The sequence below is a fragment of the Homarus americanus genome, unplaced genomic scaffold (assembly GCF_018991925.1).
Source record: "Homarus americanus isolate GMGI-L3 unplaced genomic scaffold, GMGI_Hamer_2.0 scaffold31037, whole genome shotgun sequence".
NCBI lineage: Eukaryota > Metazoa > Arthropoda > Malacostraca > Decapoda > Nephropidae > Homarus > Homarus americanus.
Genome location: NW_024722227.1, coordinates 2,527,217 through 2,629,344, shown reverse-complemented (window position 1 = coordinate 2,629,344; position 102,128 = coordinate 2,527,217). Strand labels below are relative to the sequence as shown.

The following is a 102,128-nucleotide window of genomic DNA, read 5'->3' as shown; positions in this document are numbered from 1 at the left end:
GTAAAGTTAAAGTCTGATGCTAGTGGTGAGCCATACTTAGAGGTTGACATTTTATGCAGTATCTATTGTATAAGATGACCCCTAGTTTTGAAGAAAAAAATTGAGCAATATACGGTACAGTACAGTCAGTCCTCGACTTACGACGGGGTTAGAGACCGACGACCAGGTCGTAAGTCGAAAATGCAAATATAATACATAGAAAATCTAAAATGAAACGGTACAGTAAAAGTAATCAATAATGAAAAATTAATAAAGTGTTACTGTGCACTTACCTTTAATGAAGTCAGCTGAATGCACACAGGGCCTCAATAATTTTTTAATTAAACATGGAGACTACATTAATTGGAAGAAGCAGAGGAGGAGACAGGGCTGGGTGGGTCATTAATTTCACTTTCTTCAGACAGGCTAACATACTTGCTTGTTGAGGGTATTGGATCATCTTTGGGGAGTGAAGAGACAGCAGTGGTGGGGCGTGAGGAGACAGCAGTGGGGGACTTCTTAAAAAAAATTTCCAATTTAGACTGCACAGTTTGCCTTTTCTTTTCATTGTAAATCTCCCTGTAGCAAGCAAGTGCATTTTGGATCTGTCTGTCAACTTTTGCAAAAAGCTCAACATTTTGATCCATTTCTTCAAACATTTGCATCTCCTTATTATTACCCTGTAGTAGCAAATGCCTCTGCCATGTCCTTCAAAATTGTTGATATCGTCGTGTGAGAGAAGCCAAGGTCGCGTGAAATGGTTGCTACCGTTTTTCCATTTTCATATTCATTATTATTTTCATTTTCATCTCAAAAGTAATTGACTGTCTCTTTTTCTTCTGGGCACCACCAGAACTCTCACTTTTACGCTTGCCAGTCATTTTAAAGGGAATTAGAAACAAAACTTTTGTCAGTACACAGCACGATCACTAACCCCAACTGAGCGGGCTACGGCGTGGATGCTGTACACCACGAGGCGGCCCAATTACGGTATGTTTTTTTTTTTACTAACCTTGTCTGTTTACATATGCCTAAGTTAGTGTGTTTGAGGTTCACTATCAAAATGTTATCTCCACACATTCCCAGTTATGTTTAAAATTACAAAGTAGTTTTCATTCTATTTCTAATCACTGTTTAGAATCATGTTTATTAATTGTAAGTTTTTTTATAATTTTAAGTTTTGTTTGGTTTTCCCAGAAATCTTGTATCAAGGAAGTTCTTGGAGCATACTTTAATTTTTCAAATAGATTTACAAGTTGTTTCAAGACATTTAATCAAGAGAATATCTTTAAAAATATATTTACATAAGATAGGGTAATCCCTCCCATAGACATTATGGTTAAGGTTGCTTTAAGTTAATCTGAAACGAATTCATTTTGAATATCTTAAATAGACTGTGCAATTTTATTTACATTAGTCAATAAGTATCTTATTGGTGTATTATAGGGAATCAAGACAATGAATTGGGGTCATGCATTGCTTTTGCAGCACCAAGATTGGGGTATTCCTGGCAGCATTTGAAGTTGATACAGTGCAGTACACTTATAAAAACTATTTGTCAACCATATCCCTGTCAGAGGATTACAGGTACACCCATTCAGTTGGACACTGCTTACTTGGCAAAAGTTGACTTTGGTTAAAGGTTAAGAAATAACCTACTGTATACATTTTCATGGATTCTTTTGTAAGGACTTGCTAACTTGAAATAGTCAGATTATATATATATATATATATATATATATATAGATAGATAGATAGATAGATAGATAGATAGATAGATAGATAGATAGATAGATAGATAGATAGATAGATAGATAGATAGAAAGAAATATATAGATAGAAATATATATAGATAGAAATATATATAGATAGATATATATATATAGATAGATAGATATATATATATATATATAGAGATATATATATATATATATATATATATATATATATATATATATATATATATATATATATATATATATATATAGATATATATAGATATATATATATATATATATATATATAGATATATATATATATATATATAGATATATATATATATATATAGATATAGATATATATATAGATATATATATATATATATATATATATATATATATATATATATATATATATAGATATAGATATATAGTATATATATATATATATATATATATATATATATATATATAGATATATATATATATACTGTTCAATTAAAAAATATGTATAGTACTGCAGTTGTTATTCCCAAGTTAGGCTTTTTCCATGCAGGGAGAGTATTGCCTTTAATGAACATAATGTAAGTTTAAGTATTTCTCAGTCGTGGTTGCAGGTTAAGGATACTTGGGCATAGTTTAGTTTAGTTTATTGTTATCAACTGAATTTTTTTAATGTTCATGCAGCTAATGAAATATATTTTAGAAATGCAATTGTTTTTCTCATCCTTTATACTGTAGATATTTCTTGAACTGCGAATGGATGGTAGTGAAAAGAAGGGTGCATGGTAGTAGGGAAAAGGAGGCGTTAGTAAAAGTAGACAGAAGTGTGGGGTAGTACTAATGAGATGAGGTGTGTAAAACAGCAGAAAGAGGGAGCAGCAGCAAATGTAAGGTAGCATAGAGAAATGGGTTTGTATGACCAATGGAGGGAGAGAAGGGGATGTGTATGGTGGTAAAGAGCATAAATGGCTGCTTTACCTGTGTAATATTTATTTCTATTACACGATATGCTTTTGGCTCAGACATAACACTGATGAGGAAAGAGAAAGTGCAAGTTAAATTTGATCCTCAAATTATGACATCCTTTAAATGAGGTAATTCGGACAACCGAGACAAGCTTTATATGAGGAGCCATTTTTTTAAATTGTGCCATTTAACCCTGTCACATACCCCAGTAGACCTCAAAAGGGGTCTGTTGTCTTTGTAATCATGGAAGATGCATAATTGTGCTACCCAGAAGTGAGGCTGTAAGAGACCGTGCAGCATAGAAAGCTACCATTAGGTAATTGTGGCTAATCTACTCAAAGGTGAAAAATGATCAGAATTCAATTCTTCTATATGCACATCTTTCGTTGAACAGAGTAACACGTTTACGAATATTTTCATGTTCACTGTACAATCAACAAATTTTTCTGTACCTTTATGGTGTTATACAATATGACAAGACCAAGAATTCTGAACACTCATTTATGCTGACAATTCCTGTTAATTTCTCTGTATTAACTACATATATGCTATTTAAAAAATACATCATACTGGTTATACAATGCATCACACAACCAGAAATACCAACCTTACCCAATTAACATGGCCTGTCAGTGATATTTGCAGATGACATCAGACCAAGGGGTGGAGAAAATTTTTTTGCTGACTGTACATACAGTGCTAAGCTGGCTTTCAAATAATCACAATCAAGGCTTAATAACATTGATTTGAAATCTAATCAGGATTAAACCTCAAACATCCTCTCCTATATTACAAATGTTGAATAGGACACACTGTACTTGGGTTTCCCTTCAGGGAATCTTTAATGGTTCCATTTCGGATGTAGGCTACAAAATTGGTGCGACATGATTGAATGGCCACATGTTGTTTAGAAGCTATTCTTACTGCAACCCTCTTAAGTCTGCTCAAACAAACCATTATCTATAATTAAATTTCACAATCCAGTTTCCCAGTTAATGCATGCTAAACAGTAACTGCTCAAGTTCCAGCTGCCCAGTTATCAGGACTACTCTTCCAGGGCTAGCACATTCATCACAGCAGGATATAAAATTTGCAAACTTTTTTGTTAAGTATTCCACAATTAACTGCCCAAATTAGGCAATTTTATCCTGTTGGTGCAGTATTTTCAGCTTTCACAATCATGATACTTTAGTGGAACCAATAAACTCATGCTATATCTTTTTAATCACAGGCATATTAAACAACCAAATATTTCATATAGATTTATTATAGAAAACATTTTCCACTAACCCTTAATTAACAAACTTCCATCACTTGCACCACGTCTTTGGAATGATCAACATATGATTACCTTGATGTGGAATACTGTATATCCAAGTCTGCAAAGTAGGTGGTTCTTCAGTTATATAACCAGAAGATCTAGTAACCATTCCTTTCAAATACAAACCCAAGAAGTCAAAAGCCTTCAAAATCTGGATAACCACAATGAACTAATGAAGACCATTTCTGGGAGGCAATGGGTGCTTCAAGATGCTGTGCCACTGCCTATTGGTTAAGCTCTGGTGTACTTGCCCCAGATGTGAAGCATGAAGACTGTGGCTATGAACACTAGGGATCCGACCAGCACTGGCAGAGGGCCACTGTACAAAAGAAAAAACATATTTAGAAGGATCATGTTACATATAAATCTTTTTTTTACTAATACAGTGTAGCCAATATCCCCGAGAAATGCAATCTCTTATGATAATCAAATGGAGATACTTGTAAATTTCCGTTTTCCCTACTGTATACCAAAACCTAAATTTTCTGTATAAAAAGGTCTAACTGCCTAAAAATATTCTTTAAAGTGTTTTTTGAAAGATGCTATAAACCCTGTATGCACTTCTATGAGTCCACCACCTGGAGAATTTGAGCAATAGGATATGAAATTTTGGTGTGCATCATTATCCAGAGTACAGGTACTGGTCTCACTTTCTCCATTCAAATCACTGGCACTGCTTTCCTTGTACACAATCACTGCTTTGTCAGGCAAAAGGGTGCAACACCAGTCTTACCAACTGCCATGCTTGTTCGATAATGTGATGGTATCCAACAGTAATTAAATAATTACTACTGTACAGTACACAAAACAAAGTGATTAAAGTAAACTTAAGTTCAGTGTAATACAGTACAGCATGCCCTTCAAATTCGCCGGGGTTAGGTTCTCAAAAGGTCCTTGAATAACATTTGCTGACCTGGGGGGGGGTGAAGATTTTTTTTTTTAATAAAATTGTCACAAATCAGACAAACTTATTAAAATGCGAGTCTACCCTCAAGTCTACTCCAAGGTTACGTACATTTTGTTGGTTCATGTGTATTGCCCAACTAAAATTGTAGTACAATATGTAATTTTAGGAAAAAAGATTATCCTATACAGTATACTATTGTATACAGTAATTAATAAATATCATTTTTGGGGGATGTTATTAAAGAATTCATCAACTACAGAAATAATTTTTTAAACTGGCTGTTTCTTATAACCGAGCACTAAATGTAATGGCAAAAGTACTATACCTCCACCTGACTTGAGGTACATTTTTTTTTTTTTCAAGAAACTTCTTGCTAGATGCCTGGTTAACCCAAGCCTCATCCCCCTAGGGTTAACCTTTGCATGGCAAGTTTGAAGACATTTCTGAAATAAGTGCACCTTCATGTATGAAGCAGAAATTTTTTTACGGTGTGTAAATGAGCTCACGATCAGGTCCTTACCAATGATGGAATACCCCTTTGGATTTGCATCCTGTGTAAGCAATGGGTTAACCAATTAGCTGCTAAATGCCGAGAATCATGAAAACGGTAACTTTCCAGCCATCGTACCCTGCTTCATTACAGGAAAAAATCTAAAGTACACCCACCTCTCGTTTTACGCGGGGGTTGCGTTCTGGAAAACCATCGCTCAATTCAAAAACGCGCAAATTTTCCCACAAGAATACATGTAAATGGTACAAGTTAGAAGGAACCATTATATACCGTATAGGGTACGAACAGTGCTCTCACTTAAACCAAGCACGTGGCCAAACTCCGACACACACTCTCCTCTCTGAAGGCAGGTGATCACATTTAATTTCACGTCTATTGCGATTGTTTTTCAAGCCTTATTAGCTTTAGGCGCCCCAGAGGAAGCAGATGGACGTTTTCCAGACATGCTCAATGGGGAAAACAGCGTTTAACACTAAAAAGGTACATGATAAACACTCGAAGCAATTGAGAGCAGCGAGAAAAAGTAGTGCTGGTGTGAACTGAGAAAGTGATACACAGGAAGCTTGCGGGACTTCATCACAGTTGTTGTACAGAATACTTCAGCATCATCACTATCTTCATCATTAGTAGTAATAATCTTTATTATTACATTATTATTATCAATAATATTAAAATCATTGATGTTGATATGACTTGACTTTATAGTAATAACTTACAAGCACCTCACAAGGCATCAAACACGACTCCACTGTCAGGTGAATACAAGCGGCAAATTTAAATGGTCTTGAGCACATTATTTAAAAAACAGGTGCACGTGAATTAGCTTTTGGTATAAACTAAACCATCGCGTTATTCCAAAAACGCTTAAACCAAACACGAGTTACCTGTATACAGCAAATACTTAACATCCATAACCCTTAGGATTAAGCATACCCGGTACTTGTGGATTTATTCTTTTTTATAAAACTGAAGGATAGCCAACACCAGGTGTTCAATTTTTTTTCATTTCTTCCACATATTATGGTATAGTAAATCACCTATAGTAGGCAGGGGCTGCAGGAAATTGCAGGGTAAAACACTGAAAGACTGATAAGACACAAATGAGGTCTCAACACCGTTTGTATATGAAAATAAGTATTTACCATAAAACTCCTCCGAAAAATCTGCCAAGTCACTGTGTTTTCGTCTGTTCAGTTTGCTTACAACCAACCCCCTCGGTCTGAGCGTATTCTCACGTCCACAAAATACTGTACATCAAAATTATACCATGACGCTTCAACAAAGTTGCTTTCAGTGGTATCATATCAAAATAAATACAGTACTTTGTTTAATATGGCAGGGAGGCCAGGTTAGGAAGTTAAGATAAGAACATCCATGGAAAAAATTAACAAAATTTAACAATGCCTTCTGGTGTTGCCATTTTCTATAGGATTACTGAATTTTTTGTGGATTTTAGTAATATGGGTCAAAGACTGCAATCTGAATTATATAACCTTTACAGTTTCTCAGTACCTATTTTGATGTAGCAAATGCCATGATACAGATTCAATTAATGTAACCACCCAGCTATAGAATCACAAGACATCTTTAATTTGGGACTAAACTGGCTTCACACAAAAGCCAGATGTATGATCAACTTCACTGCCACAGCTTAAATTACATACACATAAGCCAATCAAGGTCAGCCAATAATGGTAGGCCTTAACATTATAGTATCACTTGGGATGCTTTATGGGTCATTATAAAGGTAATATTTATGAAAAATAGCTATAACAAACACCCAGAACAACCATACAACTTCACTACCATGCATTCAGACAGCAAATATGACCAAGTGGTGTGGTCAACACACAAACTTACACTTTGATGCCAGGAGAATCATCTGTGTAGAACCGCCACATGCCCCCAGTGGATGCTGTACTCCGACCAGAGGTAGTGGTTGTAGCCTTACGTTGTCTTACTGTAGAGCCCCCTGCAGATCCACCTCCACTGCGGGGAGACACTGTTCGTGATGGGGACCGTGCAACTGCCCCTACATTAGTTGAGCTTGGTGAAGCCGGCTGAAAAATGAGGGTATGTTACTCATAAGAGCAATGTTAAAACTTGAAGAGTGTAATGCCTTAGCCAGGTATATGCCATACAGCTCCTCCCCGACTTACGACCACCCGCATTACAACCTGCTCGGTCCGTAACGACCACCCGCACATACAACAGCCGCAGTTGGTACCAAATTTTTTTTTCAAATGACACGCGCATTTTCTATACCAAAACGTTTCCGTCCCATGCAAGAGCGTCGCGTGGCTTGGGTTGCAGCATGGCTACAGCACCCACGCCGTAGAGCACTTAGTTGGTGTTTGGCTGTTGTTGTATCCGCAACTGATCGCCCTGTGTACTGACATTATTTTTGTATTTAATTGACTTTAGAATGACTGGAAAGCATACAAGTGAGAGTGCTGGTAGGGCTCAGAAGAAAAGGGGACAGTCAATTACTTATGAGACAAATGATAATAATGCAATATGAGAATAGAAAAACTAGCAACAATTTTACGCGACCTAGGCTTCTCGCACTCGACCATATCTACTATTTTGAAGGACAAGGAACGTATTCGTGAGGTAGTGAAAGGATCAGCACCTATAAAGGGAACTGTAACAACGAAGAAAAGACAAGATCCCATTCACGAGATGAAAAAATTGTGATATGGATGGAAGACCAGATACAAAAGCCTGTACCCTTAAGCCTTCTAACCCTACAGGCTAAGGCAAGAAGCCTGAAGGAGCAGGCAGGAGATGAGTGCGAGCAAAACTTTACAGCAAGTCATGGGTGGTTTAACAGACTTCAGAACCGCTACAGTTTACATAATGATAAGGTGAGTGGAGAGGCAGCTAGTGCTGATGGTGCTGCCGAAGCTTTTAAAGATGAGCTAGATCGTGTCATCGTGGAAGGAAATTATTTGCCTGAGCAAATATTCAAAGTGGAGGAAACTGGATTATTAAGGAAGCGCATGCCTGAACAGACACACATCCACAGAGGCAAAAACAATGCCAGGATTTAAGGCATTCAAGAACCGAATTACACTTCTGTTGGGGGGAATGTAGCTGGTTTCAAGATAAAGCCCTTCATGATCTATCATTCAGAGAACCCCAGGGCTTTAAACATGTCAGCAAGCACACACTGCCAATGTTTTATCGAAATAACAAGAAAGCCTGGATGTCCCTAGTACTGTTTGAGGATTGGTTCATGACTTGTTTCATTCCTCGAGCCAAGGAGTATTGTCTGCAACAAGGGATTGCATTCAAGATTTTGTTAATTTTGGATAATGCTCCGGGACACCGACCACACCTGGACGACATGCATCCTGATGTTAAGGTACAGCGAGTTCTGCTATAACGCATGTTTTGACAACGCGAATTGGCTCTAACGCGATTTATGAATAGAGGAACAATATTTGTATAACGCAAACGCTTGTTTGCTGTAACGCGATTTTTGCTTACTATTTCTCCAATTTTGTGGTATTAACTGTGAATACGGTAAAGAAGAATATCTCCAAGAAGCGTTCTGGTGATCGCATTCCCAGTGATGATCGTAAAAGAAAGGCTATAACCCTTGAAGAGAAGCTCGATGTTATCTACCTCAAAATCACCCTTCTCCCCCATCAAGTTATATTCATATTTTTTCAAGGTAAAGTGTTACATTTACTGTATGATTTCACTATTAGATATGAATGTAGCATTTATTTAGACTGTGCTATCCTTTGTGTTAGGCTAACTACTAAATTTTTTTCGATTTCGAGTAGTAATCTGCACCTAACCCTATTTTCTCCATAAGCCGTTATTTCTATTACGCGAATTTCTATAACACGATGTTTTACAAGAACACAACTATCGCATTATAGCAGAACTGACTGTAGTCTACATTCCACCTAACACTACCTCTGTCATCCAACCCGTGGATCAAGGCACTATTGCAGCTTTTAAAGCTAATTATTTACATACGACCTTCGCTCAGGCTGTTGCTGCTACTGAAGGTGAGAAAATGCTCAGTTTTGGAAGGACTACAACATTTTGACATGTATAAAGAACATTATTGCAGCATGGGATGAGGTTACAAAACAGTGCATGAATGGAATATGGAAGAAAGTCCTGAAAAGATATGTGAACAGTTTCAGAGGATTTAATGAAGATGAAGTAATTTCTGAGATTAGTAACAAGATAGTGCAGATGGGTCAACAGCTTGAGTTAAAAATTGATAATGAAGATGTTGAACAGTTGGTTGAAAGTGTAGCAGAAGAACTAAGTAATGAGGATCTTATCGAACTGGAAGCACAGAAAAATGCAGAGGAAGAAGAGTCCAAATGTAGAAGAACCTGCACCCCCCCCCCCACATTTTTCAGTGAAGCAAATGGCAGAGGCATTTGCTACAATTAATAAGGGGATGCAAATGTTTGACGGAATGGATCAAAATGTTGAGCGTTTTGCCAAAGTTGACAGAATGGTCCAAGAAGCACTTGCTTGCTACAGGGAGATTTATAACGAAAAGAAAAAGCAAACTGTGCAGTCTAAATTGGACATCTATTTTAAGAAGTCCCCCATTGCTGTCTCCCCACACCCCACCAGTGCTGCCTCTTCACTCCCTAAAGATGATCCAATACCTTCAAACCAGCAAGTTTCCCCTGTACATAAACCTGTCGGAAGATAGTGACATTGATGACCCACCCAGCCCTGTCTCCTCCTCTGCTTCATCCAATGCATATAGTCTCCATGTATACCTGTAAATAGAAAATTATGGGGGCCCCGTGTGCATTCAGCTGACTACAATAAAGGTAAATGCACAGTCACACTATATCCATTCTTCATTATTATTACTTTTACTGTACTGTATTTCATTTTAGATTTTATATATTATTTTTTGCATTTCCAACTTACGACCATTCCGACTTGCGACCTGGATTTAGGTCCCTAACCCCGTCGTAAGACGGGGAGGAGCTGTATATTATAAGTAATGGCAAAATATACACAAGTGGATAAAAAATTTATATTTGGTAAGTTTTTACAAGTGGACAACCATGGATTTTTGTTGAGCAATGTGTTTTTCCGTCGGTTTAGACATTGTTAAGACACTTTTCTTCTGACATTTCACTCGCAAATGACTTAAAATTCCCTAACCTAGCTTACTAATGGGGGGGGGGGGCCTCCACCCCTGGATCCCCTGGTATATTTAAGTCATTTGCGAGGGAAATGTCAGAAGAAACGTGTCTTAACATTGTCTAAACCAACGGAAAAACACATTGCTCAACAAAAAAATCCATGGTTGTCCACTTGTAAAAACTTACCCTATATTTTATGCATCCGTTGAAATTTTTTTGAAGAAAAGGAAAATGTGACAATACTGTACAGTACAGTAGTGTGATGGGATACACCCCATTTTGTCATCAACCCTATTTGTCACCAAAAAACCCATTTCGTCACCAATATCAAACCCATTTCGTCCCACTAACAGACCGTTAGTCACTGGTAATTAGAGTCACAAATTGTAAGTCATTATTTTACACCAATAGAAATTACACATGTATACAGACGACTCGAGAATTATTGTTAATATTGTACATGAATATTAATTATCTAATAAAGAAAATGATTAAAACATTGGTAACTAAACAAAATACATTACAAATGAAGGTGATTTGGCACCAGTGCATAAACCACCGAGCAGCAAAGAACAAACTTGCTCTATCTCCTTGTCCCTCTTCCTCAGAGACCTCAATGGTTGATTTGCAATTACAACTAGTTGCTGAGCACAAGCTAAAATCATGCAAAAGAAAAGGAAATCATGACAAACAAGTCCATCTTTGGAAGCTGTGGGATGAATATGAAGAAAAAAATATCACCACTTCTAATTTCCCCCAAAAAATTGTCAGTCTTCTTCCAAGCTTGCACGAGTATTAAAAAAATTTTATTTTATTATTTTAGTCTTTCACATAATTATTGTTTAAGTGAGGCGATTGTAGGCGTATTAACAATTTTTTTTTTTTTCGTTTTAGTCTTTAATAAGTTGTCAGTGTCTTCTTCCAAGCTTGCACAAGTGTTTTTATTTAATTTTTTTTAGTTTAGTCTTTCACATATTGTTCAAAGGCGTTTATTGGAAGGCATTTTCTATGCACATATTTGCTAACACGTTAGTTATTCTGTATGAGCAGACACTGCTTTTGACTTGTGCGCAGGGAACATTCAGAGAAAAGTTAACACCTAGATCAGGCTTTAGCCTTAAGCAGCCCAAATGGCAAACGAACAATCAGCGATTTCTCCCACTGTAAATACACCGATTGCGGCTGCTTATGGAGTATATTTTGATTAATATAGAAGTGTTGGGCATGTAAGGCAATTAAAAAAAATTATATAAAAATAATTCTATATAAGGTAGTATATTAGATAGGACATAAAACAAAGCGTAAGGCACGAAAGAATTGAAAAGTATCGAGCCGAGTTGAAACCTGTTTTGGCTCCACCCTTTTTACGTGGGCGCTGTGCAATCAGCGAGTTTCTCCCACTGAAAATAAACGGATCGTGGACGGTTATGGAGAATATTTTGATTAATATTGAAGAGTCGGGGGCTTGCAAGACCATAAAAAATAATCAAAATAATTCTATATACAGTAGTATATTGGATAGGACCTAAAGCAAAGTGTATGGCATGAAAGAATTGAAAAGGATTACACCCAGTTGATACCAGTTTTGGCTCCGCCCATTTTTAAGCGAGTGCTGTCCGATTTCATTAGCCGTTAGTGACTTTGGTGTAACAATATTGATAATTACTCAAATATGATTAACACTTTAATATCATTACAGTACTTATAAGATACCTGTACTTTAAAAAAGGGTGAAATGTTTATTACAGTTCTGCAAGTGCAAAAATAAAGACAACGAACCTGAATTTCGTCGTATTGCTTGTATATTTTATGCGAACACTTGTAAACAACACTGTGTAGCCGCGAGATGAGAGAACATACAGTACATAGTGGAGCAACTTTCCTGTATAAAAAATTGATCAAGCCATGGTTATTGTTGAATGACTTTTTTTCTCCTTTTGTCTTTCTTTCCATATTTTCCTATATATTTTCTTTACCATTTCCTTCTGTATTGTGTCCATTTTTTAACAGTTCTAATTTTATTGTTTTCTGAAGACTGTTCAACAGTTATTTCCAAGAAGCGGTACAAATGTCGTATTTTTTTAATGACAGTCCGGGAAAGCTAAGGCGTTAGCTATTCAGTGCATCTTAAAACGCCTTACAAAACACGCATTAAGCAAGACAATTGTAGGTGTATTAACAATATTTTTGTTTCGTTTTAGTCTAATAAATTGGGAGATGCTTGCCTGAGTAATAACATTTTTATTTCTTATTTTTGTCTTTATACCGAGGCATAATTTTGTAATACAATTTTGTAAACTAGGTGTTTTGATTATTTTCTATCCCAAGTAACCGTTATTTCGACAAATTTAGATAAATTTTTGTGTATATATTGATGTATTAATTACGTCAGAATTTTCTGGAATGTATGCCCTTGAAATGGCGATGGGAACTATCGAGGTGACGAAATGGGTAAAAACAGTGGTGACAAAATGGGGACACCCCATGTGATGCTCTTCAGTGTTAATTCACTCAAGTAAATGGCCGCGTGTAAGAGCACATTACTATATGTTATTTAAACCACAGGAACACGTATCTAATTTCACTATTTTACTTTTGGATATAGTGCCCCCAAAAATTATAAACTACTAAAACATTTATATTTCCCTATTCTGAGCATTTTGAATCCCATATATACATGATGGAAATGGATAATAGCGACAATTTAATTTAATTGATTTTAAGTAGTTTTCAGTCTTCGCCTGTGAGATGTTATCGGCACATCACGCATGTGCAATGTTGACTGACGTCATCCGGTTGTGACCAATGAGATATGGATATCTTCCACGCAAATTTTTTTTTTACCAATCACATTTGATTTTTTCATAGGAAGCAGCCTGGGTAACTTCACTGACCAATTTTGCAATGGCCGTGGTGGAGGTTGGTTGTCATTTGTGCTTCTACGATTATTTTAAGTTTATTGCCAAGTTTTACAAGAAAGACTATCATTCTATCCAATTCTTACATATCCCTGATCCTTCCACTTCTAAGGTATTGTACTTTCGGACATGGCGCCCCCGCCCCACAGTTTTTTAACTACCGAAACATTTATGTTAGTTTAAGCTAGGCCTACCGCCCCCGGCTACGAGTTAGGTTAGGTTTTGTTAGGTCAGATGGCTCGTTTTCGTTTTCTCCCCAACCAAAAACACCAATTTCCCAGGTTCTCCCCCATTATTGATGCGGGAGGGGACAAAAACGAGCAATTTCCGCCAAAAATGAAAGTCAGATTCGTTTAAAATACGCTGGAAAAACATATTGGTCAACCCCTAGGGACTCGTGTCCTATAAGTAAAAATTTACCCTAATTTCACATCATTGTTACCACATGCTAATAATGAGACTATCTTGAATCATGTGTTTAAAGGTCCTGTAGTTTCAGGAATCACGAGACTAAATGAATTACCACTGCTATCGCTGCCCTCGCTCAGTGTTATTGCAATTATGGGAGGGTGATAAAAGTAATATGAAAGTGTTGTTGTTTACTAAGTGAGGATATGATGGCGCCATCATCTCGGCCCTAGAAGATAAAACATACGGCAGGTCCCAACCTGTAACCTCGCCCGATGTGTGGGAGGTGTTGGTCGCTCGAGCTGACCTTTAGAGTGAACGCACACTAGCCACCACACGAATTACTTGGAACGATACTAGGAGTTGAGTGAAGCGATAAGCCCGCACTCGTAAGTGAAAAAACAGTGATTGTTTGTGTTGTGGCGAAATGTTTGGAACCAAGGTATAGTATACAGAATAATGTATCTTAACCGGCGTATAATGGAATGTAATCAGTAGTTACCGAGGGTCTCGTTCTTTACATGTTTTGATCATATCAACCAATAAAGATCGAGTTCGTTAACATTGTGGGTTTCTCTCGCCCTTAAAATGTGACATTAAATTGTCGAATCATTCAGCAGTTAAAAGCACTTTGTGTAATATAGCATTCGCCGAGTGTTTGTGTTTAAAACAGTCCAGGAGCCACGAATTACCCAAAAGTACCCAAAAGTATAGCAAAAAAGGGTAAAATCTTAACAAAAATCTGTTATACATACACAAAACATGTTTAATAATATTTTAAGTGTAATTTTGTAAAAATAATTTGTAAGATGAAATAATAAACATCGAAAAACTTTCAATATTGGTGAACGCTAAATTCCAAAGAGTTTGTGAACAAGGGAGATAACTCAGATCCATCGTGATACACTTCGCTAACCTAACCTAACGAAAAGTAAATCCTACGGCTATGTTAAATACCCCAAAGTAACAGAAACATCGGTAATTATATCTCCATTTTGGATAGGTGACATCGGAATTTAGCGTTTTTCGCTGTTTATTATTTCATTGTTTTGACTTCATTTCAATGAAAACATTATTAATTAGGTTTTATTGATGTAAAACATATTCGTTAAGATTTTACCCTGATTTAATATACATTTGGGTACATTTGGGTACTTTTGGGTAATTCGTTGGACCGAAACAGTCCTGTTAAATATTTACTGTAATTAGACCATGTTTAGAATTCATGCTTCATTATATTTTATTATTACATTCTTGTTTCGGCTTTATTCATTTCTTGTCTATCTCAGCAGCTACCTTGGGCTACCAATGGTTAAATCGACATACTGTATACTTGCTAACGGTACTACTATAGCATGCGGTCTACAAGATATTTAGGTTTTTAACTTAGGTTAGGTTAAGTTAGGTTAGGTCAGGTTAGAGTAAACATATATTTGTAGACCGCACGCTTTAGCAGTACCTGCTAAACCATTGTTAATTTTTATATAAATTTTACAATTAAAAATTATTTATCCATTTATAAATAAGTAAGTATTGGATCCTCCTGAAAATAACCAGCTAACAGCTTGGTCAAGTTGCCTTACTGTTTACCTGCACTGTCTCGGCACACAGGAAACTATACCCCTACGGCCTACATGTACCATATACCTACATTATCTATATTCATGTTTAACTGTATAACTGCAGAGTATATAAACATGCTTATCCAATTGTAAACCTGTATGACAACTTTACTGAATAAATATTGTTATGGAATTGAGGCTCCTTCTACTACTGTACACCATACTGTTATTTGACCTGACAGGTGAAGCCATTCATTTGATAAATTATATACATCAAAACAAATAAACACGTTCAAACGAATACAAAAAGTGTACAACTTACCATAGTTGTGAGAGAGTTAACGACCGAGTGTCAGCACAACCTATTACTCCAACGTCCACGACACCTCAGGTGGCAAGTGGCAACTGAGAAGCTCAGGATTTGCCCACTGTGTCATGTGACGTCGGCACCAGTTGGAGAACGGCTGTATGGTTCTTTTTCATTACATCTATGAATCATTATAAAAACTATAATCTAATGAGTTTGACTGTAAATTTTTATTTTATCAATAAAATATGTTTTTCAATAAATAAACTCATTGATTGGCGACGACAAAATTAAAACAAGGGAAGCGAATACTCGGACCTCCATGAGATATCATGGTGTGAACTAGTGAAGGTGTGGAACAACTTACCCCCACCCATCCCAGCAATGACTACGCTCCCTTCCTTTAAATCATCTCTTAAAAAATATCTAATGTTTAAGTTTTAATATTTTTTTTGTAATATCTCTTTTATATTCCTGCTTTTATTGTACCACCAAAACCGTTTTATCAGAAATTATCATTCTGATAGATAGAAATTACCATTGCAATAAATATAATTGCCAACTAGACATAATACTGACAGCTCTGCCCTCTTGTTCCACCTTAATATAACCTGTTGTACTGCTTCCCTCATCATATATATGTTTATCAACTCCATTGTAAATTGTGTATACTGTAGTGGACTCCTCCCCTACAAACACCTTGTCGCTGAGTAGCCGACCCCGCGAATTCCCCAGTGTATGCCTTGTGGTCTAGGTCAACCAGCGCCGCCTTACATGACGGAGGTCAATTATTAAGCCACGCTTACCTCCGCTATATAAGACCTGACCTCGTGGTGGCCTACCTCTCTTTTCTACCTACACCAACCAACACCTCCTCCCCCTGCCTGGCGGTCCTCGCTCCTGCCGGCGAGCATGGCGACCCACAAGCTTGTCCTCTTCTGAGCACCCTCAGCAACCAGCTTTCTCTACATCACGCTTGTAACCACGCTGCCACTTCCCAGCACCAAGCTGCACTGTACATCCAATACAATATGTATACAGAGAAAGTCAGAGAGCACCTTGTGAGTTTCCTTTCTCCACCCCATCCTGAGTGTGAACAAAACAACCCGTACCCCACAATACTGTATACTTATAATATAAATGTAAACAAAAATAAAATAAAATAAATAAATATCGAAGTGATAACATTCTAATATGTTCTTATTACCACCATGCTATGTGTACTATTCCAGATGATAGTAATGTTACATAATATTTCCTTGAGTTAAATGTACAGCATATAATATCAGGTGCCTACAAGAGAGCTCAGCTCTCAACCGGCTCAGCCAAGTTAATATTATGATTTTTAATTGACTCTGTATCTGTGTTCTGGCTAAATAAACTGTTTCAATATTAATAAGAATAATAACAGCTCCAACTGAAGGTATGAACCAAGGAATGATCTTTATACCTTGGTATGGACAAACACCAATCTATTCAGACGGAATAATAGAGAATAAATGATAAACTATATATAACATAAAATCATTTACATCTTTGGTTACAGCTTGGTTACAAGCGTTGAGTAGAGAGAGCTGGTTGGTGAGGGTGCTCAGAGGAGGACCAGCTTGTGGGTCGCCATGGTCGCCGTCGGGAGCGAGGACCGCCAGGCAGGAGTGGAGGAGGAGGTGTTGCTGGCTGGTGGCTGTGGGTAGTAAGAGACAGGTCACCACGAGGTGAGGTCTTATATAGCGGAGGTAGGCGTGGTTTAATAGTTGACCTCCGTGATGTAAGGCGGCGCTGGTTACTGACCTAGACCACGAGGCATACACTGGGGAATTCGCGGGGTCGGCTAGTCAGCGACACGGCGGTTGTAGGGGAGGAATCCACTACAGGCTCACATACTGTACATACGTATATGTTGGACCGTAGTCAGACACGGCCCTTTGCCTGTTGGCGGTCCGTTTGGTGGTTCCGGCTGGAGCTCATTGGAGCAGCCAGACCGGATTTGGGATTGGAGGTTGCCCTACTTGCAGATATGAAAGGATACTGCAAGAGATACGATACGATACGAAGTCTTTAGTTATGAGGTGAAAGAAGATTATTAGGGGTTGAAGGAAAAGTGGTGAAACTGAAATACAGTAGGAGTAGAAAGAATCTGGGCTCAACCAGATCGCTTCATCTTTCTTATTGGTGTTTTGTCTTTGTTCTGCTCCATTGGGTCGTCAGACCTTTGTATTAATATTGGTTTATTTATATAATGCTGCTTATTATTATTATTATTGCTGGAGTTAGTGAGCCCGCCCAGGTCCTTGTGTAACTGGGAGGGTAGTCACATTTTTTTTTTTTTTTTTGAGGAGTTAGTTAAGTGTTAGTTGTGTTAGTCTAAAGGTACACTGTATGGAGAGGCCTGCCAGGTTCTTAGTGGAGCTGATAGGTCACTCTCATCTTTATTCCTCTATTAATGCAAGAGGGGCTGGGCTGGGGGGTATTTATATGATGCTGCCGGATCAGCTAGAGAGGTGTGACGTGAGCGGCCCTGCTGATTGGCTGAGGTGAAGGGGGTAACTGGCCAATCACCGTGCAGTCCGAAATTGAGGCCTATCACATTCGGAACTCGCCGCTGGTTGGCTGGTAAGCGGACGGCAAGTGATCAACCAGCAGTTGTCGGGGAGAGTATCCACTGCAAAGCCATTGAGACGGATAAATAACTTATATATATATATATATATATATATATATATATATATATATTTCTTTAGCCCAATAAAGCACGCGGACTTCTACATACAATCAACACCTCAACCCGCCAGGATTCGAACCCACGGCCCACGAGCCCATGACTGTGACCGGATACTGGTAGTCCCCATTAGAGGTTCACGGCGCCTTAAGCTCGTTGAACAGGCTTTGTGTGAAATATAACAAAGTCTAGGACTGCTTTCAGTATCCTGGTGGTCCAGCGGTTAGCGTTCCCCGGTCACAGTCATGGGCTCGTGGGCCGTGGGTTCGAATCCTAGCGGGTTGAGGTGTTGGTTGTATATATATGTATGGCAACCGTATAGGCAAAGCATACTGTGTATGTAAGGTGACCATGTTAAAAAGAACACGTTATAAGATATAAAAATCGTGAATTTTCTTTTAAAGAGCGAATTAATCTAATATTACTGCATAATATACACTGACTATAAAGTAAATAATGGTCCGGTAGTTTTAGTTAAATGCAGATAGTAATAGCTAGATCGTTTTGCCTGAAGATAAATCGTGTTTCAGTTCGTGTATATGTTTTAACATTAGCCATAGCCAATTACAAGACGGATGGCGGAGGTACCGGAGCACGTTAGAAAGTTTTTATTTCGCTCCTCAGATACCAGAAACTCAGCCACTGTTGAGTGTCTTGAGGTCTTGATTCCGGAGGTGAGAACACTGACTTTGCTGCGGGCAACTTAATTATTTTACATAAGGATTATCATAGTGAAATGACACAACTTCCATAGGCCATGTTATTGTTGTAGGAGTCAGAGTGCTGCTTCTCCACATGTTTACTTTACTAACCAAACCTAGCCAACGTTATCCTCTCAACCCTGGCATCTTTGACCTAAGATGGTATTATTTCACTTGTTGCCACGAAGCGAATCCGTAAATTGCAGATTACAGCAACCAAAGAATCTGATAATAAAGGGTCAATTTATAGTCTTACACCAGTCTTTCTCTCGCTGTTATTATTATGTATTTCGTAATGTTTTGACAATTCTAAGACATTTTTTCTTCTGTGATATTTCCGCTGGGAATTAAGGATTACCGACATATTAATTTTTCAATATTATTAGATTCCCTCAGTTACAAGTGTCGCCATGATCTGTTACATCTGGCACCGGTCTTTCTTTTGGTATTAGGAATATGTTTTTCCTTTGGTATTTGATGAGTTTTGAACGAATTTTATAGTAATTTCGGTAATTATATAGGACTAATCCTCGAGCAAAATTGATTGAAAACAACTATAAAAACTCCGGATTTTCATTGTTATATTATAGTGGACACTTGTAGTTTATGGAAATATTTAAAAAAATTGATATTTTTAAAATAAACTCTACTGAACATTTGTGGCTGTGAATAACAGACCTAACCAACCAAACCAAACAAACCTACCTAACCTTACCTAGCTTCCCCGGTATATCAAACAGAAAGAACTTACTATGATATGGTGAAACTTGAGGCATTTTCTCGACGTGAGATGATACGCTGTACACTATATATAGCCCTGGCAGGTTAGTCCTATATATAGATAGATAGATAGATAGATAACCCCCCAACAATCTTAACGGAAAAATATATTTCTTTTTTAATAAATCGTAAAAACAAAATACCAACTAACCAACAAAACCTAACTTAACCTAGCCTTAACCTAACAAGCCCCTGGACCCCCCTTTGTTCATGCCCCCACATCTTGCCTGTCAAAGCTAAAGGTCCATAAGAGTCCCGGCACTGACATGGTGCATCCTAGAATGCTAAGAGAGTTGTGCAACGAGCTTGCCGAGCCCCTGAAGATCCTGTTTTGTAAATGCCTGGATGAACAAATGGTCCACAGTGATTGGAAAGTGGCTTATGTGAGTCCTATCTTCAAGAAGGGCGATCGTCACTCCACGAACAACTATAGACCGGTGAGACTGACCAGCATAATATGTAAAGTACTTGAGAGTATTATCAGAGATGCCGCAATGGAACATCTACTACGAAACATCCTTGTAAAGGATTGCCAACACGGTTTTATGCCGGGGCGCTCCTGCTTAACACAATTGCTCAAGGTATTGGATATTTGAACCCATATTCTGGAACGGGGTGGTAATATCGACAATATATACCTAGATTTTGCCAAGGCTTTCTACAGTGTACCCCACGAAAGGCTGAAAATCAAACTGGAAGGGTATGGAATTCGGGGAAATGTCCTAGCGTGAATGGAAGACTTTCTACATGACCGCAAGCAGTGTGTGGTGATTAATGGCACTAAAACATCATCTGTACCTGTCACAAGCGGGGTACCACAGGGCAGTGTATTGGGCCATGCAGTAATTGCATGTCAACAGACTTCCTGGTGACACTTTAGCCTCTAATTCCCTACACCCCTTGGCTGTTGCTGTTGGGGAAGTGGGGGAGAGTATGCAGACTGTATGAATCTACTCGGCCTTAAGCCCACCAGTTACAAATGTGATATAATTCTAATCGTGGGCTTAATAATAATATTATTCTTTACTATTACTATGATAATTGCTTCTAATCTGTGTCTTGGTAGCAGGGCCTTAGCATCAAGATCCCTTTAAAAGCCCGCCCCGCTGCCTGCTACCTCGGCCGCTTTGTCTAGTGCCAACCACCAGGCTCTCACACTTAATTTCTTCTGACGAAGAAACCCCCTCAGTGGGATGACTTCATTTATAATTACATCAACTAATTGTAGTCTAAGTGAACTGAGATGTGGGAGTGATCACGCCATTGTAGCAAACTAATGTTATTAAAAAAATAAATAAATAAAAATCACTTGGCTGCCCTCTACTGGAAACCTCCCTTGACACTCTTGTTCATCCAGTGTTGCCGTCCAAGACAGTTGGGCTTGTTTTTGTTTTTTTACTCCTTGACGAGTTGTTGGTATCAATGTACTATCACTGTGTACACTGTATCCTGCTATGAATGGTGGATCATATGCAGATTCACAGTCATTTAAAAAACACAGAAAAAAATTACTTTCTTTGTGGCGGCAATAAATGTCATTCGAGACAGCCTGGCTTTTTTTATTTATTTATTTTTTTATTTATTTTTTTTAAACTAATGATCTCTTCCAGTTCTCATAAACAAATATACAGTAGAACCTCGATAAATCGGACTAATTGGGGCAGACCCCAGTCAAAAAAATGCGAAAGTCCGAAAAAAGCGAATAGTATATAGGGGGGGGGAGGGGTTTGGAGATAACACTGTTTATCTAATTGTATAAAGAAAATCAGTTATTATTATGTTATTACTGCACTTCAACAACCAAGGTCTTTAAGTGAATAACAAGGTTATTAAAAGAATATTACATCAACAATAACCAATTATGAAAAAGAACTCATGGTTGAAAATCAGACACCTAAGTCTGGTTGTCAGCAACTGTTGTCACCAAAGATGATTGTTATTTACTGTAAAGTGTTATATGTAAGTAACCACAGAATTTGTCTTATGAATAAAGAGAAAACTGTATACTGTACAGTACAATAAAGATAAAAACAAGAACAAGTAAGTGTAGGAGTATATTGTATGTGGAAGACGAATGTTTATCTGGGAGCAGAGGGGAAGGGGGGTAGCACAAGTGGGTTGCGAGGTTGATAAAATTGTATCCTAAAAGAATCGGCTTTCCTGAAAAAAGAATCCTCCACTGAACACCAGGAGTCATTTCATACTCATTTGTTTACAAAGGGCAAACAGCTGATTGGCTTACCGCAATGTCTGTCTTCAACACTTAGTACAGTACAGTAGTTATTTATCACCACTAAATAAATACTATTGTAGTGTATTTATCACCACTAAATAAATACTATTGTAGTGTATTTATCATCACTAAGTAAGTAATATTGTAGTGTAAAGTATTAGGTATCTGCATATACCCTGGTTTGTTCATTAATCATTTGTCTAAGTGTACAAGTAGCCAAACTGAGCCATCATATAACACTCAAAGGGAGTAAATAACGTTGTTAGGAAGGTATCTTCATATCAAATACTATACAGTGTGTTATTGTAACCCCTGATGTAAGCTGGTCTGCTGAAAGCTCTCACATGAACACATCTTAAATAAATAACCTTCTGATACAGCTTATCCTTTGATTTTTAAGTCGTATTACAAATTACATACAGTATTGTATTTTTTCTCTATTACTGAAGATGTTATATTAATCATGATGAACCATAACCCATAAGAGGCCAATCATATGATAATATAATACTGAATCAATAAATAAATAAACCTGACAAATGTGGCAACACCTGATCAGCCCCCAGCCTGCTTATAAACTCGGGTGTCTTAGTTCTCAGTAGGCCTATGGCAAATCTGATTAGACCACTGTAAAGTATTCAGTAAGTGTTGTTCATTTCATAAGATTTTTTAAAATTAATCTTCCCCATTTCTTAAAACTTTTTATTTTATTTTATTTTTTTCAGTATTTCTGGTGACCAGAGCATCCCAAAGTCCAAAAAAAGGGAATTCCAATATATTGAAGTCCAATTTATTGGGTTTTACTGTACCTCTATGTGCTATCACTGTATATTGTATCTCCCTATGAATGGTGGATCGTGGGCACAACTTCAGTCCTTGAGAAAGCAAACACACAAAAGAAAAACTTTCTTTGTGGCACCAATAATATAACTTGGTTACTGCCAGCAGTGGTGCCTGATTGCTTGCCCTAATTTGTTTTACACTTTGATTTATTTACAACCTCCTCTGCAATCATTGTTGTCACTGTGGTATATTGAAAGTAAATACAAGATGAGGAGACTGCAAGAAACAGAGGAATTAGGAGAGATGTCTGTATTGAAGCAGGAAAGGAAGAGCGAGTACCCGGTATACTGTATACAGTATAAGAAGAAAATATGGAGAAGTTTCAAATGTGTCATGATAGGTATTTGTAATGGGACCTTGAGGAAGCAGCACCTGGCTTATAGGTATATTAGGTTTAAGAAACTTGTGAAGATATTTAGGGAGGATTGTGACAAATAAGGTTTTTAGTTGGTCTGTTTTCATTTTATAGTTATTTGTAAGAAAAAATATGCTTTATAACTATGATAATGTTCAGTATATCTTGGTTTTCTCTTATTTACTTGAACAATAATGAATTGGCTTATATTGTGTGATGTAGGTGCTTGTCCTATTCCAGGTAGTAAGTCCGAGCTATGGCATGTACACATGGCCTTGTGCCCCAGTGCTGGCACAGTATGTTTGGCATCATCGTCACAGCTTTACCAATTGCACCGTCTTAGAGATTGGTGCAGGAACTGCTCTTCCAGGCATTGTTGCTGCAAAATGTGGTGCCCAAGTGATTCTTTCAGATTCTGGCCAGTTACCCAAGTGTCTTCGCAATTGTCAAATGTCTTGCCAGGCAAATGGTATAGCTGGCTCTGTTGCAGTTATTGGGTTGACCTGGGGACTCTTTACCCCTGAACTATTGCATCTTGGACCAATTGACACCATCCTGGGTTCAGACTGCTTTTATGATCCTGCTGTGTTTGAGGACATCCTTGTGACAGTGTCATACTTACTGGAGCACAACCCCAGGGCCCAGTTTGTTTGTTCATATCAAGAACGGGCATCTGATTGGTCCCTGGAACACCTTCTACACAAGTGGAATTTGTCTTGCACAGAGTTAAAGTTAGCAACTTTTGATGCTGACACAACCAACATAGCAGACTCCAACCTACCTGGTTCTCACACAATTCATGTGTTTCAGATCACCAGAAGCTCCAGCAGTTGAGATATAGCTAACGCAGCGAGGCACCATCTCATCGCCTGTGTTGTGCCCAGACCCACTCTTGGATTATTACCAGAGAAGAAGTGCTTTCAAAACATTCCAGAAGCTCGATGGCATCCCGTAACATTTACCGGATGTTTGTGGGAAACCTGCCCTGGACAGTGGGCCATCGGGAACTACGGCAGCATTTCTCACAGTTTGGTCACGTATTTAATGCAAATGTGGTGTTTGACAAGTCCACGGGAATGAGTCGAGGTTTTGGATTTGTTCAGTTTGGTAATAGTAATAGCTTTGATGCTGCTATCAGTAAGTCTACACATTTTCTTGAAGGACATATTTTGGATGTACAGCCAACAAGCAAATAGCTAATAAGGCTCTTTGTAGATGACAGTGTATCAATATGTAATAGTTGAAACTGTAGTACTTGTTTTTAGATTATTTTAGGAAGATATCAGTGTTATTCATTCTGAGCACTATGGATGATCTAGAAGACTATTCTCCAGGTTTAGGGGAATTGGATGCAATGTTCAATAAAGCTGCAGCTCACCTTCAGTCTCTTGCTGGTACTCTTGCTCAAGATAAGCTTCTCTTCTTTTATGCTCGATATAAGCAGGCAAATGAAGGATCCTGCAATACCCCAAAGCCTGGCTTTTTTGATTTTAAAGGCAAGCAAAAATGGGAGGCATGGAAAAGTCTTGGAGACTTAAGCAAGGAGGAGGCCATGAGGGAGTATATTAATGCCATTATTGATATTGATCCAGACTGGGAACTTAAGGTTGAATGTGAGGGTGGTCCAAGGACTAGCTGGGTGAGAGTTAGCAGCCTCCAGCCACAAAAAGAAGATAATACTAAAGAGGAGGACAAAAACTCCTTTGATTGGGTAAAGGAAAATAATGTTCATAAAATTAAAAGTCTCAATCCTAAAGCCATATCAGAGAAAGATGAGAATGGGATGACACTCCTGCACTGGGCAGCAGACAGAGGACACACACAAATTGTCCATTGTCTTTTAGAAAAAAAGATAAACATTAATACACAGGATGCAGAAGGCCAGACTGCTCTTCACTATGCAGTTTCCTGTGGTCATATAGAGATCATCCAACTTCTCTTGGATCATGGAGCTGATTCCACCATCCAGGACTCTGATGGACTAAAGGCTGAAGAATGTGCTGAAGATGAAACTGTCAAGATTTTGTTTAAATAATTGTAATTACTTGTAATTTAGTTATATAGTATTAAGCAAAATTGACAGTTCAGTGTTGTGTTATATATCAATGCAGTGTATTTTGATTTTAGAATTATGTTCAATATAACTAAAAAGATAATCCAGTAACATTTTAAAATTTATACTTACATCATTACTGTAAATACAAACTTGCATCTTTACAAAATTAAACTTAGTAAAGCTTGATTTTTTTCATCTTCCCCCATCTTTAACATTTAATTTTTATGGCCTTTTTTCATGCTTGCATGTGTTAGCCACAATTACCTGATGACAGCTCTCTGTGCTGTGCAGTTTCTTGCTGCATCTCTTCAGGTTCTTACTCCGATGTCATTTCTTACAACTTCCACCCCATGTCCCCATGTCATTCTTGGCATATCCCTGGCTCTCCTCCTCACTTTAGACTTGTGCACCTTTTAACACATTTAATCTCTCATTCTCTCCACATGCCCAAACCATCTCGGTGTTTCTTTATGCAACACTTTGCCAATACCCGGTACAGTACTATCCCCTGTATACTCAAAATACCCAGCTCCCCTTTCAGTGTCATATTGCACATCCAACCCATCATTTTCATTTCATTTTGCTCAAGCCTGCATATGTCATCCTCTGTAACCCCTAACCCCCTAGGCTTCAGTTAGTCATATGATGAATGTGTACAGGGCTTTGGTTTGCATATGACATTATGAAATTTCACTGTACTGTTTGAATTGCCACGTGGGCTTACCCTGCTTCACACACAGACCACTTCATGCACATTCTGTTTTTATTTGGTGTTTAAATTTTCCCGAATATACCCGCTTGGGTAGCCAACCTCAATTAATGTAGGCTGTTGAGATGGCAGCCAACATCAACTGTTCCTTTTATTCCTGTTTTTGCACATATGGGGGCAGATTAGGGAATCATAACCCAATGTTTTCCTGCTATACAACACTGCAGATTTATCATGCCAGTTGCATACATCTTTCCCTTCATGCAAAGGGAAGGTTCTCTTGACATTAATAAAAGGCAGCAACTCAACTCCCTAAATTTCCCCCAACCACTTCTGACTTGCAACTGAACTAGCTTCAGCACCACCTACAGCACTGGTCATGTCACCCAGGTAACAGAACTAACTCATCAACACAGTCCAGGGATATGTCTCCTCTGTTGGAATTTTTCCAGCTTTGTTAAAACTATGTGATAACTTGTGCATATAAAACATTTAAAGTTGGCAACGTCCTGTAGTCTACCATTTACAGTGTAAATGACAGACTGCAGGATGTTGCCAACTTTAAGTGGTGTAGAGGTTACATTACTGTATCTCTTTGTGTGCTCAAGTTCTACACTTGCCACACATTATTGAGGTTCTGCTAACCCCTTTCTTATAGACAGTACATGGCCATTATCCACTTTCCACCACACGGTCCCTCTTGCATGCCACTAATGATTATTATTTATTTTTCCACATTTGGTCTCAGCCCCCATGACTATTCCATCCTTTTATTTCTTTAACATTTTCACTGCCCCCTCAATACTATCTGCTGTCAGCCCTAACCCATATCAGCATACAACAACTCCCAGGGCAGATAATATTTATAACACCATGATAAACAGAAGGGACTCTAGACATACCCTTGATGAATGCTAATTTTTACATGAAATTCCGTGCTTTCCTCACTATTTACTCTCACTGATTTTTTTTGCCTTCATATAATTCTATGACCACGTGAAAATAGCACTACTTGACCATAAATTTCTCATTGCCCTCTGTACTACATCACATGGCACCCTATCAAATGCCTTCTCCAAGTCTTCAAATAAAAACTACATTAGAACTTTTTATTCATTCTTATACATTTCTCTTGTAGTTGCCTTTATCTGTAAACACTGCCTCTGTAGCAATGGTATGGTGTCAAGCAATTTAAAAGGTAATTACTGGTCAGTTGTCTACCAGAGCTAAAGAATGAATAAACTTAAAGAAATTGACAGAAATATGCAAATAATATGGTCTAAACATAAATACAACAAAGTAATACAGTGTTCTTCCCTACAACATGACAGGCCAGTGTCATATTTATCTGCTACTGCATCATAGATTAGGGTAGAAAAAACGAAGATAAATGTTAATGTCTACTCTCATAGATATAATCGACAACTGAACCCTAAGGTTGGCCTACTCACACTAATCTTAACACAGTTCATGAAATTGTGTACTGGAACAAAATAACTGTATTTATGGTGTGTAAATATCAACAGAGGCAAATTTCAAGCATCTGAATATTCCTTGTAGTACAGTATACAGTAAACCCTTGATAATTCGTCACATGGGCTCTGGCTTGCCAAGTTATCCCGAATTCCGACAATGAGGACCACACCCCACAAAAAAACATTAAAAATATCGACCCATATATGTATATACAGTAGTACAGGTTGACCATCAAAAATCCGGCAATCGATAAACCGGAACCTTCAGTTTTCTGGCATGGATTTCGGAGCGCATTTTCAAATATTTCTTTGTTTATTTAATGAAGATATATGTTTTAGCTCATAAAATTCATACAAATTACCCGGCCAGAATATAATTTACATTGCTGGAATTCTTACAATTTGATGATCATTTTGAATACAAACATCATAGATTTTGCATTAGACATACAAATTTTAGATATAATGTTTACTCTTGAGTAAATATGTTATCTTCTGTGCAAAATATATGACATTTATATTCAAAATATTCCTGGTCTTGCAAAGAATCCAGCAATGTCAATTATATTATCCAAACTTTAGTTTGAGGTATTATTTATTACTAAAAGTTAAAATTAGTTTTTTCACCCAACATTTCTCTGGTAGGGGTGGGGGGGAGGGTTGGGACCGACCGACCATCTAGCGCTGTTGGAAGAGGGGGGAGGCAAGTTGGGGTACTTTGATTGACAGATAGTGTCGTGAAGAATATTTTTTTTTTTTTATAAACTGAAGATATTTGTTTTAGCTCATAAAATTCATACAAATTACCTGGCCAGAATATAATTTACATTGCTGGAATTCTTACAATTTGATGATCATTTTGAATAAAAACATCATAGATTTTGCATTAGACATACAAATTTTAGATATAATGTTTACTGAGTAAATATGTTATCTTTTGTGCAAAATATATGACATTTATATTCAAAATATTCCTGGTCTTACAAGGAATCCAGCAATGTCAATTATATTATCCTAACTTAAGTGTTTAATTTTCTTTGTTTAAAGGACTGTACAGGTAGTCATTTTCTGTTAAACTTATACAGCAAATATAACCATCAGTTTAACGGCATTTTCGAAAATCCGGCACTCCTCAGGTCCCGAGGTTGCCGGATAAATAAAAATATACCTGTATATATATATATATATATAGTAACAATGTCATGAGTTTCCCACCAATTTCAAGCCAATAGTATGAAGGCCTTAGGCCTGTCTTCGACCAATGAGAAGGCCTATGAGGCGTGACGTCGTGAAGGTTGTGGCGTCCTTGTGGGCTGACGCAGTTTGAAAACGGAGTCTCTGTTGGAATTTTGTGTAGGGAGGTGTGGGACTTCTGTGGTGGCGACATGGCAGGTATTTGGGTGTATTCTATTTGGTAAATCCTTAAGTTTCCATTTGTTATGAGATACATGGTCCCCATTTAATTAGCTAGGAACATAGGTTTATTGTTTTGAAGTGTAACTATTAAACCCTAATATAAAGTATTCAATAAATACAGTAACCATTAATAAGAGTCCTAATTCATCCCTCCTTTCTTGAGAAAGAGTGATGTGTTATAAATGTCTTGGTATTATGCAGTAATACGGCGAGTCCTATATACAATAACTATCCTATATTTCCCCTCTGTGGAGTATTGTATCTTAGTTCCCCTAACCAGCTTCCCTGAGTCTCCCCTGGCTGGTGTGTGTGTGGGAAGGCCAACTGTAAGCCTATATCACCAGCCGACTGCAACCATAAAAAATTACCTCCCTCACTCTCGCCACCTCCCACGAGTATAACGAGAAAGAATAGCAGAAATAAGTAAGAGTAAGTGAAAGAAGTAAGAATAAGTAAATAAATATAAAGAATTAAAAGACAGTCGGGAATCGAACCCTGGACCTCTACATGTGAACAGGGATCATTACCACCGCGCCACAAGGACAACAAAAGCAATCCTAGGCTTTGTTATATTCCACACAAAGCCTGTTCATCGTGCTTGTTAAGCGCCATGAACCTTCATTGGGAGTTGCCTGTGCCAACTTTGTGTGGAATTATATATATATCCATGGAGAGACCTAATCAGACAAGAATAAATAGATAGAACAGACAGCCAGGCATGAAAGATGAGGTATTATGGAGAGAGACAGTCTGTCAACAAGGAAGAGATCTTTACCTTTGACCCATGTGACTGCCACTTGGACTTACCCAACCTTAGGTAATTCCCAAGTGATCCATCAAACAGACCACACCAAACTTGGCCCATAAACTCGCACATTGAAATGTTTATATTGTTGACTAGTTATACTTATTTCACTGTTACATTTTCTTAGTTACTTACTCTTAGGTGATGAAAGAATAATGAATTGTGTGAAGCTTATTCTTTTAATACATATTGCTTTACTCACCATAAACTGGCTGCATCTAACTGAACCGCTGGCCACATTAAACAGATTTTCTCAATCACTCTGCGGGCCGCATAAAAACATGGTTCGGGCCGCGTGTTGCCCATGCCTGCCCTACACTATCTACACTACATCATCTACACATCAACCACACTATCATCAGCACTACAATATACACAATCACTTTTAGGGGAGCAGGGCTGACCCCCTCTTCTCACTAATTTAGACATCTTAACAAGGGGGTTCCACCTTTAGGGGTGGTCTGATCACCTTCAGGATACTTCTGGGGTACATGCACATATCCACACCAAACCTCAACTCAATCTTCAAAGCTGTAGCTTGCATAACAGACAAACAAACAGACACTGTGCTTATAAAGGTACTGTATATAAAAGATGATTGAATGTTATGAATCACGTCTAACCCATGCAAAAGTAAACTCTCACCAAAAACTTCTTGAATGCTATAAGGACTATACAATCTGAAAAATGAAAGAAGAATCTGAAACCATTGAGATAACAAGCCCCATTCTGCTCATTATCACATCCATCGTGCCCAAGTGTTTGAAAAGTTTTTGTTGAGTGTACAGTCCTGTACAGTATGTAGCATTCATCTTGGCCCCTAAATATTTTACTGTTCCACCTTTGCTTACAAGACATATGTGTATTCACTTGTGGTAGTGTGTGCATATGTGGATTCACTTGTGGTGGTATGCGATCTTTATATAGGCCTTAATCATGCCTCCAAAGTGTAAAAAGAATCTACAAACTGATTCTGTTAGAGAAAGGAATAAGTGAGAAATTACAATTATTAGGTAGATTAAGCCCACCATCATTATAATATCATAATATGTTCATATCATTTCATTATCATGAACATTTTTTTTTTACATACCTTACACTACAGTATACATTTTTGCTTTGTCTTTTAGCTCTTTTTATTTTAATGTAATACTGTACATCTTTTCCTACTTCACCAATGGTGTGGTCCCTTACCCTTTAAATACTGTACTAATATCTGTAGTGTTGACCTTCTTAGCTGTTTCCAGGAACATAATTCCTGCAAATGTTGAGATCAACCTGTAGTACAGTTCACAGTACAGAACTGTTACAGATTGTACAGTAGGGTCAGGATATATAGCGATTTTTTAATATCGAGACTTCCAAAATTATCGCCATTTTCCAAGTGTATATAGCGATAAATCTATTTATTTCGTTATGGAAATCGGGCAGGAAATATTTCAAATTTACCGCCATGGCAAATAAATGCGTTATTTGCTCAGAGGCGCTGGCTGCTCACATGCATTCACGCTCGCCCATGTTCAGGAATGCAGTTGTTGCGTGACAACGAGGAGGCTGGTTGTGAGTTGAGTGGCGTGAGTGACGACTCTGCTGCAGAGTCCGATTTCTAAGGCGAGTGTAAATAGGTTACTAGTGATGCGTGAAGTGAAGAGAATGGAAACCTTAATGGAATAATTTAATACCGTAACTGATATTTCTGGTTTGTTCTTTTATGTACTGTAGGTGTGGGATTGTCAAGTGAGGGTGGTAGAGTGGTGTCTGCTGCCGAGTCTGGTGTTCCCGAATCTAGTGTTCATTGGTGCTTTAGTTAGTAAGAAAATAAACTCATTACGTCAAGATTAGTCACTTTTATTGGCCTCCAGAACCTAACCCCATTTTCCCAATTGATTACATGTAATTATATATCGCGATTTAGTACAGTAGAACATCGATATAACGCGGGATACGTTCCAAGAGAGGTCGCTTTAAGCCGAATTCGTACTAAATTGAAGTGTTGTTTCAATGGAATAATTTAGTTTGGTACTTGAGAGAAACACAAAATACTAAAAAGACTGAGGGCCTACCCAGATGCACCTCAGCCCATCTCCTAGAATAAACAAAACATTGTTTTTTGTATTATAATGTTAAAATAAACTCTCATAAATCAACACAGCTAAAATTAAGGGATGCGAAATGATCTGTTTACTGGCTGGGAAGATGGAGGGGGAGAGGGAGGTGGGGTGATATGTTTGACAGTTGATGCCAAGGTCTAGTGCTTATTTATTTATCTGTCCTTAAGAGAGACTTAAGTTTTTCTCTTATAAAATGGCACTCAACTGACCTGGGAGAATATAATTAACATTGCTAGAATTCTTATAAGATAGTGATTAGTTTGAATATAAACATGCTATAGTTCACATTAGATATACAAATTTTAGTTCTAACTAATTTTATTAAAGGGCTAAAATTTTTATCTCTTGTGCAAAACATATGACGTTTATATTCAAATTATTCGCCGTCTTGCAAGGATTCTAGCAATGCAAATTATATTCTCCTAACTTTAGTCTGTGATATTATATAAGATGAAAACTCTAAGCCTATAACCACCCAACCCTGGCTGGGTAGGGGGGGGGGGGAACAGTGATATGTTTGACAGTTGGTGCCGAAGGTCTGGTGAAGTATTTATTTATTTGTGTCCTTTAGCTTGAGTTTATGTTTTTTGCTTATAAAATATCACAGAAGTAACCGGGGAGAATATAATTTACATTGCTGGAATTCTTATAAGATAGTGATTAATTTCAATATAAACATACTATAGTTTGCACTGGACAAAATTTTAGTAATCATTTAGTTCATTATTTTGAGTACATGTACGGTACAGCTTTGCCCTTAGGACAGTGTAGCGTGCCCAGAGAAACATTAGGCGCAAAATTTTAAATATGATGTGCCAGATTGACTCGCAAAATAGGAAAGATTCGCTTTAAATTAAAATATTGTCCTTAATTGTGGGTGTCGCTTTAAATCGACGTTCTACTGTATATGGCGAACATCCTTGGATCCTATCTCGCGATATATCCCGACCCTTCTATACTACTGAATAACTCAAACCATGTACAGTCAAAAAAAATTCTGCACCTTTATGGTGTTAAACATTGACACAACGAACCAAGAATTCTAAACAACACTCATTTACAGTACACTGGTGATTCCTGTTAATTTCTCTGTATTAACTAAATGTGATATAAAAAATACAGTGGTCCCTCGGTTAACAAACACAATTCGTTCCAGAGGGTTGTTCGTTAACCGAATCCATTGTTTCAATAGGATATTGGGTAATTGGTTCCAGCTCACCGAAAAGTACATACAAAGTAAAAAAAAAAATGTCGTAAAGTACACTTACTTTGAGGTGTGTATGTAGAAGGTTCCTGGTTGATGATGATGATGGGAATTAGAAGTGGGGGTGGAGGAGAAGGGAGAAGAGAAGGAAGTGGGGATGGAGGAGAAATCACCTTTCAGGGGACCCATGCTTGATGCCGTCATATTACCAATAAAATTTTAAGTTCATTAGGTGTAATTCAAGATTATTTTATTTAAATCAACACTGCACTGTGCTATATATTATCAATATGTTAACTAAAGTTAAGAATGACCAATAATTTCAATGAAAAATGAAAAAAATATTCAAGACACCAACAAAATAGATGCTCACTCCACTGTCAACAAAGCCCAACTGACGCCTTGTGGCTGAGTCAAGCTGCTGATGGGCGCACAAAAGAATAGTTCCCTGTACTGCATATATTATCAATATGTTAACTAAATGTAAAAATGACTAATAATTTTAATATAAAAAATGCAAAAATATTAAAGAGCACAACTTTCTTGATATTTACTCCACTGGAAACGAATGTAAACATAGATCAGATTACTGAATTGGCAGACTAGCCCATCAGCTGATGCTCACAACAAAACGTGATGTTTGTAAGGATTTCGTTAATCAAATTTTTGTTCATTAACTGAATTGAAGATTCTTATGGAAGGTAATTCGTTATCTGAAATTTCGTTAACCGAATCGTTCATTAGCTGAGGGGCCACTGTACATTATACTGGTTATACAATGCATCACACAACCAGAAATACCAACCTTCCCAAATTAACATGGCCTCAGTCCGTGTTTGTTGCAGAGTCCATCAGACCAAGGGGTGCAAAATGTTTTTTTAGCTGACTGTACCTGTACTTAATATTATCAGGATTCAAATTAAACAATTCTTATATGTTAAATTTGTGCATTCTGGTCAATATAACATGTTATTTTTGTGACAAAATATGGCAAGGCACCTATTAACTATAATTCTTTGAAAATAAGGCTCCTACCACTATGAATGAGCTGCCATTTGGAGTTATTATGCTGTCTTTTAATAAATATTTAACACCTGAACCTCTTAAAGCACAAAAACAGTTATCCTCCAGTTCAGGTACCAAACTTTTCATGGGACTGTCGCGAAGTTACAGAAACCTTGTGCATTACAACTGCACATTTAAATTTTATAAAAATGTAAAAAGACATAAATATATACAAGAAATAAATAACTTGGCAAAATATATACAATGATAACATAGAAAGAGATGCAGTCACTTGACTAGGAAGACACTTACTGAGACAACTGCCTCTGACTTATGTTCTTTGTCCAACTTCAGCCAAACACAATAACATTTGTTACCATATTAAACTAAAATAATGAAGTCTGCAGATAACAGCCCAGTGCTCGTGCACGTCAAAACTGATATTGATTTGGCACAAACACTAAAAACTTGTTACAATTTCCCAGCTTTCATGGAACTGCTACATAAATATTTTATGGTGTCAACTGTTGATTTTGGTCAAAGTACCATGTATGTCAGGAGGCAATAGTATAATGTGGGTGTGACCCAGGACATCATCATTCTTGCATTTACATGGTGAAAGATAAGAAAAGAAAGTTATTTTTAGTTACTTAAGAAAAATTATTACATCAACTCACAGTGAGCACATACATTCAAACATATAAAGCCTGACTTTTTAGGCCAAAATTAGTTTAAAGTGGAAAAGATAACTGCATCACACAACACGGTGAGAAGTGTAATTGATGTGCAACTCTTATTTGCGGACCATTAATTATACTATGCTGAGAATTTAATATTCCAACAAGACAAAGGTCATTACATCATTGCACATTCTAAATCCTTTTTGGAATGTGATACCTACCTTGCAGGAAGTTAGAGCAATCATATAATAACTAATGTCTGGCACCATGATACATTTTCCTACCTTCAGGAATTTCGTTGATGTTTAGATAGTGGTGTTCTGTACAGTCGGCAAAAAAGTATCAGGACGTTAAAATTTAAATACGATAAAATATAAAATTTAAATACTATTAAATACAAAATTTAAATACTATAAAATTCTAATACAGTGCTATGATAACTTTTCTAATTTCTGTATTTTTTTTTTATGGTTCCTTTTAGCTCTCCATTGTGCCTCTATTATGGATTGCATATTCAGAATTTTTCTCCTTTGTTCATTTACTATACAGCCAGACCCTGATTTATTAAGGTTTGGAAATGAAGAAATATTTGGAGGTGTGGATATTGCTGGCAATGCATGAGGGAGGGCGAGTGGAACATCAGCTGACTGAGCTGAAATGTTGGCAATTGGCTTTATGCCTGTTTTTCTTTTGACTTTTTTCTGCAATGGCTTTAATTTTCTGCTCTTTAAACATTGGAAGCCAGCCCACGATATCACTGTACTGTGGTCCAGTTTTTACAGAACTCAGTTCTATCACTTTTGTGTTTTTTAGGGCATTGTGAAAGCCAAATATAATTATTAATAGAGTATAGAGCACGCCCAGTCTGAAGCTACGTTTGTGCCATATAAACCGAGCAGCAGGAATTTAGAATAAAGCTATTCCTTTATTCATTGAGAATCAAGCATGAATTTTATTTTGTAATGTATCTCCTATTATATAATGGGAGTCAATGTATTACTATGGCTGGCTTAGCATTTCAAAATGTTATTTTTTTACAATCTCATCCAGTTTTTAAAAAATACAATACAGTATAGTACTGTAGTAATAAAATTATTACTGTACTGAATGTACAGTATTTCGCTTTTCGTGTTTATTATTGGTTTATAATCATTGTGTACATCCAGTATAAAAAATTTGTTTTGTAGCATTTTTGTGGCATTTAAAACTTTTTTTTTTTACTTAAGAACATATCTCACCTTTTATAATGGGAATACTGTATATGGTGAAATATACATTGATTTATGAAGAAAGGTTTCTCAGGAATGTAACCTCATTAATTGGGGTCTACCTGTAAATTGCAAAGCAGAATGTGACATTCTACTTTGCTATATAAAAGTATAAATGATAAAAACTCCTGAATGTGCAAACCAATTCTAACATTAGAGGTCTTATCTGTGACACACAGCATTGGTGACGATACACAATAATGCAGTACTGAGTAATTTTAAGCATTCTAAAGAATATAATATTTAATAGCTACAGAATATGAACTGAAAAATTTTCAGTTTGTTTTTGTTTATATTGTACCAAGGTAATATCTGTTCATACTGATCACTTACAAAGTCCATACATTGTCAGTAACAGTAGCTGAACTGACAGCACTATTTTTTTAAAACTACAGTATCACTTACTACAGGTGGCCTATCAAAAATCCGGCAACCGATAAACTGGAACCTTCAGTTTTCCGGCATGGATTTCGGAGGGCATTTTCAAATATTTCTTTGTTTATTTAATGAAGATATATGTTTTAGCTCATAAAATTCATACAAATTACCCGGCCAGAATATAATTTACATTGCTGGAATTCTTACAATTTGATGATCATTTTGAATATAAACATCATAGATTTTGCATTAGACATACAAATTTTAGATATAATGTTTACTCTGAGTAAATATGTTATCTTTTGTGCAAAACATATGAAATTTATATTCAAAATATTCCTGGTCTTACAAGGAATCCAGCAATGTCAATTATATTATCCTAACTTAAGTGTTTAATTTTCTTTGCTTAAAGGACTGTACAGGTAGTCATTTTCTGTTAAACTTATACAGCAAATATAACCATCAGTTTTCCGGCATTTTCGAAAATCCGGCACTCCTCAGGTCCTGAGGTTGCCGGATTTTTGATAGGCCACCTGTACTAAACAAAAGTCCAGTGGTATCCAAAACCTAACATGTCCAGACTGCTATTATTTAAATTTGTTTATATCTTTCTACGTCTCATTGATGTTTGTATTTTCTTCTTTTTAGCACCAGTAAATTATAAATGAAGTCTGTTATAATTACTTGATTTGTATAACTTTATCATGTTTAGGGTATGTAAACATAACTCAGTCACAAAACATCATTGCTACCAACTGTGGTGTGTTCCACAATGTTAATCAAAATGAGATCTTCATTCCATGGATGTCAAGATACTTTTTTGCAGTCAGTAAGACTAGAATGGCAAGAAGCCTTATAATAAGCACATATAAATGAACTTAAGATCATTAACTCCTGGCAGCATTTTATATTAATCTATGAAACAAAAAATACTGAAATGCATGAAAATGCATTCATATAAAAAAATATAATTATGTAGCACATTATATTAAAGCAATTCAACAACCTTCATATTCTGGAAAAGGTAAAAAGAATGATTGTCAAAGAAGATGGGATTACTGTTCTGCTCTGTAGTATGTAATAGCTATTAAAATTCGGATTATGTATTACAAAAGGTGAATATAAAATATTTGAAATTCTACTTGAGTACATATTGCTAAAGTTTCTTATGTAAATCACATTATGGAATTCCAGATCACTTTTTGGGCTTATCTCTGAATATTAGGGTAATGTACATACGTACTGGTATGTATGTATGTATGTATATATATATATATATATATATATATATATATATATATATATATATATATATATATATATATATATATATATATATATATATATATATATATATATATATATAATTGGATCCACATTTAACTTGAGCAAAGCTGTGCACAAGATTATGTACAGATATGGGGGCAAAATTAACATGCGGCAATACAGCAGACCCTTGCCATTCGTGGGTTTGCGATTCGTGATTTTGACGATTCACAGTAATCAGATGGTGGATAGTTTGCAAGCCTTTTCCAGCAGCACAACGAGTCACCCCACGCGTCATCTCAAGTTGTACTCTCAAAACAATAGTGTTTCTGTGTGAAATAGCCTTTAAAAGACTGCCAAGTGTCAGTGCTAGTGATGCTAGTGGAGTGCAATGTAAAAGGCAGAAGACAGTGATGACACTGACAAAGAAAGTTGAATTACTAGATAAGTTAAAAGAGGGAATAAGTGGTGCCACGGCTGGTCAGTTGTTTGGTATAAGTATACAGTAGTGCACTAAGGTAGTCTAAGGTGCTATTCACGGTTTTGTCTATTTGTGCCATTCCTTAGAACCTAACCCCGTGAATAACAAGGGTTTTCTGTACTGCATAACCACTATGGGCAGTGTTTGGGGTTGGTTAATAATAGCATCCCCTTTTTTCATCACACAACCCCATTTCTATTTCTGATTATACCACACCATACATTTAGATACTAAATATTTTATACTTAGGATTGGACAGTAACAAGGGACTCATTTACAATTCATAATTTATCACAATGTTCAATTGATCTATTTGTGTTTTGTTATTTCACATTCTACAACATTATAATTGGTAACTGGGATGCATTTTAATCCAAGTAAAAAAAAATAATAAAAAAATTACAGAAGGAGCAGCATTGTCCAGCTTAAAACTTGATAAAAACGATTATGTATTTCACATATACTTTGACAATTATTCCCTGTATAAACAAAGTCATCTTTGAGATGAATAAGACAAGGAAATTATTTCACACCTTATCCATTTTATATTTAGTCTACTTATCACGAATGCCATTTCCTGTATCGAAAGCAGGGTGGCAAATCAAAAATATATATCCCCAAACACTACATATGCTGTCCTCTCCACCATCATGTGGTGAAGATTTAATGCAATCTTTGAAGCAATGGATAAAAAAAATTGGTTGCTTTAGATAATCTGACCAAGGAATAAAGTGCCACTTGTTTGTACAGCACTAAGAACAAAAACAGCATGAGGAAAGTTTGGGGGTTACTCTATAGATATATCTTGCTCTTCACTTACTGTACATGTTAACTACTGTATTTAATTTTGTTGTTTGGGGATGAATATCTTGATAATTACAAAAAAATAAGTGACATGACCTAAGAGATCACTGTGGTTGAGGAACATTGGTAGGCACGTCTCCATCAGTAGAGATGTGGAGGGGATCGACAGACTGGTCTGGCATTGTGATAAGCATTTTCTCTCCTGCATCTGAGGAGTTGCTACTCTCTGAAGATTGTGTGGGATTCGAAATATTCTGAAAATGATTGATGAATTGTTAGAAAACCAAGGTTAAAGGAAGTTTTAGGAGACATATGCAATTTTTTTTAAACAACATAAAGAATGTTCTTTACTTTAAGGAATTTATTTTACCAAGCATCACAAAGATTAAACTTTTATATCTCATCAGTTGGTGAAGAATGCACATATAGGATTTAGTCAAGAAAATTTTTCAAATGGGAAATATCAGAGGACAGGACATTAATTTCATCATCTTATTAAGGATCCTTAACAGATAGAAATCTCATGTCGGTGCACTTCAATGTTTTTCTGATTATTCATTTACCTAAATACAGTAATGTAACTAGGTACTTGTAATCAATACATTTAAAGCAAGGTTGCTCATTCAAAGCCTTCACTGAACACTCAGCTATTGCACAGTTCCACAGTGTTGCAGATTCTACAGTAACACAACAATGAACAAAGAATTGTTTTGTTAGCTTAGCTGTAACATAAATGAAGTACAGTACTGTACAGTAAGTCCCCATTATATCAAACTTAAACTCTGGAAAAAACAGGGCTGCTGTCCAGGTCCCCAAAATACATAACACTGGTGACAGTTTAAACTTAAAGAGAGATTTTAGTCAAGTCTGTAGCTATGGTTACAGTCGCTCATTAAATACTGTACTGCATGTGCACATATAGCATCAGAACTGTGAATGATACTGTTTATGTTCAACAGTTCATGTTTGCTTAGTGATGCACATAGCTTGTTGGCCCAAGGTTAAGCTTCTTAAAGGATCATAATTATGATATACATTCCTTATACCTAAAGGTGTTAGACTGTAATAGGTTGACTATAGCTAAATTACCTCTAACATTAAAAATTACATTGAGATTTTGACTTAATCAGACATGATCACTTAGTTCTAGTTAAGGGATATAACTGACAACCAAATTTTTTGAAAGATTCTGTACATTACTTGTCTTATGTCCCTCTTATGGCTGGGACACATGGCTTATTGTTACTTCACCCTCATCAGTAAACATTTCAGCCCTTTACACATTTGATTGTTTACTTCTTTTCATTTTCAAATATTAAAAAATGAGACAAGATCTGTTGTTGAGAACAGAACAGCACTGTAAATGTGTAATTAGTGTTCATCAGAATTATGCTAAAGATTGTCATAGTTACCCCTTGACACAGTTGTATTCCCCCACATAAAATAAATTTTCTACTATAAATAAATAAATGAGTAATTGTTGAAAGATCTACCTCAATAAGATAATCGATTATACATAACATGCGGAAGATATTAATCTCAAAATACTCTTACACATGAATAAAATTGAATTAAGATTGAAGAATTGAGGATAAAAGATGCTGATCATCAGGTGTGAGATGACGATGCACATTGCCATTCTTACATGTAATGAAACTATAAAAGTTGTGGAAAAGCACTTCAATACTCTAATGTGACTTAGAAATGACGAAAATACAATACATACTGTACACAGCCAGTCCCCAAGTTATGACTGTCTGACTTACAATATATTTTTTTTTATTATAGCAGTTTTTGTTAATTTTTGGAGTGAGGGAAGGAGGAAAATTTCAATTACTAGTGTATTTTTATTTTCTTCTTAAATAAATTGAAAGTTTTTACAAGAATTCCATTATACAATACTGTACAGTATACAGAGAGTCCTTGTTGTCTAAGGATATTAGGGACTGGAAAATCCCCAACTAAATTGAATCCACTTAAAATGGGGAATTACTGGCCATTAGAAATAATGGAAATAGGGGTTGATTGGAACCAATAAATGTGAGGAATATTTAAAAATATACCCTGTACAGTAATACTAAAACAGTAATAAAAAAATACTGCATCGTCATTTGGCAACATGCCATTTCCATGTACACTATTTTTTGTAATTCGCTTTGCAAATAAGCGGATTATGTTTTGCAAATATCGAATATGGGTGTTAATATATCAATTGCAAATAAGTGGGGTTGCGAATAGCGAGTTATCCCTGAAGTTAGATACTAATTTAAAGGTTAGGTTGGTTTATTTTGCTTTTTGTTCGTGAACCGATTTCATTTTATTTTAGGTATAATATTGGGGTTTTATTGTCACTGGGGAAGTGAACCCTATTTTTCCAATGTTATGTTATTCATTATACAGTACAAATATTCACTTTACAAATGGTTGTCAAGGAACTTACCCATTTGTATAGAGAGGGATGCCTGGAGAGTTTCAGATTTTTTTTTATATAGCATGTGTTTTAGCAATGCCAGAAATGACTTACAACCAACAAATATTGTTTTTTATTTATTGACAATTCCAAAAATCTATCAGCAGGGTGGTCACCCAAAATTATAAAAAAATTATGAAATGAATAGTTTATATTACTGTATGTATAGAAATTTTGAAACATAAGTCAACAAACTGTGGTACAGCACCACCACTGTTTCCTTCTACCAATATAAGAACCTCAGAAAAGAATGAATCACTACTAAAGACAAAATGTACCAACTAATCAAACTTAACCGACCTAACTCAGAGTAATCAAAGATTGTTTGGTTAGATGAATAAAGAGCTTCATGTTGCAGTATGATAGCCACCATTTAAAATTATTTATGACAATGAACTTAAAAAATATAGCTATTAAATGTTGAGAAAGATTACTATCAATCGTAATTTCATAAATCTTATGATGTTGGAACAAAACATTGGCGACGGTCAACCACAGTTTCTTAACTATTTCAAAAGGAATATAATGAAATCCCAATTCCCAATTTATTCTAATACAGTCAGCCCTCGCTTTACGCGGTCCCACTTTACGCATTTCCACGTTTACGCGGTACCCTGCCGAAACCGGAATGCTCACTTTCCGCGGTGTGTGTGCCCTTTTACATGGAGAGCGGCGCGAGCAGGGTGCGCACAAGGTCACCCAGTCATCAAAACATTACCGAGTTCTTCACCCGCCACCCACCACAGCCGGCCCAAGTCAGTGATAGTGATAATGATAGTGAGGATATGGACTTATATGGACTTTGAGGGGGTTGACAAAGAGGCCCTGCAAGCCTCTGTGGTGGATAGTGATACAATTGATACAAGTGATACAGGTGAGGGCCAATAATCTGCCCTCTGCCTCAGAACCAACCCCCCATCCCCGTGTGCCCAGCCATCTTTTCTACTAATGTAAGTGTTAAAAAACCTAATATTATTGATATTTCTCTTAATTATTAATTGTGTGCATACCATTATAAAAATAAGAAGTTATTTTTACTACAACGTAGGTATTGTCTGAAAAAGTGGAGTTTGGGGGTCGGCCCGGTCTCTATTTCAATTAATCCCATATGTTATGTTGTTCACTTTACGCGTTTCTCACTTTACGCGGGCCGCCGTGGGTTCAATTGACCGCGTAAAGTGAGGGTTCACTGTAAGTAAATTTCTAAGTACAGATGATGCAGTGTAGAAGTTAAATAGGTAAACTCCACTACAGTGTCTATCAATACTGTACTAGTTACCCTCTACAGTACACATTTTCAACCACAGACCTTCAACATTAACTTGACCTGTCACAAGAAACATTGATGATGTATATAAACTCTACCTAATGATGTTTACTCGTACGGATGTAAAATTTCATCAAAATATATATACTGTACTGTAGCAATATTTAAGTATTATTTTGTCCATTTACCTTCAGCATTGACCTTGACCTCTGATACAGACACGAGTCTGGTGGGTAGTCCTTGTTAAGTGATGACACAAATCAGTTTTGTTTAAAATATCTATGTTGATACAGTTATGCTGCAATTTTGGGGGAAATATGACCTTCAGCTGTGTCCTTGACCTCTGATGCAGACATGAATTTGGTACAGTACTCTGTACTCTGCTTAGTGATGGAACAAGTTCATGTGATGTTTCATAATCCTGTTGTTATCATTATATAAATACAGGAGTTTCACTCTGGACAAGCTTCTGACTTCTGACCTTCCTTTAACTATGAATTATGACTTAAAAGACCTGATTATGGTTTTCTTTCAACAAGCTTCTGTTGAAGAGGACTTATCAATACAGTACAATCAACCCTCACTTTACGCGGTCCCACATTCCGCGTTTCCACGTTTACGCGGTGCCCTGCCGGAACCCAGGATGCTCACATTCCGCGGTGCATGTACCCCTATACGCGGAGAGCGGCTGGCGAGCCGTGCCATTTTTGGATCCAAACCTCCCGCCATCCGCCATGTTGTGTAAGCGGCGCGAACATGGTGCGCACAAGGTCGCCCAGTCATCAAAACATTACCAGTTCTTCACCCGCCACCCACCACAGCCGGCCCAAGTCAGTGATAGTGATAATTATGGTGAGGATATGGACTTTGGGGGGTTTGACAAAGAGGCCCTGCAAGCCTCTGTGGTGGATAGTAATACAATTGATACAAGTGATACAGGTGAGGGCCAATAATCTGCCCTCTGCCTCAGAACCAACCGCCCATCCCCGTGTGCCCAGCCATCTTTTCTATTAATGTAAGTGTTAAAAAACCTAATATTATTGATATTTCTCTTAATTATTAATTGTGTGTGCATACCATCATAAAGTTAAGATAATATTTTTACTACAACATAGTTGTGTGTCGTCAAAAAGTGGAGTTTGGGGGTCGGCCCGGTCTCTATTTCAATTAATCCCATATGTTATGTTATTCACTTTACGCGTTTCTCACTTTCCGCGGTACCCTGTGGGTTACATTAACCGCGTAAAGTGAGGGTTGACTGTACTGTATCAGTGAAATTTTGTGGAAGAATTTATTTTACTCAAAAACAAGACAACAGTGTGAAAAATATGTCCTTTTTTATCCTTATACTATTCAGTTACAGCAGCAATGTAACAAAAAATTTTATTTTTTTTATATACCCATTTTAGGTACCACCAAACATATAAGAAGTTTCATTGGAACCATTTAACCAAACTTTACTCTGATACCGTACACGGATGTTACATGTAGTCTGAAGAAAATCTATAAAGCAAATGCATTTGCAAATGCTGATGCCCACCTACAGGTATTTGTGTAATGGGAAATGAATCCAAAGTGTATGTACCGTATGTACTAAATGTGATTATCTTAGGCTGAACACTTAAGACAATATTAAGCACTTGAAACATTTACAGGAAAATTTTAACCAACAGCAATGCCAATACCAATGCTGGGTTGACAGCATAAGCTCCCCTGTTCTTTGATTCGACAGAACACATTTTTTCAGCTGGCATGCATCATGTAGTAAAAAAATAAATAAATAAATAAATAAATAAATAAATAATAATAACAATAATAATCTGCACCCCTGGGTCTGGTGGCCTTTGCAACAATTCAAAATTGAGGCAGGGTTACCAACATAAGCCATAATTCAAGTGTTTTTCAGAATTCTTTCTCTGGTGTGTCATACAGTGAACCCTCGAATATTTGGACCCTGTAAATCCAGATTTCGGAAGATTCGGACAAAAAATTTGTGGGTTCTGGGTTAAGAAGCATTCCCAAAACAGGGTGAAGGTAGTTTTAGGCTTAAAGTTTTTATCTTATAAAATGTCACAGACTAAACTTAGCAGAATATAACTTACACTGCTGGAATCCTTTTAAGATAGTGATTAATTTGAGTATGGACATCACATAGTTTGCACAAGAGATAAATTTTTTAGTCCTTTAGTGTAGTACATTTGAGTACAAAGTGAGTACAGTACAATAATATGTTGCTCAAAATTATGGCTTTTTCACAGGAAAAAGTCTGTATAACTATTGCTAACCCCAGTGGTCAGGATAATATGTACCTGTACAGTACTGTATTTTTGGTGTTTTTTATAAAATTATTTATCGTTTTTATATATTTAGTACATTCACCGGAATCGGACAATCGGCTTTTTCGGACAGGTGGTTCCCCCTTTTAGTCCATATCTTCGAGGGTTTACTGTAATGTATAACACCGTAAAGATGAAGAAATTTTTTTTTATTCTATATGGAGACGTGATAAAACTACCTTAGTGAAAGGTAAAGAATGGAAAACAACTCTCATTGTGATACAGGTTATGTAAATCACATTAAAATTGAGACAGTAGACTGAAATTTCCAGTGATCATGAATGAAATGTTCACAGATAATTACTGTTGAAAATGACTATGGCTGCAACATCAATAATTAGACAAGTGGATCCATAAGGACACAGACCACAATAGTTCAAGTGTCCTACCATGATATATTACACCATGATAAATTACACGAAAGCGCTTGGGAACTTCGTGTTTTCTTCTTTCCTTGTGGTTATCAGCATATACCTAGATCACGCGCACCTACAGTGATTTACTTGTGTATATATATATATATATATATATATATATATATATATATATATATATATATATATACTACGAACACCTCGGTTAACGTAATTTCGATTAACGAACTGCCTTCCATAAGGATCTTCAATTCGGTTAACAAAAAATTCGCTTAACGAACTTCTTACGAACCGACCTCAACATGTTTTCGCTTGCACTGACCGGGCAACCAGCTTTAGTATCAGTCCGCCAATACATTAATCGGTTCTAGGGCTTAAATTCCTTACTATTTTTGTAAATATCAAGAAGTTTATACTATTCAATAATTTTAAAAGTTTAATATTCAATTTTTTAGTCATTTTAACAATTATTGAACAAAATTGAAGGTAAAGTGACTAGTTTAATGCGCGGCATCCAGCCTCTTAACACAGCAAACAGGCGTCAGTCTCTCTCTGTTTTCACTGGAGGTAACATCTTGCTTGAGACTCTCTTCAACTAAATGCTTTTTTTCTGTGTTTCCAAGCAAATTATTGGTCATTTTGAAATATATTTTATATATTGACAATATATAATGCAGTGCAGCATTGATTTAAAGAAAATAATCTTGAATTAAACCAGAGAGCTAAAATTTTATGGGTGAAATGGCACCATGGGGTGACTTCTCTTCCACCCCAATGCCTTCTCTTCTTCCTTCTCCTCCACCCCCATTCTAAATCCCATCATCATCATCATCATCCAGGAGCCTTCTACATACACACCTCAAAGTAAGTGAACTTTTCTACCATTTTTGTTGAATTTAGGAAATTTTCGGTGAGCTGGAACCATATACCCATTGAAACACACACGCACCTTCTATTGATATACTTATATATATATATATATATATATATATATATATATATATATATATATATATATATATATATATATATATATATATATATATATATATATATATATATATATATATATATATATATATATATATATATATGGTGATTCAGCAAAAAGTACATTAAATTGGAGGATGAAATCCTTGGATAATTCTAAACCACAATGTTTTTTTTTCTTCATGAAAACTTAAAAAAATAATGAACTTCACAATTACCAATATATAGGTACATAATAATCAAGGCAAAATAGGTCCCCTAAAGTTTACTATAAAACAAAAAATAAGACAAACATCTTTGGTGCAGTTTTTGGCAAATAGCTTTTTCTTTTTTTCTTTGCAAGGTATGGTTATAAAATATGATTACAGTACAGTACTTCTACTTTTGGGGGGGGGGGGGCTATTTTACCATAAACATAAGATTCTTTTTTAAGTTTAAGATGGTGCTGAGGTTGGACAAATGTAAAAATGTAATAAATAAGCTTATGGTGAAATATCACCCAGAAAATTAATAATCAATAGAAGTCTAGTTTTGGGAGAACCCTTTTGGATCTTTAGTTTTGACCCACTCAATTTTTGTCCTGGCAATGTCTCCATGGTAGACTAGACCCAGTGGTCTGGTGCATATCTACAGACTGATAAGTAAAGGTTTATGCCTTGGTAAGTTCAACAAATATATTCCTTTCAAGTGAAGAGCACAGGCTTGAATGGGATTACTGGAACAGTGCAAGTAATTTTTTTTATAAAATGTATAAATAATTTACAGTAGTAATATTAACTGTAAATGTAAACACAAAATGTACTGCCATGAAATATATGTAATTTGTATTACAAAATAAAATCTTAATAAGAAAGGATAATAGGGTAATTCATCGATACATGGAGACTTCTTGGCACTGAAATAATGACAACTCGTGGATACAACAGACACTATCATAAAAACAAACAAAAACAAACATGACTTGTCAAATGGGAACAAGCACAAAAAGAAACCATTTTTTGATAACTTACCCCAAAACCCCATTAAGCATAAGAAAAAACTGCAATATCCACTTACATTTGAGAAAACATTCCAAGTACTCACCATCCCCTTCTGTTTTGTATGGGTTTTAACATGCTTTGAGAGATGGTCAGAACGCATAAAACGCTTCTGGCACTCTGGGCAGTGAAACCGCTTCTCCCCTGTGTGTGTGCGCTTATGACGCTGTAAGATAAAAGAGACTTTTTAATCCTTTAACAAGTGTCTCTAATCTTTAAAACATTTTTCAACTAGTCAAATGCTGATAGACAAATACAGTATACATTACATAGTACCTACTGTATACTGGTAATATTTTAACACTGATGACTTAACAAAGAAAAATATAATTGAACTTTCATACGCCCTGTTTTTACTTTAAGAACAAATATTGAAAGAAGAAAAAGAAAGGAAATAAATCAATGTAGGTGCGCGTGAATTACACAAAAGCTTGACAGATTTGACCAAATTGTTAGAACACAGTCATTAATATAGTACAACCCCCATTCAGGCATTTTTTTTTCCAGAATGCAACATCTAGCTTTGTACCTGCATATGTATATGCCTTGCATTAACTCGCCAGGCCAACATAAAGGCAATTAAAACATCTAATAATTACTAAAATACGTTATATTAGGAGGACACGTCACTACCTGGCATTTAATTGCAATTCTCAAAACCCCCTCCCACACCTGCATCACTGCTGCCATCTCTTGCCCCAGAGCGAGCAGTAAACAAATGTCAACTCTCGAGAGGTGGAGATGGGTGTGTTGTCGACGTCGCATTTTTTAGAAAAAAAAATTATTATTATTATTTTTCTTTACTTGGAATCCCTACCATGTTGACACTGAACAGCCAAAATATATGCAGCCTAGTAAAATATCAAATTACATGTACAGTCGAGTCGCATCTTATGCGCATTTAACTGATGCGCATTCAACTTTACTCAGGGGGGGAAAAAACGACACAGTGAGTGTTGGAGCATATGCCTGGGGGAGATACTTCCACTCGCTCCTCTCTCGGCCTCAGCTGCCGCGTGTACTAAGCAGGGGAGGGGGTTTGGGTGTGTTCCTCTGTAAGAATTGCTAACGGTCGGTCGGCAGTGTGCGCACTGTCTTGTATAATTTAAAAATTTTTATGCTTTCATTAATTTTCCTAAATATTCTCTGTTGAAATCAAGTTGACAATCAGTGGCAAAGAAGATAAACTAAACTTACATCAGAGGTGGTTGTGTGGTGTGCATTTAAAGTGAAATAGGCCTCACCAGCTGAGTCACCAGATACACTATTGACAAACTGCCCACTGCTTCCACACTTAAGATTACCTCCTACACAGAATACACACCCATGCTCTTCATATTTCTTATTTTATAGTTTTATATTTTCTTTATCGCTAAGTTACATTAGAGTGTTGCAATGATTTTTCACAACTTTTTTAGTTTCATTATATGTAACAATGACAACATGCATTACCATCTCCCGCATGTCAGCCAGTTGACTCCTGGCACGGCTCTCAGAAAAACAGACTTCTTTAACAATTACTCTAATCTATATAAACAATGTGGCTTAGAAATAAAGAAAATATAATATAAAACTATAATACAGTGATATCCCAGTTAACCGGAACAATTGGTGCAGAGCACTTCCGGGGATGAGAGATTTCCGGCTAACCAGACAACTTTTTCAAACACAGAAAAGTCCCCCCCATCCCCGGAAATATTTCTGGTTACTGGAAAAACTTTCCGAGTGTCTAAACTATGCATCTTGCACAGACAAACACTAGCCCACATCCTCATAATGTTTCTGTGTGCTGGGGAGTTTTCCAAGAGTCTAAACTAAAAATCTATATATGGTCGTGAATGAAGCTGTGTGTTAGAGCAATGACTGGTATTTTTCACTCTCTTGGAGCTGTGGGGGATTAGCGGGTCTCATGTAACTGACCTGACCTGACACAATGTCAGGTGGAGGTAGGGTGGGGTATTGGTGGTCTCATATAACTGACCTGATACAATGTCAAGTCACCCACTGTTGGGTGGGGGAATAGTAGGTCTCAGGACCCGAAGATGTCTTGAATAAACATGAAAGCTAAAATACAGTATTTTTTATACTTACACTTATCATATTGTATCCCTTCAACATTATGTTACATAAGATTTTAAAATGTGGAGTGAGAAAGCTGAAAGTTGTGGGTGATTAGAGAGTTGGAGTGGAAAGGAGTGATAGCATGCACCAGTGTTACCAAGAGCTAAGCTCCTCAACAGCTGATGTGTGTCTTGGCATATCACCTCACCACCTGACTCCTGAACAAACTCTTCATCAACTTCTTCAAATCCTACATTGTGCTTGACAAGCTCAAAACACACACACACACACACGGGAATTAAGACAACAAGCACCCATCTCTCTAATCACCCACACCTTTTTGCTTTCTCACTCCATATTTTAAAATGTTATGTAATGTAATGTAGAAGGGATACAGCTTTGCTCATTTATCTCTCTAAAATACTTTAGGTTTTGTGTTTATTCAAGACATCTTCAGGTCATGAGACCCACTAATCCCCTACCCAAGAAAGGATGACCTGACATTCCACCAGAAAGTCAGTAATATGAGACCACTAATCCCCTACCTTACCTCCACCTGACATTGAGTCAGGTCTGGTCCCTCCCCAAAATACTTGAGCTTTCATCTTTATCCAAGACATTTTCAGAATATGCTCTCGATTTTCGACCTCGGAAAATTTGTTCCCAAAGCCGAATTCTTTTTTAAATTCCGGCTTTGGGAATGCTTTTCTGAGCTAATTTCAATTCCGGCTATCGGAGAGTTCCGGGTTTGAGGGATTCCGGCTGATGGAGATATTACTGTATATGAAAAATGAAGAGCATAGGTGTGTATGTATGAGAAGTGAATGTGTGTGTGTAGGTGGTAGGCTATAACTTTGTCTCTGACTCACCAGCCTAGCCACCATGTTTATTGTTGCTTTTAATGAAACTACAGTATAAAGTTGTGAAAAAATCATTCCAATACTGTACTCTAATGTGGCTTAGAAATATGGAAAATATAATATAAAACTATAAATAAGAAAAATAAAGAGCAATGTGGATGTAAATGGGTTAGGAGGCAGTGGGTTACTAGGCTTTAAATGCAATACACCCACCACAGTGGCCACCACACATCTGTGAGTTGGCTGAGCTGGGTAACTGCCTGAACTGTGTTGCAAGCTGGATGCATGGGAGGAATGCACGTGGAAGAACTTATTCTTTGTACAAAAAATAATATACACTGATCCAGTAAAGGTGAGGAATATTAAAAAAATAAATAAATAAATAAATAAAAAATAAATAAAAAAATTGCATTGCCATTTACCAGGAGACGGTGAGAGAGCAGAGCAGTGAGTGAGGAAATGCCAGCTTTAGCTCACTCCCTTCCACCCTCAGTGCCTGCTTCTACACACATAATGATTAACCCTTAAAGGTTTGACATCGTCCCAGAGCACCCGATGTAGTAGGGGTCTGTTGTCTTCAATCTAGCGCTTAATTTTTTTAAATTTCCCACGTCAGTAGATGACTATTATTGTGGCAATAGCTCATCCCCGCTCACTCACACTTCTCCTTGACTGCATCTTAAGCAAATAATCAGTATAACAGTTGTCACCATGAAGGAAAGCACGCATCTACCTCTCTGGATACCCATTTATAACTCCAGCTCCCAAGCCCTGCCAACAAATGGGAAAGAAATAGGCAAAAGGCAGGCAAGGGAAGACTGTGGGAAAACAAAACAGAGAGGGCAATAATGGTGAAGGAGAAAAATTAAACTTGCTACTGGGTGGAAACAAAACCAGGGGGAGTTTTTTTTGGATCACAAGAACCAAACACTAGTATAACATACCTGTAGTTCATCAGAACGTGTGAACCTCTTATTGCAGAAAAGCCAAGAGCACCTGAATGGCCGTTCTCCAGAATGCCATCTTAAATGAGCTCTTAAGTGTGATGTTTTGCCATACATCTTATTGCAACCAGGAATATGACATATATGCACTTTCTTCTTGTTGTCTCCCCCTCGGTCTCCTTCTTTACAGTTTGGACACGTGCATGCCACACGACGTAGCCTAGTCTTAACTGTTTCACTGGTGGGTGAATGTTCTGGCTGTGGGATAACCTGGGCCTGGTTTACTTGACCTCCTGTTGACACAACCCACTTGGTTCCATCTCCTTCACCCTGAAACCCACTGGCACCTAGAAAATAGTAAAATGATTACTGTAAATTCTTTTCTGTGATTTATTTATCTAAAATCTTTAAATTTGTGTCATATTTACTGCTACTAATATTTCAATTTCCACTTACAAACACAGGTAACATCTAAACATAAAGTGATGAACAACAATGTCAATAGGAATTATTCATTACTCAGTCGCATACATCCTAACCTAGTTATCAGCAACTTAGCAATTCAAGGTTAAGTTAGGTTAGGTAAGTTTCTACAGGAAGGAAGAAAGAAAGAAGACAAACAAGTAAAAAAGGGGCACTGGTGGATACTTTTGCATAAGTCAGAGCACATACAGCCTGTACCAGTAAATACTTTTTTGACACTGCTTTTGGAATACACAACAAACCAGTGGAGAAACTGAGAAACTGTGTCAACATTAAACTGTTCCTGGCTGTCCTGATTTTTTTTTCTAAATTAATTATTGTACAAAAGAATTCAAGTACACAACAATCGAATGGCTTAGAAAGTTATAGATGTGGAGTGTGGTCAGTGGCAGAAAAATTGGGGAATGATCCTTAGACCTAATTCTATGATTGAGAGAAGAGCAAGATGGTTCACAATTATGGCTACAGTGGAGTCATGATAATTCACAAAAAAAACAGGTATACCTCGAAACTCGACACCCCCAATAACCGTCGATTCGCATAAACGACGATTACATATAGCGGAAATACTGTACCATCGAGTTTCGTTGATACCCCGAAGTTCCGACAATCAGAGAGGAGCAGCAGAGCCGTTTTGAATTTGGCGGGTGGTGGCATGGAGCAAATTCTTGCCACAAGAGGGCTCTGCCCCTGACTCATTCACACCTAAATGCACTTGTTTACACTTAACCATGTGTCTCCAACTTTGCGTTTTGTTGTTATTTCCGACTTTGTGTTATGCAATAATACCCAAACACCCCAGTGATAGTTTCTCTTGTGCTGCCCCTCTTAAGGGTACCTTAATGTGATGTCATAAGGCATAATAAGAGTGATGGACCAGCAAAGATTGATAGACTTGAACTTGCCACCCGAGACAGTCTACCCTCCTCAACACAGGTAAATAAGAGTCTCAATTTATGCTTTACATTTCTTATTTAAGGCTTATGCTTCCTTTATGTATCTGCTTTACACCTGTATTTTCTTACTTGACAGTGTGCACAACAGATATATATCAAGGGTAGAAGAGAGTTTTTGGGTGGTGGCCGGTCCCTAACCTCATGAATTTGGTATATTCTTACGGGATTAATTCCTCCGATAACCGTTGATTCACTAACCAAAGACTTTACAGGGTCCCTATATACTGTACATCAGTTATCGGGAATGCCTGTACAAATTCATGTTTATAAATTCACAGGTACCCTGTACCTCTATTACTATTCTTTTTTTTTTTGGTCAAATGTTCATAGTTTGCAGCCAAGCTGTGGCTATCACAGTATTTATTTACACAAGAAATCATTAAGAGTTGTAGAAATATCATTTCAGTGCTTTAATGTGACTTAAAAATACAAAAAAAACAATAATTTTTACCCATCAAAATCACTCATAACTCATTGTTTTGCTGTTACAAAATATTTCTTAAAATTTTTATAATAAAGTATCTGGTAAAATTTCAAATCTGTGAAGTATTTCAAAACACTGCCATATACATTATACTGTACTGTAAACACCTGTATACAGGGTGCATCATAAATTTCTTATTCGGTAATATTTCTGATTATGAGAGACATTTATGAATACTGTACAGGTATATATGATGCACATATCACCAAGTGGCCATGGGATGCATCTGCCCGCCTCACTGTAAACAAGTACAGTCAACCCTCGCTTTACGCGGTCCCACATTCCGCGTTTACGCGGTACCCTGCCAAAACCGGAATGCTCACATTCCGCGGTGCGTGTACCCCTTTACTGATAATTATAGTTAGGATATGGACTTATATGGACTTTGAGGGGCTTGACAAAGAGGCCCTGCAAGCCTCTGTGGTGGATAGTGATACAATTGATACAAGTGATACAGGTGAGGGCCAATAATCTGCCCTCTGCCTCGGAACCAACCCCCCATCCCCGTGTGCCCAGCCATCTTTTCTACTAATGTAAGTGTTATAAAACCTAATATTATTGATATTTCTCTTAATTATTAATTGTGTGTGCATACCATTATAAAAATAAGAAGTTATTTTTACTACAACGTAGGTATTGTGTCTGAAAAAGTGGAGTTTGGGGGTCGGCCCGGTCTCTATTTCAATTAATCCCATATGTTATGTTGTTCACTTTACGCGGGCCGCCGTGGGTTCAATTGACCGCGTAAAGTGAGGGTTCACTGTAAGTAAATTTCTAAGTACAGATGATGCAGTGTAGAAGTTAAATAGGTAAACTTCACTACAGTGTCTATCAATACTGTACTAGTTACCCTCTACAGTACACATTTTCAACCACAGACCTTCAACATTAACTTGACCTGTCACAAGAAACATTGATGATGTATATAAACTCTACCTAATGATGTTTACTCGTACTATTTTCTTTAATTATATACTTGTTTTGCGAAAAAGGGAGGCTACCATTATACCTGGTAGGTGAAGCTGACCAAACTCCGAATCCATGACGTGACTTCTGTTCATAATTTATATCCTAAATTTACCACTGTCGGTAGTTTCAAGAATTAACGCAATTTACTGAATATTCTTTGTAAAAAAATTAATTTTAAATGAATTATTTATAGGAGATAAGTATTATGATCAGTATATATACAGATATGCATTACTGACCACCTCCGAACACAAGGACGGCTAAAAATAGCCAGAGGCGGTCACAGTCAAGGTCACTTTCCCTTTCTTGTCACTGGCAAATGGGGTGATGATAGCAGCTGTGTTTATTACCGGGGTATATTGTTCTTTTACGGTATGTTAGACAGATTTATAATACATTTTTATTATTTTAATATACCGGTAATCTTCATTTTAATCCAGCTTCCCAAACGTAAGTTTCAGTATAAAATAATTAGTGGTAGGACCTTGTGAGTGGTTTACCATGTTTCCATCACCACTCTTGACACGCTAAACCGCAATATTTAAAAGGTAAGAATTTTATATCTGGTGCTTAAGACGACCCCCTAACTTTGGGCAGATTTTTTAATGGTTCAAATTCCGTCTTATAGGCCGAGATATACGGTATTGTAGTTTTTTATATATTATGTACGATACAGTATTTAGTGTTTATTAAAGCAGTTTTGGAAGAGTGGAAGCATATTTTTTTTTACCTTTGGAATTTAACCACCATAATTATTTTCATTTAAATCAATTAAAATATAATTTGTGATTTGATGATTCACAATGTTTTCTGGTAACTATCCTACAAATTATCACAACTTTACTGCACTGCTAGTCTGCATGACTGGGCTATCTATCATCATGGTCACAAGCCTCTGCAGTAGTGTATGCTACTGACAAAGCTGCAACTTAAAGCATATCTGGATCCATTACTTAGAAAAGGGGCATTGGATGGTGAGCCAAGGCAATTGCCACAATAAAACCATTGCTATTTCTGCCTATTGTAGCTACCCATTACAGAAAACAAGACCTACAGACAATTCTCCCCAAACTAGCATCTTGTCCCTAAAACTGGTCAACTCCTTGCCACACCATTATATATCTAATATCAGAGTACATTACTCAATTATGCAGCATAACTCAATCTAAAGGGTGGATGAGAAGTCCTTATACCCCTTAACCTTTTTGTGGGGGCAATGGGATTGATTAAATATCTGCTTAACTTAATTCTATTAATGAAATGAAGTGTATCATCAATTATTAAAAGCATATAATGTTAATAACCTCACTTATTGTTATCATCAATTATTAAAAGCATATAATGTTAATAACCTCATTTATTGTTATCATCAATTATTAAAAGCATATAATGTTAATAACCTCACTTATTGTTATCATCAATTATTAAAAGCATATAATGTTAATAACCTCACTTATTGTTCTGTCTTCATGAGGAATAACAGAGCAACACTGCCACTTCTCCTTCAGTTGTGTATAGGCCAAGTGAAGTTAAATAGAGGAAAATTTGCTTATTTCTTATTATCAAGACACAGGTCACAATATTTGATGATATAGGTAAACCTCGATTTACAATCTCTTTAATTATGATATTTCGCTTCAACGATGGTGATGTTTTAAGGCCACCTCCCTATTTATGACAAAAAAAAACTCACATTAACGATGACCATCGTCCGGCCAAACTTGCTGGTGCATGGAATACCATCTGTAGATGATACGTAATTGTGTAGCAGAGTCTCCAACTCGCCACCCAGTAGCACTCAAAGCAGGTGAGGCTGAGCTGTGAGCTATGTTATTATTCAATATACAGGGTATAGGTAATTTCGGATAGATATACAGGTGCTCCCCATCTTACGACGGGGTTAGGGACCCAAATTTAAAAAAATAAATAAAAATAAAAAAATAAAAAAAATTTTTTAAATAAATAAATAAATAAATAAAAAATGTACAATGAAATACAGTACAGTAAAAGTAATAAATAATGAGGAATGGATACAGTGTGACTGAGCACTTACCTTTAATATAGTCAGCTGAATGCACACGGGGCCCCCATAATTTTCTATTTACAGGATACATGGAGACTATATTAATTGGATGAAGCAGAGGAGGAGACAGGGCTGGGTGGGTCATCAATGTCACTATCTTCAGACAGGTTTATGTACTGTGGAAACTTGCTGGTTGAAGGTATTGGATCATCTTGAGGGAGTGAAGAGGCAGCACTGGTGGGGTGTGAGGAGACAGCACTGGGGGACTTCTTAAAATAGATGTCCAATTTAGACTGCACAGTTTGTTTTTCTTTTCATTATAAATTTCTCTGTAGCAAGCAAGTGCATCTTGGATCATTCTGTCAACTTTGGCATAACGCTCATAATTTTGATCCATGCCATCAAACATTTGCATTCCTTTATTAATTGTAGCAAATGCCTCTGCCATTTGTTTCACTTAAAACTTTTTGGGGGGGTGCAGGTTCTTCTTCTACATTATGTCTCTCTTCTTCCTCTGCAATTTTCTGTGCATCTAGTTCAATAAGATCCTTGTTACTGAGCTCTTCTGCTACACTTTCAACCAACTGTCCAACATCTTCATTATCAATTTCTAACTCCAGCTGTTTACCTAACTCCACTATCTTGTTACTGTACTAATATCCGAAATAACTTCATTTTCATTAAATCCTCTAAAACTGTTCACATATCTTTTCAGGATTTTCTTCCATATTCCATTCATGCAATGTTTTGTAACCTGATCCCATGCTGCACTAATGTTCTTTATACATGACAAAACGTTGTACTCCTTCCAAAACTCTCTGAGCGTTTTCTCACCTTCAGTAGCAGCAACAGCCTGAGCGAAGGTCGTGCGTAAATAATACGCTTTAAAGGCAGCAATAGCACCTTGATCCATGGGTTGGATGATAGAGGTAGTGTTAGGTGGAATGTACACTACCTTAACATCAGGGTGCATGTCGTCCAGGTGTGGTGGGTGTCCCGGAGCATTATCCAAAATCAGCAAAATCTTGAATGGAATCCGTTGTTGCAGACAATACTCCTTGGCTCGTGGAATGAAACAAGTCATGAACCAATCCTCAAACAGTGCTAAGGTCATCCAGGCTTTCTTATTACTGCGATAAAACACTGGCAGTGTGTGCTTGCTGACATGTTTAAAAGCCCTGGGGTTCTCTGAATGATAGATCATGAAGGGCTTTAGCTTGAAACCAGCAACATTCCCCCCCAACAGAAGTGTAATTCTGTCCTTGAATGCCTTGAATCCTGGCATTGTTTTCGCCTCTTTGTGGATGTATGTCCGCTCAGGCATGCGCTTCCACAATAATCCAGTCTCATCCACATTGAATATTTGCTCAGGCAAATAATTCCCTTCCACAATCACTTCATCTAACTCCTCCTTAAAAGCTTCGGCAGCACCAACATCGGCACTAGCTGCCTCTCCACTCACCTTAACATTGTGTAGACTGTAGCATTTTTTAAATCTATCAAACCACCCATGACTTCCTGCAAAGGTTTGATCACATTCATCTCCTGCCTGCTCCTTCAGGCTTTGGAACAGGATTCTTGCTTTAGCCTGTATGGTTAGAAGGCTTAAGGGTACACACTTCTGTATCTGGTCTTCTATCCATATCACCAATAATTTGTCCATATCGTGAATAGGGCCTTGTCTTTTCTTTGATATTATAGTTCCCTTTATAGGTGTTGTTCCTTTCACTACATCACGAATACGTTCCTTGTCCTTCAGAATAGTGGATATGGTCGAGTGTGAGAAACCTAGGTCACATGAGATTGTTGCTACAGTTTTTCCATTCTCATGCTGCGTTATTATCTTCATTTTCATCTCAAAAGTAATTGCCCGTCTCCTTTTCTTTGGAGCACCAGCAGCACTCTCACTTTTACGCTTTTCAGTCATTATAAAGTCAATTAAATACGATAATAACGAAAGTTCACAGCGCGATCAGTATAGGATACGATAGCTAAACACCAACTAAGCGCTCCAGAGTGAGTGTACCCACGTGGCGACCCAAGCCCGCCACGCTCTCGCCCGGGACAGAAACGTTTCGGTATAGAAAATGCGCGCATCATTTGAAAACATTTTTGGTCACGACTGCCGCAGTCGTATGTCCCGACGGTCGTAAAGTCAAAGCAGGTCGTAAGTACCGATGGACTTAAGTCCAAGCAGTCGTAAGTAGGGGAGCACCTGTACGTAATTTTCTTCTTCTTTTTTTGTACTCCGTTACATGCACACACAATTGTTCATACAAAATGTGCAAAAAAATAAAAAGCAAAAAATAAATAATTATCATAAGATCAAAAACATAATGGGAATACACATTTCTTACATGCACTGGAGTTAGCCCTCAGAGAGGGAAAGGGGAGAGGAGTGGTTGATTTCTCAGCTGTTCTCTGTCTTGTGTCCCATGAAACGATTGTCAAATGGCAATGCAGTATTTTTTCTTTTATTTATTTATTTATTTATTTATTTATTTATTCTTTACATTTACTGTGACTGTGAAGTACTTCACTCTGTTTTTGTGACAAGTGCCTCTGCTCTGTTTTTGTGACTGTGAAGTGAGCAGTGTAACTTTAAGAATGTCGAGCAAGTTGTTGCTGAAGGCTCCTGCAACGGGGAAGGCCAAGACACCCAGGAAAACCATGTCTCTGGAGGTGAAGCTTAACATTGTGAAGTGGCCAGGCTTGTTCTTAATGATGTGGTGAGTGTTGTTTAATTGTTTTCTATTTATTTTATTAGTGTAGGATTTTTTTTTTCGGTGATACATGTGTGTGTGTCGGACTGGCTGGGAACGTATCCCATTCAACCCCATGTTATAATGAACTCGATTTACAATATTTCAATTTGTGATGGTTTTCAGGAACTTAACCCATTGTAAATCTAGGTTCATCTGTACATCATATTCCTATACTGTACTGTATTAGCTATTACCGTGGAAGGGCTGCTTGACTCATACACTCGTACGATTACCAGAATTAACACTTACTTATGAAAAAGACCGCCCTTGGAGTCATGGATTCCTGTGACAACTTAGTTATCAGCATAAAATTTCAATATTTTCTCAAGAAAATTCTTTAAGTCATACAATGTTGTGATTCTTTACTCATACTAGTCACACTTCGTTCATTGACCATTCTTGGTCCAATTTTCATAATATTTCCACATTTTCTCTTATACTTAGTACACTGAGTATTATCACTTTCTGGGTTTGTTTCAAGGCATTGTGAAGACAAAATCAATATCAAACAAAGAGTATACAGGACGCTTAGCAGGAACCAAACCTAACGCTTAATCTAGTGTTGGTCGTAGGTCAAACGTCAGTAACATATTGGTGGGAATTGAGGATGTTGCAATGACCATTAATCCAGATTGAAAGAGTAATTATAGTCTGGGAACAATTAATGGTACTAAAATATAGCATTTTACAACAGGGGTAAAAAAAAATCTATACCAAAAAAATCCAAGGATTCACAAGGTATTCCTTACTGATTATTTGTGCTCCTCCAGGTAAAATTTGCGTGGGTAAAGCAGTCGTGACTGGCTGTGTAGTGGATGTTGGGACAGCATTCAAAGCAGAGAGAGAGATGGGTTGTGAGGATCCTGTTATAGAAGATGTGAGGGTCTGTAAGGTTGATGGAGATACCACCTGTACCTGTTAAAGGAAGGATAACAAAACTAACAATGGCATAACCCAATTCAAGCAAGATTATAATGGTTGATAATCTCATTTTGTGGAATAAATTCATTATTAAACATCAATGCTAACACCAACTTCACAGACAGTTTAAATGTAATTACAATTAAATAAGTTTCATTATCATTGGAGAGAAGTTTATAATCAATGGCACATCCACGATTTCTCAAAGGAGGGGGGGGGAGCACACTCACAAAGCTAGCTTATAGCAGGGCACTCGATGAGTAAGACAAATGCCGAATAATGCTTAAATTTTTCACTTAAACCTGTATAGTGCTACTGGAATAGTGTATATCAAATTTCACGCTTCAAATATTTTCTTAAATTTAAAAGCCAATGTGAAAATAAATACAGTACATTAATATATGTCTTGTGCTTCCTTCACACCACCACCAACCACCTCCCCCAAGCAGCGGCAGATTAAGACTCGCTGTATGAAGACTTTGGGGGCCATCCATCTTGGTTACTAATGTCATAAAAAAAATATATATTACTACAAAATGGATTTGTTGTTTTTATTTACAAGGCCACTCCTCTGCATTTTCTGAATGGTCTGATATGGTGTATTATCCCATGTAAGTTAGGTAGGAGGGTGTAAGACTGACCCAGGGGCAATGGCAGATTACCCATTAGGCACAGTAAGCATGTGCTTAGGGAGCCCCTAAGGTTAAGGGCTCTAAGCATGCAAACACGTTATAAATAACAACAAGCCCATTTTGTAGTAGTATAATATTATTTTTTTGCCTCATTGGGGTACTGAGTAGGCTACACATTGATTGGGAGGTACATCTGTTTTGTGTGGTAGCCTGCCTACCATACAAAAGAGATGTACCTCCCAATCTATCTGTAGCCTAGCCTGCTCAGTACCCCATCAAGGCAACAAAATGGCTACAACCTTCCCAGACAGCCAGGACTCAATCACCCAATAGAGCCATGGCACCTGCCCAAACTGTGGGAATGACTGCAGAGTCAACAGAAAAACGGGCACCGTTTGCAAACATGATGACTATCCTGGTTTGTGGAGGCCCCCTTGCATGATTAATTATTCACCACCCTCCCCAAAACACCAATCTTACCATGGTGATGAGCCTCAAACCATCAGAAAAATCCTGAAAGCAATCAAAGCGACCAGTACTGAACCAGGACTCCACCTTAAATATTAAAGGCATTTCATCCACAGACACCAGGTAAATTTTCTGACCTACTCAAAAGTGAACGAAGACTCGGCAATCCTTGGTGCCAAATATATTCTTTGGCAATGTTGTCTTACCAAGCCAGTGAAGGAAGGCAAATAATTATCTTCAACAGTAATCAGAGCTATAAATTCTTTCGCTAGAGCTGTTAACTCCACCAGACTTCCCTAAAACCCACCAAAACCACACTGAGGAGGACCCAGTGGCAACTCCCTTAAAATGTTCAAACTTGGGACATAAATCATTCAAGAGATAGATAAAAAATGGAAACATGGTAGGAGAAATGTGGTTGGTTGCAAACGAACATGAGTTCATTCCTGCAGACAAAGAAACAGCTAAGACCCTATTAGAAAAGAATCCACCCAGTGACAACCCTGAGCAACCTGTGGACACCACTATGAAAACCCTTTAATTCTGCAAAAATCAGAAGTGTAAAAAATGGTAGTGTCTTTTCTGTCAAGCAAGATGTCCATTGCAGATCCAGGTACTGGTGAACTAGCAAACCTGATGCCATAACAAATGGTGTCCAGTGGCCTTGGTGTGACCCACCAAGACCAGCTTCACAGACACTCTTTCATGTGCAACATGGTGCTGAAACCTGAGGGGAGACAGCTCTAGTGTACTGGCTGCTATCAAGTTTTAGAGCTGGATGCCTTTTCTATTGTCAATTCACTTTTTCAGAGAGAGAACTGGGCATTATATGAAGGCCATAAAATAAAACAAAGTTAACAAATACTGCCTGTAAATTAACCATCTGTTCTTGAATACAGATGAAATAATGTAAAGGGACTGAGAAACAAAATATAGACTCATGGTCATGAAGTGTGTGTAGTAAAGAGTGAAAATATGGGGAGAACACTGGGGAAACAGCTTTAGAGTCAGGGCAGCATTAAAAGGTTAGTGGGTCTTTTCAATCAATCGATAATATTCAGTTTCAATATACAGTACAGTAGTTGAATATATACTGTACAGTAGTACCCTGATTTACCCCGGTCAATTGAACCCACAGGGTACCGCGGAAAGTGAACAACAGAACATATGGGATTAATTCCAATAGAGACTGGCCCGACCTCCAAACTCCACTTTTTCCGACACAATACCTATGTTGTAGTAAAAATAACATCAAAATTTTATGATGGTATGCTCACAATTAATATTTAAGAGAAATACAGTTGCCAGGTTAATGTCCATTCAAATAATGGACTCAAATCCCCCCCCCCCCACTCTTCCCAGCTCACTGGCTCCTACCTCTCTGAGAAACGATTGGGTGAAAACACTAGATTTTAACATTTAGTAATAAATAATACCTCAGACTAAAGTTAGGATAATATAATTGACATTTCTGGATTTCTTGCAGGTCAGGGAATATTTTGAATGTAAACTTCATATATTTTGCACAAAAGATAAAATAATTGCTTTGTGTAAACCAAATTATTACATTAGATCTAAAATTTGTATGTCTAATGCAAAATCCATGATGTTTATATTAAAAATGATCATCATATTGTAAGAATTCCAGCAATGTAAATTATATTCTGGTCGAGTAATTTGTATGAATTTTATGAGCTAAAACAAATATCTTCAGTTAATAAAAAAAAATATATTCTTCACGACACTATCTGTCAATCAAAGCACCCCACCTTGCCTCCCCCCTCCTCACATTCACGCCAGCTGGGTCGGTCGGTCCCAACCCTTCCCCCCACCCCCCACCTTCCCTCCCTACCAGAGAAATGTTGGGTGAAAAAACTAGATTTTAACTTTTAGTAATAAGTAATACCTCAGACTAAAGTTAGGATAATATAATTGACATTTCTGGATTCCTTGCAGGTCAGGGAATATTTTGAATGTAAACTTCATATATTTTGCACAAAAGATAAAATATTTGCTTTGTGTAAACCATTTTATTACATTAGATCTAAAATTTGTATGTCTAATGCAAAATCCATGATGTTTTATTCAAAATGATTATCATATTGTAAGAATTCCAGCAATGTAAATTATATTCTGGCTGGGTAATTTGTATGAATTTTATGAGCTAAATAAAAAAAAATAAAAAATAAATTATACTTCACGCGTATATAAGTAGATGCACCGCGGAAAGTGAAAGTCCGGTTCTGGCAAGGTACCGGAAAGTGAAACCAAGTGAAACCATGTAAAGCGGGTAATACTGTAGTTTATTTTGTTATAAAGAATCTGGTCCTAAAAGTTCTCACCTGGCCAATACCAGGAATGTGTTGAAACATAGGCTGCACCACTTGTATTTGAGGGAACTGAATAGTGTTCTGTTGGGCAGCCATAGCTGTTGGTCCAGCCGTCCGTAACTGTGATGCCTGACTCACTGGCACTACTGTTACACCACCACCACCAACTGTTCCTGGTAACTGAGACAAAATTACAAGCCAATATGAATTACAGGAAAGTTTATTTATATTATTATTCAGACTCCAATATACAGTGCCCCTTTTTATTATGGTTTAGACTGTTTATTACCCAGTGATTCGCTATATGAACCCAAATCCCAAAGTTTATAATACTATCTAAAAAAAAATATTTTATCAAAGCAACAGATGATGCATCTGAGGCATCCCAAACTGTCAGTTTGCAGTAATCTAGACACTTTATGTGTGTGGCATTGTTTATAAAGATCTTGTAATGTATATTTAAGAAAATAAGATACACAAATTCAGATATAAATTTACATAACCCAAGTGTAGGAGTTACAATTATTGATACCCATGTTATCACTGTCATTTTATCTTTGAGTAATATAGTGCAGAACATACCAGTATTGTACTACTGTACATTACAATGTCATTACTACTTAGGAAATATTAAGACTTTAAAATTGTACCTAATCAAGAAAGCTGTGATGAAAATATCTCAAGTTCTGATAATGAATCTGTATCACTTTTTTGCACACTATAATCAACATGTTGTGCATGAAACAAGTGATGGTGATGATAGCAATTAGAGGAGAGGTCCAACACAAAATTATATTGACATAGGAAATTATGGTTCTGATACTAATGAAAGTGAATGTGTTCCAGACAGTTATGTAATGTCACTCACTTGAACTCCTCTGATTCAACAACATCAGGCCTCTCCCCATGTTCAATTACCAGGTGCCCAAAGGGTCCTATATATCCAAAGTATCCAAATTTGGTTAGTGAATTCAAACATTTTGTTGAAATAGTAAGTCTTTTTCAGCAATACAAATAAGTAATTTATTTGAATGTACCTTTTTAATTAGGATTTAATAAACTTAATGCTACATGTAATTAACATTTATTATAATCATTATTTGCTGAGAGAGAAAGAGAACAGATCTTTTTTATAAACTTTGTACAAACAAATTATACATGAAAGAAAAAATATCTAGTAAAAGAGGATGACAGCAACACCTCATCCAGTGCAGTACTGTACCTGTCCTCAACCAGTGGAAGTCAGCTATGCATGAGTAAGTCCTGTACACTAACAAGCTACATGTTCTTTTATGAACTTATTCTGTTAAACACACATAAGAACTGGAAGTAATAAAAGTAAGGAGGTGTAAGAGAAGGATTTAGAAAAGAAGTAAGAATAAAGAGGAATAAGAAGAAGGAGTAGGAATAAGAAGGAAGAGTAGGGATAAGAAGAAAGAGTAGTGATAAGAAGAAAGAGTAGGAATAAGAAGAGAGTAGGAATAAGAAAAAAGAGTAGGAATAAGAAGGAGCAGGCATAAAAAGAAAGAGTAGGAATAAGAAAAGAGTAGGAATAAGAAGAAAGAGTAGGAATAAGAAGAAAGTAGGGATAAGAAGAAAGAGTAGGAATAATAAAAAAGAGTAGGAATAAGAAGAAAGAGCAGGCATAAAAAGAAAGAGTAGGAATAAGAAAAAAGAGTAGGAATAAGAAGAGTAGGAATAAGAAGAAAGTAGGGATAAGAAGAAAGAGTAGGAATAATAAAAAAGAGTAGGAATAAGAAGAAAGAGCAGGCATAAAAAGAAAGAGTAGGAATAAGAAAAAAGAGTAGGAATAAGAAGAGTAGGAATAAGAAGAAAGTAGGGATAAGAAGAAAGAGTAGGAATAATAAAAAAGAGTAGGAATAAGAAGAAAGAGCAGGCATAAAAAGAAAGAGTAGGAATAAGAAAAAAGAGTAGGAATAAGAAGAGTAGGAATAAGAAGAAAGTAGGGATAAGAAGAAACTAGGGATAAGAAGAGAGGGATTAAGAAGAAAGTAGGGATAAGAAGAGAGTAGGGATAAGAAGAAAGTAGGGATAAGAAGAGAGTAGGGGATAAGAAGGAGTAGGAATAAGAAGAAAGTAGGGATAAGAAGAGAGAGAATAAGAAGAAAAGAGTAAGAATAAGAAGAAAGTAGGGATAAGAAGAGAGATAGGAATAAGAAGAAAGAGTAAGAATAAGAAGAAAGTAGGGATAAGAAGAGAGTAGGATTAAGAAGAAAGTAGGGATAAGAAGAGAGTAGGGATAAGAAGAAAGAGTAGGAATAAGAAGAAAGTAGGGATAAGAAGAGAGTAGGAATAAGAAGAAAGAGTAAGAATAAGAAGAAACTAGGGATAAGAAGAGAGTAGGATTAAGAAGAAAGTAGGGATAAGAAGAGAGTAGGGATAAGAAGAAAGAGTAGGAATAAGAAGAAAGTAGGGATAAGAAGAGAGTAGGAATAAGAAGAAAGAGTAAGAATAAGAAGAAACTAGGATAAGAAGAGAGTAGGATTAAGAAGAAAGTAGGGATAAGAAGAGAGTAGGGATAAGAAGAAAGAGTAGGAATAAGAAGAAAGTAGGGATAAGAAGAGAGTAGGAATAAGAAGAAAGAGTAAGAATAAGAAGAAAGTAGGGATAAGAAGAAAGTAGGGATAAGAAGAAAGAGTAGGAATATGAAGAAACTAGGGATAAGAAGAGAGTAGGAATAAGAAGAAAGTAGGGATAAGAAGAAAGAGTAGGAATAAGAAGAAAGAGTAGGAATAAGAAGAAAGTAGGGATAAGAAGAGAGTAGGAATAAGAAGAAAGTAGGGATAAGAAGAAAGAGTAGGAATAAGAAGAAAGTAGGGATAAGAAGAAAGTAGGGATAAGAAGAGAGTAGGAATAAGAAGAAAGTAGGGATAAGAAGAAAGAGTAAGAATAAGAAGAAAGCAGGAATAAGAAGAAAGAGTAAGAATAAGAAGGAGTAAGAAAAAGAAGAAAGTAGGGATAAGAAGAAAGAGTAAGAATAAGAAGAAAGCAGGAATAAGAAGAAAGAGTAGGAATAAGAAGAAAGAGTAAGAATAAGAAGAAACTAGGGATAAGAAGAGAGTAAGATTAAGAAGAAAGTAGGGATAAGAAGAGAGTAGGGATAAGAAGAAAGAGTAGGAATAAGAAGAAAGTAGGGATAAGAAGAGAGTAGGGATAAGAAGAAAGAGTAGGAATAAGAAGAAAGTAGGGATAAGAAGAGAGTAGGAATAAGAAGAAAGTAGGGATAAGAAGAAAGAGTAAGAATAAGAAGAAAGCAGGAATAAGAAGAAAGAGTAAGAATAAGAAGAAGGAGTAAGAAAAAGAAGAAAGTAGGGATAAGAAGAGAGTAGGAATAAGAAGAAAGAGTAAGAATAAGAAGAAACTAGGGATAAGAAGAGAGTAGGATTAAGAAGAAAGTAGGGATAAGAAGAGAGTAGGGATAAGAAGAAAGAGTAGGAATAAGAAGAAAGTAGGGATAAGAAGAGAGTAGGAATAAGAAGAAAGAGTAAGAATAAGAAGAAAGTAGGGATAAGAAGAGAGTAGGAATAAGAAGAAAGAGTAAGAATAAGAAGAAAGTAGGGATAAGAAGAAAGAGTAGGAATAAGAAGAAAGTAGGGATAAGAAGAGAGTAGGAATAAGAAGAAAGAGTAAGAATAAGAAGAAAGTAGGGATAAGAAGAAAGTAGGAATATGAAGAAACTAGGGAAAAGAAGAAAGTAGGGATAAGAAGAAAGAGTAGGAATAAGAAGAAACTAGGGATAAGAAGAAAGAGTAGGAATAAGAAGAAAGTAGGGATAAGAAGAGAGTAGGAATAAGAAGAAAGAGTAAGAATAAGAAGAAAGTAGGGATAAGAAGAAAGTAGGAATATGAAGAAACTAGGGAAAAGAAGAAAGTAGGGATAAGAAGAAAGAGTAGGAATAAGAAGAAAGTAGGAATAAGAAGAAAGAGTAGGAATAAGAAAAGAGTAAGAATAAGAAGAGTAAGAATAAGAAGAAAGTAGGAATATGAAGAAAGAGTAGGAATAAGAAGAACTAGGGATAAGAGTAGGAATGAGAAGAAAGTAGGGATAAGAAGAAAGAGTAGGAATAAGAAGAGAGTAGGAATAAGAAGAGAGTAGGAATAAGAAGAAAGTAGGAATAAGAAATAGTAGGAATAATAAAAAAGTAGGAATATGAAGAAAGAGTAGGAATAAGAAGAAAGTAGGAATAAGAAGAAAGAGTAGGAATAAGAAGAAAGAGTAGGAATAAGAAGAAAGAGTAGGAATAAGAAGAAAGTAGGAATAAGAAGAAAGAGTAGGAATATGAAGAAAGAGTAGGAATATGAAGAAAGAGTAGGACTAAGAAGAAAGTAGGAATAAGAAGAAAGAGTAGGAATAAGAAGAAAGTAGGAATAAGAAGAAAGAGTAGGAATAAGAAGAAAGAGTAGGAATAAGAAGAAAGAGTAGGAATAAGAAGAAGTAGGAATAAGAAGAAAGAGTAGGAATATGAAGAAAGAGTAGGAATATGAAGAAAGAGTAGGACTAAGAAGAAAGTAGGAATAAGAAGAAAGAGTAGGAATAAGAAGAAAGAGTAGGAATAAGAAGAAAGTAGGAATAAGAAGAAAGAGTAGGAATAAGAAGAAAGAGTAGGACTAAGAAGAAAGTAGGAATAAGAAGAAAGAGTAGGAATATGAAGAAAGAGTAGGACTAAGAAGAAAGTAGGAATAAGAAGAAAGTAGGAATAAGAAGAAAGAGTAGGAATATGAAGAAAGAGTAGGACTAAGAAGAAAGTAGGAATAAGAAGAAAGAGTAGGAATAAGAAGAAAGTAGGAATAAGAAGAAAGAGTAGGAATAAGAAGAAAGAGTAGGAATAAGAAGAAACTAGGAATAAGAAGAAAGAGTAGGAATAAGAAGAAACTAGGGATAAGAAAGAGTAGGAACAAGAAGAAAGTAGGGATAAAAAGAAGGAGTAGGAATAAGAAGAAAGAGTAGGAATAAGAAGAAAGAGTAGGAATAAGAAGAAAGTAGGGATAAGAAGAAAGCAGGAATAAGAAGAAAGTAGGAATAAGAAAGTAGGAATAAGAAGAATGAGAAGGAACAAGAAGAAAGAATAGGAATAAGAAGAAAGTAGGGATAAAAAGAAAGCAGGAATAAGAAGAAAGAGTAGGAATAAGAAGAAAGTAGGGATAAGAAGAAAGCAGGAATAAGAAGAAAGAGTAGGAATAAGAAGAAAGAGTAGGAATAAGAAGAAACTAGGGATAAGAAGAAAGAGTAGGAATAAGAAGAAAGAGTAGGAATAAGAAGAAAGAGTAGGAATAAGAAGAAAGTAGGGATAAGAAGAAAGCAGGAATAAGAAGAAAGAGTAGGAATAAGAGCAGGAATAAGAAGAAAGAGTAGGAATAAGAAGAAAGTAGGGATAAGAAGAGAGTAGGAATACGAAGAAAGTAGGAATAAGAAAGTAGGAATAAGAAGAATGAGAAGGAACAAGAAGAAAGAATAGGAATAAGAAGAAAGTAGGGATAAAAAGAAAGCAGGAATAAGAAGAAAGAGTAGGAATAAGAAGAAAGAGTAGGAATAAGAAGAAAGTAGGGATAAGAAGAAAGCAGGAATAAGAAGAAAGAGTAGGAATAAGAAGAAACTAGGGATAAGAAGAAAGAGTAGGAATAAGAAGAAAGAGTAGGAATAAGAAGAAAGAGTAGGAATAAGAAGAAAGAGTAGGAATAAGAAGAAAGTAGGGATAAGAAGAAAGCAGGAATAAGAAGAAAGAGTAGGAATAAGAGCAGGAATAAGAAGAAAGAGTAGGAATAAGAAGAAAGTAGGGATAAGAAGAGAGTAGGAATACGAAGAAAGTAGGAATAAGAAAGTAGGAATAAGAAGAATGAGAAGGAACAAGAAGAAAGAATAGGAATAAGAAGAAAGTAGGGATAAAAAGAAAGCAGGAATAAGAAGAAAGAGTAGGAATAAGAAGAAAGAGTAGGAATAAGAAGAAACTAGGGATAAGGAAGAGTAGGAATAAGAAGAAAGTAGGGATAAGAAGAAAGCAGGAATAAGAAGAAAGAGTAGGAATAAGAAGAAACTAGGGATAAGAAGAAAGCTTCTTCACACCATAGGCAGCTTCCACAACTCCCTCAATGGTTTTATTCAACATCGCAGCACAGCACACTCCATTGCTTCCTTTTATTGCAATAAGACTGCCCGCATCTCCGTCTTCCTTGATATCAAGGGAGCCTTTGATACGGCTCAGCCTGCCCTCATTTTAGCTGAACTTGCGCGGTTAGGGGTTAAAGGGAGACTTCTACAATGGATCGCCTCTTACCTCACTGGACGTCAGGCCTGGGTTCGCATTGAAGGCTCTATGTCTCCTGTTGAAGAAATGAACCTCGGCACCCCTCAAGGTGGAGTCCTGAGTCCCACCTTGTTTAACACTCTCATGCACTCCATTGCATCTCTCCCGTGGCCGACAGAAATTGTCCACTCAGGATATGCCGACGATGTCCTCCTCCAAGCCCCTGACTACCTCAGTATGCAGGAAGCCCTTGATTTGGTCTCCAGAGAGTGTGATTCACTTGGTTTCCTTCTTTCAACTGTGAAAACAAAAGCCATGTGGCACGGTCGAGTTGTACCTCCACCCCTTCTCTTATCAGGAACGCCCTTGGACTGGGTTAATGAGACAAAATACCTGGGTGTGTATGTAACTCGCACACATTGTCAGATCCTTGAAGTCCGCTATCTTTGAGACATATGCTTTCGGCGTCTCGCTCCCCTCTCTACCATGTGCAGGGGTTCCCTTGGTGCCACCATCCCTGTACTTCTCACCATGTACAAGTCCTTTGTCCGTTCCTGTGTCGACTACGCCGCCCCTGCCCTCGTCAACATTAGTCGGACTGCTGTCAACCATCTCGAAGTTATCCAGAGTAAAGCTGCTCGTATCATCCTTGGGGCTCCTCAGTGGACACGCTCTACTTCTCTATATACCGAACTTGGTCTTTCCCCCTTACAGGATCGTGTCCAGGAGTTTTACCTAAAAACTGCCGTTTCCATTCTACGGGATCCTCGGGGCAACTATGTCCAAACCAACTTGACTCCTGCTGTCCGAGACCGGCCTCCATCTAGAAGACAGTGGCGAGGGTCACTCATCCGAGCCCTTCAGGAACACGACCTCCTGCCTGATATTGTTGTCAGCCCTGCTGTTGGTTCGTCTCCTTCTCCCTGGCTGGATTTTCAACCTGAAGTGATTGCCCTCGGTGGTCCACTCCCGAAATCCCAGGTGAACCCTGTTATTCTCTGCAAATAACACCTCTCCAGGATCGCCCACTGGTCCCCAGGTAGGGTCGTCCTCTACACTGATGGTTCTGTTGACCCCGCTACAGGTAGGGCCGGGGCTGGTGTCTACATCTCCCGTCCTGATGCCCCTGAGCCTATCAAACTGTCTCTCAGAGTTTCTGACGGGGCATCCTCCACTCAGGCTGAACTAATAGCCCTCCTTGCTGCCCTTCTCGCTGAGGAAGCAGCAGATGGTTTCTGCCCTTGCTTGTCTGCTGCGATTCCAGGTCTGCTCTCGACGGGATCGCATTTGGATCAGGGGAAAATAATGACCTCATCTTCCGAATACGAGGGTTAACATCCACACTTCACGATGCAGGCCGTCCTGTGACATTCCTATGGATACCCAGTCATGTCGGTATCTTGGGGAATGAGGCAGCAGATGGCCTTGCCAAGACTGGCTGCAACAAGGCCACACCTGACTACGTTGTTCCTCGAACACTTTTACAGATTAGGACCCAAATTCGCCGCAAACAGAGAGAAGTTCGGGAAGCAGCCATCCCCCTGGACTCCCCGCCCACCTGGTACGATGTCCTCCGTAAACTTCCTGACCTCTCGTACGTCTACGGGAAAGGGTCGCGGAAAGGGGACGTGATTGCTGCATTATGCAGAAGACCCAACAGCAGCACCCTTATCCACTACCTCCTAAGATGTCCCCACACACAATACTTCCGTGACGCCTGCTGGACCACCACTCCACGACCCCCTTAGGCTTTAGTAAGCCCCTTTATAATATTCATACTGTATATACTTGTCACACTTGCCAGATGCTTCTGGTGTCATTGTATTGTACAGGGGTACCTAGTGACAGCACTAGGATCCCGCTTCCTCTATCAAGGAATAAACAATTGAAATTGAAATTGAATTGAAAGCAGGAATAAGAAGAAAGAGTAGGAATAAGAAGAAACTAGGGATAAGAAAGAGTAGGAATAAGAAGGAGTAGGAATAAGAAAAAAGTAGGGATAAGAAGAAAGCAGGAATAAGAAGAGAGTAGGAATAAGAAGAAACTAGGGATAAGAAGGAGTAGGAATAAGAAGAAAGTAGGAATATGAAGAAAGGGTAGGAATAAGAAGAAAGTAGGAATAAGAAAGAGTAAGAATAAGAAGAAAGAGTAGGAATAATAAGAAAGTAGGAATATGAAGAAAGGGTAGGGATAAGAAGAAAGAGTGGGGATAAGAAGAAAGCGAAGGAATAATAAGAAAGTAGGAATATGAAAAAAGGGTAGGAATAAGAAGAAAGTAGGAATAAGAAGAAAGAGTAGGAATAAGAAGAAAGCAGGAATAAGAAGAGAGTAGGAATAAGAAAGAGTAGGAATAAGAAGAAATTAGGGATAAGAAGAAAGCAGGAATAAGAAGAAAGAGTAGGAATAAGAAGGAGTAAGAATAAGAAGAAAGCAGGAATAAGAAGAAAGAGTAGGAATAAGAAGAGTAGGAATAAGAAAGTAGGAATAAGAAAGAGTAGGAATATGAAGAAAGTAGGAATAAGAAAAAAGTAGGAATAAGAAGAATGAGAAGGAATAAGAAGAAAGAATAGGAATAAGAAGAAAGTAGGATTAAGAAGAAAGAGTAGGAATAAGAAAAAAATAGGAATAACAAGAAAGAGTAAGAAACAATAAGAAAAAGAGAAGGTGGAGTAAGAAGAGAAGGTGGAGTAAGAAGAGAAGGTGGAGTAAGAAGAAGAGAAGGTGGAGTAAGAAGAGAAGGTGGAGTAAGAAGAGAAGGTGGAGTAAGAAGAAGAGAAGGTGGAGTAAGAAGAGAAGGAGGAGTAAGAAGAGAAGGTGGAGTAAAAAGAAGAGAAGGTGGAGTAAGAAGAGAAGGTGGAGTAAGAAGAGAAGGTGGAGTAAGAAGAGAAGGTGGAGTAAGAAGAGAAGGTGGAGTAAAAAGAAGAGAAGGTGGAGTAAAAAGAAGAGAAGGTGGAGTAAGAAGAGAAGGTGGAGTAAGAAGAAGAGAAGGTGGAGTAAGAAGAGAAGGTGGAGTAAGAAGAGAAGGTGGAGTAAGAAGAGAAGGAGGAGTAAGAAGATTGGGGAGTCACCATATTTTCTCAACCACTGTGAAGTTACTTAGATTTGTTATTTTCTCTTTGTTATAGAGTGAAAATAATTATTGTCTTGGACTGAGACTATTCATAGAGCTATACAGTACAGTATGTGAAAGATTTTGAGTTAGCTTAAACTGTATTAGACAAAGTCAAGTACAGAACTATAATTTTATTAAAGCATCATGATTTTGTTACATGTTAGCAGATCAGTAAACAATTTGTTGGCACTTTAAGTTGACTATTACAGGGTACAGTAAACCCTACTTGTTTGCGGGTTTACAATTCACGGGTTTGACTGTTCACGGCAAATAGACGGTGGCTAGCTCACGAGCCTCTTTGAGAGCACTACAGCTCACCCATATGGGCCTACAGCGTCTCCTCTCCCTTGTTTGTGCTCACCGACTGCTCACAATGCAACATCTCTCATGTTGTGCTCAATTCCACCAACCACTACTGCATCACACTCTTCCAACATTGATCCTATGGTAGTATAAGTGGTTATTTACGGCTTTGCTGATTTGAGCCATTCCTTGAAACCTAACCCCCATGAATAACAAGGGTTTACTGTATTTGAAAATACAGTAAAACCCCCAAGTACTGGACATAAATCTTGCAAGAAATTATTTAAAAATTCGAAAAAATATCTTGCAGGTCATTGTTATTGTTGTGGCATGACACAGCATAGAACATTTGGTCCTGTCCACATCAAAAGACAGTGCACTGTACTCAGTCAACGTGAGGCTATTACTAAGTGCATGCCTGTTCTCTTGTTACATATAAACAACACATATTGTGAGAACAATACCCAGGCAAGTAAGTTCAGGCAAGACCCAAAAGAGCAGAAAGTATCTACCATGAAGGAAAACTGGTTAACAATAAACTTCTGTTCCTGAGTTAATGCAGAAATTTGGAACTGAATACTGTATACTGTACTAAAAGCATATTGTAAGTATGATCCACTTCATCTCCACTAAAAGCATATTGTAAGTATGATCCATTTCATCTCCACTAAAAGCATATTGTAAGTATGATCCACTTCATCTCCACTAAAAGCATATTGTAAGTATGATCCACTTCATCTCCACTAAAAGCATATTGTAAGTATGATCCACTTCATCTCCACTAAAAGCATATTGTAAGTATGATCCACTTCATCTCCACTAAAAGTGAAAGTGGGTCCCATACACACCTGCATAATCTTCACTACACAACACAAGTTGCCAGACAGCTGTGCCTTGAGATGGTTATGCATGTTGCCACTGATTCATGTAATGAATATGTAAAAAAAAATTACAAATCATTTCAGTACTCTAATGTGACATAGAAATAAACAAAATATAATAAAAAACTATAAAAAAATAAAAATAAAAATGAAGAGCATGAATGTGCTCAGTATTCTGTGTGGGAGGTGGATTTATGTATGGATGCATCATGCTCTCTGAAAATCTTCAGCAAAAATTTGGTTACCTAATGCAAATATTCAAAGACAATGAGTCAAAATGTCACATGAAGAGATTTGATGTTAGTACACTAAGTATGCTTAGAAGAAACACATTTCAATGTCTTACTTGTGGGGAAACAGTAATGCCTTGTGGTAAAAGCTGTGAGGTATTTGAAGCTGTTATGGTTGCTCCAGGCCCTACCACCTGTGAAGGGCTCGTTGATGTTATAGTGGTTGCTCCTCCAGATGATGCCTGTGAGAGAACAAGATTCCCGACTGTAAGCACCACTTTTATAGTTCTGCTATTGTGTTATACTGTACATGTTATTCTAAATCTCAAGTAAAGGTTTATGAAAACATATTAAAGGACTAGCTTTAAGTGCCAACAGAACCCTTTTACAGAAGTAGAAGACAAAATTAAAATCTCTATCTTCATGGTCTCCTCTCTGACTTACATTACTTTGGTTATAATCACACTCCAGCTTTATTTTTCTGCCTGACACAAGCACTTACACTTTCTCCTGTTTCAACACTATATTTGTTATTTTTCATTCCTATTCTTCCTTCCCTTTCTTTTTCCCTGGTCATTATTGGGTTTCCAGTTTTTAGCTCCTGCCTGTGGGTAATTCATATTCTATGGATAATTCAAATGGATGTAGAGCCACCCTGTATTATAACACAACGGCTAGAAACAATAAAATAAAAATAAAAGACAGAAGGTAATATAAAGAAAAGAAAAGTAAGGGATTAAGTTTACAAAATGGGTACAATAATGAGGGAAATACAGAAATACATGTATTGATACAGTACAGTACCGAGATATATGGATGGAGTCCTGATACTGATATAACAGTGGGGTCCTGATACTGATATAACAGTGGGGTCCTGATACTGAAATATAAGGATTGGGTCCTGATACTGATATAAGAGTGGGGTCCTGATATTGAGATATGAGGATGGGATCCTGATATAAGAGTGGGGTCCTGATACCGAGATATAAGGATGGGGTCCTGATACTGATATAACAGTGGGGTCCTGATACTGAAATATAAGGATTGGGTCCTGATACTGATATAAGAGTGGGGGTCCTGATATTGAGATATGAGGATGGGATCCTGATATAAGAGTGGGGTCCTGATAATGTGATATAAGGATGGGGTCCTGATACTGATATAAGAATGGCGTCCTGATAATGTGATAGTGTATAAGGATGGGATCCTTATACTGAGATATAAGAGTGGGGTCCTGATACTGAGATATAAGGATGGGGTCCTGATACCGAGATATAAGGATGGGGTCCTGATACTGATATAACAGTGGGGTCCTGATACTGAAATATAAGGATTGGGTCCTGATACTGATATAAGAGTGGTGTCTTGATATTGAGATATGAGGATGGGATCCTGATATAAAAGAGGGGTCCTGATAATGTGATATAAGGATGGGGTCCTGATACTGATAAAAGAGTGGGATCCTGATAATGTGATAGTGTATAAGGATGGGATCCTTATACTGAGATATAAGAGTGGGGTCCTGATACTGAGATATAAGGATGGGTCCATATAATACAAGATAATTATGGTGTCAGCAAACACAAATTGCCAATTTTTGTTTGCTTACACCATAATTATCTTGTACTGGTAAATAAAAAAGCTTTCTAACCTGCTGTGTTGCTTGTTGCTTGCTCTCAGCCGTAACATTGGTGGTTGCGCTGCTGTGGACAGTTGGTATAGCAACAGATGGTGTTGATATAGTGTTGGTAGCCCAGGTAGATGTGGTGAGAGGCTGAGATGTGGCTAATTGGGTCATGGCAGCAGATCCAAAATTAGTTGACCCAAGAGACATCATGCCTGATGCACTACCCCATAGCATCTGCACTTGTTGTACTTGGCCATTTGGAAGCAGAATTTGTGCAATCGGGGGCTGAGCTTGTACTTGCTGAAAAGATAATGAGTCTTAAATGCATAAAAAAGCAAGATAAATATACCAATAACCTACTGTATTTACATATCCATGCAAAACTTAAGATAAATAGTCTGCCCTACGAACAAGGGCCAACAAGAAGAATGTCTGACTGACCCCGAATACCATTTAATAACCTAAGTGAGATTGAACAACTCTGTATATCCAGAATGTCTAAGGAGTTGAATCCTCAATGTGAGACCAGGACCTATAAATGGAATAAATTAAAAATGAGATTACCCTTCACCTTCATACCAGGTTTCCAAAACATAACCCTTAGAATGAAGTTAATAACAGTAACAATAATAACAACAGCACAGTGGTTTGTTTCTTTATTCCTCAGAAGTGCCACTACTTTTTAACCCTTTCACTACTAGATGCCAGACCATTTCATTCAGCAGAGAGACCCCTCATACCCAAGGGGTTAAAGGGATTTTTTTCTGTTACTCAACATATGGAAATTCTTAAAAGACCAATAAAAAAGGCAGCATTATTGAGCATTAACAGTAAAACAGCAACACCTAATTTAAAAAATACTTTCACTTGTTTATAATCTTCATTTACTATAAAATCAACAAGGTCATACACCCTAAAAAAGAAAAAGAAAAAAAGACTTAAGTTACTTTCTTGAAAGTATCATTATAGCATCAGGATATAAAACTTATTTAGGCTCTTCAGGGGCTCAGGAATGGAACCTATTTTTCCCCATGACATTTTCAGGTCCCTAACCCCATTGTATAATGGTCACTGCCTGTACCACATTAGGGGTCAAGTGTGGAAACTTTTTTTTTCAGAAAACATATCTCCAATTATACAGTGTGAGTTAATATATAATAATATAGTGCTTCACCAATAGTGGTGTCCCACAGGATTCTGTTCTTTCACCTACTCTCTTCCTTCTTTTTAACAATGATTTACTTTACACTACAGCACTACTAATTTTATCCATTCTTACATTGATAATTCTATTCTTCATTCTTCTCATTTTTCCCTTCCCTCTAACTCTCAAACTAGATGTTTCTAGAGCTGATATCATTACATCTATCAATGTGGATCTGTGCAGCATCTCTGAATAGGGAGGTAGAAACTTGGTTAAATTCAATAGCAATAAAACTCAGTATTTACCAATTACACTTTCCAAATTAGATGATGTCCCACCAATCACATTTCAGGACGCAATCATTCTGCCAAGTTCTAAAACAAATATGCTAGGCCTCGCCATTTTCTCTAATATGTCATGGAAGCCACATATCCTCAACATTGCTAAAGCTGCCTCCCGAAAACTGGGAATGCTGTAGAGATGTCATAGCTACTTCACTCCTGAGCAGTTGCTTCACATATATAAGGGATTCATTCGTCCTAACTTGGAGTACATGTACTCTCATATCTGGTGTGGCTCTTCTTCTGTCCAACTGTTAGATAGGGTGGAATCAAAGGCATTTTGTCTTATTAACTCTCCTCCTTTAGTTGATAATCTTTCTTTCCTTTCTCTTCTCCACAATGTTGCTTCACTCTCTCTCTTTTACAGGTACTTTAACAGGCAATGTTCGGTGGATTTGGCATCCTGTGTACCGCCGGCAAGGCCGTGGGCTCGTAACAGTCGTCTTGCCTGCGGTGCCCACCGTTTCTCTGTGGATGTCAGTCACACTAGAATAACCCATTATAGTACTGTACATCCTTCTTTCCTCCCACAGCCAAATTGTGGAATGCTCTGCCTTCTTCTGTGTTTCTATACTCATACAAGCTGTCTCACTTTATAAAGATAGTTTTCTGGCATCTTCGTGGTGTAGATTAATATAATGTTTTATTTTCTAATCTTTTTTTTTTACTCTTATTATTTTGCCTCCCAAGCCCTGTTGTGGGTCGATGACCTGTGCCCAGGTGGGCTATTCCCCATAAAAAAAAATATATATATTATATAGGTTGGATAAGCATTTCATAATGTTCACTTTATTTCCAATTTTGTCCGGTTTATCGTAAATATAAGCAGCTGGTATAAAACTATTACTGTACAGTACTGCATGTATTTCACTAATTACCTATGTTTATTATTGGCTTATAATAATTGTGTACACAAATTTTTCATTAAAAACATGTGTGTAGTATTTGTTTGCATTTTGAGTTGCTCTGGGGATATTTTCATAAGAACAAATCTCATCTTTTATAAAGGATCTACATGAAAATGTGCTTCAATTTACAAAAGGTTTTTCAGGAATGGAACCCTTTCATAAATTAGGGAATATTGTACCCATACTTGAAAAAAAGGGTAAAACCACAAATTTCCCCAAAAATATAGTGAAGGCACACATTTACCTTTCCTTAACAATACTGAGCTGTAACTGGGTGGGAGAATGTTTCCTGGGTGTCCTGCTGCCCATGCTGTGACATGTTCAATGAACGTGTAAGTGAATTTCTCAACATGTGCGAGATTTTTATCGCATTTTTTCAACCATGTATCGTATACTGTAGTTGATTTCATGTTGGGTAGGCTCTGACTATAATTTACAAAAGAAAAAAGAAAAAACAAAAATACTAGAAGTAATGTAAATAGTCTGAGTAAGTTTGAATCATCAAGGACTCAAACATAATGATTATTTAAGGTGAGCCACATAATCACTTGGGGAGTTTCTTTTCACTTACATTAAGTAACCTTACCTGTGTCAGCTGAGGCATAACTTGCAGTGTCTGGCCATTAGCTTGCACAACATTTGGAAGAACAGGAATCTGTACAGGGAAGGGAATAGTCTGAAAAACAGTTTGGCCTCCAGCTGTTGATATGGGAATCTGGATGGGGATGGTGGCCTGGGGTACACCAGCGACCCCTGACTGCATCACTTGTGTGGCCATCTGATTTACTTGTGCTTGAGTTGCCTGGCCCGCTCCTGCTGTGGCTGTTGCAGGTCTCACACCACCTACAGTTATTGGCTGCAATATAAGATATAATACAATTTTTGGGACATAACTTTTACCATTTAAAATGTCAAGCATACAGTGCTATATACAATACTGTACTCTACCAAAGAGTACTGTATTGCCTAAATGTCTAAAACTGGGCTGAGAATTCAAAAGTTGGCAAACAATCTAATTGATACTGTACAGTACTACTAACTACATTTAAACAATATAGTTTCTACCATAAAGGAAGATGTAGCCAAAGGAAATACAATATGTCCACAGAATCATGTTAGGAATTATTTGTGATTATTCAAAAAATCACATTAAAAATAACAGTACAGGTATACAATTTATCCTGTCTATATCAAGTTTTACCAATACAGTACCAAAGGATGATAAATAAAATGAGAAAGAGAAGTAGACTGTATTACACAAACAATTTCAATATAAATATTGTATAGATATGGAAATGATTTGCTAATGAAGGTAGTAGGTAGCAGGCAGCTATCAAACAGGGAGGTACTACCGCCTGGGAAGATATTGGAAGCATAATGTGTTGTCTAATGGTAGACCCTGCTGCCATATGGCATCACGAATATTGTGACCAAGTCCCAGGTTGTTGATCTGTCTTTCTGCCTCATTTACACACAATTGCAGGATCTCAATTGTTTCTCTTACTATTGGCAACAAAACATACTATACATGTAGCATTTCTCACTATTGATTAGTATTTTTCTTTTCTTTATTATCATTATTACAGTGTTATTATTATTATTATTTTATTTTACTTTTTATTATAAATTTTATTTACTATGAATTACTATTATTAAATTTTTGCCCCCTAGGTCCCGATGTGGGTCAGTGACCTGTGCCCGGGTGGGCTAATCCCCTAAAAAAAAAAAAAAAAAAATGGCACTTCAACAGTTATTTTACTAAATTTCTTTTCTTCCACATGAAAGTATGCATAACTTAATAATGACCATTATACCAGTAATTATTCAAAATAATTCAGAAACTACAGTAAGATAAAATATATCTTACCGTTCCTACTTGACCAACGCTTTGCACATTCTGGATGATATTTTGAGCTCTTATGATTTGTCCTGTTGGAGTAAATATGGCTTGATTTCCTGCTATCTGTATCTGTTGTGTGGCAGGTGCATGCTGCATAGGTGCTGGTATATAGATTGCCTCTTGTCCATCAATGGTTACTGTTTGCATTTGGGCCTGGGGCATCACTGAGTATGTCTGGCCATTTGCAGTGATGATCTGAGCCCCCTGGGGTTCTCTCACCTGCAAATGTCAAAGTTCCATTAAATAGTTTGAAATAAACAAACATTAGAGAAAATAATGAAACCTGGATTTTTTTTTTAACTTATAATAATAATAATAATAATAATAATAATAATAATAATAATAATAATAATAATAATAATAATAATAACATAAAAATTGATATTTAGTCAATTTGACCAAGGACAGCTGACAAAGCCATGGGGATGTTGGTGGTACAGCGGTAACGTGCGTAATTCTCACCAATGTCAAGGGTTCGAGCCTCGGCCTGGACACACGTCAGAAGTGTGACCCTACTAAACATCACAGGTTTCCCGGTTCCCAGTTTCCTCCTGTACTACTACTACTACTTTGCTGTCACTCGGAATCGAGTATGATGATCATCCAGCTATGATACAATGATATTGAGTTATTAAGGATGTCACCTAGGTTGGTGAGTTTTGAGGTGACTAAAGAGGCCAATATGGGACCGGCAGGGTCATCCACAGATGTTGCACATGTGGGGGGGTAACATCTAGTGCGGGAGGGGCGGCAGCAGTGTCTTTCCGGTGTTGGCGCTTGTCTGCCTTGGTATGCAGTCGGGATAACTCTAAAGTATTGACACCTTCTCGTGTGATGCTCCTCCAAGCGTTACAGTGTGGAGTAATTGTCTCCCAGGTGAGGAGGTCGATTTGGCCCTTTTTCAGATTTGTCTTAAGACTATCCTTATACTGTACCTTTTCAGTTAGGTGACTGTAAAGTAGCTGCTTTGGTAGTCTACTGTCATCCATGCGGGTAACATGGTCAGTCCAGCGCAGTTGTTCATGGACAATGGTAGCCCCGATGCTCTTACAGTTGGTGTCAGCAAGAATACTGGCATTTGTTCTCTTGTCTTCCCAGCAAACTCCGAGGATGGAACATAGACTACGTTGGTGAAAGTTTTCATGTGCCTTGAGGTGCCTTCTGTATGTGACCCATGTCTCACTGCCATATAGCAGGGTGGGGAGGACCACTGCTTGATATAAGTGCAACTTTGTAGATAATTTCAGCTCCCTACAGCTGAAGACACAGGCATGAAGTCTGCCAAAGGCTTGTAATGTACATCTGATCCGATGTTGAATCTCTTCATCAATGTCCACGGTGATGGACAGGTGGGAGCCGAGATACCAAAAGTAGGTAACATAAGAGAGAGTGGTACCATTAAGCCGGGTGGATGGTGGAGGTGTGTCTGAACCAGGGGCAGGCTGAAAGAGAATCTGAGTCTTAAGTACATTCACCTCAAGACCGAAGTGTGCATAAACATCTGCGTAGGTGTTCAGGATCTCCTGTAGGTCGTGTTCAGTGTGAGCAACAAGGGTGAGGTCTTCTGCATACTGAAGTTCAGTAATGAAAGCTGCTGACACCTTTGTTCCTGCCTGGAATCTTCTTATGTTGAAAAGACCCTTCATCCGGTAGTGGATGTCCACCCTGCCAGCTAAATTGGCAGATAGACCGCCCAAATGGCTAGCAAGCTTATAAGTGGTGAAATGATATTAAAGAAATGCTTATTTCCAGTAGAGTCCTTATGCCAGCAGCATCTGGTGCTTTTAGCACCAGGCATTCACCCATCCAAGTAATAACCAGACCGAAAAATTTTCAGGGTAGTGTACTGTACTGGGAAAAGTTTCTCTGAATTTTCCAGAATTACAATACACATTATTTCATCCTCGGTATTTGCCCCCAGACCTGGAAAAAAAATCGGAGAGTTTCTGGAAGTTTACTCAGAATTTTCCAGAGAATGCACCTGATTTTCAACTTTGGAATTTGCTCCCCGACCCATAAATTTTTTGGAGATTTTTCAGAAACTTCTCAAAAATGCACCCGATTTTCAACCTCCAAAACTCATTCACAGAGCTGGAATGGAGAGTTTCCTGGAAAAATTCCAAGCCAATTTCAATTTCGGCTATTGGAGAGTTCCGACTAACGGAGATACTACAACGTATATTATTTTACTGTATAATTCATCATTCATTAAATGAACCAAACTAAACTTTCTAACCTAACGTTAGCTTAAAAGCTATAGTGATATATCTGTTAGCTGGAACAATTGGTACAGAGCACTTCCGGGAATGAGAGATTGCCGGGTAACGAGAGGACTCTCTCAGAGCCGTAAAAAATATCCCTCCTCCCCGGAATTTTCCAGAATTTTTCGGTTCACGGAAAATGTTCTCGGAAGTTCCAGAAATTGCCCATTACATCATCTCATGCACCCAGAAAAATATCCCCCATCCCCGGAATTTTCCGGGTATCAGCTAGGTCAGGTTCTATTAGGTTCAGTGTATTGTTGAATCATTTGTATTACTGTACTTAGGGTAATTTTGCATAAGCGCACCCCACTCTGTTAGATAGTCAAAAATATATTTTTTTGGTGTATTTGTGTGTTTAGACCTATTAAGACCTTCATTTCCGTCAGAAATTGGCCAGTTTTTTTTTTCAATTTTTTTCGTGGGACGTTTTACGAAAAAACTAATAGCTAAGCGAATACAAAAAACACCAAAAAACACTAGAAAAACATAAACCAAACCTAACCTAACCTAACTGACTCTCACCATATGATGGAATCACCTATTTCTTACTTTATTGGCCTGGTTCTTGTTCATCTTTGGATTCTGAGATTCTTATAGGTTGCTGACGCTGATTCTCGCTTAACAGGGGGTATAGGCGGGCAGCTTCTTCCAAGAAGTGATACAACACCAGAAGAATCATGAATCGTTTTTTCCCAAAAACTCGCAATCAGCTCCATATAATTTAAATGACACCCATCACAGACTTCAATGGTTGGAAATGAATATGAATTTGGAAATATGAGACCCAAAATAAATATCGGATTTGATTGGGCCAAAAATACCGCGAATTAAACAAAAAATAATTTTAATAGGTTGCAAAAAAAAAAAAAAAACGCTATTGATTGGCCGTGTGACGTGTACGGGAACGCATGCGTGTGATGATTTATGAAGGAGACACGCAGTGTTGGAGGTGAGGTAGGTGATAATGGAGGAAGATTAATGGAAGAAAATAGGGAAAATTTTGGATAAGCTATCTCCATTATAGTACATTTGCGACGGTAAAGTAATAGATGAAAATTATCTTATAATTAGAAGTCTTATTCGAATATGATAATAGATTAGTGGTAGGAAAGTGGGGTGTGAAAATGCAATACTGTAATACCTTACTTACTATCAAAGAACATCTGTGGAAAAATTAACGAAATCGAGCACATTCTGGTGTTACCTATATGCTCCAGGATTACCTTTAAAACATACCTAACGATATTGAATGGATTCTCGTTTCCATTTATCTATTTAATAGATTGTAATTAATGTTTCCAAAAAATTTCGTCCAATTCTATCAACTCCTGGTCTGTTATTAAAAAAAAACTACCTAACCGATAACCGGACAAATATCCAGTGAATAATTAACTAATCTTAAAGACCTAAACATCATTAAATAAAAATTACCAATAAAAAATACCACCACAAACCTCCCAAAACTTAAATAAACATTACACATGTAAAAAAAAATTGAATAGCTTGTCGTGTAAACACATTATCAATAACTGTACAGAAGTAGTACCTTATATTCAATAAATTATTGACCACCAGAATCCACTACAGTATATCTGTGTCACTCCAAGTTATTGTAAACAAACGACATGGAATTTACGTATAAAATTGCCAACATCATAAAATGCTTAACGGGTGACAGGTTGTTAAATCATCCATACCTACCCTAATTTATCCACAACTACCCAAAGATCGTTGTTAAATTAGGTTTGGTTGGGATCGCCTTTCAAAAAATATCGTTTTTTTTAATGTCACGTTCGTTGTTCTTCTTTGACAATAGTTTATCATGTACTGTACTGACGTTCTTCATTATTTACAACCCGTATCATGCAAGTATATTAGTATTATTATATATATATATATATATATATATATATATATATATATATATATATATATATATATATATATATATATATATATTATATATATTATATATATATATATATATATATATATATATATATATATATATATATATATATATATATATATACATATATATATATATATATATATATATATATATATATATATATATATATATATATATATATTTTTTTTTTTTTTATAAGGTTTATTTGTTACTGAAGCTTACTGTATCTTGCTATTTTTCATATTACAAGTGTAACTGCCATGTAAATAATGTTCCATGTGTGGTTTTGGGATAGATATATTTCAATAATAATAAAAATAATTTAATCTATTTTTATTAACCCAACGATACCGTTACAACATATAACACCTTAAATACAATACCTAGGGTTTCCAGTAATCCTTAATGAAATAAACATACAAGCTAATGAATTTCTACCCACTTGTCAGGCAAAGAAGGAAGAAAAACATAATAGGGAAACATATACCCTGTACATTTTTGTTTTGTTTTTACACTTCGGCAAGACGTGCGGTGGCCGGCAACTTTACGGTTGAAGTTAAAGGCGTATATGGCGCAGTGCTGGCCACAGTTTCTCAGTTGAATTTTCAGTGCTGTCCCCATCCAGTATACTGTCGGTCCAAGGGTAGATCCAGGGGGGGGGGGGTCCGGACCCCCCTTTTCACCAGAAAATTACAGTACTTTTTCTTTAATGCAGTATTGTACTCGGGCGTTTTTGTATAGTAAAAAGTATTTACTATTGACTTCAGAATATCCCCTAATATCAAATGCGCATGACTTCAAAATGCGCTCGCCATGTTCCCCCACCCTCAACTTCTTGGACCCCTCCCCCTCTTTTGATATTCCTGGATCAGCCCCTGGTATCAGGTTTATTCATTCACGTTTCGATAAACTTATGGTCACACCAGAAGGTCTTTATGGCAAAAAACCGAAAGACAACATCAAAATAGAGTCGCAATTCTTTATACATGGCGTAGTGTATTACAGTACAGTATATGTCAGAGAGAAACAGTGTTTTAGAACACGATAAGTAGCCATGACCCGACGAAAAACATGCATAAACTACCTATAAGTTACTTTTAAGAAGTTCCCCTATACCCGTGTACTATGTGTTCTGTACTGCATTGCTGTCTTCTATGTTTTCATCTACATGTTGTTCTGTACCGGCGGACTATATGCTCTCCTGTACTGATGTAATATATTTTTCAGTTCAATGGTGTTCTGTGTGCTTAACTGTATTTCTGCATTGTGTTCCTCTATACTCGTGTAATATTTGTTCCACTGAAGTGGTGTGTGATGTGCTTAACTGTGCTGCTGTACAATATGTCTTGTTCTGTTGTACTATTAGTTCCTTTACTGATGTAATGTTCTCTAATGTAATGGTACATTAAGTTCCTCTGTACTAGCGCAATAAGCTTCAGTCACCTGGTGCAGTGTGTTTGACTATGCCGTACTATTTGTAGTAAGAAAGATTTGCGTTCCTCTATTCCGGTGTAGTGTGCCCATATATACTGGTGTACTAAGTGCTCCATTCTTCCGATGGACCATGTGTTCCTCAAAATCGCTTAACTGTGTGCTCCACTGTTCTGGTGTATAGTATGCTCCACTGTCCTCATGTACTGTTCTTCACTGTTCTGGTGTACAGTACTATGCTTCACTGTTCTGGTGTACAGTACTATGCTTCACTGTTCTGGTATACTGTGTGTTCCACTGTTCTGGTGTACAGTACTATTCGCCACTGTTCTGTTGTACTGTGTGTTTCACTGTCCTGATGTACTGTTCTCCACTGTTCTGGTGTACAGTACTATGCTTCACTGTTCTGGTGTACAGTACTATTCGCCACTGTTCTGTTGTACTGTGTGTTTCACTGTCCTGATGTACTGTTCTCCACTGTTCTGGTGTACAGTACTATGCTTCACTGTTCTGGTATACTGTGTGTTCCACTGCTCTGGTGTACAGTACTATTCGCCACTGTTCTGTTGTACTGTGTGTTTCACTGTTCTGATGTACATTGTGCTCCACTGTTCTGGTGTACTTTGTGCTCCACTGTTCTAGTATACAGTATTGTGCTCCGCTGTTCTAGTGTACTGTACACCACTGTTCTGGTGTACAGTATTGTGATCCACTTTTCTGGTGTACTGAGTGCTCCACTGTTCTGGTGTACTGAGGGCTCCACTGTTCTAGTGCACTGAGTGCTCCACTTTTCTGGTGTACTGAGTGATCCACTGTTCTGGTGTACTGTGTGCTGTTCTCAAATGGGGTACTGTGTGCTGTTCTCAAATGGGGTACTGTGTGCTGTTCTATACTGGTGTACTGTGTGCTGTTCTCTACTGGTGTATTGTGTGCTGTTCTCTACTGGTGTACTGTGTGCTGTGCCCTTTACTGGTGTACAGTGTACTGTTCTCAAATGGTGTACTGTGTGCTGTGCCCTTTACTGGTGTACTGTGTGCTGTTCTATACTGGTGTACTGTGTGCTGTTCTCTGCTGGTGTACTGTGTGCTGTTCTCTGCTGGTGTACTGTGTGCTGTTCTCTACTGGTGTACTGTGTGCTGTGCCCTTTACTGGTGTACAGTGTACTGTTCTCAAATGGTGTACTGTGTGCTGTTCTCTACTGTGTGCTGTTCTATACTGGTGTACTGTGTGCTGTTCTCTGCTGGTGTACTGTGTGCTGTTCTCTGCTGGTGTACTGTGTGCTGTTCTCTACTGGTGTACTGTGTGCTGTGCCCTTTACTGGTGTACAGTGTACTGTTCTCAAATGGTGTACTGTGTGCTGTGCCCTTTACTGGTGTACTATGTGCTGTTCTCTACTGGTGTATTGTGTGCTGTTCTCTGCTGGTGTACTGTGTGCTCTTCTCTAATGGTGTATTGTGTGCTGTTCTCTGCTGGTGTACTGTGTGCTGTGCCCTTTATTGGTGTACTGTGTGCTGTTCTCTACTGGTGTACTGTGTGCTGTTCTCAAATGGTGTACTGTGTGCTGTGCCCTTTACTGGTGTACTGTGTACTATGTGCTGTTCTTCGTTGGTGTACTGTGTGTTGTGCCCTTATTGGTGTACTGTGTGCTGTTCTCACTGGTGTACTGTGTGCTGTTCTCAAATGGTGTACTGTGTGCTGTGCCTCTTTACTGGTGTACTGTGCTCTCTACTGGTGTACTGTGTGCAGTGCTCTTTACTGGTGTACTGTGTGCTGTTCTCTACTGGTGTACTGTGTTCTTCTCTACTGGTGTACTGTGTGCAGTGCTCTTTACTGATGTACTGTGTACTGTTCTCTACTGGTGTACTGTGATGTTCTCTACTGGTGTACTGTGTACTGTTCTCTACTGGTGTACTGTGTTCTTCTCTACTGGTGTACTGTGTGCTGCTCTCTACTGGTGTACTGTGTGCTGTTATCTACTGGTGTACTGTGTGCTCTTTACTGGTGTAATGTGTACTGTTCTTTACTGGTGTACTGTGTGCTGTTCTCTACTGGTGTACTGTGTGCTGTTCTTTACTGATGTACTTTGTGCTGTTCTCTTCTGGTGTACTGTGTGCTCTTTACTGATGTACTGTGTGCTCTTTACTGATTTACTGTGTGCTGTTCTCTACTGGTGTACTGTGTGCTGTTCTTTACTGATGTACTTTGTGCTGTTCTCATCTGGTGTACTGTGTGCTCTTTACTGGTGTAATGTGTACTGTTCTTTACCGGTGAACTGTGTGCTGTGCTCTTTACTGATGTACTGTGTACTGTTCTCTTCTGGTGTACTGTTCTCTACTGGTGTACTGTGTGCTGTTCTCTTCAGGTGTATTGTGTGCTGGTCTCTACTGGTGTACTGTGTGCTGTTCTCTTCTGGTGTATTGTGTGCTGGTCTCTACTGGTGTACTGTGTGCTGTTCTCTACTGCTGCATTGCGTGCTGTTCTCTACTGGTGTACTGTGTGCTGTTCTCTACTGATGTACTGTGTGCTGTTCTTTACTGATGTACTGTGTGCTCTTTACTGATGTACTGTGTGCTGTTCTCTACTGGTGTACTGTTCTCTACTGGTGTACTGTGTGCAGTGCTCTTTACTGGTGTACTGTGTGCTGTTCTCTACTGGTGTACTGTGTTCTTCTCTACTGGTGTACTGTGTGCAGTGCTCTTTACTGATGTACTGTGTACTGTTCTCTACTGGTGTACTGTGATGTTCTCTACTGGTGTACTGTGTGCTCCTCACTGGAGTACTGTGTGCTGGTCTCTACTGGTGTACTGTGTGCTGTTCTCTACTATTGTACTGTGTGTTGTTCTCTACAGGTGTACTGTGTACTGTGTTTTACTGGTGTACTGCGGTTGTTCTCTACTGATGTACTGTGTGCTGTTCTCACTGGTGTACGGTGTGCTGTTCTCTACTATTATACTGTGTGCTGTTTTCTACTGGTGTACTATGTGTTCTTTACAGGTGTACTGCATGCTGTTCTCTACTGGTGTACTGTGTGCTGTTCTCTTCTGGTGTACTGTGTGCTATTCGTTACTGGTGTACTGTGTGCTGTTCTCTACTGGTGTACTGTGCTCTTTACTGATGTACTGTGTACTGTTCTCTACTGGTGTACTGTGTGATGTTCTCTACTGGTGTACTGTGCTGTTCTCTACTGGTGTACTGTGCACTTTACTGATGTACTGTACTGTTCTCTACTGGTGTACTGTGTGATGTTCTCTACTGGTGTACTGTGTGCTGTTCTCTACTGGTGTACTGTTCTCTACTAGTGTACTGTGTGATGTTTTTCTACTGGTGTACTGTGTGCTGTTCTCTACAGGTGTACTGTGTGCTGTGCTCTTTACTGGTGTACTGTGTGCTGTGCTCTTTACTGGTGTACTGTGTGCTGTTCTCTACTGGTGTACTATGTGCTGTTCTCTACTGGTGTACCTGTGTGCTGTTCTCTACTGGTGTACTGTGTGCTGTTCTCTTCTGGTGTATTGTGTGCTGGTCTCTACTGGTGTACTGTGTGCTGTTCTCTACTGCTGCATTGCGTGCTGTTCTCTACTGGTGTAGTGTGCTGTTCTCCACTGGTGTACTGTGTGCTGTTCTTTACTGATGTACTTTGTGCTGTTCTCTTCTGGTGTACTGTTCTCTGGTGTACTGTGTGCAGTGCTCTTTACTGGTGTACTGTGTGCTGTTCTCTACTGGTGTACTGTGTTCTTCTCTACTGGTGTACTGTGTGCAGTGCTCTTTACTGATGTACTGTGTACTGTTCTCTACTGGTGTACTGTGATGTTCTCTACTGGTGTACTGTGTACTGTTCTCTACTGGTGTACTGTGTTCTTCTCTACTGGTGTACTGTGTGCTGCTCTCTACTGGTGTACTGTGTGCTGTTATCTACTGGTGTACTGTGTGCTCTTTACTGGTGTAATGTGTACTGTTCTTTACTGGTGTACTGTGTGCTGTTCTCTACTGGTGTACTGTGTGCTGTTCTTTACTGATGTACTTTGCTGTTCTCTTCTGGTGTACTGTGTGCTCTTTACTGATGTACTGTGTGCTCTTTACTGATGTACTGTGTGCTGTTCTCTGGTGTACTGTGTGCTGTTCTTTACTGATGTACTTTGTGCTGTTCTCATCTGGTGTACTGTGTGCTCTTTACTGGTGTAATGTGTACTGTTCTTTACCGGTGAACTGTGTGCTGTGCTCTTTACTGATGTACTGTGTACTGTTCTCTTCTGGTGTACTGTTCTCTACTGGTGTACTGTGTGCTGTTCTCTTCTGGTGTATTGTGTGCTGGTCTCTACTGGTGTACTGTGCTGTTCTCTTCTGGTGTATTGTGTGCTGGTCTCTACTGGTGTACTGTGTGCTGTTCTCTACTGCTGCATTGCGTGCTGTTCTCTACTGGTGTACTGTGTGCTGTTCTCTACTGGTGTACTGTGTGCTGTTCTCCACTGGTGTACTGTGTGCTCTTTACTGATGTACTGTGTGCTGTTCTCTACTGGTGTACTGTGTGCTGTTCTTTACTGATGTACTTTGTGCTGTTCTCTTCTGGTGTACTGTTCTCTACTGGTGTACTGTGCTGCTCTCTACTGGTGTACTGTGTGCTGTTATCTACTGGTGTACTGTGCTCTTTACTGATGTACTGTGTACTGTTCTTTACTGGTGTACTGTGTGCTGTTCTTTACCGGTGAACTGTGTGCTGTGCTCTTTACTGATGTACTGTGTACTGTTCTCTACTGGTGTACTGTGTACTGTTCTCTACTGCTGCATTGCGTGCTGTTCTCTATGGTGTACTGTGTGCTGTTCTCTACTGGTGTACTGTGTGCTGTTCTCTACTGCTGCATTGCGTGCTGTTTCTCTACTGGTGTACTGTGTGCTGTTCTCTACTGGTGTACTGTGTGCTGTTCTCTACTGGTGTACTGTGTGCTCTTTATTGGTATGTGTGCTGTTCTCTACTGGTGTACTGTGCTCTTAACTGATGTACTGTGTACTGTTCTTTACTGGTGAACTGTGTGCTGTGCTCTTTACTGATGTACTGTGTGCTGTTCTCTACTGGTGTACTGTGTGCTGCTCTCTACTGGTGTACTGTGTGCTGTTCTCTACTGGTGTACTGTGTGCTCTTTATTGGTGTAATGTGTGTCTACTGGTGTACTGTGCTCTTAACTGATGTACTGTGTACTGTTCTTTACTGGTGAACTGTGTGCTGTGCTCTTTACTGATGTACTGTGTACTGTTCTCTACTGGTGTACTGTGTGCAGTGCTCTTTACTGATGTACTGTGTGCTGTTCTCTACTTGTGTACTGTGATGTTCTCTACTGGTGTACTGTTTCTCTACTGGTGTACTGTGTGCTCTTTATTGGTTATGTGTGCTGTTTCTCTACTGGTGTACTGTGTAACTGATGTACTGTGTGCTGTTCTTTACCGGTGAACTGTGTGCTGTGTCTTTACTGATGTACTGTGTACTGTTCTCTACTGGTGTACTGTGTGATGTACTCTACTGGTGTACTGTTTTCTACTGGTTTACTGTGTGCTGTTCTCTACTGGTGTACTGTGTGATGTTTTCTACTGGTGTACTGTGTGCTGTTCTCTACTGGTGTACTGTGTGATGTTCTCTACTGGTGTACTGTGTGCTGTTCTCTACAGGTGTACTGTGCTGTTCTCTACTGGTGTACTGTGTGCTGTTCTCTTTCTGATGTACTGTGTGCTGTGCTCTTTACTGATGACTGTGTGCTATTCTCTACACGTGTACTGTGTCCTGTACTGATGTACTGTGTGCTGTTCTCTACTGGTGTACTGTGTGAGTGCTCTTTACTGGTGTACTGTGTGCTGTTCTCTACTGGTGTACTATGTGCTGTTCTCTACTGGTGTACTGTGTACTGTTTTCTACTGGTGTACTGTGTGCTCTTTACTGATGTACTGTGTGCTGTTCTCTTCTGGTGTACTATGTGGTCTCTACTGGTATACTATGTGCTGTTCTCTACTGGTGTACTGTGTGCTGTTCTCTATTGATGTACTGTGTGATGTTTTCTACGGGTGTACTGTGTGCTGTTCTCTTCTGGTGTATTGTGTGCTGTTCTCTACTGGTGTACTGTGTGCTGTTCTCTACTGCTGCATTGCGTGCTGTTTTCTACTGGTGTACTGTGTGCTGTGCTCTTCACTGGTGTACTGTGTGCTGTGCTCTTTACTGGTGTTGAATTCAATTTCAATTGTTTATTCCTTGATAGAGGAAGCGGGATCCTAGTGCTGTCACTAGGTACCCCTGTACAATAACACCAGAAGCATCTGGCAAGTGTGACAAGTATATACAGTATAAATATTATAAAGGGGCTTACTAAAGCCTAAGGAAGGAAGGATATTCCTTTAACACATAATCAATGTTATTTACATAATATCTGGCCAGTATGGGAGGATCATCGTCTCCGTCAGGGGTCGGAGTGGTGGTCCAGCAGGCGTCAGGGGACATCTTAGGAGGTAGTGGATAAGGGTGCAGCTGTCGGGTCTTCTGCATAATGCACAAGAGCGTTCTCAGGGGATGCGGGGATACCACCCCGCAAGTCATACCCAATGATGATACGGGCTTACTGGTGTTCTGTGTGCTGTTTACTGGTGAAGTGTGCTGTGCTCTTATCTGGTGTCTGTGTGCTCTTTACAGCTGTACTATATGGGTTTCACTGGTGTACTGTGTGCTGTTCTCTACTGGTGTACTATGTGCTGTTTACTGGTGTACTGTGTGCTGTCTTCTACTGGTGTACTGTGTGCCGTGCTCTTTACTGGTGTATGGTGTGCTGTTCTCTACAGGTATACTGTGTGCTGTTCTCTACTGGTGTACAATGTGCTGTTCTCTACTGCTGTACTATGTGCTGTTTACTTGTGTACTATGTGCTGTTCTCTACTGGTGTATTGTGCTGTCTTCTCGCTGTACTGTATGCTGTTTTCACTGGTATTGTGCTGTTCTCTACTGTACTATGTGCTGTTCTCTACTGGTGTACTATGTGCTGTTTACTTGTGTGCTGTTCTCTACTGGTGTAATGTATGCTGTTCTCCACTGGTGTATTGTGTTGTCTCTACTGGTGTACTATGCTGTCTTCATCGGTGTACTATGGCTGTTTACTTGTGTGGTTCTCTACGGTGTATTGGTGCTGTCTTCACTGGTGTACTATGTGCTGTTTACTTGTGTGCTGTTCTCTACTGGTGTAATGTATGCTGTTCTCTACTGGTGTACTGTGTGCTGTTTTCTGCTGGTGTACTGTGCTGTCCTCTCGGTGTACTGTGCGTTCTTCACTGGTATACTGTGTGCTGTTCTCTACTGGTATACTGTGTTGCTCTACTGGTGTATTGTGTGCTGTTCTTTCACTGGTGTACTGTGTGCTGTTCTCACTGGTGTACTGTGTGGTTTCACTGGTATACTGTGCTGTTCTCTACTGGTATACTTTGTGCTGTTCTCTACTGGTGTGTATTGTCTTCACTGGTGTACTGTGTGCTGTTTTCTGCTGGTGTACTGTGCTGTCCTCTACTGGTGTACTGTGTGCTGTCTCTACTGGTATACTGTGCTGTTCTCACTGGTATACTGTGTGCTCTTTCACTGGTGTATTGTGCTGTTCTCTACTGGTGTATTGTGTGCTGTCCTGGTGTACTATGTGCTGTTTACTTGTGTGCTGTTCTCTACTGGTGTACTGTGTGCTGTTTTCTGCTGGTGTACTGTGCTGTTATCTACTGGTATACTGTGCTGTTCTCTTCTGGTATTGTTCTCTACTGGTATACTGTGGCTGTTCTCTACTGGTATACTGGTGCTGTCGGTGCACTGTGTGCTGTTCTCATGGTATACTGTGGCTGTTCTCTACTGTACTGTGCTGTTCACTGGTATATGTGGCTGTTCTCTACTGGTATACTGTGTGCTGTTCTTCTACTGGTGCACTGTGTGCTGTCTCTACTGGTATACTGTGTGCTGTTCTCACTGGTGTACTGTGCTGTTATCTACTGGTATACTGTGGCTGTTCTCTCATGGTGCACTGTGTGCTGTTCTTTACTGGTATACTGTGGCTGTTCTCTACTAGTGTACTGTGTGCTGTCCTATTGGTACTGTTCTCCACTGGTACTGTGCTGTTTCTCAGTGTACTGTGTGCTGTTCTCTACTGGTGTACTGTGTGCTGTTCACTGGGTACTGTGTCCTGTTCTTCACTGGTGTACTGTGTGCTGTTATCTACTGGTTTACTATGTGCTGTTACTTACTGGTGCACTGTGTGCTGTTACTTACTGGTGCACTGTGTGCTGTCTTCTACTGGTGTACTGTGTGCTGTTACTTACTGGTGCACTGTGTGCTGTTCTCTACTGGTGTACTGTGTGCTGTTACTTACTGGTGTACTGTGTGCTGTTCTCTACTGGTGTACTGTGTGCTGTTACTTACTGATGTACTGTGTGCTGTTCTCTCTGGTGTACTGTGTGCTGTTACTTACTCATGTACTGTGTGCTGTTCTCTTCTGTGTGTACTGCATGCTGCTCTTTACTGGTGTACTGTGTGCTGTTCTTCATGTGTACTTGTGTGCTGTTCACTGGTGTACTGTGTTGTTTCACTGGGTATCTTTCTGCTGTTCTCACTAGTGTACTGTGCTCACTGGTGTACTGTTCTCTTTACTGGTGTACAGTGTGCTGTTTTTACTGATGTACTGCTGTGCTCTACTGGTGTACTGTGTGCTCTTTACTCATGTACTGTGCTCTTTAGCTGGTGGTGCTGTTTCACTGGTGTACTATGTGCTGTTTCACTGGTATTGTGGCTGTGCTTTTACCGGTGTACTGTGTGCTGTTCTCACTGGTGTGGTTTGTTTTACTGGTGTACTGTGTGCTGTTCACTGGTGTAGTGTTTGTTTTACTGGTGTACTGTGTGCTGTCTTCTACTGGTGTAGTGTTTGCTCACTGGTGTACTGTGCTGTTCTCCACTGGTACTGTGTGCTGTTCTCTACTGGGTACTGTGCTGTCTTCACTGGTGTACTGTGTGCTGTCTCTGCTGGTACGCTGTTCTCACTGGTACTGTGCTGTTCTCACTGGTGCGCTGTGCTCTTTAATGGCGTACTGTGTGCTGTTTCACTGGTGTACTGTGTACCTTTTATTGGTGTACTGTGTGCTGTTCTCACTGGTGTACTGTTTGTTCTTTACTGGTGTACTGTGTGCTGTTCTCACTGGTGTAGTGTTTGCTTTTACTGGTGTACTGTGTGCTGTTCTCTACTGGTGTACTGTGTGCTGTTCTCACTGGTGTACTGTGCGCCTTTACTGGTGTACTGTGTGCTGTTCTCATTGAGTATGTGCTGTTTTACTGGTGTACTGTGTGCTGTTCTCTACTGGTGTACTGTGTGCTCTTTACTGGTGTACTGTGTGCTGTTCTCTATTAGAGTACTGTGTGCTATTCTCTACTGGTGTACTATGTGCTGTTCTCTACTGGTGTACTGTGCTCTTTACTGGTGTACTGTGTGCTGTTCTCTATTGGAGTACTGTGTGCTGTGCTCTTACTGGTGTTCTGTGTGCTCTTTACTGGTACTGTGTGCTGTTCTCTATTGGTGTACTATGCGCTGTGCTCTTTACTGGTGTAATGTGCTGTGTCTGTTATTGATGTACTGTGCTGTGATCTTTACTGGTGTACTGTGCTGTGCTCTTTACTGGTGTACTGTGCTGTGCTCTTTACTGATATACTGTGTGCTCTTACTGGTGTACTGTGTGTTTTACTGGTGTAATGTGTGCTGTGTTCGTTATTGATGTACTGTGCTGTGATCTTTACTGGTGTACTGTGCTGTGCTCTTTACTGGTGTACTGTGCTGTGCTCTTTACTGATATACTGTGTGCTCTTTACTGATATACTGTGTGCTCTTTACTGATATACTGTGTGCTATTCTCACTGGTGTACTATGTGCTGTTTCTACTGGTGTACTGTGTGTACTGTGCTCTTTACTGGTGTTCTGTGTGCTCTTTACTGGTGTACTGTGTGCTGTTCTCTATTGGTGTACTATGCTGTGCTCTTTACTGGTGTAATGTGTGCTGTGTCGTTATTGATGCTGTGCTGTGATCTTTACTGGTGTACTGTGCTGTTACTGTGTGCTGTGCTCTTACTGCTGGTGTACTGTGTGCTCTTTACTGGTGTGTGCTCTTTACTGGTGTAATGTGTGCTGTGTTCGTTATTGATGTACTGTGTGATCTTTACTGGTGTGTGCTGTGTGTCTTTGGTTTACTGTGCTGTGCTGCTGTGTAACTGTTGTACTGTGTGCTCTTTATATACTGTGTGTGATACTGGTGTACTGTGTGCTCTTTACTGTGTGCCTATGTGTACTCTACTGTTACTGTGTGTACTGTGTGTGCTTTTCTGTGTACTGTGTGTGTTTTACTGTGTGTACTGTGTGCTTTGTACTGGTGTACTGTGTGTCTTTACTGGTGTACTGTGTGCTCTGGTGTACTGGTGTACTGTGTGTGTCTTTTACTGGTGTACTGTGTGCTCTTACTGGTGTACTGTGTGTACTGTGTGCTCTTTACTGGTGTACTGTGCTCTTTACTGGTGTACTGTGTTATTTGTGTACTGTGTGCTGTACTGGTGTACTGTGTGCTCTGTACTGTGGTGCTCTTTACTGGTGTACTGGTGTACTGTGTGCTCTTTACTGGTGTACTGTGTGCTCTTTACTGGTGTACTGTGTGCTCTTTACTGGTGTACTGTGTGCTCTTTACTGGTGTACTGTGTGCTCTTTACTGGTGTACTGTGTGCTCTTTACTGGTGTACTGTGTGCTCTTTACTGGTGTACTGTGTGCTCTTTACTGGTGTACTGTGTGCTCTTTACTGGTGTACTGTGTGCTCTTTACTGGTGTACTGTGTGCTCTTTACTGGTGTACTGTGTGCTCTTTACTGGTGTACTGTGTGCTCTTTATTGATGCACTGTGTGCTGCGCTATTTACTGGTGTACTGTGTGCTCTTTTATAGTGTACAGTACTGTGTGCTCTTTGATGTACTGTGTGCTGTTCTCTACTTGTGTACTGTGTGCTCTTTTATAGTGTACAGTACTGTGTGCTCTTTGATGTACTGTGTGCTGTTCTCTACTTGTGTACTGTGTGCTCTTTTCTACTGGTGTACTGTGTGCTCGTCTGCTTAGGTGTACTTTGGTAAACTTTTCTGGTGGACTATATGCCCACCTATACTGGCTTACCATGTTAATTACAGTGTGCTGGTGGTGTATTCCACTGTGCTGGAGGAATGTACTTCATTGTACTGGTGTACTGTGCGTCACTGTACTATGTGTCCCGCTGCAATGGCTTACTTTGTGCCCCAGTGTGTTGTGTAAGGTACTCCATCTTATTTGCGGACTATGTGCTTCTGTTCTGAGGTGTTATGTGCTGTGTATTACCTTACTGTATAGTCCAGTATAGTGCCATGAGAAATGCCTCATGAGTATGCGGAGTATATAAGTATGTAATTCGCACTGCCATGGTGTACCCTGTTTTATTAGTTCTGCACTTACCGGTGTAGTATGACCTCCAGTAGAGTACTTTAGGTAACGATGTTGCCCTATGCTTTAGTTCACAGAAAATCTAGTAGTACAGATTATTTTGTGTTGTAACAGTTCAGTAAGCATTTTATTTGTGTAATGGTTTTGTATTCCAGCGGTGTACTTTGCATCACTGGATTGCTGTGCTCTAGCATAAATGGTCAGTGTACTACAGCCAGACCCAGAACAAAGTACGTTAATAGGTGTGACCCAAGACAAACCATCAACATTAGATCCATGACAACGTACACCAAGCAGTAAAATCAAGGACAATGTACAGACAACAAGTTCACCCCAGGAAAACATACACACACTCAGGTTACACACATGAAATGAACATCAACAGGAGACACCCAGGAATATGTATACTAACAGGCGTGACCCAGAACAATATATAGCCTATTCAGTAGATGTGATCCAGGACAATATCAACAACTTAGACCCTGAACATCATACATCAACAGGGAACACCAAGGACGATGTATACACTAACAGGAGACAAATAAACACACCAACAAGAAACACCCAGGAAAAGGTATATAAATTGATAGTAGACTCAAATCAATGTACTATATCAACAGAACAGACCCTGAACAATGTACTATATCAACAGAACAGACCCTGAACAATGTACTATATCAACAGAACAGACCCTGAACAATGTACTATATCAACAGAACAGACCCTGAACAATGTACTATATCAACAGAACAGACCCTGAACAATGTACTATATCAACAGTACAGACCCTGAACAATGTACTATATCAACAGTACAGACCCTGAACAATGTACTATATCAACAGAACAGACCCTGAACAATGTACTATATCAACAGTACAGACCCTGAACAATGTACTATATCAACAGAACAGACCCTGAACAATGTACTATATCAACAGAACAGACCTGAACAATGTACTATATCAAACAATGTACTATATCAACAGAACAGACCCTGAACAATGTACTATATCAACAGAACAGACCCTGAACAATGTACTATATCAACAGTACAGACCCTGAACAATGTACTATATAACAGAACAGACCCTGAACAATGTACTATATCAACAGAACAGACCTGAACAATGTACTATATCAACAGAACAGACCCTGAACAATGTACTATATCAACAGAACAGACCCTGAACAATGTACTATATCAACAGAACAGACCCTGAACAATGTACTATATCAACAGAACAGACCCTGAACAATGTACTATATCAACAGAACAGACCCTGAACAATGTACTATATCAACAGAACAGACCCTGAACAATGTACTATATCAACAGAACAGACCCTGAACAATGTACTATATCAACAGAACAGACCCTGAACAATGTACTATATCAACAGAACAGACCCTGAACAATGTACTATATCAACATAACAGACCCTGAACAATGTACTATATCAACATAACAGACCCTGAACAATGTACTATATCAACAGAACAGACCCTGAACAATGTACTATATCAACAGAACAGACCCTGAACAATGTACTATATCAACAGAACAGACCCTGAACAATGTACATCATAACAGACCCTGAACAATGTACTATATCAACAGAACAGACCCTGAACAATGTACATCATCATAACAGACCCTGAACACTATACATAACGTCAGTTGAGCGGGTATGTTATTCTCACATAAGCAAGGTGTGTGACGAGGTGAGGGGCCTGGAGTAGCCTTGCTCTTTGAGTCGAGTGCCAGTGTTGTGTGGAGCCCTGGTAGGAGGCTTGTCCTGTCAACTATAGTGATGTGTGTACTGTGTAGCCATAAATGTACTAAGTGGGTGTGAGAAGCAATATTCCTGGAGTGTGTCGTGCGAGAACCTTGGGTGTCCTGAGTGTTGGTAGGAGGAGGGTAGTAGCCCGCCCCGCGTGTCCTGACAGCTGGGTGGGGCGGGCGGTGTGTGGTGGGCGGGGTGTGGGCGGGTGAAGGCGGGGACAGTGCCACCCAGCAGCAGGCCACACTCCTGGGCCTACCAACACCGCCCACAGCCCCGCCCAGCTCACCACGGCTCACACATCACCATACAGTCATCACCACTCACCTTCACCAGCCAGGCATGGTGAGGTGCGCTATAGGATCTGAGAGGGCGGGTCAGCATAGCTGGGACCTGCTGGTGGTGGAGGTGGAGGTGTGGGCGGTGCCCTAGGAGGAAGGCTGGCCTCAGGGTTATCCTGGAGCACGTGGCTGCTGGCAGAGTGACGCCTCCTGCAAGGCGGGGCCTATCCTGCCCTATACACAACACCCTATACACTCTCCCCTCTGCCTCCTCTTACAGCCCTCCTGTCGACTTTGTCTTACCTGAGATGTTGTCTGCTGTACTACAGGTTCGGTCTTCATCCCCTGTACTGTCTGGGTGGCCATAGTTCACCACACAAATAAAATTAAAGTCACAACACAGTCCTATAGCCTAACAGATTCAAAGCTTCTCTTCTCGAGACTACTGTCGAATTTCACTAATGTATTCCTCCGCGATGGGTGGAGATATAACCTTCTCCTGCCTGAGATGTGGCCTGCTAGTATCACCTAAGCAATCTTTTTCTTGATAAATTCCAATCCGATATACACTACATCTCGTGTACTTTGTTGGTATATCTATGAAAGTTGTCCTATTCCTTGTTGACACTACTTTACGCGTTGCGTTGTTGTGAGGAGTGAGGGGCGGTGGGAGAGAGAATGCTGGCCGCTGATTGGTTGAGTCGGCCGGAGGCTCCGCACCCGCCACCAGCCCGAGGCCGCCCACGACCTTCACTTTCCCAAATTTTACCGAACTATTCCAAAATGGTTCGCCTGAAAGTCACTTTTGCAAATAAGAATTACTATTTAATCTTATCTGGTTTTAAGACTAAAAATTATGTTACTATTGAAATTTAGATATACTTCCCTAGCCTTAGTTGCGTATAATACTGATTGAGACTTATTTAGATAACAGTTTTTTTAAATGAGCATTATCGATTCAAAGCTTTCGTCCAAAGGCGGCATTTTCCCGCCCTCACCCACCCTGTCTGACCCTCCCACCTCCTAATGATAGCCTACCCCCGCCCCGTTCCCACGTCCTTCTCGTCCACTGCTAAAGCTCTATCCACAATTTTATTCTCCAAAATAATTATTCAATTTTAAATTGATTTGCTGACAGTAAAAATTTTACCATTTTTTCTAATAATTGAAGTACAAAGAGATGTAGTTTATTAAACGGGGTGGCAGTGAAGTGAGCCAGCCTACTTTCTCTTGGGTTGAAGGTCCAACTCACAACACTCCTTCCCTTAAACATTGCATATTGAACAAAATATGTTTTATCTTTAAGTATACCAGTAGCAGTAACCCTATTAAAATTCATATTATTTTAAAATATTTTTTTTGTGTTCAGCATCGTTGCCTGAAACGTTCTCTCGGGAAAAGAATTTGTTTGCGATAAAGCGTGTTGCGTCAGGGTGCCGCCCAGGGACCGGTGGGCCGAGTTCACACGACAATTGCCGCCCTCACCAGTTGCCAGCACAAATCATTAAATCATTTTTTTGTGCTGAAATGAATACATCATTGGATCTATGATCGCACAAAGCAAGTGAAAACATTGATTCAAAGTTAACCAATGTCATTCATATGGTTTTGGTTTCATGATCTTTGTTATATTAATTAATTATGCTTGCGTGTATAGCCAAGTAACATTTGTAAGGGCGGCATGAGTCGCCACACCCACACAGCACGTGAAGCTGTAAACTTCCTTACTCACCTCACAGTTACCTCAACCACAGCTACACCTACTCTGCCTCACGTCTCCACAGTACACTCATCACTTTCATCATCCCGCTCTCACTTTCACTTACATAAACATAGGTCTATATCATATTTCTCACATATTTATCTCAGTAAATGTAGCTCTTAAATCACCTCACTCCCTCCTTAACAATAATAAAAGTGAATTGTCAAATAATGTAAACGTCTTCGATAAACCATGACATTATTGATTACGATCACAAACGTCTGAACCTGGAGGTGAGTGTCCCCACACCGGCCCCCACCACCCCACCCCACCCCACCCCCCCGACTCCCAGCCAACATTTAGAGACGACTCTTTCCTGCAATCAGTTCCCCTCCCCCTGTGATGACATTTATATCAAGTGGGTTAAGTATAACTTCAGGCGCTCAAAGTTGATAAGACTGAATTTTTAAAGCATGTTTGTGCACAGAACATCAATAATACGTGGGAGGAAAATCATTACTATCATGTCAACAGTGAGTGTGCTTAAAGTGACAGGTAAATAATGAAAAAAAAATACTTACGCCGGGAGATAATAAAAAAGTAGTGTACTGTATGCCTAAGGGGAATTTTGCATGGGGGGGAGGTCAGACCCTTATTCACTCTGGCCCAGTGTAGACCCATGTGAACTCCATAATTCCCTTCTAAACACTGATTCAAGGATATCAAACTAGCAAGGAACTCCCTTGTTCCAGGGGGATAATCTTAGGAAAGAAGCATAAACATTTAATACACCCATATTCAGGGAGATAAAAGTAGAAGAGCCAAAACCTCCCTTATACAATCCGACCTAGGGAGAAAAGCCGTAGTAAGAACCACAAACTCCTTTCTAAACTGAACCAAGGAGGAACCACAAACTCCCTTATACAATCCGACCTAGGGAGAAAAGCCGTAGTAAGAACCACAAACTCTTTTCTAAATGAACCAAGGAGGAACCACAAACTCCCTTATACAATCCGACCTAGGAAGAAAAGCCGTAGTAAGAACCACAAACTCCTTTCTAAACTGAACCAAGGAGGAACCACAAACTTCCTTATACAGTGAACCAGGGAGTAACCACAAACTCCTAGGGAAATATACCCACGGAGGATTAAAAAAACT

The 102,128-nt window shown here is 38.2% G+C and overlaps 4 protein-coding genes across 6 annotated transcripts; 2 read left to right on the top strand and 2 right to left on the bottom strand.

Annotated features, from left to right (window-relative positions):
* Window positions 1-3,915: 3,915 nt before the first annotated feature.
* On the bottom strand, window positions 3,916-15,909 carry LOC121862287 (protein transport protein Sec61 subunit beta-like). The gene is made up of 3 exons (XM_042360417.1): window positions 15,760-15,909; window positions 7,266-7,465; window positions 3,916-4,306 (listed from the first exon to the last, which is right to left on the bottom strand). The coding sequence occupies exons 1-3, from the start codon at window positions 15,760-15,762 to the stop codon at window positions 4,219-4,221; spliced, it is 291 nt and encodes a 96-aa protein (XP_042216351.1). The 5' UTR covers window positions 15,763-15,909; the 3' UTR covers window positions 3,916-4,218.
* A 3,020-nt stretch (window positions 15,910-18,929) lies between these two features.
* LOC121862493 (methyltransferase-like protein 23) lies at window positions 18,930-24,209 on the top strand. The gene is made up of 2 exons (XM_042360799.1): window positions 18,930-19,137; window positions 23,616-24,209. The coding sequence occupies exons 1-2, from the start codon at window positions 19,039-19,041 to the stop codon at window positions 24,207-24,209; spliced, it is 693 nt and encodes a 230-aa protein (XP_042216733.1). The 5' UTR covers window positions 18,930-19,038.
* A 330-nt stretch (window positions 24,210-24,539) lies between these two features.
* LOC121862286 (acyl-CoA-binding domain-containing protein 6-like) lies at window positions 24,540-25,614 on the top strand. Its single transcript, XM_042360416.1, has one exon. It carries the CDS (start codon window positions 24,682-24,684, stop codon window positions 25,408-25,410), a length of 729 nt encoding a protein of 242 aa, XP_042216350.1. The 5' UTR covers window positions 24,540-24,681; the 3' UTR covers window positions 25,411-25,614.
* Window positions 25,615-37,819: 12,205 nt separating this feature from the next.
* Window positions 37,820-99,904, bottom strand: LOC121862284 (transcription factor Sp9-like). Of its 3 annotated transcripts, none has more exons than XM_042360414.1 (10): window positions 99,572-99,904; window positions 80,079-80,330; window positions 78,798-79,067; window positions 75,843-76,118; window positions 74,308-74,433; window positions 63,416-63,583; window positions 59,802-59,967; window positions 51,373-51,719; window positions 47,554-47,673; window positions 37,820-39,287 (listed from the first exon to the last, which is right to left on the bottom strand). In XM_042360414.1, exons 1-10 carry the CDS (start codon window positions 99,632-99,634, stop codon window positions 39,138-39,140), a joined length of 1,938 nt encoding a protein of 645 aa, XP_042216348.1. In that variant the 5' UTR covers window positions 99,635-99,904; the 3' UTR covers window positions 37,820-39,137. The 3 variants fall into 3 exon arrangements, with proteins under 3 accessions (XP_042216348.1, XP_042216347.1, XP_042216349.1); XM_042360413.1 differs by having other exon boundaries at window positions 47,527-47,673; window positions 99,572-99,903; XM_042360415.1 differs by lacking the exon at window positions 63,416-63,583 and having other exon boundaries at window positions 47,527-47,673.
* Window positions 99,905-102,128: the final 2,224 nt, after the last annotated feature.

Coding starts and splice junctions, on each gene's coding strand:
- LOC121862287 (XM_042360417.1), bottom strand. Junction 4,307..7,265: donor GATTCTCCTGGCATCAAAGT/GTAAGTTTGTGT, acceptor TCTTTTGTACAG/TGGCCCTCTGCCAGTGCTGG.
- LOC121862493 (XM_042360799.1), top strand. CDS start 19,039: ATGGCGGAGGTACCGGAGCACGTTAGAAAGTTTTTATTTCGCTCCTCA. Junction 19,138..23,615: donor TTGAGGTCTTGATTCCGGAG/GTGAGAACACTG, acceptor GTCCTATTCCAG/GTAGTAAGTCCGAGCTATGG.
- LOC121862286 (XM_042360416.1), top strand. CDS start 24,682: ATGGATGATCTAGAAGACTATTCTCCAGGTTTAGGGGAATTGGATGCA.
- LOC121862284 (XM_042360413.1), bottom strand. CDS start 99,634: ATGGCCACCCAGACAGTACAGGGGATGAAGACCGAACCTGTAGTACAG. Junction 76,119..78,797: donor TTATGCCTCAGCTGACACAG/GTAAGGTTACTT, acceptor TTATCTTTTCAG/CAAGTACAAGCTCAGCCCCC. Junction 47,674..51,372: donor CACGTTCTGATGAACTACAG/GTATGTTATACT, acceptor TTTATCTTACAG/CGTCATAAGCGCACACACAC.